At 37.4% G+C, this 121,896-nt stretch overlaps 3 protein-coding genes across 22 annotated transcripts in view; all 3 read right to left on the reverse strand.

Annotated features, from left to right (window-relative positions):
• The window catches only part of ACTC1 (actin alpha cardiac muscle 1), a 5,148-nt gene extending 3,268 nt beyond the window's left edge, over positions 1-1,880 (reverse strand). Inside the window, exons 1-3 of the mRNA XM_048058696.2 lie at positions 1,743-1,880; positions 1,247-1,395; positions 1-155 (exon numbers count right to left, since the gene is read on the reverse strand). The exon at positions 1-155 is cut by the window's left edge and continues 170 nt beyond it. Coding sequence (XP_047914653.1) covers positions 1-155; positions 1,247-1,375 — 284 coding nt within the window. The 5' untranslated portion in view covers positions 1,376-1,395; positions 1,743-1,880. The remainder of the gene's footprint in view (positions 156-1,246; positions 1,396-1,742) is intronic.
• Positions 1,881-18,599: 16,719 nt separating this feature from the next.
• Positions 18,600-82,487, reverse strand: AQR (aquarius intron-binding spliceosomal factor). Of its 4 annotated transcripts, none has more exons than XM_066997494.1 (37): positions 82,227-82,487; positions 81,314-81,370; positions 80,154-80,194; positions 79,111-79,146; positions 77,278-77,398; positions 75,810-75,950; positions 73,722-73,790; positions 73,089-73,189; positions 72,314-72,390; positions 70,896-70,960; positions 69,702-69,818; positions 68,632-68,745; positions 67,739-67,842; positions 67,167-67,269; positions 66,019-66,139; positions 63,827-63,968; positions 62,929-63,107; positions 61,047-61,214; positions 60,447-60,616; positions 59,554-59,795; positions 58,144-58,290; positions 56,491-56,560; positions 53,968-54,078; positions 52,304-52,413; positions 49,788-49,923; positions 47,776-47,985; positions 46,762-46,899; positions 46,101-46,172; positions 42,448-42,635; positions 39,493-39,664; positions 36,730-36,900; positions 35,921-36,006; positions 34,933-35,107; positions 33,741-33,854; positions 21,808-30,769; positions 21,168-21,220; positions 18,600-19,476 (listed from the first exon to the last, which is right to left on the reverse strand). In XM_066997494.1, the coding sequence occupies exons 1-35, from the start codon at positions 82,308-82,310 to the stop codon at positions 30,530-30,532; spliced, it is 4,392 nt and encodes a 1,463-aa protein (XP_066853595.1). In that variant the 5' UTR covers positions 82,311-82,487; the 3' UTR covers positions 18,600-19,476; positions 21,168-21,220; positions 21,808-30,529. The 4 variants fall into 4 exon arrangements, with proteins under 4 accessions (XP_066853595.1, XP_047914633.2, XP_066853594.1 ...); XM_048058676.2 differs by having other exon boundaries at positions 21,168-21,225; XM_066997493.1 differs by having other exon boundaries at positions 21,168-21,225; positions 21,762-30,769.
• Positions 82,488-93,195: 10,708 nt separating this feature from the next.
• On the reverse strand, positions 93,196-101,280 carry ZNF770 (zinc finger protein 770). Of its 17 annotated transcripts, XM_048058681.2 has the most exons (4): positions 100,829-101,280; positions 99,815-99,884; positions 98,601-98,707; positions 93,196-96,111 (listed from the first exon to the last, which is right to left on the reverse strand). In XM_048058681.2, exon 4 carries the CDS (start codon positions 95,965-95,967, stop codon positions 93,781-93,783), a length of 2,187 nt encoding a protein of 728 aa, XP_047914638.2. In that variant the 5' UTR covers positions 95,968-96,111; positions 98,601-98,707; positions 99,815-99,884; positions 100,829-101,280; the 3' UTR covers positions 93,196-93,780. The 17 variants fall into 17 exon arrangements, with proteins under 17 accessions (XP_047914638.2, XP_047914650.2, XP_066853598.1 ...); XM_048058693.2 differs by lacking the exon at positions 98,601-98,707; XM_066997497.1 differs by having other exon boundaries at positions 93,196-98,707.
• Positions 101,281-121,896: the final 20,616 nt, after the last annotated feature.

Raw genomic sequence — 121,896 nt, forward strand, 5'->3', positions numbered from 1 at the left:
TCATTGTAGAAAGTGTGGTGCCAGATCTTTTCCATATCGTCCCAGTTGGTGATGATGCCATGTTCAATGGGATATTTCAAAGTCAGGATACCTCTTTTGCTCTGTGCTTCATCACCCACATAGGAATCTTTTTGACCCATGCCAACCATAACACCCTAAAAGAAGAAAATACAGAAAAGCATGATTTGAGGAAGACAACATTACAGAGCCCAAACAACTACACCACAGACAACTACGCTATTTTCCAGAAAGGTACGAACATTTGTGCCACTGAAAGCTTGTTTAGGAAAAATGCCCTTCAGTAAAATATTAAGTCAACAGAATTTGAAGTTCTCTCTCAAAATCTGTTTTTCTTTAATCAGATGAAAGCATTTTTCCCCTTTTTTTTAAAACACCATTTATTTTCAATTACCTCTTGTGGTCCAAAAGTTTGATTGACAGTAAACTGCGCAATACCACGAGCAAGAAAATACAGATACAGAGATGTACAAAGAGAGTTTATCAACATGAAGATAGGGAGTGGAATAAGTCTTCTAGTGAAAAAAGACACAGCCAAAATGGCTTTATTGCTATGATGGCTCAACAGCAAAGTACTCGCAAGAACAGAATATAAATTCCAGATGTTTTAAATAATAATATAAAAAAGACAAACTTTCTAACATGGAAACTGTAGGACAAAGAGTGCTGTTTTCCATATGCTGAAAGACTTGTCACAAAATAGGGGAAGAATGAAATGGGAACAGAAAAAAGGAGACTTAGAAGGTGGTAAGAAGGCAAGATCAGAGACAGACAAAGCAGAGGAGATTCAAGAGTTTGGTACATGCGACATTGCATTGGATGGGTGTGAAGAGCCTTAGACAAACAGCTTCATGCACAAGTTGGGCCAACAGAGACACCTTTGAGCTAACACCAGCAGCATGTCTGGCCTAGGGCATGGAGCGGGCGGCAGCTTTGTAGGGTGCTGGGTTTGGGCTCATTAGGAGAGAGGACAGGGTGAGAACGGAGGGAAGCTGATGAGCCTGAAATCGCTGGGGCAAAGGGAGACGGTGATAGAAAGGAGACGACAGAGAGCCAAAGAGAGGAATTCAGGGAAGCCCCAAAGAAACCTGGAAAGGCGTCAGCAGTGCCAGCACAAGGTGTGAGCGGAAGGAAAGGCAGAGTGTTAGGCGCAGGACAGAACCGAGGAGTGAGGTGACTCCTGGTGAGCGGGGCGAGCCCCGGTGCCGTCCGAGGGACGGGCATTTACCTGGTGCCGGGGGCGGCCCACGATGGACGGGAAAACGGCCCTGGGGGCATCGTCTCCGGCAAAGCCCGCCTTGACCAGCCCCGAGCCGTTGTCGCACACCAGCGCGGTGGTCTCCTCGTCGTCACACATCGTGGCTGAGCGGCGCGGACCTGCAAAACAGCGCGGCGGCGCCTCCAGACCCCTGCGGGCACGGCAGCGCGGACCCGGACCCCGACCCCCGACGCCCGGCCGGCCCCGCGCCCCCGGCACCTCCCCGGCGCGGCGGAGGCGGGAGGTCCCGGGAGGGTGCTGCGGGGCTCGGCTACGCTCGTGGGCTCCATCAGCCGCCTCGTAAAGCCCCCCTGCGAGGCTTCCAGGCCGCTAACTCGGGGCATCCCCCCGGGGCACGGACCTCAACGGGAGCGTCGCGCCCCGTCGGGCGGCTGGCGCTGCCCGGGGCGGGCGGAGGAGGGAAGGGGGCGGTGAGGGAGCCTCCCCGTCCCTCAGCGCTACTCACCGGAGTGGCGGGGGGGCTGCCGAGCGGAGGCTGGGTGCCGTCCCGGCCGAGAGCCGCCGCTTTATAGCTGCCGTCGGGGCCGGGGCCGCGGCGGGCCGGGGCCGGGGCCGCCGCCGTCTCCTTATTTGGCCGGCGCCGCGACATGGCGGCGCGGCGCGGCCATGAATGGAGCAAGGCGCGGCGCGGCCGCACGGCCCATGTAAGGCAGGCGCGGGGCTGCGCGGCCCCGGCCGCCGCATGGCCAAATAGGGCCGGCACCGCGCCGCCGGGGGGACGCCGACGGAGGGAGGGAGGGAGGCCCCCGGCCCCCGTGTGTGGCCCCCGGGCTGGGCGCCCTCCGGCTGCCCGACCCAGGTGGGCCCAACAATGTCCCCTTCGAGGTGCTGAGGATGCTGGGGTCTTGCCTTTCGTTTATTTCTTTTCTCAGTGGAAACCCAAATCTGGCCAAGCTGCTGCTTAACCGACGGCCCAAGAGTTACCGCTTTGGTGGTACCCACTGAGGCACATCTCCTCGGGAAGGAGCAGCGCACGCTCAATTTCTTTTGAACCTTGATGAGCGCACATGGGCAAAAAGCTCATGCTTCTCTTGGCTTTTGGCTGGCAACATCTACAGCACAAAGCGGGAGCTGTTCGTTTACGTTAACGTGCAGATACTTAAACTCTCCGGGTTTGCTCTTGTAATGCACGCTGGGCCAGTAATGCGTAGTGATATGTGTAAGGCAGAGAAGGAGAGATGGGAATAGCTTGGACCACAAAAAAAGAGCCGTGTTATTAATGTAATGTGGCAGTTGTTTTCCTGCTCGGTTGTTGAAACATCCACAATGATAATTTGTTCCAACCGTGGAACCTAGAAAATCCATGTATCTTCAAGCGTTTTGTTGGTTTTAGCTTTTTGTTCTTTTTTTTTTTTTTTTTTTTTTTTTTTCCCCCCAGTTAAAAATAGACGGGAGAGGCATCCCTTGAGTGGGCTTGGCCTGGTATGCAAAGGCAGAGATTGTCAACGTGTGTCCCAGAGGAGCTGCGTTATAACACAGAGTACAGCGTCCTTCGGGCACGCAGCATGTGAACCACACAGTGCCTGCCTCTGTAAGATACAACGGGAAAAAGAATCAAGGTTTGGGGCAGAAGGCGAGGCTGGGATGTAAAGAGGGGAACGCAGTCAACTGGATCAACTGCTTAAACACAGGTCCAATTAATTAGATGTCTGCAAGGCGTGACATCCATCACACGGTTGTATACATCTTCAGTGCGGTGGAAACAAAGAGCCTGTGAATGCAGCCCAGCCTGCGATTTGGGAAACTTGGAGTTCTTCAGTGTAAGAGCTGTCCTTGCACTGTGATTAGGCTCTAACAAAGGGTACAAGAACTGGAAACTGCTTCTCATTTCTAAGCAGTATCCAAAGGGGGCGTCAGAGTCTCTTCAACTTTAATTTCTTCTGAAATTGGAGATAGTGGAATCAGTTTCCTCATTTCTAACACAATTAATGAGGTGGTTAGCTCCACCCCAGCCCCAGTTTATCTTGGGGTTGTGCCCAGTTATGAACACAACTCCGCAGCAGATGTAGCGACAAACTTCTTGGCCATTGTTAGCTCCTGCTGTTCTTTAAATGCCCTGAGGGGAGACAACCTGTTTCAGGTGAGACACTATTTGTGTATAAAGATGTGTGTGTGTATTTTATATATGTATATATATAAATATATATAAATTATATGCATTTTATTTATTTTTTTCCCTTCACCAACCTGAGAAAGGAAGGTGTAGGACTGTGAAACACAGTGACCTAACAAGGTCAAAGCAGGGAAGGACTGTGCTCCAGCGCTACTGCTCTGGGCAAACTTTTGCTCTTAGTTTCCTGCTATTGATGAAAAATCATCCAAAATCAATAATGGTGTGGGATAAGGACTCCAAGTGAGTCTGTATCTATCTAAATTGATTAGACATGGGGTAAAAAAAAAAAAAAAAAAAAAAAGTTGAAAATATTTTGTTGATAGCAATACCTATTTATATAAGAATTCATATATATATATGCCAGGCTGTATACCACAGACTATGTATGCAGAGAATACCAATTCAGGCCAAAAAATGCCATACTCTGCTTTAAATTAAAAAATAAGTACATTTTAATCTATCATAAATTGCCACATATAATTGAAATCTCATTCTTTTTTTTTTTTCCCCTAGCACATCTTTTCTACAGAAACTGTATAATGTGAGGGATTGGCCAGCCTCACCAGCACTAGAGATTAGTTTACAGTGTTATCTCAGCTGTTCCTCCATTCCGAGGTGTTACAGTATTTACATAGAAGCCGGCTGCTGATAGCTGCATTGAATTCCTCCCCAATCAGACCCTCCCTGCCACATCCTACATTCCCTTTGGCTAGAGAGAGGGACTCTATTGAAACTGAGACAAAGCCAGCTCTTGCTGCAAAAGTGACACAAAACAGTCTGTATTTTCTTGTTTCCTTCATAACTCAATATTGTTTTTCTCTACCCTTTCCTCCAGTTTTAGATTTCTAATCCGGGAGGACTCACATCTCGGATCTTCATGCACTTGAGAGCTCATCAATCTCTCTCCTCCCATCTCTCTCTCTCTTCTTTCTGTATACTGCAAGGTCAAATGAAAAGAGCAGAACACAATGCACATAAATCCAAGATCACATCTGCTACCACAAAGCCATTTGAAAAGTCCCCAGATAAACTTATACCTTTGGCCAAAACAATCTTTGCTTAAACAATCTTTGCTTTCTGCACCAAAGTGCTTTTACAACCTCAAATAAACAAAACAAGCAAACAAAGAAACAAGAACCTACTGAAGTGTTTCACATATAATCCAGAGGAAAAATACTGTAGCATCTGACAGACCAGGGTCCCAACATGCTGTATACATTTCTCATGGACACAGCTACCGGGAGGCACCCCAGCAACAAAGGAAAAACCAGCAGTATGGGGTGTTAGGACTGCAGGAAGATCTGCAGTGGACCTAAGCTGCACATACCCTAAAATAGCTCGAACACTCAGGAGCATGAGGTCTCAATGCCTACGCAATATTAATGGTGTAGCGCAAGTACTATGCGTGATACATGCACACAGGCAAAACTGGATGTGTTACTTAACTAACAAGACACTGCTGTGACTAGAGCCAACAGAACACAAATAGTGGATTATTAGCTCTTATCTCTGCATGCTAAAAATACAAATAAAAAAAAAATACACTGCAATCTTACAATTCCCCAAAATCCTCACAATCACTATTCAGCTTTTGAATGAAAGAAAAGGAAATATCTTAAAAGTAAAGCCTTGATTCTTCAAACTTCAAAGCATCAAACACTACCACTTGACTTTTTTTTTTTGACTACCACTGAGATTTTTTACAGTAGTTAAAACTGAAAATGGAAGTGTGTAGAATCTTTCTTTCGTTCACATTGTTCTTTTATTATCTGAGGTTGTTCCAGTAAAAACAATAACTTTTCATAACACATCAAACTACAGCATTATTTTGATTTCACAGTACAGCGCATCCTGACCTAGTAGGTCTTAGAACAGAAGACTTCTGTTCTCACTTCAAATCTGCTATTTCTAGATCCAATGGATCATGACATATAAAATCTGTCCTAGCACAGAGCCGAATGTTACCTCTTTTAAGCCTCAGGCCAGTGTAATCTTTGGAAGAAATTTTATTTTTTTCAGAAATAAGAAGCAAATGCCACTCTGACAGGTTCTATTTTGTCTCGTGACAGCTGTTTTGAGTGATATGTGCTTTAGAAATATAAGAAGCATTGCAGTATGAGTCTTATTGATGGGCAGGAGTCCTGATGTTAAACATACAATATATATCATATATATCACTGTCAGGAACGAGTCACTGTCATGAAGGAGTCAAACGTGGTTATCTATGCCTGTGTAGCTATGAAGATGTCTCTGTGCTATGCAGATATACACAGAGAAGCCATAATCTGCAGTCACCACCAACAAGCTAAAGCTGTTACCCATGAAATCCTCTCTATTACACATTTCCAGTCAGAGTTTGAAACTCCAAAGTAAGAAATCTTTCTCTGCTATGGCTAGATTATAGTTTCCCAATTTAATAGTCACACTGTCAGGCAAACTTCTCTAGAGAATTCATCAAATATTTCCTCTTCTCAGTTATGTCTCATTCACCCTAGCGATAGCCTGTGTCATACTTAATACATTCCCTGTCTTCTCAGCATTTAAAGCCTTCACATAGTTGCAGGCTGTTATCATCTCTTTGCGTCTCTTTCTCTCACTCACTCATGTACTGCTGCACATCTATAATTAACCTAAAACATCTTAAGTGTGCTCTGAAATGATAGAATAATGAGGTGGGCACTGGGAGGTAGAGATGCAGCTAAAGCGTCTTGTTAGGAAGCTGAGAGAAGTAGGAACAGGCAACATAAATGGAGGTGAAAGGAGTTTATGCTGTGAGTCTGACCATCATGAATCATTACTCGCCGTGTGTCACTTACAAAGAAAGGCAGAGACTCTCACTCCCATTATAGCCCCTTTGCAGCAGAAAGAGGACTTAGGGAGGGCCCAGAGACTGTAAAAGCACTGGGCCAGCACAGGAGGAATTTCTTGCTTCCCAAAGTGCTGGCTTCTCATGAGCCACAGCATAGCAGGTATGACGGGTAGGATTCTAGCTTTTCATACTGTGAAGACTGCAGGCTGCTCTGAAATAAAATACAGCCCGGGGGAACTGCTACAGTTTAGTCTCCTCAGCCTGATGTATGCACTGAAGGACACGGAGTAGTTCAAGAGGACAGGAATACATCCCGAACACTTCAGCTGTTTGCAGCATGTATCTTGGTTGCCAGTCCTGTGCAATGTCTCTGAGAGATTACCTGCCTTACATGAGCATGTTGACAGGCAGTTTTTCTAACGGACCCTAAGTCTCATTTCAGCTGTTTTTTGTTGTTGTTGTTGTTGTTGTTTGTTTGTTTGTTTTTACTTAGAAAAAAAAAATCTGACCTGAACACCAGAAAAGATGGGACATGAAAAACACCTTTGTAGATGTTTGTTCAGTATCACCCCATCATCACTTGATGTGTGTCTGCCTGCTAGTACAGTATCAACAAATAACAAATCCAAAAGCAATGGGCACTTGCTAGATGTAGAAAGGGTGGTTTGAAGTTCTTTTATATGAGGAATATTTCCAAAAAAATACCAACGCTTAAGGCTAAATTCTACCCAGCCAATTAAAACTTGTAATAATTTTTATTTAAACTGCATTTCCTTCTTATATGTGACTGCAAAAAAGCTCAAATTTGCAAAACGCTTACCCAGCAAGCATAAGCATAAGGGAGTGACCTGGGACTTTAGCAGGTGTTTCATTCATAATATGAATTATGTAGATTAATACCTACATACTGAAAGATGACGAAGAAGATCAGTTAGAGACAGAGAGAAGACAAGAAAGCAAGACTCCAGAAGTGGCAGCCAAATGCACTTCCTCACTCTGATTTATGTCTCAGTCCACCTTCAGTCTCACCCAAGTTTGCCTCATTTGCAACATTGCGCTCCTGTTTTTTGCCATAGATTCTGCACCTGTCACAGTCTATAGAAAGTGATCAGGACCTCATAGCCTATCTGTGTATTGCTTTTCAAATTTAGTATCACAACTGCTACCATACCACTGCCATGAGCAGTTGCAAATCTATTACCAGTGACCTCTTCTGGCAGTGTTTCTAGCACACTGCCGTAACCTTTAAATTTAATTTATTTCTCTACTGCAAGTCCTTTTGCAAGGTCTCCAATTCACAACAACCTGTACTAATTCATGTCTAAGCCAGTTTCTAAAAACTTCTCAGACTATTTCATACTAGGAACTGGATCTCTTCCCTTCTTCACTGCTTCTAATGTTCCTCCCCTTGAGATTCGCTATTTTATTTATGATTTTATCACGTTCCTCCATCTTCTATTTCATCACCCTCCTCATGTAATTCCCATCTTTTTACATATTTGAGAACTTTATGCTCTCCAGTAGATTGTTGTGTGCAGCCATCTATATAAGATTATAAGAAGATAAGAGAAATGAGGACTCAAACTGTGTAGGGAAAGTTTTCCAGAGAAAAAAGAAACATACTTCTCTTCTTCCCCAACTAACGTGCAGTTGTAAGAAGATGAAATCTAATACATGTATCTTTTCTTTACTGGCATATTGCTTAGGATTGTCTTATTTATAACCCACCACATTACTTTGGTCTCACCAATCTGTATGAGCTGTCATTTGAAATCCACTACAATGCGCAGAGTTCAGTAATCTGAAACAAAAAGAACCTGAATCTACCAGCTGCTGGAAAGCCTTGTGTGCTTTTCCAGATTGCCTCTCAGCTGCCTTCTATTTTTCAGAATCAGCGACAGATGTCTCAGAATTACAGGAAGAGCAACAGCGAAGCTGTCTATCCAAATTGCATTCTAGCTAAGGAACTTTTAATGAATTTGTTCTCAAATAGGAATACGTAGGGCTCTCTGAATCTGTGGTGTACACAGAAAAAAAAAAAAAGCCACAATTGATAAATACATCCATCCCAAGAAATTCCATTTTACAAGTCTTATGAGTTCTGCTTCTGTAGAAGGAAAAAAATGAAAACTATAGATTTATTTTTCAGAAAGACAGTATCTGAATCATCATAAACAAAACATGTCACAAATAATTGTAAAACAAAATAATAAATCATAATCACAAAACAAAACATTTTAATCAACAAAAACTATATTTTCTGTTTCTGAGTATTTTCAGGGTTTTTACCTTTTAGCCAAATTCAGTAGAAAAATATTTTTATCTCACCTTTTTCAAAGGATGGAAAAATTACTAAGATTTTGATCATCAAAATAAAGTTTCTCTGGAGTCTTGCTGACCATTCGGATCCCTCAAGTATTAAGTGACTAGCTAGAAATTTGTAGGAGTGTAGACAAAACTGCTCTTTTTTCCACAAAGCACTCTGATAAAAAGACTTTATGCAATAAGAAAAACATACCACAGATGTAAATGTATATATTGTTGCTACATGTCATGGTGCAAATCCAAATTTTATATACTTTTTACAATTTATTTCTCTTTATGTTCAATTGGAATTGAGGAGAGAGGTAAAGCAAACACCGGACCAAAATTTTTTCTTTCATGATGGCATCATAATATGAGTAGATATTTTTGTGCTGGCAACAGATAGGATACTTCTCTTTTTCTACTGGCTTTTGTGAATGATTAATTGCATAGTATGTTTTAGAAAGAATATACAAATATTTCCAAAAAGAATTTCCTATAACATGTTAAATCTTCAGTAATGTAGTCTTCATTTCAGTCCAACATTCTCATAACATGTTGAGTACAATTCAGAAGATTTCATACCAGACGGACATTTGTCATTTTAACAATAAAATGTGTAACACGATAACAGTACTGACATGTACATAACAGATTTTTCAGATCTCAGAGAGCATTTTCTAAGCTAATCCTATTGCGTACACACAGGGTGAAAAAATACCATAGAGAAGAATCAGAGTTCAACTGAAGTGAAAATAGCAAAACCACATTTTGAGCCATTCTAGAATGCTTGGCGTTGGAAACAATTTGAAGGCACTAAAAGGGGATTACTTGTAGGGTTTAATAATTTCCTAAATAGTATTCTAGAATGACATTGGGGAATGTTTTCTACTAGCATTGTTTTATCTACTGAAGAAAACAAACCAGGGTGTACCTCATTTTTCTTGTAAAGAAGCTCTGTTTTGGACAAGGCTAAGCATTTACCAAGGCATTAGCAAGAAGTTTGTACTGTCTCTTCTATACATTTCCTGTAAATAATCAAAGGATTTCACACTTTGCTTAACATGCTTCATAACTATCACAGAAAAATGTAGGGTTGTTTCTGGGTTACCTCTAGAATAGAATGCTTGATTTCAAATGTATTAGAACAATTCGTTCTACTTAAGCCATCCTTAACACAGGAAGACCCGTTACCGGCTCAGTCAACTTTGTAATTACTTATGCTTGCTATATAGATGTGAATTGGGCATGATTTTTATTTCACTTGAGTCCCCCTGGCTGTCTTGTTTTCATATTTTCTTCCTTATAATAGAATGGCACTTTTTTTTTCCTTCACATTCTACTGACTTCAACAGAGATAAAATGATGTCAGTCAGTCAAAAAATCTGGGCTGTTTTCTTTGTACTACTTGCTAGAGATGCACCTTCATTAGACTGTATGACATTTTGAAAGGTAATGTAAAAAAAAAAAAACAAAAACAAACAAAAAAAAAAAACTCTGAAATATTAATCATGTGATGACATACCAAAATACTGGTGTCACATTTTCTAGTAAAACTCATGTATATTTCACCTGAACAAAATCTCTCAGCCAACATTTGATTTCAATTTATTTATGGACTTATCCCAACTTTTAACTTACTTTTTTTCCTGAATTTGACTAGATATGCAGTCAGTGGGTCTGCAGGCCAGGTCCATAATTTCATACTAATGTACTGATGTTGAAGACGATGAAATTACATAAAATACTTGAATTTTTTCCTGAGTAAATATACATTTTATTTTAGAATCTCACAGTTTGTCCAGTAAACTATTCCTGTGCTATAAACAGACTAGGTTGGTGTTAAGATTCACTGAGACCTGACATTAAAAAAAACAAATTAACAGCTAAATAATCCTAAACTATTTAAAGTCAAATTAAAATTAGTATTTCATATAAAGATTTTCAATGTGTCCTGCAGATAAAATAAGAGCTGTGGAGCCACATACTCTTGCATTTGAAAAATCTCTCAGGAATAGCTAAAATTTGTGTTTGTTGTCATTCTTCCTGTAAGAATGGCCCAGACAGAAACTGTCCTGAATCTGGGAACAACGATCGACCTGGGGGAACCATTACAAAACCTGGGAAAAAAATCTGAAAAAGTGTGTTAGAATTGAAAGGTTAAATGAAGATTTAAAGAATAGTTCACGTACCTAAAATCTCAGTGACTCAAGATCAGAGGAAGTACCAGATGGCATCAATGAAAATCTCATTGGCAAGAAGTTCACCATTTAAGTTGTTTGGGGAAAATGTTGCTGAAAATACATTTTTAGTCTGTTGCCTTAAGCATAGTAGGAGTTTCAGGAAAAAAAAAAAAAAAGTTTAAGGGTTCATAAAGGGATTACTTCCCCATTAAATAACTCCTAAAATAATACACAAAACACAACTAAAGGCAGTCACCACAAAAAAAAATCTAGATACAGTACCAAAACTATAGGCCACGTTGTTGCCTCCAGAGGAATTACACTCCTGAAAAATGACAGTTTCTCTGTGCAAAATGTCTTGGATAGACCAAGATATTGGACAGATATCTGACAAAGCTTGATATTCACGAACAGTCAAATAGAGTGTACTGCCCTTCAAAATGAGAAAAAATGGCCCTAGAACAAGGAACTCGGTTAAACTCAGTAAATGCAAGGAAAACTTGCATGCAGAATGAGTTTGCTAAGTCAGCCATATTTTACAGAGAACACTGGCACACAGACAGGGTCTGGCACTGACATTATCTTCCACTAGAGATAACCAGGACCAAGGTTTCTAGGGATTCAAACTATATACAGACTGACTGACAGAGCTAAAGGGAAAATAAAGATAGCATGTTTACTTAACTTTGCTTAACTGCATGATGCTTGGAGACCACATCTGCCATGGCCTTGAGGGCACTTCCAGCCCATACTATGGCTGCCCAGCAGCCCCTGGGTTCCCCCCACCCTGCCCATGCCCAGGCCCTCACATCAGCCCTGGGGCCATCAGCCCCTGTCCCAACAAGCCTGTGGCAGAGCCAGGCTCCAGCTCCACGGCCCTGCTCTGCCCAACCATGGGCCCCTCCAACCGGGACGACCCATGGGCTGAAGTTGGCATGTCCCCATCCCCATGACCCTGCCCAGCCACGTCCCCTCCCAGGGCCATGTCTGAGCCTGTTTCCCCTCACTATCCTTGTTCTTGATCCCCACCTGAACTTTGTGTCTCAGTCCGGCCTTGTTTTTATGGGCCTGCCGGACACCAGCGGATCTGCCCAGCAGATGGACTTCCCAGCTTGACCTCAGACTTGACTCATCACCATGATATTCCATTAAGGAGTGGAGTATGGATACTCCATCTGGACTCTTGCTCAGATCTGGATCAGATAACTACCACTTCCACACCTGGCCTGGGCCTCCCTTAGGCCTGGGACCTGCCTGGCAAGATCCCTGCCCTACCCCACTTGCAATGTTGTCCCCTGTGGCTCCCCATCCTCTAGGGAGCAGCCAGCTCTCACTGCTCTCTGATATACATGGAAACTACTACATTCAGGTTCAACTGGCCACAAAACCAACCTATCCTGAAATGCCATAATTACTGTCTGCAACTTGCACCCAAAGAATGTAACCTAATGCGGTACTCATTGCTGGCTGCTTGCCTGCCAAGATGCTAATTAGAAACACCTGACATCTTCCTCTTGTCCATTGAGAAAGCACAAGTGTTTTCAAGGTGGCAGACTGACTCATTTGCAGTGCTTTACTCCTCTTAGTGTAGAAGCAAGAGCTCAAAGAGAAAGTCAAGTGTATTTTAAAAAGTCTTGGTCGTGTACCCAATGTATATATTATTTTGTGTCCTTTGTTCAGAAACTGTTGTTGTTAGTCATATCAGATACAGATCATTCCTTCTGTTGTGAGTTCATAAAACAGTATTGGAGACTATTAAACTCAGGATGAAAATGCCAAGTACTTATTTTACTAAAAATAAAGTTGTGTAATTGATGGTTCTGCAAAAAACAGAAATCTCAAAATACACAATAATATAAAATATTCAAATCTATGTCTAAATTAAGTTCAAAATGTATATTTTCAAAACCATACAGGCTCATCTATTGGTACCTATATTTTCACCAAGAAGTCCTCCAAATTTTTACCAGGTTACTAGGTAGCATACCTAGTCATACACAGCATTTAAACCTATACGTATCTCTGTCAAGCATAACTTAGTACAAAGGCTGGGCACACATCATGATGGCAGTTCCCAACAGTGTTCAGAACATGTACTGGATTTTGAGATGAAGTTGCTGCCTTTAAATTATTTGGAGTCCCTCTTACTCTGTCCCACTGAAGTTGTTCTGCATAATGACACATAAAAATCAGAGGATCAGGAAAAGAATATAAAGTTTGATAATACTGCTTTGAGGTTCAAAACACTTAACTGGCAAATGGAGGGAAAGTCCTGCTTTACATAGACATTAGGTTAAAATAATAAAAGAAGATGCCCAGAACACCTGCAGCCAAGTATACCTAATGGATTGCAGAGTCATGTTTCATCTCTTTTGTATTCTCTCCCTTTGCTTTTTCATACCCAGAGGTCCACATCCAACAGAATGATGGAGAAATTTATCTGTTAAGCTTCAAAGGCATTACAGTGCTTAGGATGCTACCTAACAGCTGAAGAGAGCATTAAATTTATATTGCACATCCCAGCAGAGTACTCTAATCTGTAATAAAAGGGAGAAGCAGTTGCCTCTTCTCTACCTCCACCTCCTTTTGTATGCCCAGGTGCACTTAAAAATGAACTAAATGACAGAAACAGTAAAGAATAAGTCCTGTATAGATTCTCAGGAGGAAAAGATACAGTCAAACTCTTCAAGAATTTCAGGTTCTGTCTCCCAAATGAGCAGGGCTTCTATCTGCCAGATACACCAGCTGAAGCATACCAACTGCAGAAAGGAAGGGGGTTTCAGACACATCACAGGATTAGTGCTTCCAATACATTAGCTCTAAAGGTCTTGTCATTACTTCAGCTTTTTCTAGCACATTCCAGTGCCTAAACCATCTCATACATTTAAGGTGGAACCAAAACATCTATGTCAATTCTCTAGGTTTCTATCTGAGTGACAGGCAACTAAAAATTAGCCACTTCAGCACCTCTAGGCTTAATTTTAGCATACTGCAATTATTTCATGGAACTAGCAATTAAAATCTATGATGGCTTCAAAATACACTCAATTTTAAAGGTAAAGGCCATTAATACATCATCTCTTGTAAAACATAAATCGTGTCATACCTTTTGGAAACTGAAAAGAAATACTACACCTCCTGTAAGTCATCTGCTCTGTTTCCTTTTTCTCTCGTTGATGATCGGGCTGGTTCCCACTGAAGGCCCTATGACATATCAAATGAAAATTATCTATATGACTGCTGTAGGAATTACATACATTATCTACCACACTGCTATACCGATCATACTGCAATGAGTTCTAAGTGCCCAAATGCAATAAAAATGGGCATTAACTACAGAAGCTCAGAAAGGTTATTTTATGTATGAGAGACAGTCATGATAAAAAAGCTTAAGGGGTTGATACAAACCACACTGAAATTGTTAATAAACTGTCTTCATAGACTTTGGAGTAAGCCCACAAATAGCTATCTATGGATATTGCTTTCTTATCAGATTAAGGAGGACATAACTACTATTTATACTTAAATAAAAGGCCAAAATGCCCAAGAATAAATAAATATTTATTAAGTTTAACTGTAACTAGCTAATTTACTCTGGGCATTAATTATGTATCACTGTATACCCTACGAACCTGTTAATTTAGGTTGTCATCTACAAAGAAAACTGCAAGAAGGCAAATCCCAGCAGAAACTGGACAGTTAATACCTTAGGGCTATTCATATTGAATTGAGTGATTGAAATTATTTTGTTGATAGAATTCAATAGCAACAGGAAGTGAGTGAAATGCAATACAAGCATAAAATACATTCAAGATAAATAACAGGATGAATCCTGAAAATACCATGTCTCAGCATATTCTGAAAATTAAATAAAATGGGCTGCAAGCAGATAAACTAAGCAAGCCCTTAGAGCTTGACATATTAAGAGGAAAAGCTAGAATATACATTGTGTTAGCTACCAACCTGCTTCTATCCTAAAGTTAGTAGCTTTCTATCTATAAACACAGGTCTTCCGCTTTGGTATTACCAAGTTCCTAGTCACTAGCAAATGTTAATCTCCCAAAATTCCTGTGAGATTTTTATAGATAGGCAATGAGACATTATATAAGGCTAAACAGGAAACTTTTGATCAATCTGAAAATGAAAAATGAATCTTAGAAGTATTACTCCAATGTTTTAAGCTTCTGTCTGGTAGTCCTCAAATTTTCCACTTATTACTCCATTCCTACTGGCATCTTGGAACATGCAATTTTACAGACGACCATAAAAACTAGTTTGAAAATGATAACATTACACCACACTACATTCGCAGGCATATGTGTCAGCAAGATCAAATAGTTGTTGTAATGATGAAATCACTTTGCTCAACCAGATTCTCCAAGCTGATCTGCTTGAAAGTCATATAAAGTTCTACTGGTTTCAGCACTATATCCAGCTGAAGCCATAGAGGAGTGAGATTCCAAGTTAAATTGTTAGCAAGGAAAGGAAATATTGAAGGGCTTACCTCTTTGAAAAAAAAATCTCTACAATATTTAAATGAAAAGAGAAAAGAAGATCTTGGAATTCCGCTTAGCACAGAAACATGAGTGGGTTGAAAATCACAATAGCTTTACTTAAACACTCATTTTGTCTTTTGGATCTGGAACTGTTATGAAAATGAAGTTAGTTATCAAAATGTCACTGATGCCAAACCAACTAATGTGATGTCACAAGCAGATTAATTATTTAAGCTGGGAAAATATCATGTGGAGTAGATGAAAAAAGAAAGTTTTTCTTCTTTAGAAAGAAAAACTAAAGGAAGAAAAGATCCTGTTTTACATGGTATCATAGAAAATTGAATCATCTAAAAGAATGTTAGAAAATATAAATGTAAGGTTAGATATGTTTGTTAGTAAAATGTAAATCGAGATAAACATGAGGTTGTTCCTTTTGAATTTTCATGACTGTGAATGACCTTTTACTTGTAAAGCATATTAATTTAAATGATTAAATATAGCATACACCAGCCTCCATCTATTCTTATCTGTTTATCATATTTCACTACTCTTACAGGAAGTTAAAGAAAATGAACTTTAAAGTATTATAAAAGCACAGCTTGTTTAATAATGACCTCTAGATTCACTGTGGCAGACACTACCTATTTTTCTGTTGCTGTCATTCGAGAACAAAAAAATTGTGAAAGAATAAAAGCATCAGTGCTAATCATCCTAAACTACTTAACATCATTCAGAATCAATCCCTCCTATAAGCAAGAGATCATTTCTCACTGTAGAATTACACACCACTACTACTGCTGCAGACCGAGTTTCTAATACTAGCACAAACTGTGTAAAAAGAAGTTCTGTTAAAATGAAGTTAAAAGAAGCTTTGTTACAACATTAGTAATGAAAGATGTTTGGAGTGGTTTAGAATGTAACAAAAATTCTTTTTAACCTAGCTGCAGAATTGTAGATGGCCTGCATAAAATGGTAACCAGTTTGTAAATGTATTTCAGTGATTAGTTTTAAGATGATGAGCAAAAAAATACACAGAAAATGTAAGAAAATGGAGAAGTGTAACATGAACATGAGGAATTATTGTTTCAGTTAATTCTAGTGTTGGTCTAGTTATTCTGGAGCTGCTACAAAATCTACTTTTTTATCAGATACAGAAAAAATGATGACGAACCAAGAAGGCTTATAAAACTCAGGTGCTCATTGGAAGAAGTGTGTTTGGGGATGTCTAGAGCAATGGTCTCCAAAGTGGAACATGCAAGACAATCCACTGGTGTGCAGGAATAATGTATTTTTGTACTATAGAAAAGCAAAACAAATATATTTTAAATAGCATTATTTCATCTTTATGCCACTCTTTTTCATTGGTACTTGTGTACATTTTATCGTGTAGAGAATATAGTAGTATATTCATATAATTTATATATTAATAAGTATACATATACTGGGGGGAGATGCTTGAAATATTTTTGATAGGAGTGCATGCTAAAAACAAAAACAAAAACAAAAAACAAAAAACAAAAAACAGTTTGAAGATCCCTGGTCTAGAACACTTCCTTCTGAAGTTCCATTCCCATATGGAAGTCATAAACACAAAGATGGAGTCCAAAACCTGACCAAAAAAACAAAACAAAACAAACAAACAAACATTGTAAAGAGATGCTTATAGAGATCACTCGACATTCCAGCTCCCAGTGTGTCTGTCACAAGTCCGTCTGAGATTTGGCATCACAAACACTGCCTTGACACAAGAAGTGCTCTGTGGTATCAACCAGATAAGAAACAGAGCAAAATGAGGAGCAAAATAACTACAACTCCACTGTTCCCAGGAAAGAAGCTGCTAGATTTCAGCAATAACTTTAAAATGTTTGTACATTTCAGGTTCCATTTTACCAGTTAGTACAATTGTTGTTGGAAGACACACAGTAACATTTATGACTGATTTCAAAAAGCTTATTCTATGTGAGCAAAGAACATTACCACAGACATATTTTAAAAGCAGCTTTCAACAAAAATGTGTTTTGTTTTGTTTTGTTTTTTTCAAAAGTTTGTTTCAATACTGTTTGGTTATTGTGGAGCTATAAATGAGAGAAAAAAGAGAAAATATCCAAGTAATTCTGCTTGTGCTGAATAGGTCAAACACAAAATTATTCTTTTGTTCCAGCACTTTGAAGGCTTCCTACAGGCAATCCACCACATGAACCACAAACTTGTTCTAGGTTTGAGTTTGGGTGCATTTATTTCTCCTTCATCTGCCTTATTCAGAACACATACTATGGTCAGTCAGAATCACATATTTCCACTTTTTATCTTAAAATGCATTTTAGATAGACGTTAAATCTACTTTACATTACGTTACAGCTGTTTGGAATGCCATAGCAAAATTCACATCTACTCAGTTCAGTGATAATACACAGGGGCAGTTAAATGTTTCAGAGAACAGAATTAACAACAAAAAAAAAATTAAACTTCTATTTATCATCACCTAATTCCGCATAAGATGATGCTTGATGTTTGAGGCCAACTGGGGACAAGGGTCTTTTTGAAATACTGTTCCTGTTCACAGCTTATGTGATCTCTTTTACTATTCAAGATTCACACCCTGAAAACTTCTTCTAAGGATTCAAACCCCTAGCTATTCTGATAGAAAACAAAGACTTCAGCTATGGCAAACTTTATTTTACAGTGTCCTTTTTATTGCAGTAGCTTACTGGCAAAGATGAATTCAATTGTCTTCTGTTCTGAAAAGAGCAAAAGAAATTTTCAATCATACTTACCCTTCCCTTTGTCAAATTTTAGACATGCAAATGGTGAAATGATTAGAACCTCTCAACAGATTGGCTCTACTTTCTTATTTTTACAGAATACATAATTTTCCCCAAATACATTTTCAAAAATAGCTATGTAGTTTGGGGATTTTCCAATATCCAACCTGAGGTAGACATTTTAAATGAAAAATCTCTGACCAAATGGCCACAGTTTTGGCAAAAATAGAGGAGGTCTCTAATGATCAAGGCCAGTCTCCAGCTGCCATAGAGACCCATGCAATCAATTAAACCTCTTCAAACTGCCTTCTACGTGTGATCATTCCTGTAAAATGCAGTTACTGTCACCCTGGCAGCTGGTCACTATACAATGTCTTTTGAAGCAAGAAAGAAAACTTTTAGAAAACAAATCTTGTTATCATATATTTACTTACTATTATATAAAGATAACAGAACCAGCAAACATGGGCCATAAAAAGCAAAATAAAAAATACTTTCTCTACAGACCTATTCAAATTCTTGGAAATTACAAGTATTACAAGTAAATGGTTGGATAATGCTTAGTGTTCAATGGATCATAAAAATATGCCAAAACAGAAGGACAAAGTAGGAGATAACAAAAGTATTTACAGAAATTCTTTCTTTATTTAATATACTTGAAATCAGTGCATAGAGCCCACCCATCAGCGATGTTGTTCCACTGAAAAACTGCTGTTCACAAGAAATTAACACAAAATAACATCATAATACAAAATATTTCTAAAGTCTATTGCAAAGGAAATAAACTAAAAAGGCACTGAAACATATATATGAAAACATGCACACTCCAGAGACATCAGATCAGAATTTTACTTCACTTACTATTGAGCAATGTACACTGGAGATTAAAATATTCACAAAAATAAATTTCCAATTCAGAATCTATTCTTCTTGGGTGTCTTAGTCGCACCCATTAGGTGCATTCCATCTCTTAGGCAGTATTTTCAACCACTTAAATAGATTTTGACACTAAGCTCAAATCACGAGATAAGCACTTAGCTACCTTCTCCACGTACACAGCGTCATTACCCATTTTGAAAACAATAGCTGCAACTTGTATTTTATATTCTCAGAGACAAGCCTCTGAAGTGTTAAGGTTTCTAGACACTCTAAAGAGAAATGTACACACTGAAATACTAAAAAAAAAAAAAAATTTAGAGTTAAAAAATATGAGATTAATAGAGTAAACAATGAAATTCCGTTGTATACAGTTGAGTGCTTGTCTGATGCAGGGCTGTCCTCATTGCTTAACACGGGGACTTGCCATTGCGCACATTCTGAGCACACTGCCTCCCCAGACATGCACCCTTCAGCAATGCTTCACTTAATTCATCTAGTCCTATTAAAGTAGCCAGAGGAGAAAGGAATCCATGAAGGGCACACATGAGTATGCTTATGGGCCAGCCCAGAAACACCAGCACAATGAGCCAAAAGAATGACCACACTATGCAGTTGCAGTCTGTCATCTGAAACCTAGCAACAGAGAAAAGAAGGGTTAACTTTGATGGCAAATGTATATAGAAATATATAGATAAAACTCAATTTTGTTTGGAAAATCTTATTTTGAGGGGTAAAGGGTATTTTCAGCCAAGAAAAATTTGTTTCCTATATTTAACAAAAGTCTAACATAACAAGCACTAAGACACGTATGCCTCCTGGGAAACTTCCTAAGGAGGAAAGGAAAATATCAGATTCCCTCTAATGAATAGTCTTCTAGACTAGAATGACTTGGATGCAAATTCTTAAAATAGCTCTACAAGTTGCAATGTTCTGTTTATGCATGAGAAAATAGAGCTACAGATGAAAAAACGATTGACGTTTAGAACATAATGCAATACATTAGGAAAACCCTGAGGTCCAGAAAATAGCTGGCCCATGAAGCTGCAGAACTTCACAGGTTGTCAACAGGTAACCAACCTATGGAGGATGCCTCCCACTGCTTATTCGCTGGTTTAATGAGAAATGGTTGCACACAACTGTAACCAGCTTAATTTTTACATATCTGCTGGTTCTTTTCATTATCACTTACTCTCTGTGCTGAGCTTTGAGAATATGTGCTTTTTTTTTTTTTTCTAAACAGATCCATCAAGCCTATCATCCACCAAGACTATTAACAGACATCTCCCCAGTGACTGAGAAGTGTCATGAGCTGTCAGAGCATTTTATTTCTGCCTTGTTCATTCTTTCAGCAATCTGGGAAAATGCAGATTTAGTTATATATATGAAAATGCTACACAATCCAAAGCACAACCTAGAATTTCCAGCTAGTCTTGTGCGAGGTACTGCAGCTAAATAAACCAAGAAAAAAAGTGAATTGACCGTACATAAAACACTGGACCATTTCTCAGTATTTTACTTTAATGATTCATAATTGGGATTTTATGGCAAAAATATAAATTGTTGGGATACTGAGGAAATTCTTTTAATATTAAAAAAAAATCATTTATTAAATGTGCATCTTGGTTATAAAAAGATTACTAAACACCCATATTAAAAATACGTATATATAAATATATTCAAATATATGTTACATATATATAAACATACAAATATATAAATATATATAAAGGTGATAAAGTATACATCGAGGAGAGGGAAATGGAAATAAAAGGTAGAGTAGAGAATTTTATTTTTTTTTCTCAGCCTAGTGAGCTATCACTGCAGGTGGTAAAGTATTATTGAGTTAGATAGGTTGTTCTAATTCAGGTGTTAATAAAATGCATGAACACAGCAACAGACTGCTCTGATGCTCAGACTCTCATGAAAGAGTAAGCAGTGCCATGTAACACGATAGTAACTCTGGAGTTAAGGACATCCTTACAACAGTTCCACTTCTTTAGCAATGTTTCATTTACAAAACATTTAAAATATATCCAGAAAGAATAAATATGACCAGAAATATTTTTTTTTTATTGAATAACATAATTCTACCTAGATATAGTGATTGATGGACTAATTTCATACTAATATTTCCTACTAACATCCTAATGCTGTTTCTCGATTACTGTTTAGGTGAGACAACAGCAGCATACAAGCAGCCCACAGAGAAAGGATGACATGTATTTATCTGCTGAATTTATGCAGCCTTATGATATAGTTCTGAAAAGCATACAAATGTGTCAATTATCAGTAAAACCAGAAAAATATATGGCTAATAGCCTTACCTTTAAAGCATAACTCTATGGTCCTTTAAATGAGCAGAATTTTTCTTCCAGTCCTACACTAAAGCAGAAAAGCAAGATAAACACCTTGTTTGACAAAAGCCCTTTCCTCCTCCTTTCTCACCTTAACTCAACCAACCCCCAGTAACCAACATGGACTCTGCCAGTGGCTTAAATGCTAGGCCGGGTACTGAGAACAGAGGGCTGCTTCAAACACCAAATGTCCCAAATGTCTTCCACAAATTGAGGCACCCCCATGCCTGGCCTTCTGTGACAGTCCCCCACAAACCTTCTACCTTGGGTGATCTTTGTGTGCAAAACACACCACAGATGAGGACAGGCCCTCACGGCTGTGCATCAGCCTCCTCCTCGGGGCAGGGGATTTCACACACACACAATCGCAGAATGGCCGAGGTTGGAAGGGACCTCTGAAGATCACCTAGTCCAACCCCCCCTGCCAAGCAGGATCACCTAGAGCACGTTGCGCAAGATGGCATCCAGGCGGGTTTTGAATATCTCCAGAGAAGGAGACTCCACAACCTGTCTGGGCAACAAGACCACACCAATTTCACCACACCGAGGCCAACCTGGTGTCACCTGGGCCAGCAGCCGGGGGCGAGGTGCGGGACCGACGTTGCCTCACCTGGGGCAGCGTCTCTACAGGACCTGGGGTGATGTGAAGCAGCCATCGCCTCTGCTGGCAGGGGTGGTGGAAAAGAGCCACAGGGAGCACCAGGTCCCACCACGCCTTCACCTCAGGGCAGTCCCCTGAGTAACTCCTCACGCCAAGCCCTGGTTACAGAGAGGGAAATGCAAGCTGTTTCCCAGCCATCTCTTAACCTCTCCTCCCTTCAGCGCCGCCTTCCAACGGCCAGGCCCCAGCCGTTGAGGCTGAGCGGGCCCAGTGGGCCAGGGGGTGCCAGCCGCCAGCGGGAGCTTCGAGGTGGCCTGGGCCCGGCTGTGAGGGAGGGAAACACCAGGAGGGAGATCCCTGGGGCTCAGAAACCCTGGGCAAAAGCAAAAAGCAGGCGGCGGTGGAGCAGTTGCTTATGAAGAGGTGGTGGTACAATCACGTCCACTCAAAAATAAGTGAATAAATAAAAAAAAATATAAAAAGAAATCAGCACTGAAGCTGCTAAGCAAGTGTTATCATTGAAAATGTAGGTGTATGAATGTTGTGATGTTCCCAGTTGTAATGTTACTGGTATGCCAGCTGAAGTTTTAAACACCCAGTGAACTTAAGTGGAAGAATGAATTTAAATAAACTGCACAGGACATAGCAAAACACTGGTATTAAACCTTCGGTCTCTTCTTCACTGTACAGGTCCTTATTGTTGGAAAGCTTATTTTTTTTCTCCTGATAGAAAACAGACTAATCTTCACTCTGAGCATGTACTCACTGAATAATGTTGTAAAGTAGTGTTCAATTTCTGATCAGCTTTGGTAAACAAGCTAGCGAATTAAAACTGTCTTCAGACATCTCAGGTGTCAGTATAATCAAGCTGTCCTAAATCTGCCTTCAAGCCAGAAAAAGAAAATACAGTCTTTGTTGTTCTATTGAATGACTTCCCTATTCTGAGCAGATTTTATTATGTTGATAGTCCATAAAATTTAATAATAATACTCGAAATATGTTAAAGACTTTTCTCAGAAATATCAAAAAGATCATTGTAATTGTTCCTTATCCCCAACATCACTGGTTTGAAAAGGGTGTTGCAAGACTCACTGCTTTTTCTTCAGCTATTCTTATCTATGCAGTCTAGAGCTAGATCTGAAAAAAAAAAAAAAAAAAAAAAAGCCAGACTTTTGAGACTGTCATGGGATGTAGACATAAAAATCTAAAACTGTACCCTGAAAAATCTGCACATAGCTCCTGTCTAATCCCAAGAGGCTGTATGGCTCATGAGAGGCTTTGATGTATATAGACTAAATTCAGAGCCAGGAAGTAGCAAACTAGGTCACTGGCAGTTTGGCAATTTAGGCAGATTACCTTAATACACATTTCTACTTACATACACAGTGATTCCTTTTCACATTACATCTTTCACAGGCATACTGTATCCAGTCCAGAAAGCAAACATGGCTGATGTCTTTTCTCTCAACTCTGTGTGATGTGACCAGATTGCAAAATGCTGCAGCAAAAACCAGCAAAACTCAGGCAGCTAACAGTTACCAAGTAGGAAGAAAAAGGTCCAGTCACCAGCAGACTGAGATAGTGAACTCATGTCAGAAGGTGGAAAGTAAGGGTAAGATTCCCACTTAATGCTTAGCTGGCTGACTTGAGAAAGAAAGCTTTTTCTCTGCTTGCATGAGGTTGAGAAGAGTCATAAGCAACAGCCTGTTCCCTATCTTCTCAAAGGAGAAAGGTAGCCTAAGGTAGAGACAGGTGCCAGCTGGAAGACTGTTTGATCAAGGCAGATGAGGGAAAGACTAAGGAGTCTTCCTTAGTCAAGTGAGTCCAGTAATAGAGATCTCCTTGATCCCAGGATTCTTGACCTGGTTTTTAGCTTTGGGTCCCATCAATGTACTCACTGTTGTCTGCTAATTCTTTTGGAACAGTGCTACAATCTAGATTCTGAAATTGACATATGAGACATCCCAAACCCGAAATCACTTATAAATGCTCCAACTGAGCTGTCAGTTACCTAAACTTTCTTTTTGTATTCTTTGGGATAACATGAAGGGAGAGTGAGAACAACTCAGTGTATGAGTCAGTGACCTCATTCTCTGAGAGAGCCTTTCCAGACTCCAAAACAGAACTCCTGAGATACAGCGATCATCTTCACATCCAGTAATGGCCACCCCGCCTTCACAGGAATATTGTTTGTTAACTAGCTCGTTACTATAGACTCCACTGGTCTGTTTTACTTGTCTCGCCATAGGTACAAACTGCTGCACAGAAGTTCTGGGAAGGAGTTGGAGCTGCTTGCCAGGTTACAGTCAAAGTCAGTGCCCTAAACTTACTGCGATGCTCTTCTCCAGGAAAAGTTGAGTGCTTCACTGAAGTGAAGTGCAGCTGCAGTCTAAATGGCACCACAGAAAAGATCAAGATCTATTAGACACATGGGGTAAGAAATTTGCCATTTTCATACCCAGGTAAAACCTGGTACATAAACATGCGCACACACATATTTCTGAACTAATCTTTAGTCAGCTGCACATCTATCCCAGTTTTTATATCTAAAATCACTAAAACCTTTTCCTACTTGTGCATATATATGTATATATTTGCAATTGTATTTATAGTTCATTTAAAAGATCTTGCTAGGTGAAACATAACTGTTATTAGATTCATAAATTAAAGCTAAAGCACTGTGGTATGTACATGCCTTACTGCTATGCATTACGGGTCATATCATAATATGCTTACTGACCTCTGATCTAATGCCCACACCCCTGAAAGACAGCATGGACATATATTCATTTATAGTTGTGTATGTTGTAATAATACCAAAAACATTTTAAATCCTGATTTAAACTAGCAATTTACTGGATTGGCTTTACCTTATATTAAGTAAAATACCTGGTTTCATACAGACAGCATCAAGCATATCAAATTAGTTATTATAATAAGAAATCCTCTTAAGAATCGACTATCTCTAAAAAAAAATTACTGATACACAAGATGTGTGTGTGATCCCCTGATACTCATGTGGATCATCTATATCCACCACACTAGCTAAGTTTTTCTTTCCAGTTGATAATTGTTTCAGCTTGGAGTTACAGGGAAGGTACTGTGCCTAGGACCGAGAACCAAGATGAGTCAGGACCAGCAGCAGTCCTCAATGCCTCTTCTCATTACACAGTTCAGACTGACAGAGTGCCAGTGGGTGAACACTGCAGGAGCAGGGAGCAATCTAGGACAACTGCCCCATTGCTGAAGTATCTATGTATGCAGGAGTACGATTAGCTCTTAGTACATTAGAGATCAGATGAGTTGAGGAACAGGGTATATGAAAATAGAAGTAGAAAAGTCCTTGCCTCTGTGTAAGCACTGCTGTTCAATGACTGAAAACATTGGTGTGTTATCACCACTATTTGCATCAAAAATCCCAAACACAGCATCATATGAGCCTCTACAAAGAAAATTAACTCCATCCCAGCCAAAAAAAAAAACCAACAAAAAAAACCAAACAAACAGCAAGACAGCACTTCTGCAGTTGGGCTTTTCTTTTTCCCTAATTGTCTTGTTTCAGTGTTCTTGCATGTGTCCTCAAGCAAAAGAGGATTACTGTTAAGGCGCTTTCTCCCCTTTATGACTCAGCATGCAAAACATGTGGTATGTCTCATTTTAGAAAACGTGGTATTGCCCAATAGGACATGATTGCTGCTGCCAAAAATCACTCCCAAAAATAGGGCAAGTCTGCACTGCTGTGGATTAAGGTCAGAAAGAGAATCTTAGTGCCTCTATACTGAGCTTCCCCCTACCCACTTCTGCTGCCCCTAAACTACTTCCTTTACAGTAGTTACGATACATTATGTCCCTAATGACCGTCCCATCTAAAAATAAGTGCTCTTGACACACAAGAGATGTCAGGCTAGCACAGCAGGATGCTGAAGCGTCTCTAGATGTGTAGCAGGGCTTCTCTTACGCTGAATTGCAGCAATTTAGGAATTCACACTTGATAAATGCAATAAGGGCGGCTTCTTTTTATCTCTCACAAACAATGCCAAGAGTGATATATTCCTGACCCTTATTTGGGTCTCTAGCTTATTCTTTTATGCTATTCTCTGGAATCATAAAATTCCAGTGTTTCATCAGGCAAATGTACACTGTGGCTCTATATGCTTTTTTACAGATAGCTATAGATGAACCATGTAATTGACAACAGTTGGCTCAACTTTTTGCTTCAGTCTACATTTTCCTAAAAATGAATCATGTATACAGAAGTGCATTCTCTGTTTCCTCTGATAATGTTTTTCAAGCAAAGAGATAATGTCTGAACTCTGGAAAGTTTCTTACTTGTAGCTGAAATAACTCTTCTGCTTTTTATTTTTATCTTGTTTTCCAGACACAACAGCACAGCAACCAGCTTCTCTGCATTACACTTAACTAATGTTATTATTACTTGATTCAAAGATCCACGTCCTTGCTCTATTTTTTTCCAAGGTGATAGAAAATCTAACAAAAGCTATATGAAACTATTATTTCTGTTAAAACTATTTCTATTAAACTATTTTTTACATTATCCTTCATATATGCCAGATTAAGCTGATTAAAGTCCTTCCAGAGAAAGGCCTGGAGAAATAATCTGCCCTTGTTACCTACCATAGCAGTGGGAAAGATCATTTTCTCATTCCAATAGCGGTATTTAGTGTCCTGAAATATTGCTATTTACAAACTGAGATTGAACAACACAGCAGGTATTGTTTCTTCCTCTTTTCTTGCATTCTTTTAACGTAGTGATTGTGTAGATACACCTGATGGTAAGGAAAAATTTTGTTTTTGAAGGTTGAGAATTATACTTTTTCAGAAACCACACAAAAATTAGGAAAATGCACGGACTTACAGAGGATGCTTAGCTGAAAGACCTTTAAGGAAATTCTTTATTAATTTGCAATTTTAATAGCTTTCTTTTAAAATGTGTTTCTTAGTACTACAGCACACAAACATTGTACAGACTTCTTTCTTTTGTCAGGTTCTTAAGCAACCAATCCTCTGAGGTACAGGACTGTATGAAAACTACTACTGAGAAACCACATAGCAGGGCAAGCACTAAGGGACGTAAAAACAGCCTTCAAAACTCCCCTGAAAACATTCGTTTTCTATTGATTGATTCTGCTGGGAGGATTACCATGTTTGGCAAAGGAAGCTACACTGCCATATGTCTTAATGGCATTCACAGCTTCTTGACTGCTGTGGGTCATGATTCATTTGTTGGCTAGGACATTTACTTTTGTCTATTTGCTCTACCAGATTCCAAGTGTTACCTAATTCTCGTTTCAATAGAATTGTAAGTCATCTTGTTTATCCAGTATGTGAGCAACATCGCCTGAAGGTTCTCGTTTTTAAAAGAATTCTGATTTCAAAGAATAAAACTAGTCTTTCCTGTCCTGTCAGCAAAGGCCTTCTGTCAACAGTACTTGACTTCTACTCCACATCAAAATACTTTTCTTCAGGACTGATACCCTTTTATGTCCCATGAAACAGCAAAGACCCAGTTTAAGAAGGAAGTGAAGCGGCAGAATGCTTGTTTCCCTGTTTGAAAAATGTTAGAACCTTACCCAACACGTACAGCAGTACTAACGCAAAGTCAAGGTAGGCTAGGAAAAAACAACAGAACAACAGCCTTGTCTTTCGGAGTTTACGGATGCTGTCATTAAGATCTCCAGCTTCTACAGTCTTTTCCTCGGCAAGCTTTTTTTTTTTTTTTTTTTTTTTGGCCACATTGCCAAGCCATTTCGAAGTTCCATAAACTAAAGCAAAAGCAAACCATGCTCTGAAACCATTACTAAGGCATTTTCCTTGATCATTTCTAAACCTGCACTTACTGCATTATTTCACAGTCACAGATGGAAAGTGCTGCATAAATACAGGCCCCTATCTCAGCTATGTACGGATGAAGGATCAGTAAGAAAGTGAACTGCTCTTTGCTCTTGTTTTTCTGGTTGTTACAGAAATGAGTAGTACATTGAATTACGGTGTCATTTTTATATCAACACAAAATAGAGTCTAAGGAGTTGAGCTGTTGCTGAATAAATCTGGAAAGTACCTTCCAAGTTGTTTCACAGGCTCAGTGTAATAGAGAAAGATTAGACCAATTAATGGAAGTGCTGGCTAAGTAAATATGAAGAAAAAACACTAACACTTCTTTAGTTTCATTTAAAATGTCCTTAGTTTTTTATTGCATGGCTTTGGAACAATAAAAAAAAAAAAAGTGCTTTAAAATATTTTCCTTTTGTTCATACATTTAAAGGATCTTCTCAAAGATTTTGTTCTCTAGGTTTTCATGCACTGCTATAATCATTCTTTGCAATAATGCTTGAATAGTGTTTTTTTTTAACTGTTCACTTAAAAAAAATCATATATATATATATCATGATTTTTGTTTGAAATTTCAATTATCTCAGGAGTTAAATACATTATTAACATCTAGACCTCGTTGTTCGCTAGAATAAAGATACAGACATCAGAAGGGGATGCTAAATTCCAAGCAAACATTGCCTTTGGAAAACAAAGTGCGTAGATCAAAATTAACATTTTCACTTCTCCCACCAACTCTTTTTCATAATAAAGTTTAAATATAAATCAAAACTAAATATATTTTCCTGGAAAACACTAAGTTTATGCTTTACCAAAAAATAATAAACAGAACCAATTTTTTTAAAGGCCTCCGAATCTATAAAGAACTTTCCAACCACTGCTACATGATAAACATTATTTTCCAGGTTTCTGAAAATGCATTCTCCCAATGCTTTCATGTCCCTGAAAAGTGTAAAGTTCAATATACAGAAGATGGCAGCAAGGACTAGCCAATAAAATCTTTGTCACAAGTCCACTCACCATTTTAGGCCATCACTGAGGACTAGAAATTTAACTATATACCTGGCTGTTCTACAAAGATGCAGTGAGTCAGAAGGGACCACATATGCAGGCCTGCACATGGGATGCAGCATCACACAGGCCAGCGTGCTCTCAGACAAACAGCAAGATTTCACCACAAACCACATACCAATCAAGAATGTCTTCACAGTCCCTTTCAGCTTTGGTTGCTTTTTCTGTCATATTTATTGATAGAATCTCTGCCAGTTAAATCATCCCTTTTCGAAAAAAAAAACTTCCAGAATCTTTACCATTGTTTCCTAAAATTCTGAAGCACAGTAAGTGATTGTCAGACTCATATTTAAAGAAAATGGTTTGGAAAACAAAGATGACAACCCTCAGCTGAGTTTGTCACATGTTGCCTGAAGGCCCTGTATTATTCATCCCTGCTTGAACATGTGAACATTACTGCATGAAGCTTACCACCCTAACATTGACTGCTACTTGTCCTCCAAGGGCAGACAGTTTGGAAGTAAGCAGTACATTCCTTTCCACACAGAACAAACAATCAGAGAACACAAATCTGCTCAAAAGAGTATTCTTGCCTGAGATGGCTCAGCAGTGGATAAAAAGCAAACCAAAAAAATGAATATTATGTGCCAATAGTAAGTATCAGGGTTTGTTACTTCTGAGCTACCCTCTAAATGACAGAGGATAATTCCTGGGGGAAAGGCAGGTGAAATGAGTGCACAAGGCAGGTGCATGAGTGCACAAATACATAATAAATGTGTTTCATTGAGCTTGGCTTATATTTACTTTTTTCTTCTATTACACTACAAAAATACTAAGAAAAAATAAAGACCTTAAGTCCTAGGAATAGGTTAATGTAGGTTGATGAATCTCTAATCCATTTAATGAGGAAATTCTTCTGGCAGGTTCAGAACTGCAATACTTGAAACCCAAGTATTTCCCCATTGTCAACAGTCAAAGATGTTCCTATGGCTACTCCTCTGTTTGAAAATCAAACTTGGAAATTCATAAGTCTTATTGAACCACTGGAAAATTTGCTAAATTGGCAGATATTTTTAATGAACCAGGGAAAAACCTCTCGTCACTTTATGAAAGATGTATATTTGGATATTACTCTAGAAAACCCACTCAGCCATTATGTCTTTAATATCAGTATTACATGTTTTGTAAATCCTTCATTCAGTGAACTACTTTAATATTTATTCCTCATAGGGCTTTATCCTGTGTCCTCTTAACATGAAAGAGATCTTATTTCAAAGCCCTAAGTTAATGCTGTTAAAAAGCTGCATCTTAACTTCTTGTGTAAGGAATGATTCAATAAAGCTTTTTAAAAATTTCAAAGTCCCATGGTAATTCACATTGCTCATATGTGCAATTAAATCTTACTGAACTTGAGCCTATGCCTAAAATGCCATCTCAGTGTATATAAGTGCAGTTCTGTGTATGAAATTATCCACCGTAAAATATTAAGGAAACCGTAAAGACTGTCTGGTCAATACTGAATACAGTTAATCAGTAAATTTTAATGTATAACTCAGTGATTGAATTAAAGACCAATGATTTAAAAAAATATTCACAACTTGTATAAAAGCATCTTTACTGAAAAACTTATGAAAAGGAAACTATATCATTTGAGGCAATTAAACAAATTACATTACTGACAAGAACTCAGTAAAATGTTTGCCAATCATTTTGCTTGTCCACAAAGTATTCAGTGAAAATATACAAAACAAGGTCACATTACACAAGCAACCATTTAAAAAAAGTCAATGTAAAAATAGCAATCATATTTCCAACTGCTTTTTCCCATCTGTTTTCCAAAATACAGATACGAGGACAAACATCACTTGGATCACTTTTCAGTCTCATCTTCAGGTTCACTGTCTTCACTATCACTGTCTCTTCCGGGGTGTTCTGGCATTGTTCGATGTTCAGCCACTTCTGGCACTTTCGATTCTTCTTCCTTTATTTCTTCTACCTTATTTTCTTCTTTTGCATCTTCCTGCATGCCTTGCACTTCAACTTCTGCTTCAGTCTCTTGAGTTGGAGTCACTTCAGCTTCTTCAATCATGGCAGGTGGGGGCAATAAACGCTGGATGACAGAAAAAGAAATAATTTTCAGTTTTTACAACAAATAAATCATTTTGGTATCTATTCCTATTTTAGCCTAAACTGTTTGTTCACTTTAGATTTAAGGATTTGCATTAGATAAAATAACAATAAAGCCTTAAAATTTCAAAGCCTTAATAGGCTTCTAAAGCCTTTTAGAAAGTGCCTATATAAATAAAATGAAGAGTCATCTTGGTTCACATACAGGTCTTACTTTTTTTGTTTGCATGAAAAGCAGGTGTTAAAAACTCAATACTTCCAACTCAAGGGTATCAAACATTTCATTATTCCAAAGAGACACACAAGTGACGGGACCACAGTAAAGCCCTTTTTGGAGCAACAAGCATGTTCCCACCAAAACCTCATCTATCAACCATTTTAAACTCCAAGATAAGCTGGACTCCTTTTTAAGCCTGACTTTAACAACCTATTCCAGTAATTCAGTAATTTCTCCTCAAAACATCTTATAAAGTGTTATGTGGACATTATCTGTATTTATACAAGTTCATCCACAGCTCTAGAAGTAGAACAAGTTCAAGTAACAGGTAAAGAAATACTTAAATATTTTTCACATGATACTTCTGTAAACGTATTTTAGTGTGTTCAAAGTGCTTTGCTCACAACCAAGAATGTGGTTTGCAAGTACAAAACATTACAAGCAGCAGTTGTAGCCACATTACAGACCTGGGGCAAACAAAGAAAGAATACAGTGAGCTGAGAACTACGATGAATGCTATTCAACTCCAGGCTGTATAGAAAATCTCATACTTCTTGCAGCTTGATATTATTTAATGACATGATAGATACTTGCTTGAATACTGTGAAGCATTTCAATGAAATGAAAGCTTGATAAGTCTCCTGTGGATGATTGTTTGGTTATGTTTTGCTTAAAGGCAATTTAGCTTCTCACGTACAATAAAATGTTTAATAATTGTGAAGTCTTATCTTCAATTAGATGACGTTAATATTACAAATTTCTGACAAGCATGGACCAATCTATGCGGCAATTATGACTACCAGCAGAGAGAAGCTTTTTTTTTTTTTTTTTTTTACATACTTTGAAGTTATGCTGTTCCCCATAATCCATTTGTTCACAGAAAAGAATGTCTAAAAATCAGAGATCCTTTAATACAAAAATATGCATCCTCAACACATGAGACTTCTGTAATGAAGTTAGATTCATAGTGTGCTTTGTGACTACTACTGTGAGGGCCAATGGAAAAGAAAAGGAAAAACACCATGTTGTATTAGAAAGGTTATGTCCACAGTTTTTAATTTTTTTTTTTAACTTTACTCTTCGGCAACTGCTGCAAGAGCGTGATTCATTTCCACAGTAGGAAACCAGTGTTTTTTTTTTTTTTTTAAAACTAATTTTAGCTAGCAACGTAAGATTAGGATGCTAAAAGGAATAGCTGGTATTAGCAGAAGGTTCAGGTGCATATTCAATTAGGGAATCAAGCAAACCCATCTTTTAGTAAAATTTGGATGCTACCATCTGCTTTTCAGGACATTCATACACTTCTGAATGTAACCAACTGCACAGTCCACTGCATCCTCATTAAATACGATCTGCAATATAGAGCTACAAGAAACTATTTCACTGGTGTCATTCTTCTTCCTTATTCCCTTTCTTTACAACAGACAGGTAATTCAAGCATTTCCCCAAAATAGCAAGAAAGCATCCAGCCTACCTTGCAAAGACTTGTTCTGGGTAGCAAAGTACTTAAATTTGACCGAAACTATATTGCCCAGAAGAAAAAAAGTTCCATGATTCATTGAGATAAGTAGTGCAGAGGAACACAAATGTTCCATCCGTAAGTATGACATTAAGCTGAGAGAGAATTTTGGGTTCTGATCTCTACTTATTACATAGTTCTGATATTAGATGAAACAGTCATTGGAAGAAGGAAGGAAGAGGTGACAGAGAAACATCCCTGCATTAATGAACAGAACCTAGATCTCAGAGACAAGCACCCTATTCAGGAATGGAGAGTCACGCTCACACTCTTTCCACAGTCAGCTAGAAGAAAGCGAATAGTGTTCCTTTTACATCAATTTCTTCTGCCTTTGGAAACTCTTCAGAAGAGCAAAAACCAACAAGGAAGCTACACAGAGTAAGAATAAGTTATAAGTAATATAACTGTAAAACATCTAGGTGTTAAATGTAAGGTGTTGCAGTTCAGGGATAACAAAGACCTCTCTGTTTCTGTTTACTATCAACTATCCCTAAGCATCTACAGATTCAAGTGTGTTGACTAAAGGCAGTTCTCTGTATAGCATTTAAACTGCTTTAAAGCTCTGCTCATGTATTTCTAATGTTTTCTGCTCCAGGGATTAAGCAGTGACAAAATTAGGAACAAAAGTGATAAAGGATCTACCCCTACTTCTGAGACCATACTACTTAGCTTGGTGCTGAACTAGTACTGATGAAAAATTCCACCAGACTAAAAACACTGCAGCTGCTAACCAGACTGGATAATACAGCCAGCTAACTTGGTTAAAATGGTTTGAAGACATGACGTAGTCTCTCTATACACTGCAGCCGTGTCATGAAAATATCTATTACAAAGCATTATTACACCATGCGGCAGTGCTGTAATATTACTAGCTGCACTTACCTGAAGCATAATGCACAAGTTTACCTCAAGTAAGTATCGAACAGACTAGATCTTCAGTATTAATAAGGAATTTTGCGGCCCAGACAGAATTATATCAAGCACCCAGCACTAGTTATGGCTGTTTTGGGGGCCTTAAATTGGGGCCTAAGTTAGTAAAAGATGCAACTCCTGCTACTGCAAGATTTTAGAGACATCAATATTCTCACTCTCAGCCATAAAACCTTCTTGAACTGTAAACATAAAAGAACAGTCTCAAACCTCAACAGTATCCCTGGTTACTTACTGAAGTTGATTTTATTTTAGGTATGCACCTTCCAATAGTAAGAAGGCCCTTACCTGTTGGTAGTGGCGTGTACTCTGTATCATGTGCATATACATGTTGTACACAAAGTTAGCCATCTGAGGCATGTTCTTAATAACATGTATTTGGTGAGATGGTCGTTCTCCATTCTAAAGAGGAAAAAAGTAGAAATTCAGCAAGCAAAGCAACACAACCGTTATCCAAAAAGTTGTTATACTGTTTTAGGAAACATAAACCCAGTAAATGAAAAAATGCTTTTTAAAGAAAGAAATAACTAAATTCTTTTGAATGGTAGGAAATGTGGGACTTGCATTTTGGGTGACTGGATTAATCATGACACTGCAGCCCAACGAAGAAATTTCATTTCAGAAGGACAGGCTGGGTTCCAATACTTAATCCATAAAGTACGTTTAGGACTCCAGTCATTTAACTCAAGGCATAAGTAGTTTCAGTTCACATTAGCCTACTTGTCTGCCAGAAACCACCTCATCCTTGCCTACACTCACACTCTCTCTGACCATGTATACTCATACACTCCATTCTTTGTTGCAGAGTAGACCAGTGTCAACAGAAAGGCTCCCTCCTAAACATGTCAACAGCATTTAACACCAGGTAAAGATTTCTAACTGAGTTTTGGATTCATGCAGGTACCCTTCTCAAAGCTTCAGACAGCAAAGCAGACATGTTCCTCCAGTTCTTATTTGGTTGTTTAGCATCCTACTCATTGAGAGTCCTGTACTTAAATACTTGACTTTTTACTAAAGTTCTAGTACAATATTACAAAATTTTTGTATTTACATACCTAGCTCAGCAACAATTTTAATTGTTATCCTGAATTACTCAGTCAAACGTAATTTTACCAGTATTAATGAAAAGCAATTAGCTTTGTATTTTTTTTTGAGAAGTGACATTTATTTGTTTTGTAACAAGACTAAAATATATAACACTGTAAAACCCTATATATTTATCCTAAAATAAAAATACAGAATTACTTTCACAGGCAGAACTTAGGAAAAAAAAGCAGGTATGACTGATAAATTAGTTTTGTGAAATAATCAATTAAGAACAGCTGGTATCATGATCAAAGTTAACTCCAGGGACATAACTATCCAAGGAGCACTGATTTAACAGTGAAGACACTGCAGTCCCATCTCTTATAGCTCACTTAAAGGCAGGCAACAAGTACACCCCATTGCAGGCAGCAACATCCACAGTAGCTGTTCCTACCTGTCTTGCTGCTGGAAAACATTCTGTGGGAATTATATGGAGGTGAAGTGGTCTAGCTGTGAGCTGGCTGAATGCTGGAGTTAGTTCAAAACAGTTCTGAAACAGCGATACTCTTGCAAAGATATAAAGCCCAAGCCTAGCTCTTGACATGGCAACGACTAATCGTCGGACATCCCTTCAAAAAAAACAAATAAATTAGTCATGTTCTTTCTCACTGATGATACAACTCCAATAAAAGTAACAAGAAGTATGCAGAAGTCTTAATTAAAGTAACTATAAAGGCATCTGCTAAAGTACTATTTGGTTTTCAATTTTTCTTCCTACTGTAGTTTCAATAACAAACAAAATCCTAGAACATTTACATAAAAGAGGGCTCGCTATATTGTTAATGATACAAAACTCACGCTTTAGTTCTAAAGTCTAGAAAAACAGTTAAGTTTTATAGGTAAGTTTTACATTGGGAACAAATCACAACTGCCTGTCTGTATCCCTGAATGAGAAAACATGCGTTTCATAACTCATCTCGCTGCTGCTGAATAAGTCTTCCCCCACCCAACCCCAAAACTGAAACACAAACATTTTAAACGGCACAATGACACAACTTCGGCAGCAAACACTGCTGATACAAAACAAAACAAAAAGCTCACTTATGGAAAATAATCTATAACAAATTTTAAGCCTGCATTTATTCAACAAGCATTAATTACATTCCTGTTAATCTACTTAAGGTGAAACCAAGTTCAGCCCACCTGCAGCAGTATATACTTCTTATTGTGTAAGAGCCATTACTAAAGGATAAAGTGGATGTAAAAAGGGAAGCAGACAGTTGTAAAAAGGAATTGGGTCTGAATTTCATTCAACATATAGCACTAAACTTCATTTCTACTATATACTGCAAAAGTTGAACACTTTTGCATAATATTTTCCACATCAGAAAGATGTTTATATGTCCACCTTAATGTCCCTACAAGAGTATTTTCTTACATACCTAAGGTGGCCTACAGCTTTGGTACGCACTAGTGACAGGAGGATATAATCATTTTGTTGACCTTGAAATCTGTCCACAGTTGTTACCTAGACAATCAAAAAACAAACTCCATAGGTTAATATTTGCCATTTCAATTACAACGTGATATCCAAATTTTAACATCAACTTGCTATTCAGATTGTATTAAATAAGAAGAGAAATGAGAATATTTTAATTCTGTTTTAGTTCACCTCTAATCAAAGATCAAACTCCTCTTTCTGGGAGATGTGACTCCATATACTATTTCTCTCACATTTTTATTCAATTAGGACAGCTAACTGTGGAGTACTAATAACAAAAACTTGTGGAAAGCTACAAGTTTTATAATATAGAACTTTAACCAGCAGACACCAGAATTTTGTAAATATATTTTTGTTTCGTAAGATTCTTCATCATGCATTTTATCAAATCGCCATTTCTACTCTGGGTGGATCTTTCTTTCTTTCTTATTTATTTATTTAAAAGGAAGACAAAATAAATGACAAAGAATTATTCTGTCCCATGTAGTCTGTGGGACACAGACTACAGTCTCTATCGAACTTCACTGATTTTGCAATTTCCTTGTATGACTAATTACAAAAAGGCAAAAAGAGTAGTGAAATTCCACAGAATGCAAGTTAATAAGTATGTGCTGTTAATAAAGGAATACTTGCACAGAAAGCAGTGAATCTATTCAATCAGATGGAACAGATTCAATCATGTCATGTTCTAAAACACAATAATCATGAAAAAGAGAACCACTCCAATGACCGATATATTCTGAAAGTCACCTTGTTTGGCCGTCCGATCAGTGGATTATTTCCACACCGTTGGTTAATGACATCACGGATCAGGTGCTTCTGTCCATTGTATGTTGTCAGGATGCTTATCTTGTCTGCAGGGTAACCAAGCAGGCACATATACATGAATAGTGCCACAACATACTCTGCTTCTCCGAGATTCTTAAGTTTAAAAGGAAGGAAAAAGTTATTAATTTTGTAAGATCGTAAAGAACAACTGTCTATTTAGAGAAAAATCTCAGTGCTGAAACATTTATTAAGTGAAATCATCAGATCTATTAAAGTCATTTTGAAAGAATAAAAATCACAAGCAAGTTTAATAATTTAGATCCTTCTTCAGCCAGAAAACCGCTAAAAATTTCTGTCAATATTATTGTTAGGCAATAGATTGACACTTTCCAGTATCAACTGAGAAGTACTCAGTTTTATTTCAATTAAAATCTAAATATTTAGTAGTCCTCAAATATATTAAAATGTTTAAAAGAAGTGTTAACATTTGAATTATATTCAAAGACTAAAATATTTACACATTTGCACCTAATGCATTTATATACTTGGCAGCCCAAAAGAACCTCCACCTTAATATATTACTACAGAACTCAAGAAGTACTAATACAACTTTTTTCTTCTACTTAATATACCAAAAAAACACCTCTTATTTAAAACTGTGGAATTATAATTTGTTAAGAAGCATTAAAAGCTGATAGTCTACAGATACCAGTATTTAAATGTAAGGGGTTTAAAACAAAACAAAAAAAAGAGGCAAACAAAATCTGTTTAGCAACAGTTTAACAAGGTTTCATATAAGCAAGCAAAAAAAAGTTGCAACGAATCACTTTCCAGTATGCTCAAAAAAAGAACTCATTGAACTAGAATAATGAAACTCAACAATTAATTAGGGAGACAGACACCTGGATTATCAAATCCAGTTATTTCTATTTTAGGCCACACCTATTCAATCTCAAAGTATCTAATGTTAAAGTATATTTCCTAACTTTTTTTAAATTTTTTTTTAACTTATAATATACGTCTGTCCCAGAGCATCACTCCTCTGGTTGTAAGAGCTTTTGTCCAATTTCCAGAGTTAACTTATTCGTAGCCTGTTTACATCCATTTTCTGTGAGCAAAAATATCTTTCAAGTTAAAATGTTATTCTCAATTGTGGATATTTATTCTTGTTATATTTATACAAGGATCTTATCGTCACTTGGCATGTGTTTGACCAGGCTGGACATGTCAGCCTCCTTTATTTCTTCTTATTATTAAGTGGGTTCTGCTTTAGTTGAGAAATGGAGTTGCTATACATACCAAACACCTGTGGGTATAAAGCTACTCTACAAATATTAATCCTCATTAACTCTGGAAAGAAATGCCTCAAATCACAAAGAGAAATAATACATGGCAATCTGTTAGAAAAACTATTCAATGTCACCAATGTACCCCACCAGTATCTCTCTACCCTCAAGATATGAAAAAACAAAAACAAAAAAACTAACTGTAGGACATACTAGAAGAGTTTGTTCAGAATAGCTGTTGTAGGAATAAAGGTCTTTTGTGCCCTTGTGACTTTTAATCTCCTCAGGACGGAAATGAAATAAAGTTGTGCTCAATTACCCTGTTAAGGCACTAATTGCAGCTGTTCCAGCAGACAGCTTTTTACTACTTATACGCTACAGTGTTATAGTTTAAATTCCAAAATCAAAAACTCTCCCCTCCAAACAACCATCACCCCAAGCTAGAAATGAGAAGCAGTGGACTATGGCTCTCCTTTGTTTTGTTCACTAACAGCACGCCAGCTTGTTATTAAAAAAAAAAAAAAAAAAAGGCAAGAGGAACCCAAGCATACCCTATGAATACCTTGCAAAAAAAAAAATAGATTAACATAATTCTCAATGATCTCTGTAGGCAAAAAAATGACCATGCATATTACTAGCTTAAACTATATTGTTCGCATTCCATAACATTAAACAAGATATAAGGTGTTAGTTCTATATTTGTATTAAATTCATTAACTTGCACACAGATCCAGCTTCTAACTTTTCGGAAAACCCAAACAGATTATTTAAGTACCAGACTGTTGCCATCTTTGTTTTTAAAACAAAATTTTAGTGAAGAAGAATAAGAAAACTGAAAATATAAGCATCTCATTACAATTGTCAAAGTGTTTCCTATTTTAAACAAATAGATAAAGGCTGTTGTTGCTGGCTTAATTTGAAAATTTAAGCAAGAAATTTCAAGGCTAAGCTTTTCTTTTGCAATTCACTTCGCCCTCAATGTCTCTCTGCTTCTTATGCATACTTTTTGTAGTACTGTTTCATTCTTTCATGAATGGACTCTTTTGCATTCTTATATACAGATCAAATTAAAACACTGCCACAGAGCAAATGTTGATCCTTCATACAGAGAAATGCTACTGCTTATTTTGTTATCATGACAGTACAGCAGCCTTTAATTTGCCATAGGCCAAAACAATGTTTCATAATGAATTATGCACCAAATCTCTGCCCCAACCCAGTAACTTTGAGAAAATGGAAACAGCAAGCATTCATTCACTTTGAGCAAAAAAACACAACATAACACATTATCAACCTTTTCAACATTCGAAACTGATAACGAGGGGAAAAAAAAAATCATTCATGTGCATGGCTGTGTTATCTGAGAACATAAACATCAGTTTACAGTATTTTTAAAGTCTTCGCTGAAGATTTAGTAAACCATATCCAGATTAAATAAAGCATACACTATTTCTCTTACCTGATAGAAATAAGGATTGGGTTCAGACTCTCCCACACCATTGAAGTCTTCTACATTTATAAGCTGGAAGTCATACAAAAACCCAGCGTTGGCTGTTCTGAACTCCGGCATAAGTTGGACATGAGGCAGATTACCCAGATTCTTATAGCGCCAGTTGTAGAGGTTACATAAACTGTCCAAAACCACACAGACAAAAATAGTTAAAAGTGAGTTCTTGAACTTAGTAATTTTTTTTTTCCATTTTGTCTGGTTCTCTCACAGAAAACTGTAGATTTTACTTCTTTCTAGAAAGCATACAAATTTGGCTACTTCTTCACATTCTCATCACACATGGTTGTAACCTGAAGTGAATTCCCCCTTCTCCTGCTCTGTGGCTACAGGCATCTTATACTATGTCACAAAGAACTGCTGGCAGAGACTGAAAGAACCACAGTATATTCCATTTTGCAAACTGAGAACAAAACACACAAACATTCTAATAGCAAAGTTTTCAGAAAGGGTTTTGGCAGTTGTGTTCAAATGCTGCAGCTAACAGAAATTTCCTGTGGTAACTGATCAGAACATTGCCATGGATAGCCTTAATTTATCTGTGGATTCCCAAAAAGGGAACGTGATTTACCTCTTTAGGAAGAATTTGGATATTAGATCCTGGTATTTAAGCTACCAATGAAGAAGCTAGAGACAAGGAAGGGAAACTAAGTTGCTAGATTGCACAGAGGAGCAATTCAATTTTTTAACTACTACCTTCCTTTAAGTATTGTTTCCTGCAGTAAAACACTATTGTATAGAGAATTACTCTGGGACCTCTCAAGCCTGAATTTTTTCTGCCAATAACCTACATTATGACCTTGAATACTTAAATCCTTCATTTCAATTTCATCTTCTGTAAATGTGCAAGAAGGTGGATGTAGATCATTACTCTCAGTTATTTCAGATTAATTTGGGGAAAAGCCTGACATGCCCCCCATTTCTGTTTTGTTTTGAAAGCAGAACAAATCATTAATGCAAAACAGTAGGCTAAAATCGTCATAAATTTGGATAGTCATGATCTCACAGAAAAATCTCATGCCACCCAGTGATGTGATGCAGTTGTGAGTGACATAAGCTCACACCATGAGCTTAGGACATTTTATTTAGAAATGAGTTATCAGTCTGAGATAGAACAAAAGCCTAAAAAAAAAGTCCCTAACAGTTTGATCACCATCTTCTCCCCACAAGATAAGCTGCACATTGAGAGGTAAATGGGCAAGGGGTCCCTCACATTTAAGAATTTTGATTTGTCCCCTTAATGTTGAGCCAATATGTAAACAATTTTTGCCTGAAGGATTTGAATATAGTCTGCATGTAATTGGAGATAGAGTTGTTAACTTAGCTACAGGGCTGGTTTGACAAATAACAGTTTTAAGCCTGATCTAAGTAAGTGTTGATGAAAAGTATACTGTAACTACACAGACTAGCCAGCTTGTAACACAAGAGGTCTGCCTGCAAAAGGCAAAGAAGCATCTCATTCACAGAAGCATATGCCTAGCAGAAACTCAATACAGCAGTGTCTCAGCCTTAAGCCTGCTCTGCCTGATCAGCTCTCCATTGAAGGGTACCAATTTTGCAAAGAAATCTAGGAGGCATTTTCAAATGACAAAATTTAAGAAATATTAATACTTCTTCGCAAGGAAGAAAGGACTAAGGGCAAACGGATTTTCTGCATTATTTGTTGTAAAGACTCTTAACTGCAAAAAGAAATTTATTTTCTTGTCTTGTGCCTTGCCATGTATTAACTGAAAAGCAAAGGGAAGCTGACAAAAACCTATACAATTCTCAATCATCCCCAATACTTACAGGGAGAGTACTATAACCAAAATGTCTCAATCAGAAATGCAGAACAATATCCTAACCAGGTAAAGTAACAAACACTTCATGGGGAAGTTACCTATGAGCACAAAAGTAAAGACAAATTGTAGGAAGGTAGGGAAATAATCCATGATCAAGCAACTTTCTTCACTTTGCAAACATTCTGTTCCCTCTAAGAAGTTCTCTGAGATGTTGTAAAATAGTAGATGACAAAATAAGCTTCATTTATCATCATACTAAAGCATAATTTGCGTTATCATATACTGAAAATAACTGTCGTCCATATGGCTAAAAAATAATATTCTAAAAGCCAACATTTGTTAAATGAAAAAGAAGTTCTTCAAATTGTTCATTCTACTTTACACCTAAATAGAAAAGACTAGGATTTAAAACTAAGCATATTTATATGCGTATATATATATATATATATATATATATATGATTTACATGGAATCATTTTCTCTTCTTTGGTTTTATTTTTCCGTATTAATAAGATGCCACAAATATGAATAAATTTGACAAAATGAATAGATTTGACATCTAAATTGTCATATTGAAAATGTCAGTTAAATGGATAAAAAAAGAAAAGCTCTCTCTTACTATGAGGAATTAGTTTAGATCTACACACAAAAAGGCATTACGTTCTTGGGAGGACAACCTGGCTGACAATCAGGCAGAGCTGAAGCTCAACTGAAATCCCATAATAAAAGCATCTTTTTGCAGACCTCACAAGGAATAGCAAACGTTTATTTAGCTTTGAATATATTAATTCAGAAAAGGAAGCTTGTAAAAAAAAAAAAAAAGCAGCTTCTTCCAAGGGAAAAAAAAAGACAACAAAAAAACCAGACTTAACATTCCTTCAAATATCATTTTCACTGAAATACTCACAATGCTACTATATAAAATAAAGTAAAACTCACTGCATTTCAGCAAAGTAAAACCTGCCTTCTAGTCTAAGCTAGTCTAGTCTAAACTGAAAATGGAACAAAATATAAACCACAGTTTTGCAAACTCCTGCCTTGATAATCCAAAGTTTCCAATACTATACATGCATTTTTCCATTTCTTGACCTGGTAGTAGCTACACATGCTGTTTTCTTTAGCTCACCTTGCTCTTGCTCTTCCTTGTGCATCCAAATCAACAGTTGGTACTCCAACACGAACAAACCGTGTGAAGAGGGACTGCTCCATGTTGGAGTATTTTTGAAAAGCCATGTTCTTAATGACTGGTGGCAACTGGTGATGGTCACCAATCATAATCCACCGCTTCAAACGACTGAATCCATCCTGAGGGTTCTAGAATCAATTACACAATTATAAGTATTACAATATAATCAAGGCACTCAATTACAACACAATAATGGTCAAATTAGCCGTCTAAGCCCTAAGTTTTATTCTTAAGCTACACTGAACTGCAATCATTTTAAAGACAACTATTAACTTCTTTCTAATCTCTCTATTGCCTGCCTTTCGAGTGTTTTTGTGGTTCGTATGCTTCTCCTGTTTACCTCTATAATTCTCACATTTTCTCTTCCATGAACACGATGTGCCTGCCACCATGGCTCTTGGACTGAAAGGCCTTCAGTATGTTATGTATAGCTGTTTCCAGTTCCTCATCGTCCTCTGTGTACCTATGTTAAGTACTGAGAAAGTGCATGAAGGACTATTTTAACAGAGGGATGTAAGAGGAACAGATGTGTGGGTAACATTATCCTGGAATCAGAATCCTGAAGATTTCTGACTGCCAGTTTTACAGTTCTGACCCTGTTATTTTAAACACTCCTCTGATATTTCCCTGTCCCCATGGGAGAACTATTCAAGACAGAGCCTGAAGTTCCTTTTCTTGTCACTTGAAGATGAAGAACTCTGAAGCCCTCTCTGATCAGGGAGCAAGGAAGGAAACTGAACTCTGGACTGTCCACCTGGCCTGAAGATGCCTTAAGAAAGAAAGAAAGAGGATGAAAAATATTTTCAATAGCTGGGAAAAACGCTTTATTTCTTTTTCTCCAAAAAAGGTTACCGATTTGGAGAAGTTCAAGTACACTATGTAATCATTCTGCTCTTATGATCAGTTTTAATCTCAGACAGAGAGCTCTCTATTTTTTAAAAAAAAAAAATATCTTGCTCTGAATTGCAAGAAATCTAGTACTACCACTTTGTAAGCCTAGTTCTCTTTTTTTAAGCAAACAAAAAAAACACAAAACAAACAAAAAGCAACCAACAAAACATAAACAAACCAGTCTCAATTTTCAGTGACTATTTGAATGGCTCCTCTAAGAACGGTCATGGGATATCCCACAGAATGTAGCTTTATCGTAAAAAAAAAAGTCTGCCTTAATTACAGAAGTCTTCAGCTTCTCCATTGCTTATATATGCTTATTTCCCTTCACTAACCTGATGCATCATGTTATTCAGTATTCATTCAAATAGTTAAAAAGCACTACATGATGATTATTTCACTAAATGGAATAATCTCATTATAAATGAAAACCATGGAAAGAGCCATGCAGGAATTATTCATTACACAGCACTGCAGTAGCATTAAATTCAAGACTGCCAAAAGGCAAAAACAACATTCTGGAGTGTAACGCTTGTCTTTAAACAGAGATTTAAATAACTTAAGCTTCTACAGACCAGCTTGCATGAGAAGCCACCCAAACTACAACTTACGCTTACATACCGTTATGACACAGAGATATCTAACTAAGCAGAAATCTCCTTATATTTCAGGTTTCACTAATTTCACTGCTGTTCTAGAGACTAAAACGAGGGCTCATTAAGTCCACGGGACATAAAGAAACCAAGTCTATTCCACTTTATTACTGTAATTGCTGAAATAGTAATTGAAAGAGAGCAAAACTGTTCCTGTTTTATGATTTGCAAAAAAGCCTCAAGTTTGATTGCTCTCCATACACCCCCCAAAAGAAAGAAATATGCGCTCCTCTTCGGAGTTCAGGCCATATTCAGGGTTTAGAGGCTGAAATAATTAGTTGCCTCCGTGCTCAGAATTATCAAAACTCGGTCATCTTTACCACATCACAAAGGTGATAAAGAACCACGTTAATGGCCCCAACACTGAAGAAACCTGCAGTAAGACTGAACACAGGACTTGGGCTTTAATAGCAGTATCTTGGATATCCACATTCTTTTGTGCACTAGGCCCATACTGAGTTACTTTCCTGCAATTGTATTTGAACCTCTATTGTTAAGGAGCAAAGTGAAAAATTACGAATATAACCAATATTTCATGGAGTTTCTGTCATGCCTTTTTCAATTTACATTAAGTTTCCTTTGGAATGAAAATCTGAGCTTGGATGTGGTTTTCTAGGGGAACTTAAATCATTGTTTTTCAATGAAAATATTTGCTCCAAGCAAAACGTCTAAAAAGGAAACTTACTTCTAGAAAATGAACAGTCTCTGTAATTTTTAGAAAGCCATTACACTAAGAATCAAATGAATAGCACAAGCTGTTTTAAGTTTCACCAACTTCCCACACATCATCTTCCGATTTGCAGCTAAAGAGTTTGCACAGAGTTCCTGAGGGAGCCCACACTTCCCTCCCAATGGTGAAATTTTATCTCACGTTAATCTGAGATTACAGAGATAACTTGAAAGGGGTTGAAATTGTCATTTAAGCCACAGATGTATGAGAAGCACTGTTTGCTTACTTAGGAAGGCCTACAGCTCTTAAAAGTAGGTGGTGATGCATCTCAAGCTCAGGATGCCAAAAGCAACCCCAGAGCTGGGCCAACAATCTTCACCAGAAGCACAACAAATCTAAAGACAGGCTGAGCTTAGAAGGATAAGAGTAAATGTTTTTAAGGAAAGATATGCAACCGTAGCAGTGTTAGCCCTCATCAATTCCTTACATTGCAAGAGTAGAGGACACATTTCTTTGCATACAGAGCTACTGCTATCTGGCTTTCTAAAGACCATCCTATAAACATCCCACATGTCACATTAGCTTCAGTTTCCTTCCTTCCTTCCTTGTATTAACAGCACCCTTCCAGCTGTAAGACAACCATATCATATACACATACACATTCCTTTTATAGCTACCAACTACTGGTTTGCCGAACAGTATAAGCGGCAGTTGATACCAGACTAAGCATTTACCAATTAAACTAGATAAAAGGTACATAATTATTGGCCCAAAGCAGACAAAGTAGAAGTAGTAACTTTTTGCTGTTTGTTTTTTGGTTTTGTTTTTTCCCTCTCCCTGTGGTGTTATAACATCAATTAGAATGTCTCCTCTAATGGCTACAGTTTCCTGAAAGTTTTAGGTACTTGGTATCCACTTTATCTCTTAATTTTGACTGAAACTGAACAAGCAACATTGGCAGTCAAGATGACAGAGAGCACTTATGATCTTGGGAAACAAAAGTTAGAGCAGTTATTTCATAATAAAAAATAATTTCTAACAGTTTTTAAAATTATCAGTGATTTAGCAATATGTATTAAATGAGAAAGAATACAAGTGACAACAATGTGACAAAGCCAGGAGCTAGTTCACTTATATATCTTCATGCTTCCAAAGTGAAATCCTGATACTACTACTTAGTCACAGGTACACAGGACAAACAACTAATGAAGTTGTAATCATGTTTTGAACATGATAATTCTTATTCTCTGCTCCATGGGAAATACCAGTTCTATGTTACTTTCCACACAAGATACTTTCCTCTCAATATTTGGTATTGTTCAAGAACACAGACTTTGAGTTATCATTTTTTGTAGCAAGTTTTATAACTCAGGTCTAACCTGCAACAGGAGAGGTATAAAGGTCTCTATCTCCAGAATCTGTGCAGACTCCTCCATTAAGATGTTGTCATACTGAGAAAGAAAAAATGGAGATGCCCGTCAGCCAACTAATACAAGTTAATGTTGTTATTTAACCTACCAAAAGGAAGCATCAATTACTTATTTAGGAAATTAAAGTCTTTTCATTAGTAGGACAATTATTGGTGGAAAGATGAGGGGGTTTTGTTTTTGCAAGTCTATAGTAAATGAATACTTATGGTTAACACCGCAGTGAAAACAGCACTGTCATAGCTTTTTTTCCCCTCAAACTGTTCATTTTTTACGTAAGCAAAGTTATAATAGATATGTTTTTCCCTAATTCATCCTTTATTTTATCACCCAATCATATCACTGCAGTTCATCTCATATGGCAAACCTAACTTTTTTTTTTTATATGCATACACTATTAAGCATTTCAATATATGTAATTTAAAAGCAATCTCATCTTTTACTTACAGAACCAGAAGTTAAAATTCTCTTCAATAAAATTACAATTAAAAACATGCAACTCAAAATAATCTAGATGCAAAGAATTAGGAGAGATAAAGGTCTAAATGAAGCAGGGGGAATGACAAAGAAGAAAAAGAAAAAAAAAACAGTGTAGTATCACTAATGTCATTACTTTGAAACCTAATTCAACTAGGTCATGTCGTTTCAGAGCAGCGTGGGTACAAGTCATAGCAATGATTTTTGCTTCTTTCACCAACAGATATTTGGATCTATCCAGGCCACTGCGGAGGAGTTCAAATGCTCTGAATTCCTGTGGTAGAAAAAAGAATTTTGAAGAACAGAATTAAAAAATAAATAAAAATACTGCTTATGAAACATATTCACTGAAACTATCTGTCCACCTTTTTAGTCAAATTAAGTAAGAAAGTTATGAGTATGTACTGTTAACAATTCCATCTTGGATTTTTATTTATTCATTTGTATCCTAAACCTGGAGACAACAGGATTTCAAAACATAAGCTTGTTAAAGTGTATCCAAGAATTCTGCAACCTGTGTGCATATATAAATTCTCAGAAAATTATTCAGTTGATTCTCAGGAACCCTCCCCTCAACAATTTTCCTTTACTGCTTCTTCTTATTTTCATTCCGTTCTCCACCCCCCCCCCCGCTTTTTATTTTTTAAACAGCATCATAACTCACATCTAATATTAGAAAGGCCAATACAGGTAATATGATGAAATGATACCCTGATAACCCTTACCCTAGAGCTTTTAAAAGCCTCTCAAGCAATACTGGGAAAAAAAATGTAAGATAAATCATTTATGTTACACTTTTAGGTTATCTGATTAAAGGCAAATCACTGTAAATACAAAGACCCTGTAAGGATCAGGGGAACAGTGAGTGATAAGTGCACCAACTTTAGTAACCTAATCAGTGAAAAAGAAGCACATAAAATGGGTGCTTCCTAAGCTTAAAATAAAACAGATTAGACCCTTGTCTCTATTGTGAAGCACACCTGAATTACTCAAAGGGGGAAGTTCTCACCTGAATGCCCTGCAATCTAAAGAAGCTGCCTAAAGGCATATATCGCTTTTAGGATTTAGGGCAAGCTGTATTTTGGAACTGTGTAAACTTTCTTTAGGATTAAGCAGATTCATTTAGCTTTCACAGTTACATGTCACTTACCTCAAGCTGAGTGAATATTTTCTTAATATGTCTAAAACAGCCTTCAGCAATCTCCATATCTTCTTCATAGGATTTGCCTTTGAAAATTGGTTGAGGAGCGTTTGCAAAATACTGGTGAAAAGGAAAGAAACTGGACACATCCGTAACATTTGGCAATTTTCCACCTTTAACTTTCACTTTGCTGATATATTCCTCCCAACGAGACATTACCTGTAATAAACAAAAGTGTCATGCAGACATGTTTTTAATATAATGAAGTCATTGGACAGTTATCACCTTGCACACTTACTAAATAAAATAACTGTTTTTAATCACAAAACCAAGATGTCTACATTAGCACTTGATCTTGTATCAGGAGGACATTTTCAAAGCTGTGGTACAGTGTGTTGACCTTGGCTGGATGCCAGACCTACACCCAATAACTCTATCACTGAACCTCTTCACCAGGACGAGGGAAGAAAATATGATGGAAAAGTTTGCAGCTCAAGATAAAGACAGGGAGATTACTTACCAGTAAGCCAGAGGCAAAACAGACTTGACTTGGTGAAAATTAATTTAACTTAATGTCAGTTAAAAATGGAGTAGGACACTGAGAAACGAAGACAAAACTAAAAGCACCTTCTCTTTGCACCCTCCCTCCTTTCCTAGCTCAACTTCACACTTATTCCTGACCCTTCTACCTCCTTTCCACCCCTCCTGAAGAGCTGTTCCAGCATGGGTCCTTCCCCTAGGGTGCAGTTCTTCAGAAAACAACTTCTGGCCAGGAGCCTGCTCCAGCATGGGCTCTCCAAAGGCTCCAGCTTTCTTCAGGGTACCTAAATAAAGGGTACCGCCCGCTGTGGCATGGACCTCCACAGAGTGCAGTGTGAGTACGCGTTCTTTTGTGGCCCTTTACAGACTGCAAGGGGACAGCCTGCTCTCATGGTCCTCTACACAGACTGCAGGAATTCCTGCTCTGGCACCTGGAGCACCTCATCCCCTCCTTCTGCACTGACCTTGGTGCCTGCAGGGTTGTTTCTCTATCTCCTATGCCCCTCCCTGTCTCCCCAGCCATCAGTCCTCTTTCACAGCTGGAGCGATGTGAGATGATTTTTCATCCTTTTTTAAACATGTTTTCACAGAGGCACCACCAGCATCACTGAATAGCTCAGCTTTGGCCAGCAGTGGGTTTGCTTTGGAGCCAGTTGGAACTGGCTCTATTTAACCCAGGGGCAGCCCCTGGCCACTTTTCACAGAGGTCACCCCAGCGGCCTCCACCTTCTGAAACCAAAATCTTGTCACATAAACCCATTGCACAAGCAAACTTCCTGATTATCTCTGCTTAAAATACTTTGATTTAAATACCAAACTGTATTCCTTCAGGAGGAAATTAAACCAGAAGATGTGCTTTAGCTGTGCTCCTAGCAGTCTCCAACGCCTAATGAATATTTAATAATGTTTAGGAACACACTACAGCTATCCCAAGCTAACTTCTCTAAAAATACGTGTAGTGTGGGGATTTGGTCCTAAGTACCACTCCCCATGTCTGCTTAAGCCATATTACTTGCTAATGTGGACATGGTCAGTGACAAGTACACAGAAGGGAATGAAGGATAAACAATATACAGAAAATCACTGTTCTGTACACCATGAATCTTATTTCAACCATAAAAGCTTTCTAGAAGGAACATTAAGTAGCTGATCTACTGTTTGTCTAAAATATAAAGCATCCCACAGATTTTCTTATTTGAAGGGGAAACTCCAGGTTAGAAAATTTGCCAGTAGTCATAAAGAGCAGGAATGTTAGCCTTTCAGTTTGTGAGTCATCAGGCAGGATTTAAAACAATAGCAATACAAATAAGTAAGGTTACAATTATGGCTTTAGCTATTATTGTATTTTGAACCACCAAAGAAAACACTGTGTGGTTTTGTTTTTTTAAGACTCAATCCTGAAATTTTCACTGTAATTTTTATAGTGTGTTTCCTAACACATTGAGGTCATGCAGTTTCTGTAAAGCTATTTCAGTCCTTACTTGGTATAAGAAAAAGTGGCCAGCTGTTTCACAAGTGTAAGAAACATCTCCTGGGACTCCAAGACTCTCTTGCAATCGCCCAACTTCTCGTAGAAGTTCAAGTCTTCGAGCCAGAACATAATTAACTCTTCCATACCTACAAAATGAATTAAGGTTAACATATTTTGTATTTCAATTTATTTAATCCCAAGTGGTTTATTTAAGTATCAAAATGAGATATCACACCTACTAGTAACTTGCAAAACAAACATTTGCTACCCGCTGACTATTTCTATCTAGATAAACCCTAATAACTTACAAAACCATGCAAGAACTATCACTGTAAAAAAAGCTTTTTTATCCTATCACATCATTAAAAGTTTCATAAATATTAGTAAATATTAGTAAAATATTCTATTCAGGAAAGCATTACTTCCTACGTGCTGTGTAGGAACCATTACACATTATACAAGCATATGGAAGTTACAGAAGTCTATGGACCATCCATCATAATTGGAACTGATAACCCAAGTTTCTGTGTAAGTCTAGCTTCCTTTGGTGATATACAAAATGCCTTGCAATGATGCTTTGACCACCATAACAGACAGATCTGCATCCACACATAGGAAGTCCTGTACTCAGAGCTGTCCATTGAAAACCTTTTATGGCTAATTAGTTTGTAACTTACTCCTTCCAGTCTGCTTTTTCTTATCTAATTCATTCCCATCTTTTTTCCTCCCCTTTAAAAATAATTAAAATAATAATTAAAAAAATCAATGTATCACATTTATTACATTTTCATATTAAGACAACAAATATGAAAATTGTTGAAATTACATATGAGGGCACTTTCTTTTAAAAATGCATATCTAGTTAGAACCTAAAATATGAATAAAGGCTAAATTTTGAGTTCCTATAAAGCTTACTATTCATAAAATAAACTTTCTGCACAGAAAAATAAAGACAATCCCTGGGACCTCAATGGGTTCTATTGTCTTATTTACAAAAGTTAGAGAAGCTAAAGCTAGTGATTTTAATTTACTAAGACACAACTGACGATCATATTGTTAGCAACTGGAAAAAACAAGTTTCTCAGGAACTAGGACAGTTAAGATCATCGCAATGTTTTTCTTTTTTTTTTCTTGAGCAAAACTAATCCATCATTATTACAAGTGACTGCAATCATTTTTTTCCACACTTCCAAATGTCCTCTTATTTCTCACAGTTCAAGTCATATGCCCTCTTTTATATATTAATTCCTTGCTACAAAAGTTTTCTTTAGCTGTGATTCCCTTTGTTTCTTAAGTGACAGTACCGGTTTAAACAGGTCCTCTCCACCTTATGCTTGTAAAATTCACTGTTTTGCTATGTCTGCCAAGGGAGCAAAATAGGACAAGAAGCTTACATGCAGAATAAATTCTTTTAAGCAGTACTGTGCCTTCTAAAGCAGCCTAACACAGAAAACATGAATTCTAAAGCAACTTAAAAAACAATAAACAAACACAGAAGGCATACAGGAAATAAACTTCTTGTCTGGAATTATGCTGGATATTAATGAAAATAGACAACAGAATGTCCCAGAAAAACCTCCGTTTAATGATGAACACTGCAGTTCAAGGAATATTATTAAGTCTTAGATATTACTAAATAAATATCTACCATGACATCACTTCACTAAGATCTTGGTTATCAAATTACTGGAAAAAAAAATATTATGTCAAACGATTCAAATAAAAAAAAATCCCTAAGTATTTCTTTTCCTAAATGAAACTCAAAGATGTGTATGTGAATAACTTCTAGTGACTATATATAATTTTTACTACAACTTTTAGAAGTCAAGGTGTTGCTATAATAATATATCACAGTCCAGTTATTTCCAGTGCATGACCCCTATACCCTCGCTTGCATTTATGAATGTGTGTAATCCTATTGACGTCAATTGGACTAACATGTAACATAAAACATACAAGTGTTTACCAGAACAGGTTCTCAAGTCTTTGTACTTGATAGCTTGACTTATGAATGTATTTTTCAAAATGTATTATTTACCAATGAAACAAGCAATTTTGTTATTAATCAATATTCTGAAGAACTAGAAGCACCAAGTTTTATTTCACATTTACATGTACACAACATTCAGTACGCCAGCAAAGGTGCTATCATATTTGCACAAAAATTCCTAACCACAAAAATTTAACTTTATCATTCAAATTTCTCCCACAAAACAGGTCAATTTTATAAAGCATGCGTGTATGTATAACATAGTGAACTACTTTTATTCAAGCAGATGAATTTGTGAACAAGCAATTGCATGATTTTGTCGATTAGAACAGTTTGGCTACTGATTAAGAATCAAAATTACTTAACCCTATATTGAAAACAAGTGTACTCCACCTAACTGCAATTCAACAGCATGAGAAAGGTAAAACATGCCAAGCATAGCTCCTTGCTCAATGACAAGAGAGGTAGAATGGATTCAACATGTGAGTCTCAGCTACAATACTTATACAAGCTATCATTAGCACCTCCTTTCTCACCTGCTGAAATCTTTCTCTGTCTCTAATTCCTCTTCTCCGTGACCCAGACGCAGGAGGTGGCGTTCATCAATGTCTAGAGCCATGATTTTTTCAAACAGCTGGTTCAAGGCCTAAAGATTGACAAGAACAGGAGAAAAGGTAGTTTTTAGAAAGTCTTGCAGGGAAAACCAAAGAATTACTTGTAAAACAGTCAGCAAATAATGCCTATTTCGGTATAACAAAAGCCAAAGCACACATGAAATCAACACTGAAGCTAGATTGTGTTAATCTTGACAATGGACATATCAGCCTACTGAAGCTCGTCTTCACTTCCTTTATGCAACAATTATATTTGATTTTACACCCTTCCTTAAATCACCTAGTTAAAAAATCTAGTTGATAAAGTTATCAATTCATACTTTTTTCCTCAAGAAGCACAGTTTAAAAATAGTTATTTTTAGATCACTTAGAAACAATACTGTTCATTTAACTTTTACTGTAAATTATAAGAGTGCAATCTGGTGGTGATTGACAGGTACTGTGACTATTCCATATGGACAAATACATTTTGCTGGACTTCAAGGTTTACTGTGGCTCCTGCCTTAAACTCTTCAGTTTTCTGAAGCTTAGTATCAACAGCTCAATTCAGTGTATCCTAAAGGAGCTGAGTCTATAAGCACTGAATCGTCAAACCACAAAACTAAGAGTGAAGTACAAGCTTGCTCACGTTTAAGTCAACTGGAAGTCATGCAAACACGTTTAAGTACATAGTCAAGGCACAGGAAATGAACCCTGCTGAGGTAATAGTTTATTTCCTGAAGTGCAATTTCAAATATCCACATTAAGTCTTGTCCACTAAGAAGAGTTACCTACCTGCCTCAAAAATTATTTACTTCCTTTACTCCACAACAGAAATGCTCTCAACTCTAATACCTGTTACTCACCCACAACCCATTGCAGACTGGCCTGTATTATCCCAGGTATTAACGTATCACCAAAAGGAAGCTACTCTGTTGACCAAAGAACGTACAATGGAAGTACCTGATCTTACTCTGATGAACAAAGATGAAATCCTTTCCAAATGGTAAGCTCAGTTAAGGTAGCTGATAAAGGAGATAGGATAGGCTACTTAGGGAGACCAGGAAATAATGACTGTAGTTTTCAAAGAAACCCTTCAAAATCACAGATGGCTTTAGAATAAGAATCTATAAGACTATTATTATTATTTTATATGTGGTCAAGAATTAGCAGGTAGACTCCATCTCTTATGAATGGGAAGCAAGCATTCATCTGAACAGGCCATTCTACCTTTCCTGCCTTTCCTTGGAAGCATGAGGCACAGAGCAACTGGTGCCCGAGGGAACTACTGAGTACAAGTCAAGTTTGGCATGCATGCAGTAAATGTGCAATTGTAAAAACTGTGCAGACACTTTTTTTCAGAATACTTCCTAATTTTTATCCCCTAATGAGGTAAATATCCGGAAAACCTCTGATAAATACCTCAGAACTACTATCCTTAAATTCAAAATTTTCATGGCATATTTTAGAACTGGCAAATCTGCTCACAAGCTAACTTAAGCTTTCATTAGTAAGAAACAACTGCAGTCCTGAATGCACTGATTCTCAGTATCTGCTGCTCTTCTTTATTTTAACTACAGAAAAATTTCATACATGAAATATCTTACCTGATTAGAGTGGGTAACTATAAGAGTTCGTTGTTCTGGGAAATTATGATAAAGATTAGATATTATCTGGACCGCAACATCAGTTTTCCCTGTACCAGGTGGACCCACTACCTAAAACCACAAAATAAAGAGAAGAAAAACAAACAAAAATGCACATGATTTATAAAAATTCTGCACTGGACAGAAATACAGCCTGTTGGGAAAAACAGAGCAATCTCACAAGACCTCCTCAGACAAAAAACAAGCAACAGTAACAAAAAAAGCATGCTGTTCATCTCCAAGACAGGCGAAACATAAGGGAAATAGTGAAAAAAAAAAAGAAGCAAAGAAACATAACTGAGAAATAATAAGGTGAAGTAAAGAATAGAAGACAGATTCCATTCTCTTCATTTACTTAAAAATCTACAACTGATGATACGATACCAAGAGTTAATGTTTTTAAAGGATCAATTATACGTGTATAATTTCTTAAAGTTGTTGGTAAAACATTTTAAAGGTGTAAATAAATATTATAAACAATATTATAAACATCTCAAAAGTAATTTCTTTGGTGTTAAGAAGCAAATACCTGCTTTCATATGTATCTACACATAACAACATAAATTGCTAGAAAATCGTGCTTGTTTTTATTCAGACAATCTCATTGCTAGATTCAAAAACAAGCAGGATTGTATTTCTCAATCATATTTGACAGGAACAAATGAAATAATGACAGAAAATAAAACACAGGCTTATACTGCATAACTATTTTCTCAAGCAGTCTGCCTTCTCTCCTCGCAGAAACAAACCAGGTGATTTCGTCAAAAAATCATAAATACATCTTCCAAAAGAGTTGACTTAGTCATTGCATTTCCCTTTTGAACTACCAGACTCCCATTCAGTAACCTCTTCTTAAAAAATTAGTAAATATGTTTTTAGCAAAAAAGTTAAAATTATACATATATACACACACACATAAAGACCATCTTCTCAAAGATTCATATAAGCTGATGGAGTATCAGGCACAGTAAGTTACTTCTTTAAAGCCCTCAAAACGTGAGACAGATGGTAGATTATGATTCATTATATACTGCAATAGAAAGTCATTTATAGCTCAACAAATATTAAATGACACTAATAAACAGTATGCAGTGCTATTTTAAAAAATAAAATGAAAGCAAAAATTAGGTGACAGAGATACAACCTCCCCCTCATTGGCCCTGGTATTTTGTTTTAATTATATACTAAAAATGGTAACAAAGATTTTTAATTTCTCAGTCTTCTTTCCTGTTGACAATAATATTGATATAAAACAATACTCCTATTCACTGGTGTGGGTGTTCTTACACAAACACTCTAATTATGTAAAACCCTGCAGTTCAGATCATTGGGGGGTTCATTTCAAAAAAAAAAAAAAAAAAAAAAAAAAAAAAAAAACAAAAAAACCACCCTCCAGCATTGTTAAATAACCAAATTTAAAGAATCTATCACTGTGACATTTTCACAGCGTTCAAAATAAAGGACTTCTCATTTACGAATAAACCTTAAAGTTGGTACCCTATCAACATACAGAGAGTACTGCAATAGAGAACACATCATACTCAAACACTTCAAAGAACTCAGGAACTTTTATACATGGTTTAAGACATTATGAGTGTCAGCACACCTAGTAAGGCAGTGACAAATGGCATACAATTCTACTGAAATTTATTTTCTCCTTTGTGTTGCGCTTTTCATGTGCTAGGTACAGAGTGCACAGGGAGTATTAAAAACATAAGGCAAGGGAGAAGGAAGACTATGTACTAATGAGTACTAATTAAAAAAACTTAAAAAATAAAAATTAGCATTAACACCCGTATAGTCCAAGAAGAGATTAATAGTACCAGAGAAATCATTGCACTGAGGAGTCACTAGCAGGACAGACTGTACTTCACTGGAATGCAGGCACTTGTAGTCAGCTAAGCCTTGGAGACCTTTGCAGATATTCATTGTTCAGAAATTACTTTCCTAACAAATCTACGACTCTTTTACAGCTTCTTATATCTAGAAGTCAGCAGGATATAAGGGATTGTACATTAAATTTCAGAAGATAGAAGAAAAAAGCTCCCTAAGGACAATTCAGTAACTTTCATTTTCTTTAATGGAGCTCGACCAAACTAAAAATGACACAAGTACTTTAAAACAGAAAAAAAAAAAAAAAAAAACCAGACATAGCAAAAGCTAAAACTAGCAATCTAAACAGTCTAAAACTAGCAATTCAAGCACTGAAAAAGTTAATTTTGGTTGTTGTGGAAAGTCTTCAGTCATTAGGACACAGGATCCAGTTATATAGAGATCAAATGTATTTCTGAAGCACGATTTAGTGAAGATAGGAGGATGCTGAACATTTGTTATTTTCCTATATTTTAAGCTACTAATAGAGTAAGTACCCTCAGAGAGTCTACAGAAATAGGCATTACAGGTATTTCATTGAACGTACCTGAAGCTAGAATCAAGTAAGAGCATAAAATGCTTAAAATAGATAAATAAATAAAAAATTCTTACCATAGTTAGCCCAGGCTGCATTCCTGCTCGTATAGCTTCAATTTGAGTATGGGTAAATTGAATAGTATTGCTGTAACAAAGAAAAAGCACAGAAAATTGACATATTTTGCCAACAGTTTTGGTAAAAGCAACTGTTTAAACATTTTTAAACCAAATTAATTGGCTCTATGTTTCTCCAGAACTACATGCCTACAAATGTTTATATAAATTAAACCAAAATTACAATTATCTTCTTTATAGACCTGGCAACTTTGCAATTTCTAAGCAAGACTGTAAATCACAATGGCCACGTGAAAACAAAATCATCCCACCTAAAATGATGTTTTCAGTTATTATTGGTTGAGTGTGTCACAAAATTATTTAGCAATGATTCTCCTTTTTAACCCTATAGCAATAGGGTGACATGATGAAGTAGAAAGTTAAATGACATTACTTGATTACCTGGATATAGAGAAAATGTAATAACTTTTTTTTCCTCTCTCCTTTAAAGAAGGCAATCTGACAAAGGACTGTCAAAAAAATTCAATTTCAGACCTGCTATTCTTCAAGCAAGAGGAGTTCTACCAAGGCTCTCCCTGCTTTGCACACTTTAAGCACATACTTATGGCACTTACCTGAAGTAGGAGCAGACCTAAGTTAAAATACTTACACTGTATAAAGAGAGTTTGAGTATATGTATGGATTGATTCTTAATTAATTGCAGCAAATTATTGCTGATGCTATCATTTTGCAAAGGAATTTTATTATAAGTAAAGGAATTATTTGTAAAGGAATTTTATTATAAGTCTTTGTAGGAATAGCTAGCTACCTGTTACTGTAATTACTACAACAGTTTAAGCATGATCAGCACTTCTTTGCACTGATTAAGTGTTCAGCAAATCCAGTAGCCAGGGAAAGTAAAGAAAAAGTTTTCCAAAAAACTGCTGAATTCCTAAAGGTGCATTCCTCCTTCCCTAACACATCCATACTTTTGCAGATATCATAGCTAGGAGTAGATGTTATACTCCATTCCAGTTCCCCTCACCCCTACCCCCATCTTTAACATGCAGGTCTTCACTTCTAAAAGATCCATTAAGTCATTTATTTCATGAATAGTGTCACACGTTTGTCCTGCGACTGTGCATACAACTTAGTGTTCTGATGATAGACAGTATTTTACATTTCTCACTGCTTTTAAAACAAATTATTGAAAACAAATGGAAGCTTTTAATGTATTTCATTCATGTAAGAGACCCTTCAGATTCCTGTGTTACAGAAAAAACAAGTATTTTGCATACTCATACAAGAAAAATACTTATTCACCACTGTCCTTACTAAGTTCTTAACTGTTATAAAAAGTCATTAGTTAGAAAAGTAGAGAAAATAAGGGCAATTGCATGAAACATTAACTTTTCAATACTAATATTCAAAGTCCTGACAATACTAAAAGATGGTCTCTCTCCATGTTTTTCAATGGAATATTTTTAAATAGAGAGCGGATAATAGAGTACTTTGGTTTAAATACAAAGCATAATAGTCTCATATCCAAATCTTTTTTTGGTAATGAAATCAAAGTGACATTTGATTTATAATGTACAACATGCTATTCTTAGTTCTGAAACTGAACTGCTATGCATATTACCATTTTCAACCAAGTTCACATGCATCTATTACCGTTTCGGTTGGTTATATGGATATGGTCCCCTGTTTGGAATGACATGAGGCTCTACAATCAACGTTTTAGTTTCTTCAGCTTTTTCTTCATTCCCATCATCTTCTTTTCGTTTCTTTCCTTTACCTCCCTGTATTGGGAATGTTATCCTGTAACACAATATAAATGTGTTTCAACACATACGCTATGACACTGGACTGTCTTAGAATTTTATGAAGAAAGTTTTTTTTGTCACCATAAAGATAAACTTTCACAAAACAGGGTAACAACAGGAGATGAAGATAGCAAAATGTTTATGAGGACACTGAAAAGGAAAAAAAATAAGTTGATGAAGCAGCCTTTAAGAAAGCATATTTGACAAAAAGTATGTTAAAAGTGTACTTTACATAGCTTGAAAAGGCAGGGGCAGCGCTGTGAGACAACTGGAAGAACATTGACAGCAAAGAGTTTAGAAATAAAAACTTGAGGAAAGGGAGATAGTTAAAAGCATTTCATGGTAGAAGAACTCCAACAGCAAACCAATCGTCTTGATACAACAATGCAGACATCTTTAACATCAGTAATCTCTTAGTCTCTTTACAAGGCAAAGATACAGCAATAGGAAGAACAATAAATAGCTCTTCATACAGTGGAAAATCTGTATTTTGATCTAAGATCTGAAAATTAACAACAGTTCATCAAGGGAAATTGCCTGCGGTAGCTTTTCATGATTCCTTAAAACTATTATATTATTTCTATAGTGTTAGTACCTTCTCCACATACACTGCCGTGTTTCAAAAAAGCTGTTAAAGCTTGTGAAGCTCCGTGCAATGTGAAATTCAGTTGCAAAAGCACAAGGAAGCCAACAAGGAGGAACAGAATTTTGAAATCTAAAAATTGGCCACTAAAATTCTGGGCTGGAAAACAGTACTGGTGAAACAAAATACGTAAATCTCACTTACTGGCCACAAAAGTAGGCATCCTACTTCAGAGACCATTTTTAAAATAAGGGGAACATTATGGGATATCAAACTTTAACTGATGTTGAAATTGCTGTGATTTGCTTCAATGTGACATATAAGGAAATTTTGTAATTAAAAATCACTAGGCTGACCTTGAGGTGGGTAGATACCATAACCAATGAGGGAATACTATGTGTCTTGATGCTATTTTACACTGTTGCTTTTCTCATAAATCCAATAGCCTTGACCTACAAGTAACACTCTGATGTATGTTTCTACAGAATAGCAAAGACGGTCCTGAGTCTAACTGTAGTATACAGCTACCTCAATTATACAATTAAGTCTTGATACTAACGTATGAACATCTTTTCTTAAAAGAAAGAGCACCTCCCTTCAACCACTGAACTCAACTGCATGTGACAAGGCAGCAAGAATGTACCAGACAAGGAGTACTTGAAATTTTGAGATCACCTGAAGGGGGGTACTTGCAGATCTGGATTGTCAACAGTCACTTTAATATTATACCCAGGAAAGCTAGCTTTTAAGTGATCAATGGACAGGAAAGTGTCATTAAAATCCAGAGATGCAATCTGATTTGGCATTTTTGAATAATGTGCACTACTTGGGTCTCCATATCCAAGAATGATGTCATGCAGCCAGTCAGGAACCACACAATCTGTGTTCATCAAATTCCTAATAGTCTCCAGAACAGCCTGTAAATTGGAGAAGGGAAAAAAACAGATTGGAGGGTGACTTTTTAACTGATAAAGTATGACATATTGAAGTCTATCCAAGTTATTCTAGGATGTTAGCATGTATCAATCTTTCACTGACACTTATTTTTTAGATTGAGTCAGTATCTATACAGTGTATATATGCAAAAACAACAACGTCAAATTCCTAAACTGTCCTGTCAATAAAGAGCTACTAAAGAGCACATACTTCTGTTCTGCGATCTTCTCCAGGACTTTCAGAAGTCCATTCTGTTTGTATCACAAATGCATTAGAAATTCTGCATGCTTATAACATGGGAATATAAGCTTATAGCCCTGGCACGCATACACCTTGACCCAAAAGGCCAAACACAACTAATCTGTACATCACCTCTTGAAAGACTGAAATTAAATTATAAACTAATATTTATTTTTATTTTTATTTTTTTAATTAATGCTCAAATGAATTAAGATTGTTCTGATTTTCAGTTACTCCAGCACTTAGCTGTAGGAAGAAATTATCACCTGCTAACAGGCTCTGAGATCCTAAAGTGATCCAACTCCATTCGGAAAGGCTACCTACACATAAATAAAATGAACTAGTTTCAGTCAGGAAAACTTCATCTGAAGTTTCAAAGAGCAGTACCCTACCTTGAAGTTGTTTTCTTTTGGTTTTCTTCTCATTATAATATTAAATGTCTCATAGACATCTTCTGCTCCATTTTGTATTGTATTGGTCATGTCTTGTTGATACTGGTTTGGGTCCAGAAATACTCTGTACGTTCTGCAATCCCCTTTAAGTCTAGGTTTGGGTTCAGGTCCTGCCCGTAATGAAATGGTAAAATTAGAATTTGACATGTTGCCAAAAGTAGACTAGCACCCAAATAAATGACCCATAATTGCTCCTGAAACATATTTTAGACATATTCACATAATTATTTTCTGCATAGCATTACAAACATTGTTTCATGTTTTTACGCCATTTCTAGTAGAGTTTTAGAATACAAGCTATTTTATTCCTACACCAAAAATGTACTAGATGTATTTAATTAAATCCACTTTTAGCAGATTGTACGAGAGGAAAATAACCTCTCTTGGGACTGCATATATAAATATACTTTTTTTTTTTTCCTCCAAGGAAGTGCTTTCAAATAATAATTCAGTCAGTGTTATTTACAAGAGAAGCAAGTTAATAATTAAAAACCAACAAAAGACAGACATATATTTCAAACAAGTTTTGGTGCATTATACCTTCTTCAATAACACGGCCTTTCTCATCCAGCATGCCTTGGATTTCACAGCCTCTGACATACACGAGGCCAGTTTGCTCAACAAAAGGTCGCCGTCGGTCAAACTTAGTGCCATAAGGTTGTGTGGGACGTACCGTAACCAAAAAACAGACATCGTGTTTACGTAGACCTGAGTCCAAAAAGGAATATTAAGTGAATTGATTGAATGCCATTTTCCTTTTCCATTCTTCAAATATATATACTTTAAAAAAAAAAAAACCACAAAAATCCACCTAGATCATAATGTATTCTGTTTCAAATTATCCCTTTAACTCAGAGGATAATGCACCATAGGAAATTGTCTTTTCCACTACTCTTACACACTAAAATCTGCTAGGACTTCAGACACAAGGAGAAGAAACTGACTGCTTTTTTCATGACAACACATTTCATATTTTGAGATTATTCTGCTCCAAATAATCTTATCTCAAAAGTAATGCACCATTAATCTCTTATTCTTGTTGCTTTCTTCTGGATTACTCTCAATTTTATTTTTTTTAACAACAATTTGAGTGTGGTGCCTAGAATGAGCATAAAATTCCAAAGTTACTTCAGTTATCTTCTTAGTAGGGTATAACGTCATTTAACTAAGTTATTTGTTTTCCATGCTAAATTACAGTTTATAGAGCCCAATATGATTTGGTAGAGTGTTTTTCCCTCAGGAGTAGCATATTGTTGTGGAGTCACATTTGCTTTTGAACTATGATGAACTCTGACTTTTTCCCTCCTGCACAGCTACTGCCTAACAAGTTATTCTCCAAACATGCATTTGTGCAGTAAATTGTTCTTGTTTAATTTAATGTCTTCTATTCATCTCTGTTGAATTACACCTTACTTTTAAAAGGTCTTTTCTCCACTTCACTGTTGTGATTTTGAACACTAATCCTTTCTTCCAGTATACCTACCAATTCTCACGTATCTGAGAGATAAAATTTAGTAAACACACACTGTATTCCACTACAAAATTAACAGAAACTTTTAACAGCATAAAGATCACTGCAGAACTTCATTTTATAGACCTTCTTTATCTGAGGCAAGTACTTTCTCCTTATTCACCGGATGTTGTTTTCCAACTTTATGTAGTTTCATCAAGACCTTGTTATGCCAGACAATTAGTCATCAATTCTTCACCTCAGTCTTGATTCAGCAATAGTTTTCAATATTTGTTTTAAATACTACCTAGCTTAAAGCATTACTGCTTTTGATCTCTCAGAAACTGCTCTAGTGTTCAAAAGCAGGGGAGGAAGGATCTACCTACATTGGTAAAATAGAGCCACAAGAAGGATATTAGCTGCTGGAATATTCCTGCAATCTAACAATATTCAGGACACGGTATGTTGCTGAATGCCAGAGTTTTACCATGATCAATTAAATAATCATAAATTAAAAAGAAAGGCATATTAAAAATAACTGGAAGAGAAAACATTGGAAAAACAAAATTACACTAGAGGCAAATATTGGCTTTTAGAAATACATAAACATAAAATTCCTTGGTGTTAATCCTATTAGCTAGTTTAATAAGGGGACAAAAAAATTTGTCTGAGTCATTTACCTACAGAACCTAACACTGAAGTGCTTAAAAGCATATACAATTCTGTTGAAGCAGAAGCAGGGTAAGAAATTACATTTCAATTTTACTGACAAATTTGGATCTATCTTAATCTTTGTTTCAGGAAAATCCCAATTTCTTGGGCTTGGAATTTGAATAACATACTTTTATATAGTGTATTAAGATGGACAAGTCTACCTCAGACACAGAACCCTTTTTACAATTAAAATTTAGGCAAAGGATATTTTGATAAGCATTTCTTTTAAGCATCTTATTTCAAAGAACCACACCGTACCTTCCCATTCATCTTTGATGCTATCTCGGACATTCAAATTAATTGTGACATCTGCTCGGACTCGCATAGGCCAATTTTCACCAATATTGGGCTTTGCAACCTCCACCACTGTGAAAGAGACAATGGGTTGTGCCATCCTAGCCCATCCACCAAAAACCACGCCTCCATATTCTGATAGCCTTAAAAAAAAGGAAAAAAAAAGACCAAATAGTTTTGTTAGTCATTATCTGATAACAGATTGAGTTTCTAAACTGTGAAACAGTCAACTCTAAGAAAGTAGAAGTCTTAATTTTACATGCTACTGAACTAGATTAACATAATCCTGCATTTTAGAATTGAAATATACCATGAACAGATTTATTTTTACATTTCAAGAAGCAAAGGCAACTTATGCTGGCATTATTAAAAAAAAAAAAAAAAGAAAATCAAAGTCAGAGAGAGAATAAGAAAAAGGGAAGATAACAAACAGCAAATAGTGAGCATAAGAGAGGCCATAACAAATGACCCTTTGAAATATAAAGAGGATCAAAGTGTGGCAGATGGTAGATTCAAGAATACTCAGTAACACATTTAATACACAAGAAGAACCGATGGTAGAGTTTCCATATTTCATGAAGTCAGAAATGCTCAGTTCAGTACTTTTATGTTATATTGTTAACACAACAAGGGTTGGTTGTTAACATCCAACATATGTTCTTAACACATCAGGTATACGTATTCATGCACTCTTGCAACATCATCTCACAGGATGGCAACATCTTGTGGAAGAAGTTAATACAAAACATATGTATTTAGTACGCACACAATATCAGTTATTCATTCTCAAAGGCACTTTGATTACAACTGAAGTTGAGCTGCACCACTTTATAAATATTTTGCATCAGTTGATAAATATTACCATGGTTTCATCCTACTGACACTGTCTTCAATATCCTGTCTGATCTCGTAGGTGGACTCTAAGCGGAAGAGATTGAAGTTCCTTAGCAGGTAATCATGAAGAGTCAAAAACTGTAGATTCAGTTTGGGAAGTGCAAGACAGCCTAAGGTGGATAGAGATGGTAGGGAAGAGGTATTTGATGGGCAAAGAAAAAGAACATGAATTAATATATTGGTTCTACATATTCATAAACATATTATAATGCACTATAACTGCTGGAGTTATCCTAGGAGATTCTAAGAACTTCTCTTTTTAAGAATATACTTCACTAAAAAAGTATACATTTTTCTCCTTCCCTCCCCCAGATTTTCGGGTTTTCTCTAGATGAACCTGCACACGATTAAAGGAATTTTCATCCTTCTGGCAGTAATAGAGGGGACTATTAAAGGACTGAATCTTTTGCAGTTTTCAGACTCCCATGAAAATGACTTTATAAAAACCAAAACAAACAAGCAAAAAAAAAACCAAACGTAGGGTAAAGTAATTGTACTTTGCAATTCAAAAACAAAACCAGCATTAAAAAGAATTTTAAAGGCTCATTTACTAGTGAACAATGCATTATCCAGCAATTCTCTGACTCCAATCCTTTATGTTTATTACAAACCACAAAAATCATTAACGTAGACAAAAATTTTAAGCCAAGAAATCCATTTTTAATAAACAACTTTTCTCAAAAGTTTGTTACTGATTATAGGTTTTTCAATGAGAATGAAGACACAGGAAAATTAGGTTTAACTCAAAGAGTATCAAAACTCCTAGACGAGTCCACATAACTACTTGCATACCCTTAAGGTAGTCTTAGATGTGAATCTGCCATAATAAATATTGTTAAATGTTACTTATTTATCATTACTGGACTACTCTTCCAGTTTGACACCTGTGCTTAACACCTGTGAAAGCATCAGGCATTTGTAACATGCAATATTATCCTTGAAACCAGTACTACACACTGGCTTTCACATGCGCTGAGATACACTGGCAGTAAAGAAAGGCGACAGAACACAATTTCTATTCTGGAAAGCCACATGGTGATAAAATACTTTAACACATTTCCCAACACCAAGTAACAAGCCCTGTCCTGTAAAGCTAGTTATATGCACAAAGGGCAGGGCCTGAAGCAACTCCTCTTATGGCTGCACAGCATTTATCAGACACATACTCTTCTCTCCCATTTTATTTATTCATTTTAAACAAAAGAGAACAACAATCCTCTTTTTCTCAGGCTAAATTAGTCTTCTCTGAGTTTTAGACAAAAAGAATTTTGCTGCTTTAAAGACCACAGAAAAGAAACATCTCTTCTCGGGCAGATATACAAATGGTATTTGTATCATATATGTATGCAAAAGATCCTTTGTTGTCCATAAACCTACGTTACCTAAAGTGGTTAAGATTCAAATGTCTATCTTTCTAATCATCATTGGTGCTTCGTGGAGAAATCACCCCTCTAAACTTTGTCTGCTTAATAAAATTTATTAAGTCTTATATCCACGCAAAAAGACCACCAGAAATATACTTTGCACTAGTCTTTGAGGACATATAGAGTAATTTGAAACTTTCATGTTCCAGATTCCAATTTTTACAATTCTCATGAAAATTCTCACAATTCGCTTTAATATTTTCAGCATAAGATTTTAAAAAACACAAGTCTTTTAAAAGAACTATACAAAAATACATGTGTCATGTTTAAAATTATGTAATTCCTTCCTTGCAACACCTGCAGTTTGCTTCCTTGTTCATGAGCACATTGAGCAAGACCACTGGGTTTTGAATTTAGAATGCATACAACTATCTTTCACTGACTATATGTACACTTCTGCAGACAACTGATTTTCTGCTGCATATTTACAACCTGTTTCACCTCACTGTAACTATCTGGTGGTATAGTGTATTTGTCGCCCAGATTACAGGTAGAGAATTGGCTTTACGTGAACACAAACTCTTGGATTTTTTTTAAATATACTATTTATTCACTAACTAATTTCATGTCAGAGTTCTTGAGTCACAACTCAAAAATCTGAAAGCTGACCCTTCGCTAAGATACTGAAATGTGCCAATTGCTGCCTAAATTCTGAAGACAGGATAAGCACAGATATCAGAACTGCTTTTTAGAGCATTTACTGCCCTGTTCCGCCTTTACAGAACACTTATCATACCTTCTCCGGAATAATATTCAGTTGGGACAATATTTTCATCCCAAATAATCTTCTCTGTGGGATACAGAGGCATCTGGTTGAGTTGCTGAATTTGAGATATTCGTCTCTCATGACGGGAAACCTAAAGGATGCATTTAGAACATTTAAAAGTCAAAAACAGAACAATAAAGCTATCTTTGAAACACTAGTATTAATCCACAAGAACGCTGGTGGTCACTAGCCATTTCCTCTGTTTTTTTTTTTTTTCCGATTAAATATAACTAAATCCATACAATTTCATTGAAAGATGAAAAAAACATACTCCAACTATCAATCACGGCTCTGGAATCAAACAGTCATCTGATGAAAAATGGCACAACAGAACTGAAAATATTCAGTGAATACTTAGCAGAGAATCCACTTTAAATGAATTTAAAAAATATATATATATATATTTAGCATTAATCCCATGTTCACATGTTCAACAGCTAACTGTAGCACTGCTCATCCAGCAATAGCTAGTCTTAATGCCCTCAGGGAGAAAAAAAAATCGATTCAATATTACTACACTGTCAGCTAAACAAATATCTCTTCATAGTATCAGTATACATCATATTCCTACCACCTAATACTCAGAAAATCATATAAACATTTTTTGAAGGAAACAACAACCACAAAAAAAGTTATGAAAGATATTGAAAACAAATATGCCTTTCTAATATTGATACTAATATCAATATTAGACACCTACAGTAACTGTTAATACACTGAATATTCAAAAATAAAAATCATGTGCATGAAATGGTATTACAAATAGGTTTGGGAAACCAAACAGATACTGAGCAGCTAGATTTACTTTAGCATTTTTTGTTTTTAAAAGAGAAAAACGGTGACTATATAAATAACTTTTCTGGAAGAACCCAAAACTGTTGCTGGGCTCTGCTTATTGACCTTTACAATTATGCCAAATATACATATACTAATTTCTTAGGAAAACTACTTTTATACATTAACATTTCCAAATATTTAATTTATATGGTTTTAAACCCCATCTTAGTATCTAATTTACTGTTATAACACTGCTGTGGTTCACAGGCGGTTTAACAAAAGGTGCTAAATAGCTACTTTACTACAGTGTAGTTGCTAAATTATATGAATGATAGTTTTACCAGCAGCTCTAGCAGAAAATCCTTCTCATAGCTAGTGTCATTCCCTTCAGGAAGAGGAGGCAGTAAGCAGAGGTATGATGCCACCTGGTGGAGTGTGTTTGAGCTGCATAGTAGAAGATGAAGAAGCTTTAGTCACAAATACTGAAACCTGTGAAAAACAGGTTATGGGTATCTTTTTTTTTTTTAAAGTACAACTATGAAATTTCATCAGAGTAAAAAAAGCTAAATTAAAATAAATGTAGCAGTAATTACCTTATAGTAAGTTACCTTTAATTTTTTAAAAAAGCAGCTAGCTATTTTCCAGGAAATTAATACTTTTTCCACATATAGAAAAAATGAAAAGGTTATTTTTCTTACAGTGGAATTCTGAGAGTTCACTACTAATTTCTACTAGTGGACCCAAGCTCTCTATTTCTCCCTATTTCAACACATGTAAAGACTCCAAAAAATGAAGAAATATGAATTGGTCTTACTAACATGAGGAGTCATACAGGAATATAGAAATTTGTTAAATTAAAAATCTGAGAAGAAAAAACATCAGTTTTATGTCAAATTTCATTATGATACGTTACCTGAGGGGTCCGAATAACTTCACCAGTGAATCACGAGTATCTACTGCAGCTACATTTGAGAGTGCGAAGTCATATAACTCTGGGAAATGTGCAAATGCTGTTCTCTACAAAAAAATCCAACCCCCAAAAACTGAATGTAAGCACATTAATGAAGCAATTAAACAACAATCTAAATATTTGCACAAAACAATTGTTTCTTCTGATTCATAACACAGAGTACCCTGTGGATAATTTCAGACTAGAAATAAAAAAACAGGTGAAATCTCCATTTTTCTGAGCACCACCTATTTATTACTCCTGGACTTCTGATATACTGTCTGATACACCGCCTATCAGCATTTGTTCTGTCATTAAAATAAAAACATAAAGGGACAGACACGTAGCCTTGCTGACAACTAAGAAAAACAAGGAACAAATTTATTTTAACCATGCTTCCTTAAATTTTGTTGTCAAAAGTGATGTGAAAAACTCTGATAAATGTAACTTTCCTTATATGAGTACAGGTAACGTGAATCTTTATTTTCTATCTCTTATGTAGAAGGAACCACTATTGCTATCATGTGTGGACTGAACTTGAAGAAATGGTACCACCTACTGCATAACCATAAATCAGGTTCCTACTGCACTGAATGTTCACTTCTGAACAGATTTAATGGGAGCAGTTCACCTTAACTTAAAAACATCAAAAGTGGTGGTGTTTTGCTAGAGCGTTTTATTTAGTCTTAGTCACATACATCAACTGAAGTCTTCCATATAGCAGAGAAAGTCAAATTATAACTATTCCTGAAACTCAACATGAAAATTAAGGGGTTTGCTTTGGGAAATAGCCTAATTTGTACATAGAAGAGTTATAACAGCAAAAGTACCTCCATTCACGCCCCTAAACACTTTACCTGTAAAGAAGTAATTCTATCATAGTGAATTGTCGTCATCTCATTCTCTGTCAAAGCATTTCCAGTCTGATCATTGATTTCAAAGCCAGTGTAGAATTTAAGCATATCTAAAAGCTGAGACATCGTGCATACAAGTTAGTGGATTAACAATAAGAGATACTCTATCACAAACAAAGAAAACATCATTTAACACAACAAATCTGGGCACCATGCACAAGCAAGAGTTTATCAGAGTACTTAAAGAAACAGACCATCTAAATCTGGTATCTAAATTTGGCTGATGCACAAAATAATTCTGGTAGGTATCTCATCAAGCCATAGAAACTACAGCACAGACCACAGCCAAAGTTGTTTCTTCTACAAATCAGTATTAGAAACTAAGCATGCTACATTGACCTAGCCAGAGGTTCACTGAGACACTGAATTCAACTTCTGGCTTGCTGGTATCAAAAGGGAGAGGTCTTGCTTCACTCCTGCCATCTCTGATGCCAGCCCTGGAATTCATCCTAATTTGCAATGATTTTCTTCTTCCAAATTACATATTGTCTATCAGATGTGTTGCTGGCTTTCTGTTTCATCAACAATGACCCTCAGAGAAACTGAACACATGCCAGAGACAGGGGACAGTAAGCCTCAAGAAAAGCAGCTGAGAAGCAGAAAGGAAGAGATCTTCAGATCCTTAGCAATATACTGTCTATGACTGAGTAAACTCAAGGACAGTAGTGAATAACAGCCGCACTGTAGAATTGTCAGAGGTCAAAATGAAGGAGAGAATGCACTGGTGACATGACTTCTGTTATACATGGGGTAAAGCAAGCCGTTAGTTCGACTGCTTTCTGGATTGTACTTTTCAAAACTGCTGAAAAACAGCCAGAAACGTAAAAACAGATGCACACAGATACAGATGAGAAAGGACTACTATCTGAAGGATTTAAATAAACATATAATTTGCATCCATCAGAAATATTCATAAAAACCTATGTTAACAATCAAACATAAAATACAGCAATTGCAATATTCAGAGTCGCATCAGAATGAAAGAAGTTATTTTCAACAACTTCCTATTTCACCTGGCAGAAGAGATGACCTTCCTTCTCTCTCTTGGCAAGACTAGATAGGTAACAGTGAACAACAAGATGGGAGTCATCCAACACTGTGTTAAACCAGCGTCGTGTAGGAAGCAAAGCCTGTGGCAAACAATCTCACATTAATACAAGCAGTTCTTCAAAATTTAAGAAATCTTAGTTTCTGAAATCTCCACTTCAATAAAGCAGATCAAGGTAGATTGCTGCACAGTTATTTTCATATCTAATACCCTAACAGAGGTCTTCATATTAAAGGAGCATTTACCTGTGCAAAGACACTGGTTTTTATGTGGGTAGGCTGCTATGAACACTGACATTTATAGGTCTGGTAGCATGGCACAAGCTCATCACAAGGCAGATTGCTCCTACTAACAATAAAACTAAATTAATTACAGCAATTGTTCTACTACTAAGTGTCTGTATAATCATTGTGTATTACATGATACATCAAACTGCTGCAATATTGTTTTAAATGTGTGCATTCTACACTCGTTTCAGTCACTGCTGCTTCAGCAAATTCTGTCTTATTCCAAAATGTCTTCTAAAGCTTAAATTATTTTAAATAAATTGTTACTTGTATGAAGTGGTGTCATTTAATGTTTTACTTTTAATTCTGGTACCATGAAGCTTAAAGTTGTCCCATTTTCTCAGTACCTGCAGATACAAAACCTCACTTGGCCTCCTCATATTATTCTGTAACAAAACTAAATCACCAAAACTGTTTCCTGTAAATAATGAGTTCTAGTCAAATAAAAATAACTTGTATTTCAGAACTACAGATGCCTTCTGGTATTATAATATGCAACACAGAAGATATTTTAAATAGCCTATCATGCTGTGGGAGGCACACTCCCAGATTAATCCTAATGGATTAAAGTCTCACACATTTTCCTCAATTGCTGGAATTATTACTAGTATTCCCATTAACAGTCTTCAGAGAACAATTTAGGATCCTAGATTTCTCTAATAGTTTATTTGATTTATAAACATTGTCAGTTCTCAATGTAGCTCCACTGTTACAACCTCCTAGTTACAGATGCAAAACCGCTATTAAGCAACCATAATATGCACAGCTGTGATATAACTGCCCGTTAATTGGAATAAGGCTAAAGTGACAATTTTATGCATATAAAAGCTAGGAAAGTATACCTGGAAACAGGCTGAAACAACTTAACTTACCTCAAGATCTATCATGAGTTCAATGAATCGCTCACAATAATGAACTTTGTCCATAGAAATAGGACCTAGATAGAAATAAAAATCTTTGTAATTGACACACAACACAATATGCTTATATTTGAACTATTTTTTAAAAATATATTAAATGTTGCTAATACACAATATTAATACAGTATCACCTTCTAACGAGATTAGAAAACTAACTAGTACGTTCTTCTCTTTTTCAGAAACAATCCTTTCCTTCACTACAAACTAGAAGATTTTTGGATATAAAAAAATAATGAAACCAGACTTTTAGAAGGGAATTTATTAAACATCCAAACTCAACTATTTTGTGATCTTGTGAAAACACTTAAATGAAGGGCTTAATAAATTAGTGTGAAAGTGAGATTGGTGTTAAGATTTTCTTCAAACGAAGCAGAGTCAGATGAGCCATCTTAGATCTAAAAAGGAACAAAAAATGATCTAGAAAGTGGTACTTTTACCAGTATCTTACCCATTTTACATTGAAACTTCACCAAATAAAGCATCAATGGCTACATTGCACAATGTCAAAAGCAGCATGTATAGTCTTTAGGTGGACTGCTGAAGAGCTTTTAAGATCAAGTCAAAACACAAAACCAAATCTGCTTTAATGAACACCTATTTCCTAAAGCCCTCAGCGTAACTGTTAATGTCTTTGTAAGACTGATCTTCGCACAACTGGGAAGATGGAGGGGTTAGGTATCATTTTTGAGGAAGTCCTAATACACAGAAATTCCCTTACAGCTCACGAAAACTTACAGCAAACTTCAGCTCTCAAAAGCAAAAGCAGAACTTTGAGAAGTGATTTCACCCAAATAGTGTTGTGCTTGGAGTACAATAAGCTTTTTTTTTTTTTTTGTCAAAAGGCTAATGCCTTCCTGTAGAAACATTTTTCCTTTCTAAATCAGGCAAGCATGTAATTTTGCTTGTCACAACGATTTATAAATCAAGAGCAGTCAAATCTTACAGAATTTCACTTCACTTAGCTTTTTGTTCTCACCACAGATCAACAGTAGTGACAGGATATCGTCTTATGATATGCATTTATAACATCTGTTTAACAGGACATCTAAGTATGCACTTAAATGCTTTAATGCTGTAAGGGTATAAGCACGCAATGAAGAATATCACTTTCCCAAAATATATTTTTTAAGTCCATACTGAAAAGAAGTAGAGGAGGTTTAAGGTAGCTTTCTGCTATTTCATCTTTAAAGCATATGAAAATTTGAATACTAATTTTGACATGAAACTGACGCAGACAGTCTTTCACTGAAACCCTATATAAATAAGGTCTCCAACATCAGGTTGGTATCCTAAGGAGTAGTTGCTTTTCAACAAGAGAAATATTTAAGGCTGATTATCAGATTACAAAATAACAAAAGAACCACAGTTACCTGTGACAGGTATCGATTTCAGCACAGAAATAAATTTCTGAATGAGCTGTGAAAGAAATCTTCTCTCCCGATATGCTCTAAAATCAGACGTACGACAAAAGTATTAACACTTCTGAAAAGCAGACTAGAAGTACGTCTTATCTTTCATTAATACAAAATTAGCTGCTTTAATATTTGAATAATGGTAAGTTTGCTTGAAGCCATACCTAAACTGTTTAGATGATAACTTTTCTCCTTTCATTTGGGCAGACAGATTAGCAGAATCTGTATTTTTAACTTCCAGCACAAAATTGATTAACAAGCCATGCTTCTACTGTGTAAAAGAGAAGTAGGCTACCACCTATGCTTTACCACATTGTAACACAAAAAGTATTGGAACACTTATCTTTGTTAAGATACACGTAAGTTTATTCACACACTTTAACAGCTGTTCAAGTAAGAGCTAAATCCTTGCTGAAGGTCATGAAAAATACATGAGTAACTATATGAATATTCTCATACAGTTCTCACCTTATAGCTCTAAAATTTGGAATCATAAATTCACTGATCAAATAAAATGTTAAGTTAAAATATTATTTTGTATAAAGACTACTGGAAAACAAAAGTTTCCAGGAGACCACACATGATCAATCCTTATTTGAAATCTTTAGAGGCTTCAGTTTATTTGTTTTTATACTATACATTTTATTATTACAGTAACTTCACTTAGCTGAATTATGATGAGTTCATTAAGGGTTTCGGCTTTAACAAGAAAAAAAAGATTTCTGTAACATACTGCATTCTTGCCTCTTCATTCATTTTCTCATCATTTTTCTTAATGAGATTCCAGAATTTTCTTAGTTTTGGTGTCTTTTTCAGCTCTTGTTCCAGTCGTTTCTGAAAAGGTAAAATGGTATTAATTCACCAAGAATTAAGAACTCCCCCGTTTTTGCAAGGGAAGTAAGTATTGAGAGACTCAATAATTCCAAGTACTAATTCTGAGAAATATCCATAGAAATCACTGATACATATCCGCACAGTGCAACTAGTTAATCCAGTCCCACCGCATTTATCATTCTCAGTTGTCTTTTTTGGTATTATTCCTCCCTTTCCTATTCCTGTGTTTTCTGTTCCCACACAGCAGGCATATTTCCCAGTCCCAGTGTTCTCATGGCCTTGTCTACAAATTATAGCTCAGAAATGCTATAAGCATCAAAGCTTTGTTTTATGAAAAAAAACAATTACAAATGAACAATACAATTACAAGGAAATTTATAGCAAACGGGAAAGGGAGTTTTACCAAAAATATAATTCCACAGCAACGTAGGTAGCTTCATACATTAGACAAGTAACTGTCACTACACAATTCACACCCCAGGACTCCCACACTGCCTAGAAGATCACTGCCAATTTACAGTGTTATGCTTACAGGTTGTAGAGCCATCCACATTGGTAAGGAAATGAGCTGTTGCACCTGGCTTCTGATCAAATCCACTTCCTGTTAGAAAGTCAGAGACATAAAAAGTGTTTTTAAGAGCTCTTATATTTTCTCATGTGCCAGTCTTGCAAGTATATTCTTACAAAGTGCATCAATGGACTTTACCATCAAAGTATATGTATGTTGCAATATTATATTTCACAATCTCCTAACAAGAAACTACACAGTATCTCTCCCTAGTAACACTTAAAATTGTTGATGACTTTCTCATTTTAGGTTCTTTTCATGGATTCTGTCAACTCTTAATACTTTGTGAGGGGCTTTATCCAGGTAAGTATTTTAGGATAGAAGCTGAGAACTGATGTTAATTTCTTCAGTCATTTCTTGCCCTTCAACTGAGTTTTCTTACTATGCTTTCTTTTTACTCAATTCTTTTTAAAATCTATTCTAGAGGTCTTGGTAAGCCCCTCAATTATCAAATTTCTCCCACTTCAACATTCTTCTAATTCTAAAATAACTGATTTCTCTGTAATTCAATGCTCTTTCTCCAACTCTGCCTGTGATCTGCATCCACAAAGTTTGGCTTTTTTCCTTAACTACTGAAGAATCATAGAATCATTAAGGTTGGAAAAGACCTTCAAGATCATCTGACCCAACCATCACCCTACCACCAATGTCACCCACTAAACCATGTCCCTAAGCACCAGGTCCAACCCTTCCTTAAACACCCCCAGGGACGGTGACACCACCACCTCCCTGGGCAACCTGTTCCAATGCCTGACTACTCTTTCTGAGAAGAAATGTCTCCTATTTCCAACCTAACACCCACCCCCACCACGCAACTTGAGGCCATTCCCTCTAGTGCTATCACTAAGGTACCTGTGAGAAGAGGCCAACCCCCAGCTCCCTACACGTTCCTTTCAGGTAGCTGTAGAGAGCAATAAGGTCTCCCTTGAGCCTCCTCTTCTCCAGACTAAACAACCCCAGTTAACTCAGCCGCTCCTCACAGGACTTGTGTTCCAGGCCCTTCACCAGTTTCGTAGCCCTTTTCTGGGCACATTCCAGGGCCTAACTTCCACCAACATCTTAAATATATCCTCATGAACAAATATTCCATATTCAGCATTCTGGAACTTCACACTTTGGTGCTCCCTATTTAAAACATCACTGTGACTATCCTGTTCTTCGCCTCACAAAGTGTAGCTTCTAATAGAAGTATGCTTTTGCAAGTACATTTATACCAGCTTACATACTGTGTTTTATGAGAAGTGTCCTGCAGACAGCACTACATAGAGTCACTATCAAACTCTCCTTAAAAAGGAAGATTAATAAACTAGACACGTGAGGGTTATGATGATTACTGGCTCCAATAATCATCCCTAATTCCAAAATCAAATCATGCACTTCCTCAATTGTTTTGTGAGACACTATTTAGTTCTTTGCTTGTGCAAACCCTGATTTTGACCGATATATCCTATATCTAATACAAAAGTCCAGTTACAAAAGAGGTAACAGTACCATGTCTCATATAAAATACTTTTATTTTACTCTCCACAATTGCAAACTAGGATCAACAACTGTGCCCAGTTTTTACTATAGACTGAGAACACAATCTGGCCAAATGGTTTCTTTGGACTAACTCAAAAAATTGCAGCCAAATATTACTTAAAACCTAAATTCAAAAGTGAATTGTCTGCCGTCTGTCTCAACTGTTAATAAAAAACAATGGTTGCAATGTTGCGATTTTGCAACAAAACTAAAAAAGCACAGTAATAACGAATCTGCTTTTAAGGGTAAGCCACCATTTTAAATACAAACATTTTTAAGCACAATTTGAAATACGTGTCTCTAAATTGCAGTAAGTTTCATTACTTCAAATTTTGAGTCTCTTACAATCTTGTATCAACATAGATGTAGTGACAGAAACAAAGCAAGTGTTGAAAAGGGTAAAAGCCCTTCAGTGCCACCATCGTTTCTAAATGGAGATTTTGCTTTATCTGTCTCCTAAGGAATTACTAAAACTAAACTGCTGCTAACTCAGAATGGTGTAACCACAAGTATTAGTTGCTTTTAACATACCAAACTATTGAAGCAATGATCAAGGAAAAGCAGGAGGACTGTCTGTTCATGTAGAGAGAATTCACTGTCATTCTCAACCAGTGACGCTTCCAATATGCATTTGAAGAAGAAAGGAAAGTGTTCTGGCTTTTTTTTGAATGTCTAGGAACAAAAGAGAAAGTTGAGTCAAGGTGATACAAATTATTTCAATTTTCATTCACATAACATAGATTGAGACTTCCAGGTTTGTTTAAATCTGTAAAAGGAAGAAGGATTCATTTCCCTCTCTGTCATTTATTCTGAGCAGGCAGAACAAGCAAAACACTTGATATCCTCTAACAATATCCTCCTGATTAGGGAACCCCAATATACAGGAGAGCTTAGAGGAACTACTGCATTCTGCTTGACCTCTAACACAGGTGATGCATAGGACAAACCGAACAAGAAGAGCAAGTGGAGTGGATTGTGTTGTGGAAATGCTCAACTGATGATCACACAGTATTATTGTAAAATGACACAGGTTAGAACAACTCCTTTAGACCCACAGAATTGGTAGATTTTAGCCAAAACTATGGCAGCTGTTTAGTGATCTAACTAAAATGAGCACCTAAAAACAACAAAGATTAACTACAGTTGTGGAACTTGCATTCAACTGCCTCAGACGGAAAAAGATAGTGAGTAACTGTGGCAACAGTTTCTTTAAAAGGGCGGCCACGTACCAAATAATGAATTTAACTAAACTGCTTGGATGGTGATGTGCACCTGTCACTTTGCTTCTAGCACGTACGCCAAAGCAAAATAGAAGATACAGACATCACATGCATAAGTTATTAATCCTTTGTGTTTTGCCAGCACTGAAGTGATAGCACAACTACCAGAGTAAGTGTGCTTCTAAAGCGATGCTTGCATAGAATTTCTAAGTAGGCTCACGTCATTGAGACATCCTGTGAGAACTGGACTATTTGTAGAAACAACACATTATTTCTGAACCTACTACTACACAAAACAGTATAAATAGAAGCAGAGTAAGAGATTACTTCAGGATAAAATTTCATGCAGAAAAGCTACAAAACCATATTCACAGGTTTTAAACAAGACAGTATTAGTTAAAATGTCAGATTTCCAGTGGTGCCTTCTTATACCCACAGATATCAAAATCCTCTCTTTTCTTTCATTATCAGAGAAATAACTTCTCTGCAAATGCCAGACTTGTTGAGTGCCAAAAAAGCAAACGCTGCTGATGTAAAAGCATCATGCAGCAGAACAAAAGACTCATGCACCGAAAAGAATCAGCTGATCTTCCATCCATCCCCTGCCTTCTCAGGAAAAGAACACACACTTTAAAATACCATACGAGATATTCCAGCTGAGCTACCATTTACTTTTAACACTACAAGATTTGCTACCTTCTGTCAGTGTAAGTGAGCACACTGCAGAAGCTGCAACTTGTGGATAAAAGTCAATTCTAGCTGTAATTGTAATTGGTTACCTCCCACGCAGGGACATTCTCTCTGAACTTCTCATTCACCATACAGCAGATTGACATTAAATATGCCTTACTGGACACCTCTGGAGAATAATTCATCCATAGGTAATTTTCAAGGTACTGGCTGTGAAGAGACAAAGAATATTTCATTAGTTGCTGCCACCCACATAATCTGTCACTCATGTGAAAAAGCAGTTATCCGCAGGGTTGGGTTTTTTTCTTTTTGCCATCTTTGTAGTTTGTGAATAGTTCCTGAAGTTACTTCTCATCTAGGTCACTGCAGCAGAACTTGTTAATGGCAAACTCAGATAACTGCTATAAGAGACAGATGAGTTCTCATCAGGAAGAAACACCACCCAAGGGGGATTTCAAATGTGCTAAGTAACCACAGCTCAATGCAAAGTCAGAACAAGAATTCATACTGATTTTCCAGAAGGAAAAAACAAAACCTAGCTAAAGAATGTCACTTACAGCACTTCCTAGCATAAGATGCAAAAGACAACTACTGTACAATGCTATTTGTATTATTAAACACCTCTTACTATATAAGAAAATGGAATCATCCAGAGATTTTATGTTTGCAATCATCAAATAAAGGTAGTAAATATATATATAAATATATATATATATATATAGTGTGACTAAAAATCTTTAATATTACGGGAGAGATCAAGTGATTTCAAGAAAGTAGGAAAAATTACTGGACACTGGGAAATAGCAGCTTCCTAGCAACATGCATTTCTTCTTCATTAACATGGCACATTTCTCACAGAAGAAACTCTTAAAATTACAGCTTAGAGATGAGAGGCAATTTGGACACACAACTGTCTCCCTCTTCTAACTACCTACTGAAGCTACACACGATAGCTTCTCCCGAGGAGGCACTCTAAATTAATCCTTTTCAACAGTGTACTTGCACCCTGTGCCATCAGAAAGTCTTGTTTCTTCCCAGTCCAGTTGTTCACCCGCTCTCCTATTAATGCCAGCTCTAACATTCTTTTTGCCCTTCATGAGACAATCCAGTTTTACTTATATACTTTTCCCACAGCTTACTTTTTTTTTGATGTCTTATAGTAAGCTACTTCAATCACTTCAGGTAAGACAAGTACCAGAGACAGTGGGGAAAAAAGAGGCAGCAAGGGCTTGTATGTAGCCAGAACCGGAAGACTCAGTAAGGCTGAGACAAGAATTGACACTTTCTGGGGGCTCAGCCAGAATGCATAGCATCAAATAGAGCAGCTGAGATAACTTCAGAGGCATATTCAAGATGGACCATATACTGCTTCCCAAGAGCTTGAATCTGCCAACAGTAGGGGAAGAAAATCCCCCAAATCCAGAGAGAATTCCATACTTCATTTTTGCCCAGGCATTTCAATAAACTTCAATACATTTTATTAATAATAATTTAAAAAAAGTAACACCCCCAAGTGAGGATAAACATATGTGAGCAAGAATGGAGAACAGGAAAATCTTATGTATGAGAAGGCAAGAGAACTTAAGGGACAGATGAGGAAAGAAGAAAAAAATAGAAAAATGACTTACAGGACAAATGGCAGTAGATGGGGCTATACACCAGAAAGTACTTAAGTTACATTACAAGCCGATAACATTAAGAATGTTCACAGAAAGGATTAAAACGCTAACTCCACGGTTATTATATTTATCCTAAAATTCAACTCTCCTCATTCAATTTTCCTATTTATGCAATTCAAGGCTTTAGTAAGAGGGAGCAAATTAGTATGCTACCTTCAAGCAGATTCACTGTTCTGCATTTGTTTCTCATCTTTATGAGTTCCTACAGAAAAACAACTTAAAATTTCACTCAATTTAGCTTACCTGAATTCAAGAAGCATTATCTTTCTAATAGCAAACCTAAAAAAGGAAAAAAATAATCAATTAACACAGAAAAGAAAGCCTTCCATGCACATCTTAGCTTAGCTATTCCCCCCCCCACACACACTCTGTTATATAATAAAACCTGTTGAAGCATCTAGAAGGTATCTTTCCCCCCACACACACGCATTTCTAGGCAACCGCAATCACTGGAATACAGTGCTTAACTGCTATAACATTGTGAAAGCTAAAGTTCATGCAGGATCATTAAGTAACCAACGAATTTACATTAAAAAAATATATCTAGATTTCTCTTTAAGTATGAAGACACCACTTCCAACAGTCTTGAAGATATTAAATTGCTGGAAGCTGACAGAGTATTCTGGAAAACTACAACTACATATTTATTCAGTTTGTAATGGTATCACTTCTCAGTCAATGGAACTGCAAGCTTGCTCTGATTCTTCGTGGCAATTTTTTGATGACTTTCGTAAAGCAATCACAAATAGGATTCTCTCCAGAATTCAAACTTCTTCTGAAGAGATCCAAATAGCTTTGGTTACTACTCTAATACACAAAGCTGTAGAAAACAGTTTATCTAGATTATTTTGTCTCCATCATCTAACGTTAAAACTTACTGAAATGAGACTCTCCCTGGTTAAAATAATTAGGAAAAAAGCAAAAAGCTAAAGGCACCACAATCCTTAATTGATTTTTTTCTTTACATACCTTGGTGACAAAGGAGGGACCAGCCTTCTATAACCATCACAACACAAAACTAACACAAATCACAACATACTGGCAGATCAAGGAACCAAGCAATATTACATCCAACCCTCATATTCAAGGAGCATAAGCTCATGAGCTTTCTTTTTGCCACACTCAGACTTTGAAAAAAATACAAGGATTAAATTACTAGAATGAAATTGAGCCATCCTCACCTGCTTTGAACATGTTAGTATATTTCAAAGCATTCTATGGAACATTAGAAACAACTGCAACAATGATGGAATGCTAGTCTATATGAAAGTGACTAGTATGCTTACTTTGACTTGACAATTTCTTTTGTATATACATCTTCAATGACCTACGGGAAAGAATAATTCAAAAAGTTTATACTTCATGAAATGGTTAAAAATGCATTAAGATGTTCAATGCGCTCAAAGTTACTCTGTATTAGTTACTCTCTGCTTAGTACTATTTGATGAAATACATCATAACAACTAAGTCTCAGCTCTGGTGAGACCAAAACCTTCACAGACATGCATTTCTGACAAAGAAAATGAATCAACTTAGGGAAAAAAATAGCACCTAATGATACAGAATTGATAGGACCTTAATTCAAGTTACTCAGAAGAAATAACCTACGTCTCACTGAGAGTTTATGTAAAAGTCAAACAGATATGCAAGCCTTATTATTGTTGGTTTACTGTTGAATTTAAGGAACACCCTTTGAAGAGTCAAATCGGTTTCAACCCAGTCATCAGTTGTCACTGTTTCTTTTAAATGACAACTAACCAGTTCCAGCCACTCCTACCCAGTTTTTACCGTAGGAATAAAATAATCTGTTCTATCTGCTGCAATACTCACTTTGACATCACATGACAAAGATCTGTAATTCAGCTGCTTATCTTCATCCTAGTTCTAACAATCGCAAGTACTACAAAAAGCAAGCAAACTGAGGCTGAAAATGGAGATATAGCTAAATAACCACAATAGAAAGAAACCTAATGTTGAAGGACCCTACACTACAGAAAACCATCACAAAACCAAACATATTAGGCCAAGCTTTAAACATTCAAAACACAGATATCCACCTGAACAGCACTCAGGTTGTCCACTCAAAACTCTCTGAAGAATTTTTAAGTATTACAGTTCAGTATTGCATGTATCTTTCATCCTCTGATTTTTAAGAGTATCTCCTCAAATATCTTTTACGCTCACAGGTTCTTCGCTAAAATAAACTGAACACATAGTACACAAAAAAAATGCACTGCTATTGCATATCATCATAACAGTGCATACATTTATAAATTACAAATAAATAACAATCAGTTTATAACTACAGTGTGTTAAGTAACTGTTGACCTTTCAAACAGTCTCTCATATTCTTCTACAATATAGGCATCACCAGAGGTTAGCATGACAGAATATCATTGATCTTCATTCTTTCACACCCTGGCACAGTTCTGGTAGAAGTACTTACCTTTGAATCAAAGCACAACTTTTTCTTCACATGCGGAGCCCAGTATTTATTTGCTAACTGTATGAAAAAAGGAAAAAAAAGGTTAAAATATATATCTTGAGTTGTAATGACAGAACAGCTCTATAACAGATCCAATCCCCATGATTTCACTATTTTTTTGCTTAATTCCAGGTTATAACTACATGCACCAACGCTGTTTGTCCAACAGCAATGCTCTTCAACCACTGAAGGTTCTACGCCTAAACATTTTCTAACAGAAGCGCAATACTCTGTAAGAGTTTCAGATGCAGACTGCTATATAATAAATGCTTTTTGTTGCTGTTGTTTTTGTTATGCTACCCCTAACACATCCCTCCGAAACACACCAGGATCTTTCAGTGGCTGCAAACCCCAGCCTGCAAGCCTCAGGCAGAGGCGAAGGCAGTGGGTCGGGGCCTAGCAGTGCCGCTGGAGCCGTCACTGCATCGCTACCGAGCTGCGCTGCCAAGGCCTTCCCGGACCCCGTTATTCACGCTGTGGAGGAGGATGGAAAGCACAATTTCCAGGGCATGTATAGCCACTTTATGCGCCTGCTGCAAGGCACAGCCAGCCACTGTTTACATATTGCAACGGATCTGATTACTTTTACAGCGCTCTAGTCTGAACGTTTGGGGGCACTATGCTCTTCCGTGCGTGACACAGGCCCTCAAACACCTCCGTGGCTCAGGACAGTGCCCGGCCCTTCCCCAGCACCCGCGGCTTCCAGCAGCCATTTGAACGAGGAGCTCGCACCGCCAGGCCGCACGGCGGGGCCGGGCTCCCGAGCAGGGCCGACAGCGGCCGGGGCGGCCTCTCCAAGCCCCGGCCCGGCTCAGCCAGCCCGCGGGGACCCCCCCCGGTCCCTCCCCCCCCGGTCCCTCCTCGCCGTGCCCACCTGGGTGACGAACTCGGCGTTGATCTGCGACACGGTGGGCGCCACGATCTTCTTGGGCGGCGCGGAGGTCGCCGGCGCCGCCATCGCAGCACCCGCCGGGCAGCGCCCGCGTCTCTCCCTCCCCTGCCCCGACTCGGTCCCGTTCCCGTTCCCGGCCCCGTGCCTCCGGGCGCCGAGGGGAGCGGAAGGCAGCGGCGGTACGGAGCGGTTCCGGGGCGCAGCGGCCGGCCGGGAGGGACGGAGGGAAGGAGGAAGGGATGCGGTGTCGCCACCTGCCGCGCCCTCCCGGCCCTGCAGCCCGCTCCCGGCCGGTGGCGGCGGGGCAGCGCCCCCCGGCGGGGGAGGGACGGGGCGCCTCGGAAGGGTCCCGGTCGTTCCCTTCGGGGGCGCGGCGTGGTCTGCCGGGCATCTCTGCCTCTTCCCTGGCCGTGTCAGCGGGTGCCTGTCCTCGTTCCCTTGCACCTAATGGTACGGGCAGCCTCTGTGGGGGAGCGCAGAGCTCCCCATCCTGTGCCCAGCTCTCTGCAGGGGCAGTGGCAGTTCCTCCCCACCGCCGTGGTGCCACGGTCTGTCCTCACCGCCCCTGGGCAGGGGCTCTTAGGGCCGCTACTGGGGCCAGCCCGGCACACCCCATGGCGCCCGCAGCCTAAGGGGAGCTGCACCCGGCAGGGCAGGCCGAGGTGGAGCCCGGCAGCCCACATGGCCCAGGGAACCAGGCGTGGAAAGCCTGAGCAATCCCGTTTTGTTTAGAGCAAAGGTGGCGGTCCAAACAGTGTACAGGAGGTATCATGGAAAGGACCTGTTCATATTAATGTCGGACAGCACCAGTATCCCAACACTGCTGCGTGTTCCGTTCGGTGTGTATGCCTATATACCTGTGGAGGAGAGGGGAGGCAAAGGTAAGAGAGAAAAAACTACACGCTTACACAAGTCGGCAATTTGGTAATCATTTAGACCTGTTAGCAATTAGCTTACTCTATTTGGTACACAGATTAATTAGGGAGGAATTTAACAGAATCTCTAGAGAGGTTCCAGTGCTTTGTTTCTTTGCTCATTATCCAGCACCTGCCACTTGAGTACTTTAAACTTCCAGGCAGATATCATTGAAGTCTGTTTGAATATGACCTCCTTTGTTTTGATATCAAGGTGATCTCCATTTCATTTCTTCAAGCAGAGGTTAAACTAAATATTCTTTTTGAAGTTGAATTAGAATGTGCAATGGGAATGGAAAAAGTAATGACAGTGCCTTGAATAGGATCAGACAATGGCTGTATTCGAATAAATACGCCCACTGCATGTCTTTGCTTTAAAGCTTCCAGAAGATGTAAGTTTCCTGTATGGAAACAAGTAAAATAAAAAAGTTTAAAAACTACTGGTAACAAATTATCTAACTAACAAGGACTGAACACTATCTGTCTAATAATTGAAGCCTTTAGAGAAACATGCATTGGATGAAAATATGCAAATGCAAAGCAATTAAAACACACTTACACCAATGCACCCTGTCTGACACTTAAATTGTGATAAAAGTAAGCAACTTAAGGTGCTACAGTTTAAATTACTCTGGAGTTTGCAGCTTCATGATTGACTTAGGCTTATCAAAATCTACACTTGACACCAAAAAGGGTAGTTATACTTGCCCTTTCTCCATCACTTAGTACGCCATCTAGCATCCATGGACACATATAGAAAATACGAGTAAAATTTACCTAAGCTCTGAGCTGGCTGGATGAGCCACGCTAGCATGTTGCAGCGCCCCAGCTAATATGTTGGAAAGAACACTGTAGGCACCACCATCTTCCACCATTAGCTTGTGTTATATCTGACTACTTCAGAAATCACTGTAGCTTATGTTTGCATGTATCAGAACAAGTGGAAATGGAACAGCTTGAAAACCCCTTGGCTTTCAAAAAAGTTGGTTTTCAGATGAGAGCTGTAAGTCTGACTTGTGTTTAAGACAGCATGGGACACTTAGAGACTATGATGTTTTCATGGGATCAGAGGTGACAGTAGTTAGTCCTTAAATTTCTTTCCTAGTAGCCTGCCTAAGTGCCACCCACAAGGCAACATTTTAGGAGCTATTTCCATACCAAAAAGTAGGCAGGCAAATAAATTTTGGAATTGGGCTGATAAATTATCTAAAACAGCTTTGCAAAGCTAACTCAAACCCGCTGACCTCTGTTTATGATAGATCATCAGTTGTGTCAAACCCCTGAAATTTCCACATGGTATCAAAACTGTGAAAGGTCAAGGAGGAATCCATGTTTCCCATACTTTCAGCCTTTGGATGTCCCAGTGAGATTAGTTGTCTTAAATTTCATGAAGGTCAATGTAGCAACAGAGGTCCTTCCAGAGGGTAAATCAGAACTCATTTAAGTGCTCTGAATGAGCTTCTGGTATTGGAAACTAGTATTAGAAGCCTAATGCTAGGTCATATGATTACAGCCCTCGGTGGCAATGCCAAATAAAGCAATAAAGATCTCATCCCTATAAGTAATGTATTAAATATTTCTCTATAAGGGGTAATGTTTAGTTACATTAGCCCTATGATAGTACAGTAGATGAACAGTGAAATTATTTAGTAATATTTTGGCAAAATACATTGTTTTCAAGTCTCAAGAGTAGCTGAACCTTTAAAAGGGAGTTGCGGTGAGACTAGGCATAATGATACCCGCGACTGTGTGCATGTCCCCATCTGCGACCCTCACCCCAGCTCACAACTGTCTGTTAAGACTAATCTCCTGAATGCAACGCTCAGTTTCCCCCAGAGCAGAGTCATGTCTGTCACTTTCCACCCCAAACTGCTTTGTAGTCAAGGGAAAAATAAAACCCTGCACCCCATCTTCCCCAAAGCCTTCTGTGAAGTTTCCCAGCTTTCTGTACTCATTGACTTAATGCGTCAAAAAATCAAATATTCTTTTCAAAAATCTGTTAATTCATTCATGAAGACATATATTATTTAAAAAGTCACACATTTGGGTAGATGCTGTTTTCAAGACTGTTATACATTTCTAGGCTGCATATAGTCCTGGTCAATTTATATTCAATGCCACTTTCTTGCTTAACTAGCTCTTCTTGTTTTGGATGCTTGCCCTTCTATATTACTGCAGCCAGCAAAAATATGCTTCTCTCCTTTTCTTTGCCAAGGTCATAAATAAGCTGGCCATTGCTTTTATCTCAGCAATATTCTTCCAAATACAGTATCTGTGCGTTAGGAAGTAACTAGGGATAATCAGCAGGGGCTGAGTCTGTCTTCTGTCTTGCCTTTTAGATTATTTTGGGTTTTACCTAGAGTCACAGAAATAATTAATTTATAGTGCTGAAAGAAATTCATCTATAAGTGTTTCTAATATTAATTGATTTTTTTAGGTTTGTTATTATGTTTGGGTCTTCAGTGAGACATAAGTGAATTTAAAGCAAACTGCTGAAGTTTTGGTACTCTAAAACAATTCAGTAGTTTGATGTCACTTCACAAAGAAATTTGGGGGCTTGTATCTTCGCTGCAATGCTAACTTATGTGCATTATCTAACTATTAATTAGAAATACAAGGACATTCCAAGTTTGCAGAGTACTTTGAATTGCATACGTATTATGTAAGGTGTAAATATAATTCTTAATTAACTTTTAGTGGAAAAAGAATCTCAATAATATGCACACATCTTATGCCATGTTTGAATTACAGCCTGTTTTTACTCCAGGTCACACCAATATGGCTGTCTAGCAGAGAATCCCTCCTACAGAATTTTGCTAAATGGAAACACCTTTCTTCTTTAAATACAAGCATAACTAATACAAGCATAAATACAAGCATTACCTAAAGAACTCAGACACGCTAAGGAGTAAAAAGAAACCATCCAATACAGACTTAAGCCATCATGGTTAGAAAGCTACTGCAGCTCTTTAAAATCAGCTTTTAAATCTAGCCTGATGAATTGTACACTTAAACACAAGAATTTTATTTATTTATTATCTCTGAAGAGCTCTGAAACAGAAAACTCCAAACATTACAAATGTCAAGTCTCATCATGCATGCAACCTTGCACTTACAGCTTTTCTTTTAACTGAAGAAGGAAAGTGACTGTGGATATGCAGCATTTTGAAATATTACTTCCAAAATTATATGAAATAAGTTTTATAAAGGGACGGAGGAATGAATGGCATGGAAATGGAATAATATGTACATTATTCAGAGAAGAACAGAAACCTCCTGTGTCTCTTACCTGTTGAAATGATAAAAGAAATGTATTGATTTAACTTGCTTTCAGGTTAAAAAATAATAATAATCAGAAAGCTTCTCAAAAAAGATCACAGGAATCTTTCAGCACGTATAAAGTTTAGGCACGATGAGAGGGGTTATTTCTTTGGATATAGTTTATCTTCAATAGTAGTTAATATGCACTAACTGTTCAGTCTGTTCACTATAATTTTAATTCAATCACGTTGTACTGCTTTTACAATTTTATTTATGTGCATTCTTCTAGTCCAAGAGTTTGTCACAGTGTTCATCTCATTAAATATGGGTACTCACTCAGTAAATATGTGTACTTCCAAGTATGTGTACTTCCACTCAGTAAATATGGGTACTTTCAAAAATGATGCCTCAGTTTAGTAACAGATGCTTCTTAAAATATTTAGAATTTTAAAGTGTAAAGAAGCCGTCAGTAGCATTCTGATTTGTGTATAAATATTTATTTAGCACACGTTCTGGCCAATGTACTGCCCTTGATTTTTGTGCAAAACTTACAGTAACTTCAATGGAAATTCTGAGCTCATGACTAGAGAAAAATATGGCTAATTCAGCAACCCAGCTGCTTTTATATCCCAGAATAGCAAGCAGTGCCTCTAGTGAGGGAGGTGGGGAAATATGGGAGTTTATGTCATTCTTAGCTTTCTGTTGCTGGGCTCACATTTCGCTAACGGCTCAACTTAGCACAGACTCTGGGGTATCCTAATTCTCTTCACAGACTTTTAGCTGGATTTTTAGCAACTGGAGCAGAACAGTGGTATGAATATAAGAAATCAGTGGCTAGTACCTATAGCTCTAGAAATATTTGCTAGAAATCCTGTGAGTGCAACGTGATATGTGATAAAATTTCTGTGGGGAAAGTGCCTTCTTAAATCCATACCGCAGCTTAACCTCTTTAAACATACTGTTTCCAGCTTCTCAAAAACATCTTTTCTTTTTTAGTATTTACTTATTCTACTCTTTCTGTCACAGAAACCAGAAATTAATAACAGAAAGACTACATCTAGCAGAAATTCTCCGCTGGTAAGAAAACTGTAGACAACTCTCTTAGGAAGATTTGTAGTACTGTGAAATCCTAGAGTGTATGAGTTGAAAAACCTCTGGGTTAACTAGAGTGTCACAGAAGAATGACAAAATTTCAGATCAACCTTTCAAAATAATATGACTTAGATTTAGTTATGTAACTGGCTATCCATAAGCTCAAATACCCACAAATAAGACCTCAAAAACTAGAATGGTTGGAAAATCAAGCACACTTTAAGTATTAAGCTAAGTGTTTCCAGACAAGTTGAATTTGCTCTGTTATGTGAATATGCATTATATTGTTCTAAATGACAGTACATCAAGACAAGAACTTTAATTAATAACCTCTCCCTCTTAAGTGTGCAACTCTGTATCTTATCTTGCTTGCTGCACACTATTCAAGCACTTTATGAAAGCAGCATCATTCATTTCCTTTAATCTTTTTGCAGGCTCTCAATGTATTAGCTGAGTGCTACACAAATAATAACTAGTTCTATTTCTGCAAAGCTCTCCACATGGTGATATTATCCCTGTTCTACTAAAGGGAAACCAATTCTTGATGGCCAAGAAAAAAGCAAAAACCCTCATCAGTGACTACTTAATTTTACATGCATTATACCACATTGTAAATTCAAGTACAGGCTCTATTGACTACACCTGAAACTCTAAGATAGTATAGCTACAAGTCATATACAGGGTCTTGAGCTGGCAACCAAAACTGAGGAATGCACAGTGACAAGATAACTGTGGGAAGTCATCTTCAAATATTTTCCTTAACATTGCATAAGAACTTTTCAAGAAGATTAGGGAGAGGGCCCAGTTTTTCAAGTCCTAAAGGATTTTTCCTTTCTAGTAATTTGGTAATTCCCTGCTGTTAATATTGTAGACTTGTCTATAACAAGACCTTCAACACTAACATGTAGAAATTTTGTTACTAGTTATTTTTAAATATGTTCAAGACATACTTTCCTCCACAGCTGTGTGTAAGATAAAGCCTTTTAATTTGCTTTCTCCTGATTTCTAAATTCTATACTTTAACCCATAAAGTGTTTCACTATTGCATAGAATAGCGTTCCGACTAGCACAAAAGGTAATCATGGCTATCTTTTTTTAACAGTCCTTATACCACAGGCTCGACATTTCTAATCATGGAGGATTTTCAATTTAGAGAGCTCCTCTACTGCATGCATCCTCAGTAACCGAATCAGATCCTATTTTCCTACTACTCTGATCAAAGCTCTAAGATGCCTTAGATTTAAAAATAATAATCATGAAAAAGAAATATATATATGTGCCACTTGATATGTTTTCAGAAGCAATGCTATCAGTTCGGCACTGCAAGTGGTATTCCTTCCACCATATTAATTAATACTAGGACACACAGTACAAAGTACAAGGTAAAGTTTGCTATGGCAAACAAGGTTGCCGTATTACTACTTCAAAGTTACCTCAATGTCATGAAAAAAATCATAACATATGAGTCTTAAAAACTATCCTCAAACCGACAGCGACACTTGAAGTGTCTAGAAGACAGCAAATTTCCACAGTTTATAAAACCTGTGTTGTCACAAACAGGAGTCTCTCTATTCAACTGTATTTTTGGGATCCTCTTCAAATCAAAATAAAAACCGAGGACATCATCTGAGTTTCTGTAGCTCAACAAGCTATGTTTGCAAGCACATACCAAGCATTATAATGCATACTCTTCCAAATAAATAAATATATAAATAAAATATACAGGTAAAATAACACAAATTTGCATGCCAGGAAGGTAGTGTTTTCCATGATTTCAACAGAAATTTAGTTAGACCAATGCATTAGCAATATAAATGGGAGACAGCACGGGTAGTTGGCTTCTTTAGATAAGGAATAGATTTTTTATTATTTTTATTTTTTTACAGTAGTGGCCACAATTTTCTGTGTTCCTCTCCTTCACTACGTCAGCAAGACACATTCCAGTGCCACGTCCTGTGAAGCAGCTTGAGGCAAAGCTGGATAGCCATTTCCATATACTCTTAACTACCCTAAATACCCAAACCATTCAGTGGAGAAGGAGACACTGTCTACATCACAGCTGGTCAGCTTCTTGCATACTCATGTACTGCTTCTCATATCACACTTTCAAATGGGTGGCCCCAAACTCACCAGTTCCTCAGCCCCATACGTGGGCCCTCAGACCTCTTTCACATATCTTCCTACCAAGACGCACATCCCCTCTGCATATACTCTTCTAGTTTAAAAAGCCCCACTCACCTGCACACCATATTCTTCTTCATTACTCATGCTTCTCACGTACAGCCCTACAATTTACTTTCCCCATAGTCCTCTGTAGTCAGACATTCAGAGAGTTGTGGAGTTTTTTGGGACAGGTTCTCAACGCACCATTTTGCGCATACTGTGGCAGCACGTATGTGACAAACAGCTCTGTGACCTTCCGTAAGTCACATGGGGTTTCACAGATCCATACAAATTAGGATCTATACATCCAGTATATATATATGTATATATATATATATACACACACACATGCTACATAGTGTAGTATACTATACTGGAAAGATTCCAGCAAAGAGGAAAAATTTCAGCCACATACACAAATTATGTCAGGTGTGCAACAGAATCAAGTCATACATCGGCAGATCCAGGAAGAAGACAAGAACTGAAATGGCAGAGTACAAAAGTAAAGCAGCATTCAAAAACTTGTGACATCTCATGGCAGCCAATGTTCACGTTAGAACAGTGGTTTCTGAACAAGGAAATGATCAGTTCTACTTGTGTGTGATTTTGTTGGTGTAAGGATGATTAATCCTCCATTTTCATGGACTTCAAAGATTTACTTTTTAAATAGATCCTAAAAAAGATGCTGTTTAAAAGCTGCTTGACAGATTTAGTCTGTATATGAAGAAGCCCAATTAATATGCTTAGCCTGGAGAAAATAAGGTATATGAGAGCACAGAAGAGTCACATCTGTGATTTCAGTTTTCCTTACAATAACCTTCTCTCAGATGCATCTCATCCATAGCTACTAGATGACAAAACCAGGCTATTAAGTTCAAGCTTACACTTAAAAACTCCACATAACTTTGTGTTAGAAATAGGAACCATGACCCCTTTAGTTACTTACAACATCTAGACATTTTGAACATTATGACAAGGGGCAATTAGGACCAAAACTATAGTCTTTATTGATTCAAGAGTCATCCAACTGTACTTACCTAAGCATTACTCAAGTGAGGTGCTGTTATGAGATGACAACTCTGAGTTTTACATCTGTGCTAGAAGAAAGCCAGGAAAACTAAGCATTAAATCCAACATCACAGTTTGAAGCCGAAGGTCTGATTAATTTCAATTAAGCTTCTTCTGTGTCTGTTTCCCATTTGCCTCATCAACTTTTCTTGTTGGCTGTAGGTACAATAGCAAGAGTAGATCACAGACAAGTGACAACCTAATCGCCCAGCAGCTACAAAAACAATAAAATGCTTTTTCTGTGTTTTCTGATGGCTTTTTTTCCAGTTGATTTTCTTCACCCCTATACATATTTTGCAAGTTGTGACTTTCTGCAAACACTGCAAGGATAGCACAGCAATCATGTAAAGTTGCAAATGTTTTAAAGCTAACCATAGCTCTATTTCCTAGATAGAAAATGGACTATGTGATCAGATAGTACTGCAGTTCCAGGGAATTTAGTACTGCATACTCCATTTGCCTTACGAAAAAACAAAAGCCCTGTTAACCTTTCTCAGTTTATATATAAGTATATAATAAATATATAAATATTGACCTTTTTTTTTATATCACATAGTACTTCCTCAAAGCTGAATTCAGTTTGGTAAGTTCACCTGAAGGAAGTTCAATATGAACACAGAAGGACCCGCCCTTCTCCTGTTTACAATATACTTCAGAGATTGATGGCTTAAACTTGCCTGGGATCACGATGGAAAATGACTAACCTACTAATGACCAATGTGAAATATGATTCTTAACACTGGGAAAATCCCTGTAGCTCAAATTCACAAAGATGCTTCCAGAACTTTACTGTTGACTTCAAGAGACAGGATTTCAATCTCAGATTTTTTCCCAACTCTTAGAAACCTCTTTACCTCTTTCTAGCTGTTTTATGCTGTAATTTTGTTAAAATTATGAATTTATACTGGCATAAAACTTTTGATAAAAAGAATAGAGAGATAGATAAACAAAAAGGTCATTATTGCCCTTCTGAAATCCCAAGGAAACCAAAGATTACATTAATTTCTAAATTAATCAGACAGTAATACTTTCTACCTGTCTATCCTTCAAAGTTACCTTTGTGTATTATCTTCCTCCATTTTACTCAAATTGGTATTTTTCAAAATATACCAAGCTTATTGTTCTCAAAACATTACACTCAAATTTTATAAAATGACTGACTTCACTTCTTAAAACCAGATCTTACTCTCTTTAAACGTGTTTATACTTTACTTCTATGGCAAAAAAAAAAAAAAGGGAAGAAAGAAACGAAGCCTATTTATTCTAACACACAAAGTGCTATTTTGATTCCTAGTTTTAGACTTCTCTGCATACTGAATATTATAATTTCAATACTCTAGTTTGCACATAAAGTATACAACAAAAGTGCAATATAAATAAAATAGTTTATTACAAGTATTTCAAGAGCTCTACAATACGCTTTCAAAACATTTTATACAGTATTCTCTTTCAATATGAAACAATTCACATGGGGAGAAAAAAATCTCAATATATAACTATAGTCATTCTTAAGACACTGAATTAGCCTGTCATACAAAAATCATAGTAACTAAATGTTTGAGTATCTTTCTTAGTTGTATTCTCTCTCAAAATAGGAAAGAATAACACACAAAAATAAAATAAAAACTCCCTTCATCCTTCATTTATACCAACTACTATAAAGCTTATGCCACAGCAAGACCTACATAAGTTGCTTCAAGAAATAATAAAAAAATCAAAAAGTTTACTTAAATAAATACGTATCTATTTAAATAGTGAAAAGAATGCCGTGTATCTTACAGTTATATTAATTTAGATATAGTATAAAAAAAATCATGTTTCAACTATTCAGAAGCTGTGTAACAAAGGAAAATACCATAAAAGGTAGTTTCTTCAGAGGAAAAACAAACAAACTTCATTCTTGTTCTTGATGAATAAAGCTCCACTGCACTTACACTTTTTGCCAGCCCCACACGTACAATGGGCAAAGCTCTCTACTTACCAGAAGTAAAAACTACAGACTCTATTAACACAAAACCAGAATTTGAGCTAAAAGTCATTTTCAGTCTCTAATATTTAATGTAACAAGAACATGATTTCCCAACAAAACTGCTTGTCTGAGCTATTATCACAACTTAGAGAACACTTCTTTTACTGGTGCAATACGCATGTCAGAAGGAACAGATAGTAACTGCATGTGTAATAAATATTAATGATAATTTCTTGCCTTCTTTTCCTGTAGAAAATTCAGTATAGCATGAATTGACAAGAAAAAAAAAAAAAAGTTGAAAAAGCAAGAGATATTGCAAGAAGTGGAAACAATGAAGTGGTAAAAAGGATTAAATGATTATCAACCCTGCTACTTTAGCATTGTCTACTCATATTTTACCATAAATAAGTTAAAAATGTAATTCCTCACCCACAGATCTCCAAGCATTATCCAGTTCATTTTTCTCTTTATTAACTGTTCTATAACGCTAATCAAGTTTTTCTCATTAAACATTCTTTCCCTCTTCCACAAATTTGTTCTTTTTTTTTTGCATCTTCTTCATCTAAATTTAACTGTTTTTTGTTTTTAAAGCATGAACTAAATACAGCAAGCACATGCAACACTTGCATATTTGTTTGCAACGTACAGGGAGCTAGAAGGAAGTAAAGGGACCATTTCCTGTATTCTGGAAATTACCTTGTTCATCTTTACTTTTGGATAGTTATCGTTGGGCAGCGTACTGTCATATAATACTATACAGGAAAAGGTAGGGAGCTCTGCAGATTGCTGCAACACCATCAACAGTGTAAGAATGTAAATTTATAAATACATTTAAAGAAAAGAAATGCAAAGTAGCTTTTTTATTGCTTTTTTGCTTTGTTTTGTTTTTTTTTTTAACCATCTTCTCACTGTCATCACATATTATAATCAAGTAGACAGTTCTGAAGACAGCAAATTAACTCTTCATCAGGTCTTCTCCATAACACAAAAAGATAATCCTTTCAGTCAATTATTCAGTGTAATATAAGCCTTTTAATAATTATGCAACCAAAAATGTTAATGTATAGTTTCACGGGACAGCATCCAGTTTCAATGAAAACAATATGTTCCCTTGATGTTGCTCAGTGGAACTCAGCTTTAATCTCTCTTTAAAGTGAGTAAGGTGGTGTCTCTTCAAATGTGGGGACTGTCTGAAATTTTTACCACAAACTGAACATTCAAATGGCTTCTGTCCAGCATGCATTAGGTAATGTCTTTCAAGCTTAGAAGGCGATTTGAAAGTTTTAAAGCAGATACTGCACTGATACACTTTCTTAACATGACTTTTTTCAATCCCGTCAGAAAAATCATGCCAATAACTGTAACAGCTTTGCTCTGTTTCCAACAATTTACTACACAAATAAGGCTGTGTGTTTCTCCTGCTGGTGTCGAGAACAAAGTCCCCTGACTCAATTTCAACTTTGATTTCAGCTGCTTGGTTTGATTGAATCAGCTCAAAATCTTGAAAGCCAGCTGCCTGTGAAGGTGTTTGAGAATAACCCGAATAACCCACAGGCTGCGAAGACTTAAATTCAATGTGATCTCCCCGATGATTGAAAAGTTTGTTCAGATTTTCAAATTCTACCTGGCAAACAGAGCTTCTATAGGGGTTCTTTTCAGTATGGGTGAGCTGATGTCTTTTTAAGTGAGCTGACTGTCTAAATGTCTTCCCACAAACATTACAGCCAAAGGGCTTCTGTCCCGTGTGTATAAGATAATGTCTTTGAAGTTTGGATGAAGATGGAAAGATTTTTTCACATCTGTCACATTTACACACTTTGTGTCTGTTATGTATATTTTTAGTAGGAGCTGAAAAAGCACAGCGAAGTACTTCTGGATTATCAAAGAAGCCATTATCTGATGAACCATAAAAAGCATCATCCTTATTATGCACTGAATCATCGATGTTTAACATGTGCTCACCGGTAAGCATACCTTTTAAATTAATTCCTACTTCGAGAGGTTGTAGGTGCTCTTGCCAAGATAATGGCATGGCAAACATTCTTTTCGTCCGATTACTAACTGCTTTGTGCATGTCAAGCTTGCTACAGCAGTCCTTGAAAAATTTAGTGGAAGCATTCTTATCAGAACGCTGATCTCTAACTGCAACCAGGTCAGGACTTTTAAAGTAACCTGATTTCATTTTCTTCCTGCCAGTCACAGAAAAATCTGATGCCTTTCCTCCAGTATGCTTCAGCTTCATCAGGATCCTATTTTTCATGCTGACTGCATGGCTGAAAGCTGTTGTGCAGTTATTTGAACTTTTGCCATCTCTCAGGTAACAACATTTGTGCAATTTTAGAACCTGCTCTGTTTCAAAACACTGGTTGCACATTGGACACTGAAAGGGTACAATACAAATTGAACAAACATCACGTGGGTCATTCTCCTGGGACTTGTAAGGGTCATTCTCAAAACTATCCATCTTTCCTTCCAACAGTTTCTGTGGTCTGAGATATTTAGGAGTCTTTCCTTTGTATTTGATACTGGGGACAGTCTTATTTCTGGCATGGAGCTGTTTGTGCTTCATGAGTTTGCTCTGTATTTTAAACCCCTTCTGACAAAAGCAGCACTGAAAAGGCCTTTCTTCTGTGTGTGTGAGCTGATGGATTTTCAAATGGGTTGACTGTCTGAAAGATTTACCACATGAAGAACACTTAAAAGGTTTCTGGCCAGTGTGAATAAGGAAGTGTCTTTCTAGCTTAGATCTTGAAGGAAATGTCTTGTTACACGATTCACAAGCATGAGTTTTCTTTCTCCTTCTGGTACCATGCAGATGATCTGCCTTGAGGCACTGATGCAGCATCCACCTCTCTTCAGTTGTAAAAGACTTCCAGCACACAGAACATCGAAATATGCCACAAACGACCCTGTCTTGCTCGGAATCCATAGATTTTTCTGCTTGCTTGATATCATTCTGATAATTTGCATTGTGAAGCTGCTGATGCTTCAAGAAAGTAATTAAGTTTTTGAAGTTTCTGTGACAAACAATACACTTAAAAGGCAGGTTATGGGTTAATTGATGCCTCTCCAGATGGACTAACTGCCTAAACATTTTATGGCACACGTGACATTCAAATGGCTTTTGACCAGTATGTATCAGATAATGCCTAGCTAATTTCGATGGAGTTTCAAACTGTTTATAGCAAGTGTCACAAATATATGGCTTTTTCTTGGGTATCCTGTTAGCTGTTACACACTGCTGTACTTTTAACATTTTTAAAAAGCAATTACACCTTGCCTACTGTTAATTTCTTCAGATAAGTATTTCAAGTGAAATCATCAATTGCCCACTAAGATGGAAGGCTGTAGAAGCAGCAAATTTTCTTAGAGGAGAGATATTCTTAAATCCCACAGGTCCCTAAAATAAGAAAAAGAGTATTACTTTAGCCATAATTGCTCAAGTTTGTCCCTTGTTTTCTACATAAGAGACCAAAAGCATCTGAATTAGAATACTCCTGACTTAATTTAGCTTAAAATGCTTTCCTCGTAGCAGAGTATTTACTTGTTGTGTTACATGATGGAAAAACTGTTACATGGAAAAACTGAAACTTGCTTCATCTGAAAAGTAGTCAAGTCATTTGTGCTGTAATGCAGGTATTACTCAATCCTGCCACTTATTTCTAGGTCATATACAGTTTAACTACCTTATGATGTTTAGGCTATTTACAAATAAAGGATATTCTTTAAAAAAAAGAACAAAAAACATATTGTAATAAATTTCTCCCCTACAACACTACTTCTAAATCCCACATGCAGTTTTATAAAGATAACAGAAAGAGGTAGGAGCTAGGGATTCTTGCACTTCAAAATAAAAATTAAATGAATGCCATGTTTGTGGGAAATGAATATTAAGAACATATTGAAACTAAACAAAACACAGTTACTATTCACACTTGTGTGCTTTGTTTTGTCAACTGAATGCAAAACAAACAGTAATCGTTTTTGCTTTATCTCAGAATGGCAAACATCAGAGCCAGCCACCAAGCGTAGCAGAGTGGAACCATAAGCTATCACCAGAATGAGGATGGAACGCAGGCTACATTCACTGTATCACAACCAAGCTAGAGTGCCTGAGTTGTGATACTTATCCATGCATATGCTCTTTTGTCATCATAAATATAAGCATTATCTTAAATCATCAGTGAATGTATTAGTATAAATCAAAATCATGAAAACAGTCAATTTTGAGTTTCCTCAAATTTTCAACACTTGGGCAACCTACTGTGTCTCAGCTGAACAACAATGATTTGCAAACAAAAAATAACTTCTCATGCACTCAATTACTTGCATCTTTATTAAAATATTCACAGGAACTCATATGAGAGACAACCTCCAACAGGGTCTTAAGCACTTCCACTAAGGGGGTTCTTTAGCCTCAGCAGGGTTCCCTCTCCAATGCTTGCCCTTCTCACTAAGCTTCTCCTTGTGCTCAGCTGAGCCCTGCTTTACTACAAAGTTATTTCTCTTGTCCTTCACCCCACTGAACGTGGAAAACAACTAAAGGTTGTTCTTTGTGACAACTGTGTATTCACAGTCTTCTTTCTGTCCTTTTTTTTTTTTTAAAATAGAACAGCCTTGTTTTTTCTAAGTGTTGTTTTTATGCTTACTTTTTTAAAGAAATAAAAGATTGGTCTTTTTAATCATCTCTGGACTAATTTCAATTGGTCACATCCATCCTAAATTGCAGCATCTAAGGCAGACGACATATTTCAGTCCGCAAGAGCAGGATGAATAACAGCATGAAAATACCTTAGCGTTATTACCTATATTCCCTAATATAAAAAGGGAGAGTGATGTAGGGAGCAAACTTTGAAGCAGTAGCATAATAGCTAAAACATGTGACAACTCTGTGGCAGAATACATTTTTGTTAACTATAATTTTGCTACTACAAACTCATAAGTGGTATTTTGATACAAGTCACAAATCATGTATTCTTTCTATATACCAGCAGAATAAAAAAAAAATAAATCATTTTTTTCAGTGTCTCTAAAAGCACTGCTTCTTCCCAAAGAGGCTACACCCCTAGTTTTTAAAAATTCAGAAATACCTGAAAAGTCCATTTAATGTAATTCCAAAGAATAAAAGCCTACTGCAGTGTAAAGCAAGTTATGATGAGATTCAAGATGTGCACAAAAGACTGAAAATATCTGGTAAATCAAAGTTTTTCTTACACTTAATAGAAAGAAACCTGGTCATCTGGTAGGATCCTTCCATCCCTCATCAATATGATCCTATATAATTGTAGGCCTTATTAATAACATTTGGATGTATGCCTTCAATGCAGTTGTCATTGCATTGAGGAATTATGTAATCTCACTCCTTTGATAGGACTTGCCAACACCGCAGAGCAGCTGAGAAAGTCAACTTTTCCTTTCCTATACTCTTCCTATACAATTTTAACAGCTACTCAGTTGCAGTCTTTTGAAGATGCACGATACCATACAACACTCTTAGGAGACCCCTTTTTCCTCCCAGTTGTCATGTCACGTGAAGGTAGGGAGGTTGCAGTGAGTATGTAACACCAAATGCTTTCTAGTTTGTGCTACAGTGAAGCTACAGACAGGTAGGCTTAGAAAAGCAGTGTATTTCTCTGCTGTGCTGGAAATTCCTGTACAGCTGTGGTTCAAGGCAGACTCCATTAGCAGGGAAAGAAAACCTCCTGAGAAAGAACTGTAAAGACTGATGAATTTTAGCTAACATGCTGTCATACAGATCTAATTTACACATCAGGAAAGTACTCAAGCAGTACAGTGACATGCAAAGAAAAAAGTCCAAAGTGAGAGACAGCTGTGGCATATTACACAAGGGATCTTGTATTTAGCTTATAAATGTATTAAAGATTCTACCTGATGAATGAGGAAAAGTGTTCTGTAGTACAAGGTGTCAAAAGCAGAGCAGAGCTTCTTACTGTGGTCTTCTGCCAATGAAAGACTGAAGGCTCAAATGAGGGAAACTTAGGCAACGCAAAAGAAGGAGAAAGGTGTTAAGATGGGCATTACTGTGCAGCCCAAATATATTTTCAAATCCTATTTAATAAGGACATTTCTGTGTACCTATTTCAGGGTGATCTGTGCCTTGCACATCTAAGGAATAAACACACTGCTGCTACAGATCAAAGAACAAAAGGCAAGCTCAGAATATTCTCTTCTGCCAGCCCTAGAAGTACATAGGCTCGTCCTAATTAGAGTTTAGATTTAATAGATACAGATATAATTTATGGACTGGGCCCAATTTAATACTAAATTGACGCTACTTTTCATCTTGGTTGCAAGGTCATGCAGAAAAACAGGATGAAGATGTAGGCAACTGAAGGTTCACAGACCTTCTTATGTCAAGTATTACTAAAGTACATATTATGTTTATTAACCTTCCAGATGACAGCAAGCTGCAACAAGCTGAAAACACAATGGAAAAAAAATCTGAATTCTAATCTTGCCTTTACTAATCAGAGAAGATTCAGGGAAAAAGAAAACAAAAAAAAAACAGGAAGTGCACTTTAAGAAAAGGAAACACAAGATTTTCTATTTACAAGGAATAATCAACTGGAAGGGGAACAACTCAGTAAGTAACAGTTGTACAGAAGAAACCTGGAGACTAAGTTGGAACAGAAGCTGGATATGCCAATAACATGCTATTATACCAGTATGTATAAACGGAAATAAAGCTTGAAGGGCACGTAAGTCTCCCATGCTACTGCTTAGAATTCAGCTGGAGTACGCTATCCTGTTTTGAGTACTGCCCTTCAAACTGAGTCAAGTACATAAACTAATTGGAATGAGTCCAGAGAACAGGATCGAGAATGATCAGAGCTTAAATGCATAATATAAAACATTAAAATAACTGGGAATGTTTAAGTTAAAGACAACAACTGATTAAAAAGCAAAACAAGCACCAAACAAACATAAAAGCTGAAAACAAAAATGAAGTCGCTCCCAAAGACATTTATAGCTGTGACTAGAAATTCAAATTATTGGAGAGAGGATTCAAGTATGTTATCCTTAAAGTTACACAATTTTTCTTAATAAGGTTTCAAGTAGGTTGTGTGGGAAGACTGTCCTACCTCCAGCAGTGGAGGTCTTCCAAAAAGGCTGTATAAAGATCTCTCAGTTCCCTCACTCATGTAGCAGACCCTGCTTTGATGCATGGGAATAAATGAAAAATTAATATCCTGGCTTGTTTTCCTATGGCTCATTAATATAATTCAAAACAAACCACCTACAAGTTGAAAATTCAGTGTTTTCAATTTGCCACTAAAGGATTGTTCTGCACTGTTAGTGTGTCCTCCAGACCCTCCAGAAAAGCTAGTGGCTGTAGCCTTCCTGACAATTACAAAATTTAATTCTAACAATAAATGTATGAAGAAAGGTAAAAAACAGACAGGTGAAAAATGTAGCTGCTGACCTACCAGACACATAGCATGCAAGAGAAACAAGCATCTGAGCACTGAGACAGGCGCACTGCTCACTGGATTTCCCCACCAGTCTTCCCTACAGAAAAATTAGGTTGCAATGTTGGGGGCACACAGTTTACCAGCACTGTAATCGTCACCTTTATACAGAAATCAACATCACGCATTACAGCTCCTCGAGGCTAGCACATCTCATCTCCCCCCCTCCATTCTCCACGTATTTTTTCAAATCATTCTCTGAAACCAAAGCACAGATGAGGGAGAAGTGGGGCTGGTTTAACAGCAAAACTAAGTTCTGCAGAAGGGGCTTGGGACCTGGCACAGACCCTTTCCACCCCAAAACGCCACAACAGCTTCCTCCCCCCGCTCACACAAGTCTCCTAAATACAGTTAAAAGCAACCAGCGAAGCGGCTCCTACAGAAAGCAGACAGCGAACGGCGGCCGGCAGCTGCCCCACGGCAGCAAACGGGATCCCTGCTAAAGGGCCGCGCCGGCCCGGCCCCCAGCAGCCCCCCGCCTACCGGGGGCGCGGTACCGGTACCGGCAGCGGCACCGCCCGGCGGCTCTGCCCTGCCCTGCCCTGCCCTGCCACACCGCGCCGCCGGCCGGCCCGGGTCGCCGGGCTCGCATGCCAGCCGAGGGGAAGGCGCAGGGGAGGGAGCGACCTGAAGAAGCAGCCACCGCACCACCGCCTTCCTCAGCCTGCCCGCGGCGGCCCTCGCCTGAACGCTTCCGCCCGGATGGCGCCCGGCCGCCGGGACGCCGGGAAACCCGGGCCGCGGCTTTCCGTTCCCCCGCGAAACCCGGCCTGGCCGGCCGCCTCCTGCGGCTCCCCGGCGCCGGGCACCCCAAGGGGGCGAGGGGGTTTGAGGCCGGGCCGGGCACGGGGCCCCTTCCCGCGGGCGAGGGTTTTGTCCTCGCCCAGCCGCGCCGAAACCCTGCTGGTGGGGTGACGAGTTCTGCGTTCCTGATGACACACGTTGTTCCCCACAAGCAGGACACGTTTTATGCTGAAGCATCACAAAATAACCGATTCCCAGTGGCCGCAGGCTGTTCGACGGAACCCCGCTGGTGGAATTACAACAAGGCCAAAGCCTGAGGTGTAGGACGTTGGGAAGCGACACTGGGAAAGGAAGAAGACTTTCCAAAAAGATACCCAGTAACTTTTGCGCAGAGCAGTAATAGTTCCGCAGAGTTTTGCCTTTCTTCTGAAAGAGGGACCAAGGAAATTCAGGAGATATGGGTGGAAGAACGCAGCTGGAGAAACTGGGGGTGCCAGAGGGGCCTAGGCCCACAGCTGCAGCTGCTGGGCTGTGGCTGACCTCAGGTCTGCAGACAAATGCCAGAACAGCCAGAAAAAAGAGATTCACCGTAAAAGTCAGTTAATAATTAATAAAACGCAAGAATATGGATGAGGCTGATACTGTGCTCAGACTGCTGATTATTATGCTGACGGGCACTGTTCTGCTCTACTCCCCTTTATCTGAATCCATCTGCTTTCTCCAACTCTCTGCTTAGACCGTAGCGGCTTTGGGACAGAGCATTCCTAGTCACAGGTACATATTTACCTTTAGAGTAAATATGGCTGGGTTTCCACAGTTCTGCCACTGTTGCTCCCACTCACACAGCTCCCATACTCAGATAGCAGGACCGAATGGTGCTGCAGTACTGCACAACTCCTCTTCACAGAAGAGGGGATCGACATTTTTGTACAGTGCCTGGAGTAGTGGGGTCCTGAGCCCTGACAGCATCTTAATAGAGTAATTATAAATGGATACCAAGAAGTGTCCTGATATAGTATGAAAAAAAGTTCCACACAATGAGCATTTATCTTTGCTGATTTCTTACTGTGGTACATCACTGAGCAGAACTCAGTAAATTATTGGATATTTATCTAGAAATGACTGAATATTTATCTGCAAAGCAGCAATATCCAGCCAATAAATACATAAATAAATAAAAATGACTTTGGGAAATGACATAAAGGTACAAGTTTCAGGGAAAAAAAAAATATATATATATATATCTTAGCCTAATGACACTGTGAAAAAGTTTTCCTCATGGACAGATTGCTTCACACATGATTTTTAAGTTTCTTTTTATACACTTCAGGAAATGGAATCATAGAATCATAGAATGCCTTGGGTTATAAGGGACCTTAAAGATCATAGAATCATCAAGTCTTAGAATGGCCTGGGTTGGAAAGGACTTCAAAGAACACCTAGTTCCAACCCCCCTGCCATGGGCAGGGATGCCACCCAACAGATCAGGTTGCTCAGGGCATTGTCCAGTCTGGCCTTGAACACCTGCAGGAATGGGACATACACAGCTTCTCTGGGCAACCTGTTACAGTGCTTCACCACTCTATGAGTGAAGAATTTCCGCCTGACCTCTAACCAAAGCCTCCCCTCTTTTAGTTTAAAACCATGCCCCTTTGTCCTGTCATCTGGATGATCAAAAAGTCACTCTCCATCTGTTTTATAAGCCCCCTTAAAGTGTTGAAAGGCCACAATAAAGTCACCCTGGAGCCTTCTCTTCTTCAGGCTGAACAGCCCCAGCTCTCTCAGCCTGTCTTGACAGGAGAGGTGCTCCAGCCCTATGATCAACATTGTGGCCCTCCTCTGGACCTATGCTAACAGATCAACATCCTTCTTGTGCTGGGCACCCCAGATCTGGACACAGTACTCCAGGTGGGGTCTCACAAGGGTACAATCCCCTCCCTTGCCCTGCTGGCGACTCCTCTGTTGATGCAGCCCAGGACGCAGTTGGCCTTCTGGGCTGCAAGCACACACTGCTGGCTTATGTCAAGCTTTTTGTCCGCCAGAACCCCCAAGTCCGTCTCTGCAGGGCTGCCCTAAATGAGTTCTTCTCCCAGTCTGTACTCATGTCGGGGATTGCTCCGACTCAGGTACAGCACCTTGCACTTGCACTTGTTGAACCTTATTAGGCTCACGTGGTTCCAACTCTCAAGCTTGTCCAAGTCTCTTTGGATGGCTTCCCTTCCTTCTGTTGTATCAACCGTACCACTCAGCTTGGTGTCATCTGCAAACTTGCTGAGGGTACACTTGATCCCATTGTCTATGTTGTTGATAAAGATATTAAACAGTACTGGTACCAGGACAGACCGCTGAAGGATACCACTCATCACCGGCCTCCACCTGGATATCAAACCATTGACCAACACCCTCTGGGTGTGACTGTCAAGCCAGTTCCTTATCCACTGAATGGTCCACCCTTCAAATCCATATCTCTCCAATTTGGAGATCAGGATGTCAAAACCATCATATGGATGACAGAATGACAGACCTCGTAAGAATGACAGACATCATAAGGATGTCAGGATGACATCATAACACAGGATTTAATAACTATAATTCTCTCTGGGTAGAGGACAAACCCAATCACCTCTCCCTCACTGTTGTTGAATTCAGATAGATATCGTGTTGCTAAAAAAAATCATAATTGTTTACACGATTCTGTATAGAGTAATGAAAGAGAAGTTAGAAGCATTTACAAGCTTAAGCACTTTTTAAGGCCCCAGTAACTGCAGATCTGTTCTTGAAATGTATTTTTTGATAACTAGAAATAACTGCCTATAGAACAATTTCTCCTTCATAGTTAGTGATATTAGAAATTAAATCAGCCTCATCACCAGTGGTTCTAAATAATATCTGACCTAGTTTGCGATATATAAGCCAAATTTTAACACTACAGGACAAAATTTATTTGCAGTAAAGTTTAAATGCTCAACAGCTTTAATAGCGCTGTTCACTTCAATAGTATGCAATTAAGACTACCACGTCTTGCAGTTAAATGGGGATTGGACAGCCTATATTTGAAAGCTTGGAAATGTTATATGACCAGAAGTGAGTGATTTAGCCTTCTAGGTGTCAATTTCCTGGATATAAAAAGTACTTAATATTTGCCACATGAATCTCAAAAGGCTATTCAGGAAATTAGTTAATCATTTAATGATTGTAGATCACCTGAGTATGTATCTTATATTTTTAAAATATTGCTTTTGTCTTAAAGTATACTCAGTCTTAGCAGTTTGTTCTTCACGAAACCTCTGGGCTGATCTGAGGCAAGAATGCAAGCAGCTGAGTTCTGCTTGTTCCCATAACAAATTAATGTAGTAGATCCACAGCTGGTGTAGATTGTTGTAATTCTCTTGATTTTAATGAAGCTGTAGGAATGTATACCAGCTGAGGATCCACTTGTATAATTCTGGGAGTTAGCACAGAGTGTAATCCAAAAATACTAGATTCAGTCTCAGAGCCCAATTAGTACAAAACAGAGTAATTAATTTTAAATGTTCTTGTAAAGAACCTGTCAACACGGGGAATCAATTATTTGCTTTTATGGTGCTAAAGAATGAAATATGCACAGTTGGTAGGAAATGATGTTGCAATATTGTAGCAGCAATGCAAGACCTTCTAGGAGTAGAAATTGGTTTTATTTTAAATCCAAAGTGATTTCAGTTGTTCACTTACACTCTCATCCTATATACTGTTTTTGGATATGCCTGTTTGTAACCTGGCTGTGGTTATTTTCACCATCCTGTCCCACTTTGGCAAGTCATTGGAATTTATTCACTGTCCTTTGCCTCCTTGTCTGGGTGTCCAGGTTCTTGACCTTCTAGTCTAGGTGCTATGAATACATGCCATTCTTCAGCTGCTTTTTTCCTTCTGATGCTTCAATACCCAGATACTGATATCCATTCTCCATGCATACAAACCTTAAAATTTCTGTAACAATTATCTACATACTGAGAATATGCAGAATGTGTGTGTTTCAGTATACTCCTACTACCCCTGTTTTATTTAACTACATAAGATTTTATTTAATATATATTAATAGATACGAGGGGCACACTGAAACAATCTGTATGATTGTTATCTGACTTGGCACTCAAGAAGTTAAACAAATCTGGCTCTGGTGATAGCTGCAGTGTCACATGGAAGATTTATTATTTTTTTTTTCTCCAAATAAAAGAAAAAAAAGAAGGGAAAAAAAAAAAAGAAAGAAAATTCCTAAACTTCCTATGCTATCTTTAAAGAAAAACTGGGTGGTACTTTAATTTTGTTATCTAAAACTGAACTTCAAGATCTTGAAATGTTGAATTGTCCCTTCTTTTCTGAAATAAAACTTTATTTCCCACTTACTACAACAACATAAACAATGTAATCCTTTTACCCTACCCTAAATGCATATTACTCCCCTTCTAACAGAATGCACAATGTTTGGAATAGGTATTAGCATCCCAGCTTTAATATTAATACAAAATGAGTGATTGTTTCTTTTGTGGGTGTACACTTCAGTAAATTGATATGAAAAAACAGATCTTGTTCAAATAATTTTCAATTTTCTTTAATTTTAGAAGTCTAAGATTTTATCTTAAAATATTGTAAAAATGCCTCTGCAAACTGACAGCTGGTAATTCAATTTCATGAGTTGCACAGACAGTCTGTGAGTTAACTGCAACGCATTATCATTAATATTGTGGCTGCTTCTGTAAGGTGTTCCATACTTTAAACACTTCCTGTATATGCAATATGTTACAGTGATTTCCCTAGTATTATTTTTATTGAATTTTAGACTAAAAAGGCACATAACGTAGTATATAACTTGCTAATGTGTCAATTAATGCCACCTCAGGGCTGAAGTAAATTGCAAAGACTTTTAAATCTGTGAATACACATTTCATGCTAGTCTTAGCTTTCTTCCTTCTTCTCTTGTCCTATTTTCTGCCGTTTTTTTTTTTTTCCCCCTAAATAGTCCATCTTAGAGCCCTCTGGTGCATAACAATGAATTGCCTTGAGGGGAAATAGTTGTTTAATGAATCTCAGAAATATGTATTCTACATGTGCAAGCATCATATTTTATTTGATTAAGCACTATGTGTGGCAGCAGCTCTATAAATTCTCTTTGTAAACTCAAAAATTTTTTAAGAAGAGTAAACTTTATTCAACCAGACTTGTAAGCAGATAGAGCATCATATCAAAAAAAAAAAAGTAATGAAATAAATTTAAAAAATCAGTTTTAAAAGAATATGATGAAATTTCACAAGCAACAGTTTAGTTCTGTGAAATGTAAATACAGTTGTATTTCAATAACTTTAAGGTATAATTGTGCCTAAATGCAATCACTTCCATTAGCTTTTTGTCTTTGTCTAGCAATATATTTTGCTTTGCCTAGCACTATATTTCAAGATAAATTTCATATCTACTATATTATATTTAAAACCAATACAGAAAACAGTTACTTTGGATGTTCATTTGTTGGGTAAAGAAAAATAAATTAAAAAAAAAAAATTGCTGGCTCACAGCCCTTAATCTCTAGAATCCCTTAAGAATCCCTGCTTTGAAATGAGTTGCAGGCTCTATCAATTATATCTGTTTAAATGGACAAATTTAATTACTACAAAAGAGCAATTGATTTTTAAATTACCACTGATTGCACAGTGGGTATCTCAGTGGGAAGACAGGTACATGCAGGCTCTCAAATGGAATCAATGTATTAATTAATCTACAGATTGACATACTCCATAGAACGTTTCCCTTCTCTTCACCTCCTTCCTGTCGACTCATTTGTTTCAGTTTAAAAGGAATCTCTGATGATCTAGAAGTGAAAAAATCAAATGGAGTATAAAGTTGCATATGCTGTGTATAATACGTAAGTTTTTGTTTCCGACTTTGCACATTCTGTGCCATTTGCTAGCCTAGAGAGCCTCTAGATGATAAAGCATTCCTTACAACATTGAAACATCTTACTATGCAATATCATGCCGAGGTATACGTATACAGGAGCGGAGGTGAAAATGACTGTTAAGTCAAAGTGAAATTAAATTCTTTTGTGCAACCAGTAAAATGAACATAAACAACAAAAAAAGATCTTGAGAAAACAAACAAGCATCCCCAGTACTGTGTCTAGCACTGGGCTCCCCAGTAGGAGAGAGATACGGGCGTACTGGACTGAGTCCAGCACAGAGCCACTCAGATGATTAAGGAGCATCTGTTGTATGAGGAGAGGCTGAGAGAGCTGGGGCTGTTAAGCCTCGAGAAGAGAAGACTTAGCAGGGACCTTATCAGTGGGTAAAAATACATAGTGGGAGGGAGTAAAGAAAATGGAGTCAGACTCTTCTCAGTGGCAAGTGAGAGGACAAGAGGCAATAGGCACAGACTGAAATATAAGGAATTTCATTTAAATGTGAGTTTTGATTGTTTGTTTTCTGTGAGAGTGGTAAAACACTGGAACAGATTGCCTAAGAGGTTGTGGAGTCTCCAAATTTGGGGATTTTCAGGGCATGGCTGGGTCCATCCCTAAGCCACCTGCCCCTGCTTTGGGGAGAGGCTTGGGCTGGATAATCTCCAGAGGTGCTTCCCAGCCTCAGCTGTTCTCTAATTCTCTGGATGTTGTTGACATGTTTAACGTTTATGTAAGGGACTTGCTGTAATATTTCATTTCTAAACCTGCTTTCTAGTCATGACATGTGTAGCTTCTTATCTTCAGAGGTTGGTTTTTGAGGCCTAGACTTCTTAGACAGCATGACACCTTTCCACTTAGATGCTAGCCCACAGCTGTCTATTTCCTTTTGCAATTGATAACTAGAAAATGTCGATTCTTCAGGGTCTCATCGCTCTCCCACAGTATAAGCTTATCTTTTACCATATGTTATTGAAGTTGGTAGCTTTCTATTTGTAATTTAAGTATTCTTAAAGCCCTGTAAGCAAAGGGATATAAGCTTGAAACTCTGGTCAATCCAAAAAGCTCCATCTGACCCAGGATCTTCCTAAAATCTGGAAGCATCCAGCTGTACTTCTTTTTATTTGGCAATCTGATTTACATCTCTTCACAAACCCTTTCCAACCTTGCTCTGGTGGGGACACTGGGGCTTTTCTAGGACAAAGTCCAAACTACCTTGTTTGCTTGACTTAAGTCAGCTAACATCACTGCACAGACAGATGGCATAAGGAAGCTGCCAGGCTTAGACATGATGTTCCAGGGCTTGTCTTCACATAAAGTACATCTTCGCGTTAGCTGTAAGAAGAGGCTTTCTTGCTAGTAGTACTGAATAGGTTTCCCAGAACTAACCCTGAAAGCTTATCAATAGTGAAACAGTATGGATATGTAACATATGTGGCTTCAAATCTTACCAGTATAAGATTTGTTACAGGCTGCTCCTGCCCAGCAGTGTGGTCACTACCATATAGGTATGTTTGGGATTTACACAAAAATTCTAAAAACCTTGATGCATTCCTTGGTTTTTAACTTCTGCTTTATCTCTTATTAAGAAAGCAAAAAGTATTATGAACACCTTCCTGGGCTTTATGGTCTGTTTGGTAACTTCCCGTGCAAACTCTTGTTTCTGTAAGCCAAACTGAAGATGCTTTACCCCAAAGGGTCAGGTTATGTTCCAGCAAAAGCATGACATAATTTTGCCATCTGTTGATGAATTCCAAGTTCACGTGTGGCGTTTGTTGTAAAGCCACCCTATTTTCTGTAATAACAAACTAATAATTTCAGAAAACTAATCAGAATTCATAAACTGTTGAAGATCAGCCAATGAACAAAGGAGACAATCCCAACATCTAAAAGTCACCTGGCAGAGACCAGTGCAGTGTATAGAAGGATCAGACACTGAAACACCAGTCCAAAGAGAGGGTCTCCTTATTGAATGCCGACAAATGGAATGAAATGAAAACAGTTCAGTGTATCCCATTACTTGCCTTAATACATTGTGGGAACCCGAAAACCACAAGTCAACAGAACCTCTTATGTTTCCTTTATGAGTTAGAGACAAGGCACTCAGTAGCAGAAACTATCTTATTTTCAAGATGAATGAGTGATTAACTGAGAATATACTGCCATAGTTACCTACTAATCAGCTATAGTCAGAGGTGGCCAATTCAGAAGTTTTACTGCTGTTCTCCGCAGTCCTCTACTACCCTGTGTTGTAGTATGAGCAGACCATAGGATTCCTCTCAGTCCTTCTCAATGTTTTCTGAACTGTCTTCATTTATATCTTTAGAAGATTCGTTTTAATGTCACATTTTTTTTTCTTTTTCAGCAGCTTGTCTGTGTTAATCACAGTAAAGAATAACAGGTCTTCAATATTTTCTCCATGTCACCTACAAGCCTTTTGAAAATGACACTGCTAAGGAAAATTAAAAATAATAATAATAAATAATAAAAAAAATAATGATGGGATGAGGTGAGAGAAGCCATAGAAATTCTTTAGTTTCACTCCTGGTCTGAAATTGTATGGTTTCCTGATAGGGATCCATCAGCGCATGCTTAGTGCTCCTTTCTTTACAACCACCTATCTTCTTCTACATGTCCTTTTATACTGAGCTGACAGAACTTTGCAGCTATCACCATCTCCAAGAAAATTCCAGTTACTTACTGAAAAGAAAAATTAGACAAAAAGAATCTTCATCTGTTGCTATATATTCCCAGCTATGGAATCATAGATTCCTTTGAAAAAAAGGAGAGTTTATGTAATTCATATTGCGTTAGTTTCCATGCTAAGGATTATAAAATTATAATGATTACTATCAGGAAATATTTTAGTATATTTTAAGTTAGTAATACAGGGCCTTTATTCTTCATTTTCTTATATATTATGAAGTCACCAAAACTAATGCATAGGTCACATTAGGGGAAATTGTCAAGAACTGCTTGATGAAACAACCTTTTTATCAGGAAATGCTAATTCACTAAAACTGATTTTTTTTTTTTTTTTGAGCTACCTATCAGTTTTAACACAACATTTTTTGGTGAAGTTACTTCCTGTGACTGAAACTGGAAAGTGAACCCCCCTGCTACCTGAACAAACAAATAGCTAAGGCATTGATAGAGGATGTGGAAAATCCCAGTTCAGACCTCTGCTTTGAATCTGGTGAAACTGGAATTTAAACCCATGTGTATGTGATGTGTGCCTGAGGCATGAGGCTGCTGAGTGTCGCTGTTTCACTTGTTAAAAAAAGACAATTCAGAGTTAACCTACTTTACTGTAGAATCAGATTTCCTGAAATCTGCACATCTCTAGATGTGTACAGCAGCTCTTATCAGTGTAAATTAAAGTACTGTTGTCTCATAAAATACTGCCCCATGTTTACACAGCTACAAAGCATTGCTTGTAATATTAAGCAGCAGCATGTCTCTGCATGCTTCAGATGTGCATCAGAAATTTCTGTCTGTAAGGTGAACCTGTATCTATACAGATGTACCTATCAGAGTGAAGATGGGTGTTTCAGGGCACTGTGGTTTCTAGAGTGGCTTGTTATGTGGAAATACTGAAATGAGGAAGATCTAAGCAGAAGACTATTTTTTATTATTATTATTCTTTTTATTTTTCATTTTTCTCCCTCTGTTCCAGAGAATGAGGTATTTTTAGTGGGAGCCACACATGAACTTTATTTCTCTAATTTCTCAGACCATATTTTCAGCTGTCTCCATAGGATAAGTTAGCCAACCCACCCTCTCAGTAGAAAAATGAATAAAAAAATATTAGTTTGATTTCAGTTTATCAGTTTTGATCAGACATTCAAGTGGAAGAAAAGTGAGGAAGATCAAACTGTCTATCTATTTGTACTGTATGTTTGAACTTTAGGATAGATCCTTTAGCAATGAACAAGTCAAAGTTCCCCTCTACCTAAAATTTAGTTGTCTCATGATTAGATTTCAGATAGTTTGAAGCAGCTTAAACGTATCACGTCTTTATACAAGCTCACTTTCAACATATGGCTAGTAAAGGTTATGATGAAAACAGTGTCCTGAGATTTCGAAAACCTCTGACATAAGAACTTCAGTTACAAATGATCGTATAGTTTGAAGTACAGGGAAAATAGAAAACCACTTGGGGTTAATATTCCTATAGAGAACATGAAAGATTAGTTTGAAATTAAAGGCACTTTTCATATCTCTAGTATAATTGAAGCAAGGAAAACAGTTGGTGAACATGTCACTCACTTTTTAGACATGTCACAGCTGTCCACGTGCTTGCCACATCACCCCATTCAATTTTTAGAGTTTTTAATATGAATATCAATCCTTCTTTTCATAAATGTAACCTGTAAATGCCAGGAATCCCTTAGGACTTTTCTCAGACTTTATTTAATGCCCTACAAGAGAGGATGTAAAAGAGACCTTTCTTTTGTAAAGTGATCCTTTAATTCTGTTCAATATCCATCATTTTCAAGGCCAAGTAATCATATTTAATGGATCCTAAATTACTCTCTGTCAGGCAAGGATTCCCTCGATAATATTAACCAGTAGAGAGGACTGACACTTGGAGGGCTGAAACTACGAGTTTTTAATGCAAGCAGCTTACAAGTGCTTTGACTGCAGTGGCGTTCACTAGCACTGCAGCAGGTAAGGGTCAGTGTTTCCATTTTGACCTATGCTTTCATGGGTTTTAGCCTGGCAATAAATACTCAAATTGGTTTCTGTCAAAAAGCAGTGCCTAAGGTGACCTGCAAAAGATTTTTATCCTTTGCAGTGTTTGTCTTCTATTTTTTTCTCTTATTTAACTGAGGGTGTGTATGTATATGAAGCCTAGGTTTTTTGGCACATAAAGATGCTGTCAGGGAGCAGCAGGAGCTGGGAGCTCTGTAAGGGAGGGGGAGCAGGAGCTGAGGGTGACCCAAGGCAGGGCTGTGATGGCAATAAGGGCCGGCCAACAGTCCAGGGATTGCTAGACAAATCTGTAGTGGTGAGACAGGTCAAAGCCTAAGCGAGACTTGTCCAAGTCAAGTCAGTGGGTCGGGGTCAGGTCTGGATCAGTAAGGTCCATGGCCAGGCATGGGATCCTTGGCAGGGACCAAACGCAAGGACAGTGGTTTGAAAGCAGTTTCTGAGCAAGGGGGAGTGACCACCCCCCTTCTTACAGTTCTTTCTCACACAAATCTTTTCTCAGCAGTTTGAATCCAGCCTGTGCAGCTGCACCATTTCTGCATTGACTTGAGTACAGACAGATGAATCCCTTGGAGCAGAGGCATGGGGCTGCACTCAGGGTACTGGTAAATGTCTGCAATTTTTCCCTACCTCAGCTTTTGTTACTGTTTTTTTTTTTTTTCATATTGATCAGCTTGTTCTGCTGAAACACTTAAGAGTCAAGATGAGGAATGTTATGTCTAGTCTTTCATTTTGAGTTAAAGTATTTGTAAAGGGAAGGTTGCTGTGCTGTGTGAGAGGTGGCTGGGAAGCAGTCCACTCGAAATAGTGCCTAGAATTTTATCTAGAGAGCTATTCACTAATTCAAAAGTTATGGCATTGATATTTTAACAATGACACTCTTTTCCCAGGTATTCAGTGCGCACTTAAGTTGAACAAGTATTTAATAGAAGCCATTTAAAGCCCTCAGAACAACATTATCAAAACTCTTTCCCTCTCATTTGTTTATCTTTCAGTAGAGAATGGTGCTGGAGATTTCAGGTTTTGAAAGCATGGACTATTATGGCTTTGACAGTATGGATAATACTTGCTGTAGAGTCAAATGGAAAATAAGTTGTTATACCTATTGTACAATTGATCCCTGCAGTATTGGGGAATGGATCTGCTCTGCATTACTGGAGTTCAGGAGCAATAATGGGATACACTGAAAACCCAGTGTTACCAATGTATTTTTTTTTTAAGGAACTAGACTATTATGGACTCCAAGAATCTGGATAACATTTCTGAGTTTGTTGACCAAAATGTTCTGTTTTCACTATGGATCAGTCATTTAAAAATTGATCTCGCTCCATTATTTAATTGATTACAAGTGTAGGGTAAATGCTTTTCACTCTGATGGGAAATACTCATCTTCCACATAGAAATGGTAAAGCATGGAGGAAAATGTGACTTTCAGATTTCCTCTGCGCTTCAGTTACCTTCTGCAAGACGGAGAAAGCAAATATTTTCTTGATCAAAATATTCTTTAAAATAAAATTGATTATTACTTGTGAAGTGCTGAAACACCATGACACCTAGTGGAATGTAATGCCTGTGAATGAACATTTCTGCTACCCAGAGAAAGACCTTCAATTGTTTCTCCTAGTCACACTACACAGATGTGGCTAAAGGTGGCAGTACTAAATTTCAAGTCAATGATTTTCCAATACTTCTGCATTCAAAGCTTTTTCTGTATTATTCCAATAACAAACAAAACATCCAATAAAGAAAAAAGGAAGTTGTGCCACACCAACGTATCCCACAAACAACCTAGGTTTCCTCCGAGACAGGAAAATCAAGGCAATGGGCAATCACTTGCACAAGAAACAGCTCAAAAATCTTTTGTTAAATAAATTTTCTTAATACATGTTCTTTCCATGAAGATTTACATGAAGTCTTCGGGAGGTGATGATTTAGTGTATAGGCCTTGGATGGGGAAGACATTCACATCTGTTCTGTCTGATTTGGAGGGAACAAAGCTGTGCTGAATGAAAAAGACAAAAAGCTTATATTTGACTTCCAGTACCCTAGTCAGCAGGAAATGGACTTCTTTATGAGAATTTCAGCACCATTAAAGTTTTGAAAACTAGTTTATTCATTCCAATTGGAAAGGAGAGCAAATGCCAAAAATGGCTACAGAAAGAGAAATTATTGTCATCTATGTAGCTCTATTATGCTATACCTTCTTCTGCTCTGCATTTACCACTTTTTGGCACTTTAAAGCACAATCCATTTCTTACACATCTTCCAGGAGAAAATCAATATGAAACTCTAATCTGAGCTATAAGTAGTTGCTACACTGAACAAAAAAAGTTTGATACACTGAACTGCTCAACCAAATAAATAATTTAGGTAAGTGAGTCAATGGTGCTGAAAAGCAAGTCTTCATTAATGGACATCACTGAAAGAGCAAAGAAAGCAAAATGAATCATCACTCCATTGCCTTTAATAATATGATTAAAGAAAAAAGGTACTGAATTATTAAGAACAGTAGGGATGGAAAAGGAAAAAGAGCAAAAACCATAAAGAGTACCACTTTTTAGAATGATGAGGAACTAGATACTCTTGCTGTTCTGCAGGGTTTTGTTTTTCTTTTCATGTTTTAACTCTGAGAACTGACAATCATTAAGTCCTTGATTCTTCACCTAGCAAAATCACAGGCATCTTCTTCCCTCAATTTCAGATAAATCAATGATTCATGTGATTTACATATAAAAGTAGATTAGTGACTGGATCTGGAGGAGGCCCCTGAAGAAGTATTAAAATCAAGTCCTGTTCCTGCTGAGGTTAATAGCAAAAATCAGACGGACTGTAACGAGGACAAAAAGAACCTCCAGGATTCTGAAGATGGGACAGGAGAGTAACTTATAGAGATTATTCTCTTTAAAGAGAAATAAAGAATTAATACACAGAATTGAATTCTAGTAAAGAAGGTATATTTCAGGATGATAGTAGCATGCTTTTGAATCCACCTTCCAAATAATGACACAAAGCCAATTTGTTCAGATACATTTCTTCAAGAAAAGGCTAGACTGACCACCCTATTTTATTCAACTATTCTAGTGTATATAGCTCTATATACAACCTTACGGTGCACACTTAAATGGGATGTACAGTTCAAAATTTTCTTGTATGCTGAACTGGATTTTCTCTCACAAATGATCTGATTCAGCTCTCTGGATATAGAATCCTTAAGTAATTATACATTTGGATATAGTTTTAAATTTGCAGCTCTTCAAAAGAATATTGTAAAAACCTGAGGTAAGTCCTTGTCCATGATATCTGTGCTTAAAGATTTGCTTAGTTTCACTTGGTTATCTAAGTATGTGCTTTTTACATGCCATTAAAGCATGATGAAAGGGTATGCTGGGGATTCTATATTTTAATTTGATTTGATCAGTTGTAAATTTTTATTTCTTCTGAATTGGATATTCTAATAGCAAGGGTAACCTCACTGGTTGTATTGCAGAGACCTCTGTTATTATTACTACTAAATTCCAAGATATAAAAGCATGCATTTATTTTATTCTTTCATTTATTCTCATAAATTTACTTTGATAAATTTACTTCGATAAATTTACTTCATGCTAACCTCTGCTGCCTAACCATGTAGCTGTATTGCTATAACCTTTGCCCTTAGTCCTCCGCCAACTGCTCTATGTTTTGTTTTGTTTTGACATCCTTTTGCTATGTCATGTCTAAATTGGATTGTCGGCTCTCCTAGGCAGAAAACAGAGCATTCTGCATGGCTTTGGTACTATAAAAATAATAACAATAATTGCAGTCTGAACCCAGCCATAAAAACTTCTGTACACCATGTCCAATATTGAAAGCATGTATTACAAATTGATTGAAGAAACTGCAGAAGGAACTGAAACATATGGTCACCAGCAGATGTGCTCAGTATATGACCAGCACAGCAGCATCCTGTATCATTTGGTATGTACTTATCTGGGAGAGGAGCTGTTCGATCCTTTTGAGTAGGTTGCCAGAACAATCCCTCTGTGTTCTGATCCTCATTTAAAAGACTGAGGAAAGATAAGGACATACATGAGCAGCTGAACTGCCCTTACAAACCTCACCTAACCTGCAGGCTATGATCAAGGCACTCCAGCTCTGTATTGTTGAAGATTACATACGGATATGAGAACATGTTGCTTAATGCATTGCAGACAGAAATTTGTATACTACAGTAATGACTACGGTATCAAAATCTCTCCGTGGCACAGTATTCTACAGTGTAAGTCATTATACCTTCCAGAATGAGTGGCAACAGAGCTGGATAGGTATCTACTGCTTATTATTTCTTCCTGTGCAAGGAACAATGGCCCATCAGATGAGATGGATGACAGATAGGTGAGAACAGACAAAGGATGTGCTTTGCTTGTTTTCAGAAGTGACTTATGTAGAAAGGACAGCAGATAGTAAATAACGCTTCAGTAGTTAAAAAACATGGAGGACCTGCCTCTGACTGGAACCCAGAAGATTTTAGTTCCAGGCTCATCAGGAACAGGATGTATCCCACAGCAGTTTCTCCTTCTCCTTCCTCAACTCCTTCTTCTTCACTTGTTACATACATGACCATGGAGCTCTAAGTCCCCAGTTAGTCACATTGATTCAAACTCAATCATTTCATGACAGCTAAATATGCATTCTCCAACTGATTCCTCTTTCATAAAGTGAAAAGAAAAAAAAAAAAAAAAGAAAACAAACAAACAAACCCAACCAAGCAACCACCACAAACAACAAAAAAATAAGGTACAACTGAGCAGCAAATGTCCATAGATCCACACAAAAGATTAAGGTTCTTACATTGTCAGTTTGCCAGAACTGGTAGAGGTCTGCTAAAAAATTCTCCTTCCTCACCATGGCACTTCTGGCTTGTTTCCATGTTGGCAAACTGTCTTCATTTTCTGGCGCAAAGAAGAAAATTTTCCTAACATTTATGTTCTAAGATACTTAACCCATTGCTTGGTAAATTTTAGGGAGTATCCAGACCTTGGATTCACTTTAGTATAGTTCACTGGACTTAGTTGCAACCATGCAAAAGACTTTGGGGCTACATGTTTCTAATTTTCTTGTCTTTAATTTTTCCTGTGTCGCTTCACACCTAGTATTTTATGTGGTTGCAGAGCTGCAGCTGGCTACCATAAATTCCAGTGTACTGATGATGGTGTGAAATCAGTGTGTTGGTCAGTAAGGCCTAGGTTTTGAAGCACAACCTGAATATGTCTCCTTATACCTGCACTTTCATGTTGTGAAACATCAGTGAAACTACAGTAAATATATCTGTCTACTTGAAAGACGCAAGAAGGATTCAGCAATATTTGTCAGCCTACTACATTTTTTTACTTATTAAAGAGAATGGTATCTTGACAGACTGTGATATTATTACAATTACCAGCAAACATGAAGGCAAAAAGAATAGCTAATTTAGACTGACATAAAAACCCCAATAAAATGTCCTATTCAAAATTGTCCAATGTGCTTAAGTCCACAGGTGACAACCATTGTTTTCACCCAAGTGAGGTGAGGAAAAGAGTAGAAAGTGGAGAAACAGAAAACTATGGTAAACAGAATCTTGAGGAACTCAATTATTTGTGTTGTGTCATCTCTGCCTTTCTCCATTAGGAAATAATATTAGGAATTAGGAATAATCTCTTGTCTAGAGATGTGGCTCTTAACTGAAAGGTATCAAACTTCTGCCTGTGTGTATGACAGTCACTGAATCCAATGTTTTAGGAGATGCATACAGCCCTTCTAGTAATTCTGGAAATAGACCACAGTTTGAACTTGCCCTAAATATTCTGTTGTGGACTCCTGGGAATTATGATGATAAGTCAGGAGTTACTCAGGTAGTGGAGGCTGCTGTTGACCAGCATCCCAAACTGAAAGTAGTAGTCACCAAAAATTGTTGCTATCTTCAGGATATTATTTAAAGAAATCATCTTGGCCTCTGTGGTCAGCTGATGTTTTTTAGAAAGTCAAGAAAAGTGCCTAAGGGCAGCTGTGTAAAAGACTTTCAGTGCTGAATCTCTGATCTTTTGAAATCCTCAGTTATCCTGTGGGCTGCAAGACCAAGTAAAAGTTATCTGAATATGAATAAACAGCAGACCCAGCTTTTAGAATTAATATCTCTTAGGGGTAATCTCATTTATACACATCAGACACTACATTATATGAAAGGTAATTCAAGCAGGAAGATTGTAGAGTGACTACGGCAACTTCTGCTACAACCTCAGAGCCAGCTCATCCAAAATTAAAACTGTCTTGTTATCAGCTTTATCATTTCACCCAAAGGAAAGCTGACAGCTTCTAGACAACGTACTCTCGAAGTCGTCCTCTGGAGAACACTCTCCCTCTGGAGCTTGATGTGCGGCTTTTGGCAATTACAGCCAAATCAAAACTTGGACGCACAGGAGTCTCCATTAGCTCTTCTCACTGAGTATTTTATTAGTTCTAAAAGTGTGGGTTTCCCAGGGCCAGTGCTCAATGGTAATGTTTCTTCTATAACATTTGATTTTAAAAAATAACCACTTTCGCTTAACCTTACCAGGATTACTTGATCTAGTGGGTTCTGCACAGTAGCATTTTTCACTGACAGTCTGTATATAGTGATAATGAGCCTCGGTGTCATATGGATTCAGCCTTTTTCATTTTAATCAGATGCCCATCAAATAACAGACAAAAACATTCGTGACAAAAAGGCAATAATCTAAGACTTTGAAGTACTTCAGCAATTCCAAATGCTCTCTAGAAAACATGGATGCAACTGGAATCATAACTGAGGCTTGATTCATCACCTCTGTAATACTGATAGAAAAAGCATTCTAGAAAATATCTAGCAAGGATACAAGTGTGTGAGTATGTTGGTGATGTATGTGGTAAAAAGCCTTCTGATTCCTTTAAGGAAAAGCTGACGTACAGCAAACCATACACAGACCTAGGCAAAAATGGAAAACAGACGTTAGACTGTTTTTGGACAAATTCCTACAATGTTAGTCTTGCAATGCATGACTCAATTTCTACACTATGTTTTCTTAAATCAAGGTTTTCAAGATCAGTAGTATTTTGTTATGTGAATAAACTTTTACTAAGGAAGACAAAAGCTATCAACTGTGAGACTAGTGGCTGTGCCACCTGTGACCCTTCCTGTCTTTCTCATTGCAGACTTGAAATTAATGTTGTACCTTAAATATATGAGATTGCTTAAATCACATCGAGCCCTCCTTAGTGGAATGTTAAACAAACAGAGACCTGTTAACATAACATTTATCAGCACACACTGGCAGAAACAGTCTCAGAGATTTTGAATAAATCACAAAGGTATTTCCATCTCCTCATTTTTTTAATTTTTATTCAGAACTCAAAGTATATGGACAGATGACTGTCTTAAGTGATAGGTGGTAAAGCTACTATAAATGTCAGATTAATAACAAGACTTACACATTCCAGTAAAACTTTACAATGTGATCAGTTTGGCACTCATTATTTATTTATAGTATTTATATTTAGTCACTATGTAAGACAATAGTAGCTAAGCTGTGCCTGTTCCAGACAAAGCTGAAAGAGTTTGGAGCTATTCCATCAGCCAATACCACAGTAATTTCCATCTTTTGAATCTGTCTCAAATGGAATAAAACTGTCCAGTCATGCTGTGGAACAATATTTTCTCAAATGAGTATCGACTCTTTTGGAGACCTCTTAATTTATATTCTACATATTAAAGTGCTTTTCCAGAGGGAGGATGTTGGAAGGCACTAAAGGGGAAGGAAAAGAATCTTGTCCAAATATTTTACAATTCACTCAAAATCCAGTTAAGTGCTGAGTCCCTGTCAGTTTTTGTGACTATATTTCAAGCCTTGGTTTCAAAACGTATGCTGTTCCAATCCCAGCAGAAGTCCCTACTGGTTGGTAACTCTTACTCCACCTTTGATCAAGTCGCACGCGTTCACTTCAAGCTGTCAGGCAGCCTTCATTTCCTCTAAGAACCCATGCAGATCAGGCCTGGTGGGGCTGCTGCAATGCAGAAATCACAAGTTAAATTTTTTTTTTTTTTTTTGCACAGTATGGTATACTAATTTAAATCTCTCCCCCATCATAACTTTGCTCTTTGTAAAACAGCCTCAGCTATGTCTCCACTTCTGCCTCTGGGAATACAGGCTATACAATTTCTAAAAATACTGTTAAGTAACAATATATAACCTAACAAAAAGTACTTTGTGAAGCTCTTTTCAATCTTGTTAATAAGATAGTCCAAGTCCTCTTAATGATTTATGTGTTGCTCAAAACAAGAAGGAAGCAAGAAATCCTGGCAGTCGACGACAGTGTCCTAGAACCATGTGAAGCTCTGAGGAAATAGTAGGAAGTGGCTATTTTGTGGTGTCTTCTGAGACTGTTTTCCAACCGTACTTAGAGTTTAGAATACTGTGGAAACACTTCTGCCTTACTAGGAGTTGGACTCGGTGGTGGGATTTGGACTTGAGGACCCCTGTCGGATATTCTGTTCTGTTCCTGAAATCAGGCAGCTGTAGATCAAATAGTGTACATACATCAGAGCTTTATAGGGAATTGCTGGTAGGTCACTGATATGCAAAGCTAACCTTTCATTGTCTTTGAATGTTTCAGGATCATTTATATTGCAATTCTGAAGGGAAAGAAGGATGGAAATGTGAAATAAAGAGTCTATGGGCCTGATTCATGAAAAAGCTACAGACCATTTATATAGGAAAGGAATGCATGAAAATCCTTTACTGTGTGCCTACATGATTTATTAAATTCCTTTTCCCTGTGCATTCAGTTAACTGCACTTGAAAGGTATGGAATCCAGAGATGAGAGAAAAAGCCAGAAGAAAATGAAGTAGAGCATTGTAGTTTGCTCAAGATTTGCGCTCAGCAGGCAAACAAAAAGGTAACTGGGGTAAACATAGAAAAGATTTTTGAGGTTCAACAGACTGCCTTCAAAGTGCTCGCTGAGGATGAGTTCATGAGTGTTCAAGGTTCTCCTATACAAGAACAAGAAGTACTGCTATATTGGAACATGAAAAATGATGCTATGCTAGTTTCTTTCTTTCTTTTTCTTTCTTCCTGGAACCAGGAACGTGTTCTGAATGTACAAAGTGGGATCTGGCAGTTAGTTATGATTTACTAACATATAAAGTGGGAATTTCCTTACTCGCATTACAGACAGAGTTGTTTAACATCGCATTAGATAAAACATTCTTACTATCACAAGGCAGATTCTGAGCAGACAAGCCAATGAAGAACAGGGTTGGAAGGATAATACCAGACCATATCAATATATGTGAGACTAGAATTTCCAACAGTCCATCAGTGAAAATTCAGGTAGCTAAGGAAAATGTAGACAAATGGCTAAAGAATATATTAGAGAGAAGGGAAAAGGAGAATAAGGAATACAGAAATTTATTTGTCAAACAGATAATAAAGTGTATGGAGTTTGGAGGATTTCTTAATTTGAATAGAAGGAGAGTTTTTGTAGGAAAACAGGAAGTCCTTGGAGCAGGAGAGAGAGAGAGAATACAAAAATCTCTCAGCATCTCTAAAATCATTGCAGAACTCTAAAACTACATGAGCTGGCAGAGCAAGATATTCAGCCAATGTAGAGAAGAACAGAGAAACTGCATCAGTATATATTAGCATGGGTTGTGCTGGAGTCTAAATGAAGAGTCTAAGCTGAATGAACTCTGTGTGGCCTGAAAGGTATATAGCACTGGCAGGACAATAAAATCTGGATGCGTCCTAGGATATGTTGTAGAGATTGAACAAGTATGTAATGAGTAACAAGAATGAACTAAGCTATGTGGGATGAGCTGGCATGGAGGTAGAATGAATGTCTGCATATATCAAACAAATGGTTTGGTTGTATTTATGATTTACAAGATGAAAAAGGAGCTTTTTTTACCCTTGTTTTGCTTAGCAACAGCAACAAAAAGGAGTACTCAGCTGGGACTGTCAATTGCTCAGCTCATTAAAATATTAAGAGAGAACACATCTTAGCAGAGCTCTGAGCCTGCAGAGCTGCCAAAATCAGCTTCCCAGTAGCCAGGAAAGGAGTGCTGCGAGTTTTTTCTCCTTTTTCTTTTCTTTTTTATCCCTTATTGTCACCAGTCTTGGAACATACCTCTTCCTACAGTTAGTTTTTACTAGCTGCTTTTCCTTTGTCTCAAGTAAAGGTGGCCAGGGCACCATGTTCCAAGGCTTCTTCAACTGATGATATACATTAAAGTCCATCCTAGAAGACTGACCTGTTGCAACTGGTTTCTTTTCCTCAGATCCT

The sequence above is a fragment of the Anser cygnoides genome, chromosome 5 (genome assembly GCF_040182565.1).
Source record: "Anser cygnoides isolate HZ-2024a breed goose chromosome 5, Taihu_goose_T2T_genome, whole genome shotgun sequence".
Taxonomy (NCBI): Eukaryota; Metazoa; Chordata; class Aves; order Anseriformes; family Anatidae; genus Anser; species Anser cygnoides.

Bases quoted from the DNA above. Each gene is read 5' to 3' on its own strand.
- AQR (XM_066997494.1), bottom strand. From the start codon at position 82,310: ATGGCGGCGCCGGCGACCTCCGCGCCGCCCAAGAAGATCGTGGCGCCC. The intron at 80,195-81,313 runs GTAAGTACTTCT...TCTTTCCCGTAG, and splicing joins AGTTGTGCTTTGATTCAAAG to GTCATTGAAGATGTATATAC. The intron at 79,147-80,153 runs GTAAGCATACTA...TTCCTTTTTTAG, and splicing joins AAAGAAATTGTCAAGTCAAA to GTTTGCTATTAGAAAGATAA.
- ZNF770 (XM_048058687.2), bottom strand. From the start codon at position 95,967: ATGTTAAAAGTACAGCAGTGTGTAACAGCTAACAGGATACCCAAGAAA.